The following is a 144,179-nucleotide window of genomic DNA, read 5'->3' on the forward strand; positions in this document are numbered from 1 at the left end:
TTTCTTGACTTTGAAGATGTGATTATACTGGTGACGAGATATTGGCTACCCTAAGAGAGTCACAGTGTTTTCTGCCAGTTGCTCATCCAAATACACATTTATAGATACTCTTTCCAGTCTGCCTGATAGCTACGCCACTAGTTGTGTATCTTAAGAGTCATTGTAACTTTTGCCAGGGGTTTCTTGAAGTTGCTGATGTGATTATGCTGGTGACGAGGCATTGGTTACCCTATGAGTGTCATAGTGATTCCTGCTAGTTGCTCACCCAAATACACATATTTTTGATAGTTTGGCCAGTCTGCCTCAAGTGACACCCCACTAGCTGTGTATCTTATGAGAAGCATCGTTACCTTTGCAAGCGGTTTCTTGAAGTTGGTGATGGGATTATGTTGGTGACGAGGCATTGGCTACCTTAAGAGAGTCATAGTGCTTCCTGCCAGTTGCTCACCCAAATACACATTTTGAGATACTGTGGCCAGTCTGCCTGAAGCGATACGCCACAAGTTGTGTATCTTAAGAGAAACATCGATACTTTTGAAAGGGATTTCTAGAAGTTGCTGATTTGATTCTGCTGGTGACGAAGCATTGGCTACCTCAAGAGAGTCATAGAGATTCCTGCCAGTTCTTCACCCAAATACACATTTTTAAGATACTCTTTCCAGTCTGCCTGATAGCTACGCCACTAGTTGTGTATCTTAAGAGTCATTGTAACTTTTGCCAGGGGTTTCTTGAAGTTGCTGATGGGATTATGCTGGTGACGAGGCATTGGCTACCCTATGAGTGTCATAGTGATTCCTGCTAGTTGCTCACACAAATACACATTTTTTTGATACTTTGGCCAGTCTGCCTCAAGTGACACCCCACTAGCTGTGTATCTTATGAGAAGCTTCGTTACCTTTGCAAGCGGTTTCTTGAAGTTGGTGATGGGATTATGTTGGTGACGAGGCATTGGCTACCTTAAGAGAGTCCTAGTGCTTCCTGCCAGTTGCTCACCCAAATACACATTTTGAGATACTGTGGCCACTCTGCCTGAAGCGATACGCCACTAATTGTGTATCTTAAGAGAAACATCGTTACTCTTGCCAGCGGTTTCTTGACTTTGAAGATGTGATTATACTGGTGACGAGATATTGGCTACCCTAAGAGAGTCATAGTGTTTCGTGCCAGTTGCTCACCCAAATACACATTTTTTAGATGCTGTTTCCAGTGTGCCTGAAGCGATACGCCACTAGTTGTGTATCTTAAGAGAAACATCGTTACTTTTGTTAGGGGTTTCTAGAAGTTGCTGATTTGATTCTGCTGGTGACGAGGCATTGGCTACCTCAAGAGAGTCATAGAGATTCCTGCCAGTTCTTCACCCAAATACACATTTTTTAGATACTCTTTCCAGTATGCCTGATAGCTACGCCACTAGTTGTGTATCTTAAGAGTCATTGTAACTTTTGCTAGGGGTTTCTTGAAGTTGCTGATGTGATTATGCTGGTGACGAGGCATTGGCTACCCTATGAGTGTCATAGTGATTCCTGCTAGTTGCTCACCCAAATACACATTTTTTTGATACTTTGGCCAGTCTGCCTCAAGTGACACGCCACTAGCTGCTTATCTTATGAGAAGCTTCGTTACCTTTGCAAACGGTTTCTTGAAGTTGGTGATGGGATTATGTTGGTGACGAGGTATTGGCTACCTTAAGAGAGTCATAGTGCTTCCTGCCAGTTGCTCACCCAAATACACATTTTGAGATACTGTGGCCAGTCTGCCTGAAGCGATACGCCACTAGTTGTGTATCTTAGGAGAAACATCGTTACTCTTGCCAGCGGTTTCTTGACTTTGAAGCTGTGATTATACTGGTGACGAGATATTGGCTACCCTAAGAGAGTCACAGTGTTTCGTGCCAGTTGCTCACCCAAATACACATTTTGAGATACTGTGGCCAGTCTGCCTGAAGCGATACGCCACTAGTTGTGTATCTTAAGAGAAACATCGTTACTCTTGCCAGCGGTTTCTTGACTTTGAAGATGTGATTATACTGGTGACGAGATATTGGCTACCCTAAGAGAGTCACAGTGTTTCGTGCCAGTTGCTCACCCAAATAGACCTTTTTTAGATACTGTTTCCAGTGTGCCTGAAGCGATACGCCACTAGTTGTGTATCTTAAGAGAAACATCGTTACTTTTGAAAGGGGTTTCTAGAAGTTGCTGATTTGATTCTGCTGGTGAAGAGGCATTGGCTACCTCAAGAGAGTCATAGAGATTCCTGCCAGTTCTTCACCCAAATACACATTTTTTAGATACTCTTTCCAGTCTGCCTGATAGCTACGCCACTAGTTGTGTATCTTATGAGTCATTGTAACTTTTGCCAGGGGTTTCTTGAAGTTGCTGATGTGATTATGCTGGTGACGAGGCATTAGCTACCCTATGAGTGTCATAGTGATTCCTGCTAGTTGCTCACCCAAATACACATTTTTTTGATACTTTGGCCAGTCTGCCTCAAGTGACACCCCACTAGCTGTGTATCTTATGAGAAGCTTCGTTACCTTTGCAAGCGGTTTCCTGAAGTTGGTGATGGGATTATGTTGGTGACGAGGCATTGGCTACCTTAAGAGAGTCATTGTGTTTCCTGCCAGTTGCTCACCCAAATACACATTTTGAGATACTGTGGCCAGTCTGCCTGAAGCGATACGCCACTAGTTGTGTATCTTAAGAGAAACATCGTTACTCTTGCCAGCGGTTTCTTGACTTTGAAGATGTGATTATACTGGTGACGAGATATTGGTAACCCTAAGAGAGTCACAGTGTTTCGTGCCAGTTGCTCACCCAAATACACACTTTTTAGATACTGTTTCTAGTGTGCCTGAAGCGATACGCCACTAGTTGTGTATCTTAAGAGAAACATCGTTACTTTTGCCAGGGGTTTCTAGAAGTTGCTGATTTGATTCTGCTGGTGACGAGGCATTGGCTACCTCAAGAGAGTCATAGAGATTCCTGCCAGTTCTTCACCCAAATACACATTTTTTAGATACTCTTTCTAGTCTGCCTGAAGCGATACGCCACTAGTTGTATATCTTAAGAGAAACATCGTTACTCTTGCCAGCGGTTTCTTGACTTTGAAGATGTGATTATACTGGTGACGAGATATTGGCTACCCTAAGAGAGTCACAGTGTTTCCTGCCAGTTGCTCATCCCAATACACATTTTTTAGATACTCTTTCCAGTCTGCCTGATAGCTACGCCACTAGTTGTGTATCTTAAGAGTCATTGTAACTTTTGCCAGGGGTTTCTTGAAGTTGCTGATGTGATTATGCTGGTGACGAAGCATTGGCTACCCTATGAGTGTCATAGTGATTCCTGCTAGTTGCTCACCCAAATACACATTTTTTTGATACTTTGGCCAGTCTGCCTCAAGTGACACCCCACTAGCTGTGTATCTTATTAGAAGCTTCGTTACCTTTGCAAGCGGTTTCTTGAAGTTGGTGATGTGATTATGTCGGTGACGAGGCATTGGCTACCTTAAGAGAGTCATATTGCTTTCTGCCAGTTGCTCACCCAAATAAACATTTTGAGATACTGTGGCCAGTCTGCCTGAAGCGATACGCCACTAGTTGTGTATCTTAAGAGAAACATTGTTACTCTTGCCAGCGGTTTCTTGACTTTGAAGATGTGATTATACTGGTGACGAGATATTGGTTTCCCTAAGAGAGTCACAGTGTTTCGTGCCAGTTGCTCACCCAAATACACATTTTTTAGATACTGTTTCCAGTGTGCCTGAGGCGATACGCAACTAGTTGTGTATCTTAAGAGAAACATCGTTACTTTTGCCAGGGGTTTCTAGAAGTTGCTGATTTGATTCTGCTGGTGACGAAGCATTGGCTACCTCAAGAGAGTCATAGAGATTTCTGCCAGTTCTTCACCCAAATACACATTTTTTAGATACTCTTTCCAGTCTGCCTGATAGCTACGCCACTAGTTGTGTATCTTAAGAGTCATTGTAACTTTTGCCAGGTGTTTCTTGAAGTCGCTGATGTGATTATGCTGGTGACGAGGCATTGGTTACCCTATGAGTGTCATAGTGATTCCTGCTAGTTGCTCACCCAAACACACATTTTTTTGATACTTTGGCCAGTCTGCCTCAAGTGACACCCCACTAGCTGTGTATCTTATGAGAAGCATCGTTACCTTTGCAAGCGGTTTCTTGAAGTTGGTGATGGGATTATGTTGGTGACGAGGCATTGGCTACCTTAAGAGAGTCATAGTGCTTCCTGCCAGTTGCTCACCCAAATACACATTTTGAGATACTGTGGCCAGTCTGCCTAAAGCGATACGCCACTAGTTGTGTATCTTAAGAGAAACATCGTTGCTCTTGCCAGCGGTTTCTTGACTTTGAAGATGTGATTATACTGGTGACGAGATATTGGCTACCCTAAGAGAGTCACAGTGTTTTCTGCCAGTTGCTCATCCAAATACACATTTATAGATACTCTTTCCAGTCTGCCTGATAGCTACGCCACTAGTTGTGTATCTTAAGAGTCATTGTAACTTTTGCCAGGGGTTTCTTGAAGTTGCTGATGTGATTATGCTGGTGACGAGGCATTGGTTACCCTATGAGTGTCATAGTGATTCCTGCTAGTTGCTCACCCAAATACACATATTTTTGATAGTTTGGCCAGTCTGCCTCAAGTGACACCCCACTAGCTGTGTATCTTATGAGAAGCATCGTTACCTTTGCAAGCGGTTTCTTGAAGTTGGTGATGGGATTATGTTGGTGACGAGGCATTGGCTACCTTAAGAGAGTCATAGTGCTTCCTGCCAGTTGCTCACCCAAATACACATTTTGAGATACTGTGGCCAGTCTGCCTGAAGCGATACGCCACAAGTTGTGTATCTTAAGAGAAACATCGATACTTTTGAAAGGGATTTCTAGAAGTTGCTGATTTGATTCTGCTGGTGACGAAGCATTGGCTACCTCAAGAGAGTCATAGAGATTCCTGCCAGTTCTTCACCCAAATACACATTTTTAAGATACTCTTTCCAGTCTGCCTGATAGCTACGCCACTAGTTGTGTATCTTAAGAGTCATTGTAACTTTTGCCAGGGGTTTCTTGAAGTTGCTGATGGGATTATGCTGGTGACGAGGCATTGGCTACCCTATGAGTGTCATAGTGATTCCTGCTAGTTGCTCACACAAATACACATTTTTTTGATACTTTGGCCAGTCTGCCTCAAGTGACACCCCACTAGCTGTGTATCTTATGAGAAGCTTCGTTACCTTTGCAAGCGGTTTCTTGAAGTTGGTGATGGGATTATGTTGGTGACGAGGCATTGGCTACCTTAAGAGAGTCCTAGTGCTTCCTGCCAGTTGCTCACCCAAATACACATTTTGAGATACTGTGGCCACTCTGCCTGAAGCGATACGCCACTAATTGTGTATCTTAAGAGAAACATCGTTACTCTTGCCAGCGGTTTCTTGACTTTGAAGATGTGATTATACTGGTGACGAGATATTGGCTACCCTAAGAGAGTCATAGTGTTTCGTGCCAGTTGCTCACCCAAATACACATTTTTTAGATGCTGTTTCCAGTGTGCCTGAAGCGATACGCCACTAGTTGTGTATCTTAAGAGAAACATCGTTACTTTTGTTAGGGGTTTCTAGAAGTTGCTGATTTGATTCTGCTGGTGACGAGGCATTGGCTACCTCAAGAGAGTCATAGAGATTCCTGCCAGTTCTTCACCCAAATACACATTTTTTAGATACTCTTTCCAGTATGCCTGATAGCTACGCCACTAGTTGTGTATCTTAAGAGTCATTGTAACTTTTGCCAGGGGTTTCTTGAAGTTGCTGATGTGATTATGCTGGTGACGAGGCATTGGCTACCCTATGAGTGTCATAGTGATTCCTGCTAGTTGCTCACCCAAATACACATTATTTTGATACTTTGGCCAGTCTGCCTCAAGTGACACGCCACTAGCTGCTTATCTTATGAGAAGCTTCGTTACCTTTGCAAACGGTTTCTTGAAGTTGGTGATGGGATTATGTTGGTGACGAGGTATTGGCTACCTTAAGAGAGTCATAGTGCTTCCTGCCAGTTGCTCACCCAAATACACATTTTGAGATACTGTGGCCAGTCTGCCTGAAGCGATACGCCACTAGTTGTGTATATTAGGAGAAACATCGTTACTCTTGCCAGCGGTTTCTTGACTTTGAAGCTGTGATTATACTGGTGACGAGATATTGGCTACCCTAAGAGAGTCACAGTGTATCGTGCCAGTTGCTCACCCAAATACACATTTTGAGATACTGTGGCCAGTCTGCCTGAAGCGATACGCCACTAGTTGTGTATCTTAAGAGAAACATCGTTACTCTTGCCAGCGGTTTCTTGACTTTGAAGATGTGATTATACTGGTGACGAGATATTGGCTACCCGAAGAGAGTCACAGTGTTTCGTGCCAGTTGCTCACCCAAATAGACATTTTTTAGATACTGTTTCCAGTGTGCCTGAAGCGATACGCCACTAGTTGTGTATCTTAAGAGAAACATCGTTACTTTTGAAAGGGGTTTCTAGAAGTTGCTGATTTGATTCTGCTGGTGACGAGGCATTGGCTACCTCAAGAGAGTCATAGAGATTCCTGCCAGTTCTTCACCCAAATACACATTTTTTAGATACTCTTTCCAGTCTGCCTGATAGCTACGCCACTAGTTGTGTATCTTAAGAGTCATTGTAACTTTTGCCAGGGGTTTCTTGAAGTTGCTGATGTGATTATGCTGGTGACGAGGCATTGGCTACCCTATGAGTGTCATAGTGATTCCTGCTAGTTGCTCACCCAAATACACATTTTTTTGATACTTTGGCCAGTCTGCCTCAAGTGACACCCCACTAGCTGTGTATCTTATGAGAAGCTTCGTTACCTTTGCAAGCGGTTTCCTGAAGTTGGTGATGGGATTATGTTTGTGACGAGGCATTGGCTACCTTAAGAGAGTCATAGTGTTTCCTGCCAGTTGCTCACCCAAATACACATTTTGAGATACTGTGGCCAGTCTGCCTGAGGCGATACGCCACTAGTTGTGTATCTTAAGAGAAACATCGTTACTCTTGCCAGCGGTTTCTTGACTTTGAAGATGTGATTATACTGGTGACGAGATATTGGTAACCCTAAGAGAGTCACAGTGTTTCGTGCCAGTTGCTCACCCATATACACATTTTTTAGATACTGTTTCTAGTGTGCCTGAAGCGATACGCCACTAGTTGTGTATCTTAAGAGAAACATCGTTACTTTTGCCAGGGGTTTCTAGAAGTTGCTGATTTGATTCTGCTGGTGACGAGGCATTGGCTACCTCAAGAGAGTCATAGAGATTCCTGCCAGTTCTTCACCCAAATACACATTTTTTAGATACTCTTTCTAGTCTGCCTGAAGCGATACGCCACTAGTTGTATATCTTAAGAGAAACATCGTTACTTTTGAAAGGGATTTCTAGAAGTTGCTGATTTGATTCTGCTGGTGACGAAGCATTGGCTACCTCAAGAGAGTCATAGAGATTCCTGCCAGTTCTTCACCCAAATACACATTTTTTAGATACTCTTTCCAATCTGCCTGATTGCTACGCCACTAGTAGTGTATCTTAAGAGTCTTTGTAACTTTTGCCAGGGGTTTCTTGAAGTTGCTGATGTGATTATGCTGGTGACGAAGCATTGGCTACCCTATGAGTGTCATAGTGATTCCTGCTAGTTGCTCACCCAAATACACATTTTTTTGATACTTTGGCCAGTCTGCCTCAAGTGACACCCCACTAGCTGTGTATCTTATGAGAAGCTTCGTTACCTTTGCAAGCGGTTTCTTGAAGTTGGTGATGTGATTATGTCGGTGACGAGGCATTGGCTACCTTAAGAGAAACATATTGCTTTCTGCCAGTTGCTCACCCAAATACACATTTTGAGATACTGTGGCCAGTCTGCCTGAAGCGATACGCCACTAGTTGTGTATCTTAATAGAAACATCGTTACTCTTGCCAGCGGTTTCTTGACTTTGAAGATGTGATTATACTGGTGACGAGATACTGGTTTCCCTAAGAGAGTCACAGTGTTTCGTGCCAGTTGCTCACCCAAATACACATTTTTTAGATACTGTTTCCAGTGTGCCTGAGGCGATACGCAACTAGTTGTGTGTCTTAAGAGAAACATCGTTACTTTTGCCAGGGGTTTCTAGAAGTTGCTGATTTGATTCTGCTGGTGACGAAGCATTGGCTACCTCAAGAGAGTCATAGAGATTCCTGCCAGTTCTTCACCCAAATACACATTTTTTAGATACTCTTTCCAGTCTGCCTGATAGCTACGCCACTAGTTGTGTATATTAAGAGTCATTGTAACTTTTGACAGGTGTTTCTTGAAGTTGCTGATGTGATTATGCTGGTGACGAGGCATTGGTTACCCTATGAGTGTCATAGTGATTCCTGCTAGTTGCTCACCCTAACACACATTTTTTTGATACTTTGGCCAGTCTGCCTCAAGTGACACCCCACTAGCTGTGTATCTTATGAGAAGCATCGTTACCTTTGCAAGCGGTTTCTTGAAGTTGGTGATGGTATTATGTTGGTGACGAGGCATTGGCAACCTTAAGAGAGTCATAGTGCTTCCTGCCAGTTGCTCGTCCAAATACACATTTTGAGATACTGTGGCCAGTCTGCCTGAAGCGATACGCCACTAGTTGTGTATCTTAAGAGAAACATCGTTGCTCTTGCCAGCGGTTTCTTGACTTTGAAGATGTGATTATACTGGTGACGAGATATTGGCTACCCTAAGAGAGTCACAGTGTTTCCTGCTAGTTGCTCATCCAAATACACATTTATAGATACTCTTTCCAGTCTGCCTGATAGCTACGCCACTAGTTGTGTATCTTAAGAGTCATTGTAACTTTTGCCAGGGGTTTCTTGAAGTTGCTGATGTGATTATGCTGGTGACGAGGCATTGGTTACCCTATGAGTGTCATAGTGATTCCTGCTAGTTGCTCACACAAATACACATTTTTTTGATACTTTGGCCAGTCTGCCTCAAGTGACACCCCACTAGCTGTGTATCTTATGAGAAGCATCGTTACCTTTGCAAGCGGTTTCTTGAAGTTGGTGATGGGATTATGTTGGTGACGAGGCATTGGCTACCTTAAGAGAGTCATAGTGCTTCCTGCCAGTTGCTCACCAAAATACACATTTTGAGATACTGTGGCCGGTCTGCCTGAAGCGATACGCCACTAGTTGTGTATCTTAAGAGAAACATCGTTACTTTTGAAAGGGATTTCTAGAAGTTGCTGATTTGATTCTGCTGGTGACGAAGCATTGGCTACCTCAAGAGAGTCATAGAGATTCCTGCCAGTTCTTCACCCAAATACACATTTTTTAGATACTCTTTCCAGTCTGCCTGATAGCTACGCCACTAGTTGTGTATCTTAAGAGTCATTGTAACTTTTGCCAGGGGTTTCTTGAAGTTGCTGATGTGATTATGCTGGTGACGAGGCATTGGTTACCCTATGAGTGTCATAGTGATTCCTGCTAGTTGCTCACCCAAATACACATTTTTTTGATACTTTGGCCAGTCTGCCTCAAGTGACACCCCACTAGCTGTGTATCTTATGAGAAGCATCGTTACCTTTGCAAGCGGTTTCTTGAAGTTGGTGATGGGATTATGTTGGAGACGAGGCATTGGCTACCTTAAGAGAGTCATAGTGCTTCCTGCCAGTTGCTCACCCAAATACACATATTGACATACTGTGGCCAGTCTGCCTGAAGCGATACGCCACTAGTTGTGTATCTTAAGAGAAACATCGTTGCTCTTGCCAGCGGTTTCTTGACTTTGAAGATGTGATTATACTGGTGACGAGATATTGGCTACCCTAAGAGAGTCACAGTGTTTCGTGCCAGTTGCTCACCCAAATACACATTTTTTAGATACTGTTTCCAGTGTGCCTGAAGCGATACGCCACTAGTTGTGTATCTTAAGAGAAACATCGTTACTTTTGAAAGGGGTTTCTAGAAGTTGCTGATTTGATTCTGCTGGTGACGAGGCATTGGCTACCTCAAGAGAGTCATAGAGATTCCTGCCAGTTCTTCACCCAAATACACATTTTTTAGATACTCTTTCCAGTCTGCCTGATAGCTACGCCACTAGTTGTGTATCTTAAGAGTCATTGTAACTTTTGCCAGGGGTTTCTTGAAGTTGCTGATGTGATTATGCTGGTGACGAGGCATTGGCTACCCTATGAGTGTCATAGTGATTCCTGCTAGTTGCTCACCCAAATACACATTTTTTTGATACTTTGGCCAGTCTGCCTCAAGTGACACCCCACTAGCTGTGTATCTTATGAGAAGCTTCGTTACCTTTGCAAGCGGTTTCCTGAAGTTGGTGATGGGATTATGTTGGTGACGAGGCATTGGCTACCTTAAGAGAGTCATAGTGTTTCCTGCCAGTTGCTCACCCAAATACACATTTTGAGATACTGTGGCCAGTCTGCCTGAAGCGATACGCCACTAGTTGTGTATCTTAAGAGAAACATCGTTACTCTTGCCAGCGGTTTCTTGACTTTGAAGATGTGATTATACTGGTGACGAGATATTGGTAACCCTAAGAGAGTCACAGTGTTTCGTGCCAGTTGCTCACCCATATACACATTTTTTAGATACTGTTTCTAGTGTGCCTGAAGCGATACGCCACTAGTTGTGTATCTTAAGAGAAACATCGTTACTTTTGCCAGGGGTTTCTAGAAGTTGCTGATTTGATTCTGCTGGTGACGAGGCATTGGCTACCTCAAGAGAGTCATAGAGATTCCTGCCAGTTCTTCACCCAAATACACATTTTTTAGATACTCTTTCTAGTCTGCCTGAAGCGATACGCCACTAGTTGTATATCTTAAGAGAAACATCGTTACTTTTGAAAGGGATTTCTAGAAGTTGCTGATTTGATTCTGCTGGTGACGAAGCATTGGCTACCTCAAGAGAGTCATAGAGATTCCTGCCAGTTCTTCACCCAAATACACATTTTTTAGATACTCTTTCCAATCTGCCTGATAGCTACGCCACTAGTAGTGTATCTTAAGAGTCTTTGTAACTTTTGCCAGGGGTTTCTTGAAGTTGCTGATGTGATTATGCTGGTGACGAAGCATTGGCTACCCTATGAGTGTCATAGTGATTCCTGCTAGTTGCTCACCCAAATACACATTTTTTTGATACTTTGGCCAGTCTGCCTCAAGTGACACCCCACTAGCTGTGTATCTTATGAGAAGCATCGTTACCTTTGCAAGCGGTTTCTTGAAGTTGGTGATGTGATTATGTCGGTGACGAGGCATTGGCTACCTTAAGAGAGTCATATTGCTTTCTGCCAGTTGCTCACCCAAATACACATTTTGAGATACTGTGGCCAGTCTGCCTGAAGCGATACGCCACTAGTTGTGTATCTTAAGAGAAACATCGTTACTCTTGCCAGCGGTTTCTTGACTTTGAAGATGTGATTATACTGGTGACGAGATACTGGTTTCCCTAAGAGAGTCACAGTGTTTCGTGCCAGTTGCTCACCCAAATACACATTTTTTAGATACTGTTTCCAGTGTGCCTGAGGCGATACGCAACTAGTTGTGTGTCTTAAGAGAAACATCGTTACTTTTGCCAGGGGTTTCTAGAAGTTGCTGATTTGATTCTGCTGGTGACGAAGCATTGGCTACCTCAAGAGAGTCATAGAGATTCCTGCCAGTTCTTCACCCAAATACACATTTTTTAGATACTCTTTCCAGTCTGCCTGATAGCTACGCCACTAGTTGTGTATATTAAGAGTCATTGTAACTTTTGACAGGTGTTTCTTGAAGTTGCTGATGTGATTATGCTGGTGACGAGGCATTGGTTACCCTATGAGTGTCATAGTGATTCCTGCTAGTTGCTCACCCAAACACACATTTTTTTGATACTTTGGCCAGTCTGCCTCAAGTGACACCCCACTAGCTGTGTATCTTATGAGAAGCATCGTTACCTTTGCAAGCGGTTTCTTGAAGTTGGTGATGGTATTATGTTGGTGACGAGGCATTGGCAACCTTAAGAGAGTCATAGTGCTTCCTGCCAGTTGCTCACCCAAATACACATTTTGAGATACTGTGGCCAGTCTGCCTGAAGCGATACGCCACTAGTTGTGTATCTTAAGAGAAACATCGTTGCTCTTGCCAGCGGTTTCTTGACTTTGAAGATGTGATTATACTGGTGACGAGATATTGGCTACCCTAAGAGAGTCACAGTGTTTCCTGCTAGTTGCTCATCCAAATACACATTTATAGATACTCTTTCCAGTCTGCCTGATAGCTACGCCACTAGTTGTGTATCTTAAGAGTCATTGTAACTTTTGCCAGGGGTTTCTTGAAGTTGCTGATGTGATTATCCTGGTGACGAGGCATTGGTTACCCTATGAGTGTCATAGTGATTCCTGCTAGTTGCTCACACAAATACACATTTTTTTTATACTTTGGCCAGTCTGCCTCAAGTGACACCCCACTAGCTGTGTATCTTATGAGAAGCATCGTTACCTTTGCAAGCGGTTTCTTGAAGTTGGTGATGGGATTATGTTGGTGACGAGGCATTGGCTACCTTAAGAGAGTCATAGTGCTTCCTGCCAGTTGCTCACCCAAATACACATTTTGAGATACTGTGGCCAGTCTGCCTGAAGCGATACGCCACTAGTTGTGTATCTTAAGAGAAACATCGTTACTTTTGAAAGGGATTTCTAGAAGTTGATGATTTGATTCTGCTGGTGACGAAGCATTGGCTACCTCAAGAGAGTCATAGAGATTCCTGCCAGTTCTTCACCCAAATACACATTTTTTAGATACTCTTTCCAGTCTGCCTGATAGCTACGCCACTAGTTGTGTATCTTAAGAGTCATTGTAACTTTTGCCAGGGGTTTCTTGAAGTTGCTGATGTGATTATGCTGGTGACGAGGCATTGGTTACCCTATGAGTGTCATAGTGATTCCTGCTAGTTGCTCACCCAAATACACATTTTTTTGATACTTTGGCCAGTCTGCCTCAAGTGACACCCCACTAGCTGTGTATCTTATGAGAAGCATCGTTACCTTTGCAAGCGGTTTCTTGAAGTTGGTGATGGGATTATGTTGGTGACGAGGCATTGGCTACCTTAAGAGAGTCATAGTGCTTCCTGCCAGTTGCTCACCCAAATACACATATTGACATACTGTGGCCAGTCTGCCTGAAGCGATACGCCACTAGTTGTGTATCTTAAGAGAAACATCGTTGCTCTTGCCAGCGGTTTCTTGACTTTGAAGATGTGATTATACTGGTGACGAGATATTGGCTACCCTAAGAGAGTCACAGTGTTTCCTGCCAGTTGCTCATCCAAATACACATTTATAGATACTCTTTCCAGTCTGCCTGATAGCTACGCCACTAGTTGTGTATCTTAAGAGTCATTGTAACTTTCGCCAGGGGTTTCTTGAAGTTGCTGATGTGATTATGCTGGTGACGAGGAATTGCTACCCTATGAGTGTCATAGTGATTCCTGCTAGTTGCTCACCCAAATACACATTTTTTTGATACTTTGGCCAGTCTGCCTCAAGTGACACCCCACTAGCTGTGTATCTTATGAGAAGCATCGTTACCTTTGCAAGCGGTTTCTTGAAGTTGGTGATGGGATTATGTTGGTGACGAGGCATTGGCTACCTTAAGAGAGTCATAGTGCTTCCTGCCAGTTGCTCACCCAAATACACATTTTGAGATACTGTGGCCAGTCTGCCTGAAGCGATACGCCACTAGTTGTGTATCTTAAGAGAAACATCGATACTTTTGAAAGGGATTTCTAGAAGTTGCTGATTTGATTCTGCTGGTGACGAAGCATTGGCTACCTCAAGAGAGTCATAGAGATTCCTGCCAGTTCTTCACCCAAATACACATTTTTTAGATACTCTTTCCAGTCTGCCTGATAGCTACGCCACTAGTTGTGTATCTTAAGAGTCATTGTAACTTTTGCCAGGGGTTTCTTGAAGTTGCTGATGTGATTATGCTGGTGACGAGGCATTGGTTACCCTATGAGTGTCATAGTGATTCCTGCTAGTTGCTCACCCAAATACACATTTTTTTGATACTTTGGCCAGTCTGCCTCAAGTGACACCCCACTAGCTGTGTATCTTACGAGAAGCATCGTTACCTTTGCAAGCGGTTTCTTGAAGTTGGTGATGGGATTATGTTGGTGACGAGGCATTGGCTACCTTAAGAGAGTCATAGAGATTCCTGCCAGTTGCTCACCCAAATACATATTTTGAGATACTGTGGCCAGTCTGCCTGAAGCGATACGCCACTAGTTGTGTATCTTAAGAGAAACATCGTTGCTCTTGCCAGCGGTTTCTTGACTTTGAAGATGTGATTATACTGAAGACGAGATATTGGCTACCCTAAGAGAGTCACAGTGTTTCCTGCCAGTTGCTCATCCAAATACACATTTATAGATACTCTTTCCAGTCTGCCTGATAGCTACGCCACTAGTTGTGCATCTTAAGAGTCATTGTAACTTTTGCCAGGGGTTTCTTGAAGTTGCTGATGTGATTATGCTGGTGACGAGGCATTGGTTACCCTATGAGTGTCATAGTGATTCCTGCTAGTTGCTCACCCAAATACACATTTTTTTGATACTTTGGCCAGTCTGCCTCAAGTGACACCCCACTAGCTGTGTATCTTATGAGAAGCATCGTTACCTTTGCAAGCGGTTTCTTGAAGTTGGTGATGGGATTATGTTGGTGACGAGGCATTGGCTACCTTAAGAGAGTCATAGTGCTTCCTGCCAGTTGCTCACCCAAATACACATTTTGAGATACTGTGGCCAGTCTGCCTGAAGCGATACGCCACTAGTTGTGTATCTTAAGAGAATCATCGTTACTTTTGAAAGGGATTTCTAGAAGTTGCTGATTTGATTCTGCTGGTGACGAAGCATTGGCTACCTCAAGAGAGTCATAGAGATTCCTGCCAGTTCTTCACCCAAATACACATTTTTTAGATACTCTTTCCAGTCTGCCTGGTAGCTACGCCACTAGTTGTGTATCTTAAGAGTCATTGTAACTTTTGCCAGGGGTATCTTGAAGTTGCTGATGTGATTATGCTGGTGACGAGGCATTGGTTACCCTATGAGTGTCATAGTGATTCCTGCTAGTTGCTCACCCAAATACACATTTTTTTGATACTTTGGCCAGTCTGCCTCAAGTGACACCCCACTAGCTGTGTATCTTATGAGAAGCATCGTTACCTTTGCAAGCGGTTTCTTGAAGTTGGTGATGGGATTATGTTGGTGACGAGGGATTGGCTACCTTAAGAGAGTCATAGTGCTTCCTGCCAGTTGCTCACCCAAATACACATTTTGACATACTGTGGCCAGTCTGCCTGAAGCGATACGCCACTAGTTGTGTATCTTAAGAGAAACATCGTTGCTCTTGCCAGCGGTTTCTTGACTTTGAAGATGTGATTATACTGGTGACGAGATATTGGCTACCCTAAGAGAGTCACAGTGTTTCCTGCCAGTTGCTCATCCAAATACACATTTATAGATACTCTTTCCAGTCTGCCTGATAGCTACGCCACTAGTTGTGTATCTTAAGAGTCATTGTAACTTTTGCCAGGGGTTTCTTGAAGTTGCCGATGTGATTATGCTGGTGACGAGGAATTGGTACCCTATGAGTGTCATAGTGATTCCTGCTAGTTGCTCACCCAAATACACATTTTTTTGATACTTTGGCCAGTCTGCCTCAAGTGACACCCCACTAGCTGTGTATCTTATGAGAAGCATCGTTACCTTTGCAAGCGGTTTGTTGAAGTTGGTGATGGGATTATGTTGGTGACGAAGCATTGGCTACCTTAAGAGAGTCCTAGTGCTTCCTGCCAGTTGCTCACCCAAATACACATTTTGAGATACTGTGGCCAGTCTGCCTGAAGCGATACGCCACTAGTTGTGTATCTTAAGAGAAACATCGATACTTTTGAAAGGGATTTCTAGAAGTTGCTGATTTGATTCTGCTGGTGACGAAGCATTGGCTACCTCAAGAGAGTCATAGAGATTCCTGCCAGTTCTTCACCCAAATACACATTTTTTAGATACTCTTTCCAGTCTGCCTGATAGCTACGCCACTAGTTGTGTATCTTAAGAGTCATTGTAACTTTTGCCAGGGGTTTCTTGAGTTGCTGATGTGATTATGCTGGTGAAGAGGCATTGGTTACCCTATGAGTGTCATAGTGATTCCTGCTAGTTGCTCACCCAAATACACATTTTTTTGATACTTTGGCCAGTCTGCCTCAAGTGACACCCCACTAGCTGTGTATCTTACGAGAAGCATCGTTACCTTTGCAAGCGGTTTCTTGAAGTTGGTGATGGGATTATGTTGGTGACGAGGCATTGGCTACCTTAAGAGAGTCATAGTGCTTCCTGCCAGTTGCTCACCCAAATACACATTTTGAGATACTGTGGCCAGTCTGCCTGAAGCGATACGCCACTAGTTGTGTATCTTAAGAGAAACATCGTTGCTCTTGCCAGCGGTTTCTTGACTTTGAAGATGTGATTATACTGAAGACGAGATATTGGCTACCCTAAGAGAGTCACAGTGTTTCCTGCCAGCTGCTCATCCAAATACACATTTATAGATACTCTTTCCAGTCTGCCTGATAGCTACGCCACTAGTTGTGCATCTTAAGAGTCATTGTAACTTTTGCCAGGGGTTTCTTGAAGTTGCTGATGTGATTATGCTGGTGACGAGGCATTGGTTACCCTATGAGTGTCATAGTGATTCCTGCTAGTTGCTCACCCAAATACACATTTTTTTGATACTTTGGCCAGTCTGCCTCAAGTGACACCCCACTAGCTGTGTATCTTATGAGAAGCATCGTTACCTTTGCAAGCGGTTTCTTGAAGTTGGTGATGGGATTATGTTGGTGACGAGGCATTGGCTACCTTAAGAGAGTCATAGTGCTTCCTGCCAGTTGCTCACCCAAATACACATTTTGAGATACTGTGGCCAGTCTGCCTGAAGCGATACGCCACTAGTTGTGTATCTTAAGAGAAACATCGTTGCTCTTGCCAGCGGTTTCTTGACTTTGAAGATGTGATTATACTGGTGACGAGATATTGGCTACCCTAAGAGAGTCACAGTGTTTCCTGCCAGTTGCTCATCCAAATACACATTTATAGATACTCTTTCCAGTCTGCCTGATAGCTACGCCACTAGTTGTGTATCTTAAGAGTCATTGTAACTTTTGCCAGGGGTTTCTTGAAGTTGCTGATGTGATTATGCTGGTGACGAGGAATTGGTACCCTATGAGTGTCATAGTGATTCCTGCTAGTTGCTCACCCAAATACACATTATTTTGATACTTTGGCCAGTCTGCCTCAAGTGACACCCCACTAGCTGTGTATCTTATGTGAAGCATCGTTACCTTTGCAAGCGGTTTCTTGAAGTTGGTGATGGGATTATGTTGGTGACGAGGCACTGGCTACCTTAAGAGAGTCATAGTGCTTCCTGCCAGTTGCTCACCCAAATACACATTTTGAGATACTGTGGCCAGTCTGCCTGAAGCGATACGCCACTAGTTGTGTATCTTAAGAGAAACATCGTTGCTCTTGCCAGCGGTTTCTTGACTTTGAAGATGTGATTATACTGGTGACGAGATATTGGCTACCCTAAGAGAGTCACAGTGTTTCCTGCCAGTTGCTCATCCAAATACACATTTTTTAGATACTCTTTCCAGTCTGCCTGATAGCTACGCCACTAGTTGTGCATCTTAAGAGTCATTGTAACTTTTGCCAGGGGTTTCTTGAAGTTGCTGATGTGATTATGCTGGTGACGAGGCATTGGTTACCCTATGAGTGTCATAGTGATTCCTGCTAGTTGCTCACCCAAATACACATTTTTTTGATACTTTGGCCAGTCTGCCTCAAGTGACACCCCACTAGCTGTGTATCTTATGAGAAGCATCGTTACCTTTGCAAGCGGTTTCTTGAAGTTGGTGATGGGATTATGTTGGTGACGAGGCATTGGCTACCTTAAGAGAGTCATAGTGCTTCCTGCCAGTTGCTCACCCAAATACACATTTTGAGATACTGTGGCCAGTCTGCCTGAAGCGATACGCCACTAGTTGTGTATCTTAAGAGAAACATCGTTACTTTTGAAAGGGATTTCTAGAAGTTGCTGATTTGATTCTGCTGGTGACGAAGCATTGGCTACCTCAAGAGAGTCATAGAGATTCCTGCCAGTTCTTCACCCAAATACACATTTTTTACATACTCTTTCCAGTCTGCCTGATAGCTACGCCACTAGTTGTGTATCTCAAGAGTCATTGTAACTTTTGCCAGGGGTTTCTTGAAGTTGCTGATGTGATTATGCTGGTGACGAGGCATTGGTTACCCTATGAGTGTCATAGTGATTCCTGCTAGTTGCTCACCCAAATACACATTTTTTTGATACTTTGGCCAGTCTGCCTCAAGTGACACCCCACTATCTGTGTATCTTACGAGAAGCATCGTTACCTTTGCAAGCGGTTTCATGAAGTTGGTGATGGGATTATGTTGGTGACGAGGCATTGGCTACCTTAAGAGAGTCATAGTGCTTCCTGCCAGTTGCTCACCCAAATACACATTTTGAGATACTGTGGCCAGTCTGCCTGAAGCGATACGCCACTAGTTGTGTATCTTAAGAGAAACATCGTTACTCTTGCCAGCGGTTTCTTGACTTTGAAGATGTGATTATACTGGTGACGAGATATTGGCTACCCTAAGAGAGTCACAGTGTTTCCTGCCAGTTGCTCATCCAATTACATATTTTTAGATACTCTTTCCAGTCTGCCTGATAGCTACGCCACTAGTTGTGTATCTTAAGAGTCATTGTAACTTTTGCCAGGTGTTTCTTGAAGTTGCTGATGTGATTATGCTGGTGACGAGGCATTGGTTACCCTATGAGTGTCATAGTGATTCCTGCTAGTTACTCACCCAAACACACATTTTTTTGATACTTTGGCCAGTCTGCCTCAAGTGACACCCCACTAGCTGTGTATCTTATGAGAAGCATCGTTACCTTTGCAAGCGGTTTCTTGAAGTTGGTGATGGGATTATGTTGGTGACGAGGCATTGGCTACCTTAAGAGAGTCATAGTGCTTCCTGCCAGTTGCTCACCCAAATACACATTTTGAGATACTGTGGCCAGTCTGCCTGAAGCGATACGCCACTAGTTGTGTATCTTAAGAGAAACATCGTTACTTTTGAAAGGGATTTCTAGAAGTTGCTGATTTGATTCTGCTGGTGACGAAGCATTGGCTACCTCAAGAGAGTCATAGAGATTCCTGCCAGTTCTTCACCCAAATACACATTTTTTACATACTCTTTCCAGTCTGCCTGATAGCTACGCCACTAGTTGTGTATCTCAAGAGTCATTGTAACTTTTGCCAGGGGTTTCTTGAAGTTGCTGATGTGATTATGCTGGTGACGAGGCATTGGTTACCCTATGAGTGTCATAGTGATTCCTGCTAGTTGCTCACCCAAATACACATTTTTTTGATACTTTGGCCAGTCTGCCTCAAGTGACACCCCACTAGCTGTGTATCTTACGAGAAGCATCGTTACCTTTGCAAGCGGTTTCATGAAGTTGGTGATGGGATTATGTTGGTGACGAGGCATTGGCTACCTTAAGAGAGTCATAGTGCTTCCTGCCAGTTGCTCACCCAAATACACATTTTGAGATACTGTGGCCAGTCTGCCTGAAGCGATACGCCACTAGTTGTGTATCTTAAGAGAAACATCGTTGCTCTTGCCAGCGGTTTCTTGACTTTGAAGATGTGATTATACTGGTGACGAGATATTGGCTACCCTAAGAGAGTCACAGTGTTTCCTGCCAGTTGCTCATCCAATTACATATTTTTAGATACTCTTTCCAGTCTGCCTGATAGCTACGCCACTAGTTGTGTATCTTAAGAGTCATTGTAACTTTTGCCAGGGGTTTCTTGAAGTTGCCGATGTGATTATGCTGGTGACGAGGAATTGGTACCCTATGAGTGTCATAGTGATTCCTGCTAGTTGCTCACCCAAATACACATTTTTTTGATACTTTGGCCAGTCTGCCTCAAGTGACACCCCACTAGCTGTGTATCTTATGAGAAGCATCGTTACCTTTGCAAGCGGTTTGTTGAAGTTGGTGATGGGATTATGTTGGTGACGAAGCATTGGCTACCTTAAGAGAGTCATAGTGCTTCCTGCCAGTTGCTCACCCAAATACACATTTTGAGATACTGTGGCCAGTCTGCCTGAAGCGATACGCCACTAGTTGTGTATCTTAAGAGAAACATCGATACTTTTGAAAGGGATTTCTAGAAGTTGCTGATTTGATTCTGCTGGTGACGAAGCATTGGCTACCTCAAGAGAGTCATAGAGATTCCTGCCAGTTCTTCACCCAAATACACATTTTTTAGATACTCTTTCCAGTCTGCCTGATAGCTACGCCACTAGTTGTGTATCTTAAGAGTCATTGTAACTTTTGCCAGGGGTTTCTTGAGTTGCTGATGTGATTATGCTGGTGAAGAGGCATTGGTTACCCTATGAGTGTCATAGTGATTCCTGCTAGTTGCTCACCCAAATACACATTTTTTTGATACTTTGGCCAGTCTGCCTCAAGTGACACCCCACTAGCTGTGTATCTTACGAGAAGCATCGTTACCTTTGCAAGCGGTTTCTTGAAGTTGGTGATGGGATTATGTTGGTGACGAGGCATTGGCTACCTTAAGAGAGTCATAGTGCTTCCTGCCAGTTGCTCACCCAAATACACATTTTGAGATACTGTGGCCAGTCTGCCTGAAGCGATACGCCACTAGTTGTGTATCTTAAGAGAAACATCGTTGCTCTTGCCAGCGGTTTCTTGACTTTGAAGATGTGATTATACTGAAGACGAGATATTGGCTACCCTAAGAGAGTCACAGTGTTTCCTGCCAGCTGCTCATCCAAATACACATTTATAGATACTCTTTCCAGTCTGCCTGATAGCTACGCCACTAGTTGTGCATCTTAAGAGTCATTGTAACTTTTGCCAGGGGTTTCTTGAAGTTGCTGATGTGATTATGCTGGTGACGAGGCATTGGTTACCCTATGAGTGTCATAGTGATTCCTGCTAGTTGCTCACCCAAATACACATTTTTTTGATACTTTGGCCAGTCTGCCTCAAGTGACACCCCACTAGCTGTGTATCTTATGAGAAGCATCGTTACCTTTGCAAGCGGTTTCTTGAAGTTGGTGATGGGATTATGTTGGTGACGAGGCATTGGCTACCTTAAGAGAGTCATAGTGCTTCCTGCCAGTTGCTCACCCAAATACACATTTTGAGATACTGTGGCCAGTCTGCCTGAAGCGATACGCCACTAGTTGTGTATCTTAAGAGAAACATCGTTGCTCTTGCCAGCGGTTTCTTGACTTTGAAGATGTGATTATACTGGTGACGAGATATTGGCTACCCTAAGAGAGTCACAGTGTTTCCTGCCAGTTGCTCATCCAAATACACATTTATAGATACTCTTTCCAGTCTGCCTGATAGCTACGCCACTAGTTGTGTATCTTAAGAGTCATTGTAACTTTTGCCAGGGGTTTCTTGAAGTTGCTGATGTGATTATGCTGGTGACGAGGAATTGGTACCCTATGAGTGTCATAGTGATTCCTGCTAGTTGCTCACCCAAATACACATTATTTTGATACTTTGGCCAGTCTGCCTCAAGTGACACCCCACTAGCTGTGTATCTTATGAGAAGCATCGTTACCTTTGCAAGCGGTTTCTTGAAGTTGGTGATGGGATTATGTTGGTGACGAGGCACTGGCTACCTTAAGAGAGTCATAGTGCTTCCTGCCAGTTGCTCACCCAAATACACATTTTGAGATACTGTGGCCAGTCTGCCTGAAGCGATACGCCACTAGTTGTGTATCTTAAGAGAAACATCGTTGCTCTTGCCAGCGGTTTCTTGACTTTGAAGATGTGATTATACTGGTGACGAGATATTGGCTACCCTAAGAGAGTCACAGTGTTTCCTGCCAGTTGCTCATCCAAATACACATTTTTTAGATACTCTTTCCAGTCTGCCTGATAGCTACGCCACTAGTTGTGCATCTTAAGAGTCATTGTAACTTTTGCCAGGGGTTTCTTGAAGTTGCTGATGTGATTATGCTGGTGACGAGGCATTGGTTACCCTATGAGTGTCATAGTGATTCCTGCTAGTTGCTCACCCAAATACACATTTTTTTGATACTTTGGCCAGTCTGCCTCAAGTGACACCCCACTAGCTGTGTATCTTATGAGAAGCATCGTTACCTTTGCAAGCGGTTTCTTGAAGTTGGTGATGGGATTATGTTGGTGACGAGGCATTGGCTACCTTAAGAGAGTCATAGTGCTTCCTGCCAGTTGCTCACCCAAATACACATTTTGAGATACTGTGGCCAGTCTGCCTGAAGCGATACGCCACTAGTTGTGTATCTTAAGAGAAACATCGTTACTTTTGAAAGGGATTTCTAGAAGTTGCTGATTTGATTCTGCTGGTGACGAAGCATTGGCTACCTCAAGAGAGTCATAGAGATTCCTGCCAGTTCTTCACCCAAATACACATTTTTTACATACTCTTTCCAGTCTGCCTGATAGCTACGCCACTAGTTGTGTATCTCAAGAGTCATTGTAACTTTTGCCAGGGGTTTCTTGAAGTTGCTGATGTGATTATGCTGGTGACGAGGCATTGGTTACCCTATGAGTGTCATAGTGATTCCTGCTAGTTGCTCACCCAAATACACATTTTTTTGATACTTTGGCCAGTCTGCCTCAAGTGACACCCCACTAGCTGTGTATCTTACGAGAAGCAATGTTACCTTTGCAAGCGGTTTCATGAAGTTGGTGATGGGATTATGTTGGTGACGAGGCATTGGCTACCTTAAGAGAGTCATAGTGCTTCCTGCCAGTTGCTCACCCAAATACACATTTTGAGATACTGTGGCCAGTCTGCCTGAAGCGATACGCCACTAGTTGTGTATCTTAAGAGAAACATCGTTGCTCTTGCCAGCGGTTTCTTGACTTTGAAGATGTGATTATACTGGTGACGAGATATTGGCTACCCTAAGAGAGTCACAGTGTTTCCTGCCAGTTGCTCATCCAATTACATATTTTTAGATACTCTTTCCAGTCTGCCTGATAGCTACGCCACTAGTTGTGTATCTTAAGAGTCATTGTAACTTTTGCCAGGTGTTTCTTGAAGTTGCTGATGTGATTATGCTGGTGACGAGGCATTGGTTACCCTATGAGTGTCATAGTGATTCCTGCTAGTTACTCACCCAAACACACATTTTTTTGATACTTTGGCCAGTCTGCCTCAAGTGACACCCCACTAGCTGTGTATCTTATGAGAAGCATCGTTACCTTTGCAAGCGGTTTCTTGAAGTTGGTGATGGGATTATGTTGGTGACGAGGCATTGGCTACCTTAAGAGAGTCATAGTGCTTCCTGCCAGTTGCTCACCCAAATACACATTTTGAGATACTGTGGCCAGTCTGCCTGAAGCGATACGCCACTAGTTGTGTATCTTAAGAGAAACATCGTTACTTTTGAAAGGGATTTCTAGAAGTTGCTGATTTGATTCTGCTGGTGACGAAGCATTGGCTACCTGAAGAGAGTCATAGAGATTCCTGCCAGTTCTTCACCCAAATACACATTTTTTACATACTCTTTCCAGTCTGCCTGATAGCTACGCCACTAGTTGTGTATCTCAAGAGTCATTGTAACTTTTGCCAGGGGTTTCTTGAAGTTGCTGATGTGATTATGCTGGTGACGAGGCATTGGTTACCCTATGAGTGTCATAGTGATTCCTGCTAGTTGCTCACCCAAATACACATTTTTTTGATACTTTGGCCAGTCTGCCTCAAGTGACACCCCACTAGCTGTGTATCTTACGAGAAGCATCGTTACCTTTGCAAGCGGTTTCATGAAGTTGGTGATGGGATTATGTTGGTGACGAGGCATTGGCTACCTTAAGAGAGTCATAGTGCTTCCTGCCAGTTGCTCACCCAAATACACATTTTGAGATACTGTGGCCAGTCTGCCTGAAGCGATACGCCACTAGTTGTGTATCTTAAGAGAAACATCGTTGCTCTTGCCAGCGGTTTCTTGACTTTGAAGATGTGATTATACTGGTGACGAGATATTGGCTACCCTAAGAGAGTCACAGTGTTTCCTGCCAGTTGCTCATCCAATTACATATTTTTAGATACTCTTTCCAGTCTGCCTGATAGCTACGCCACTAGTTGTGTATCTTAAGAGTCATTGTAACTTTTGCCAGGTGTTTCTTGAAGTTGCTGATGTGATTATGCTGGTGACGAGGCATTGGTTACCCTATGAGTGTCATAGTGATTCCTGCTAGTTACTCACCCAAACACACATTTTTTTGATACTTTGGCCAGTCTGCCTCAAGTGACACCCCACTAGCTGTGTATCTTATGAGAAGCATCGTTACCTTTGCAAGCGGTTTCTTGAAGTTGGTGATGGGATTATGTTGGTGACGAGGCATTGGCTACCTTAAGAGAGTCATAGTGCTTCCTGCCAGTTGCTCACCCAAATACACATTTTGAGATACTGTGGCCAGTCTGCCTGAAGCGATACGCCACTAGTTGTGTATCTTAAGAGAAACATCGTTGCTCTTGCCAGCGGTTTCTTGACTTTGAAGATGTGATTATACTGGTGACGAGATATTGGCTACCCTAAGAGAGTCACAGTGTTTCCTGCCAGTTGCTCATCCAAATACACATTTATAGATACTCTTTCCAGTCTGCCTGATAGCTACGCCACTAGTTGTGTATCTTAAGAGTCATTGTAACTTTTGCCAGGGGTTTCTTGAAGTTGCTGATGTGATTATGCTGGTGACGAGGCATTGGTTACCCTATGAGTGTCATAGTGATTCCTGCTAGTTGCTCACCCAAATACACATTTTTTTGATACTTTGGCCAGTCTGCCTCAAGTGACACCCCACTAGCTGTGTATCTTATGAGAAGCATCGTTACCTTTGCAAGCGGTTTCTTGAAGTTGGTGATGGGATTATGTTGGTGACGAGGCATTGGCTACCTTAAGAGAGTCATAGTGCTTCCTGCCAGTTGCTCACCCAAATACACATTTTGAGATACTGTGGCCAGTCTGCCTGAAGCGATACGCCACTAGTTGTGTATCTTAAGAGAAACATCGTTACTTTTGAAAGGGATTTCTAGAAGTTGCTGATTTGATTCTGCTGGTGACGAAGCATTGGCTACCTCAAGAGAGTCATAGAGATTCCTGCCAGTTCTTCACCCAAATACACATTTTTTAGATACTCTTTCCAGTCTGCCTGATAGCTACGCCACTAGTTGTGTATCTTAAGAGTCATTGTAACTTTTGCCAGGGGTTTCTTGAAGTTGCTGATGTGATTATGCTGGTGACGAGGCATTGGTTACCCTATGAGTGTCATAGTGATTCCTGCTAGTTGCTCACCCAAATACACATTTTTTTGATACTTTGGCCAGTCTGCCTGAAGTGACACCCCACTAGCTGTGTATCTTATGAGAAGCATCGTTACCTTTGCAAGCGGTTTCTTGAAGTTGGTGATGGGATTATGTTGGTGACGAGGCATTGGCTACCTTAAGAGAGTCATAGTGCTTCCTGCCAGTTGCTCACCCAAATACACATTTTGAGATACTGTGGCCAGTCTGCCTGAAGCGATACGCCACTAGTTGTGTATCTTAAGAGAAACATCGTTGCTCTTGCCAGCGGTTTCTTGACTTTGAAGATGTGATTATACTGGTGACGAGATATTGGCTACCCTAAGAGAGTCACAGTGTTTCCTGCCAGTTGCTCATCCAAATACACATTTATAGATACTCTTTCCAGTCTGCCTGATAGCTACGCCACTAGTTGTGTATCTTAAGAGTCATTGTAACTTTTGCCAGGGGTTTCTTGAAGTTGCTGATGTGATTATGCTGGTGACGAGGAATTGGTACCCTATGAGTGTCATAGTGATTCCTGCTAGTTGCTCACCCAAATACACATTTTTTTGATACTTTGGCCAGTCTGCCTCAAGTGACACCCCACTAGCTGTGTATCTTATGAGAAGCATCGTTACCTTTGCAAGCGGTTTCTTGAAGTTGGTGATGTGATTATGTTGGTGACGAGGCATTGGCTACCTTAAGAGAGTCATAGTGCTTCCTGCCAGTTGCTCACCCAAATACACATTTTGAGATACTGTGGCCAGTCTGCCTGAAGCGATACGCCACTAGTTGTGTATCTTAAGAGAAACATCGATACTTTTGAAAGGGATTTCTAGAAGTTGCTGATTTGATTCTGCTGGTGACGAAGCATTGGCTACCTCAAGAGGGTCATAGAGATTCCTGCCAGTTCTTCACCCAAATACACATTTTTTAGATACTCTTTCCAGTCTGCCTGATAGCTACGCCACTAGTTGTGTATCTTAAGAGTCATTGTAACTTTTGCCAGGGGTTTCTTGAAGTTCCTGATGTGATTATGCTGGTGACGAGGCATTGGTTACCCTATGAGTGTCATAGTGATTCCTGCTAGTTGCTCACCCAAATACACATTTTTTTGATACTTTGGCCAGTCTGCCTCAAGTGACACCCCACTAGCTGTGTATCTTACGAGAAGCATCGTTACCTTTGCAAGCGGTTTCTTGAAGTTGGTGATGGGATTATGTTGGTGACGAGGTATTGGCTACCTTAAGAGAGTCATAGTGCTTCCTGCCAGTTGCTCACCCAAATACACATTTTGAGATACTGTGGCCAGTCTGCCTGAAGCGATACGCCACTAGTTGTGTATCTTAAGAGAAACATCGTTGCTCTTGCCAGCGGTTTCTTGACTTTGAAGATGTGATTATACTGAAGACGAGATATTGGCTACCCTAAGAGAGTCACAGTGTTTCCTGCCAGTTGCTCATCCAAATACACATTTATAGATACTCTTTCCAGTCTGCCTGATAGCTACGCCACTAGTTGTGCATCTTAAGAGTCATTGTAACTTTTGCCAGGGGTTTCTTGAAGTTGCTGATGTGATTATGCTGGTGACGAGGCATTGGTTACCCTATGAGTGTCATAGTGATTCCTGCTAGTTGCTCACCCAAATACACATTTTTTTGATACTTTGGCCAGTCTGCCTCAAGTGACACCCCACTAGCTGTGTATCTTATGAGAAGCATCGTTACCTTTGCAAGCGGTATCTTGAAGTTGGTGATGGGATTATGTTGGTGACGAGGCATTGGCTACCTTAAGAGAGTCATAGTGCTTCCTGCCAGTTGCTCACCCAAATACACATTTTGAGATACTGTGGCCAGTCTGCCTGAAGCGATACGCCACTAGTTGTGTATCTTAAGAGAAACATCGTTACTTTTGAAAGGGATTTCTAGAAGTTGCTGATTTGATTCTGCTGGTGACGAAGCATTGGCTACCTCAAGAGAGTCATAGAGATTCCTGCCAGTTCTTCACCCAAATACACATTTTTTAGATACTCTTTCCAGTCTGCCTGATAGCTACGCCACTAGTTGTGTATCTCAAGAGTCATTGTAACTTTTGCCAGGGGTTTCTTGAAGTTGCTGATGTGATTATGCTGGTGACGAGGCATTGGTTACCCTATGAGTGTCATAGTGATTCCTGCTAGTTGCTCACCCAAATACACATTTTTTTGATACTTTGGCCAGTCTGCCTCAAGTGACACCCCACTAGCTGTGTATCTTACGAGAAGCATCGTTACCTTTGCAAGCGGTTTCTTGAAGTTGGTGATGGGATTATGTTGGTGACGAGGCATTGGCTACCTTAAGAGAGTCATAGTGCTTCCTGCCAGTTGCTCACCCAAATACACATTTTGAGATACTGTGGCCAGTCTGCCTGAAGCGATACGCCACTAGTTGTGTATCTTAAGAGAAACATCGTTGCTCTTGCCAGCGGTTTCTTGACTTTGAAGATGTGATTATACTGGTGACGAGATATTGGCTACCGTAAGAGAGTCACAGTGTTTCCTGCCAGTTGCTCATCCAAATACACATTTTTAGATACTCTTTCCAGTCTGCCTGATAGCTACGCCACTAGTTGTGTATCTTAAGAGTCATTGTAACTTTTGCCAGGGGTTTCTTGAAGTTGCTGATGTGATTATGCTGGTGACGAGGCATTGGCTACCCTATGAGTGTCATAGTGATTCCTGCTAGTTGCTCACCCAAATACACAATTTTTTGATACTTTGGCCAGTCTGCCTCAAGTGACACCCCACTAGCTGTGTATCATATGAGAAGCTTCGTTACCTTTGCAAGCGGTTTCCTGAAGTTGGTGATGTGATTATGTTGGTGACGAGGCATTGGCTACCTTAAGAGAGTCATAGTGCTTCCTGCCAGTTGCTCACCCAAATACACATTTTGAGATACTGTGGCCAGTCTGCCTGAAGCGATACGCCACTAGTTGTGTATCTTAAGAGAAACATCGTTACTCTTGCCAGCGGTTTCTTGACTTTGAAGATGTGATTATACTGGTGACGAGATATTGGTTACCCTAAGAGAGTCACAGTGTTTCGTGCCAGTTGCTCACCCAAATACACATTTTTTAGATACTGTTTCCAGTGTGTCTGAAGCGATACGCCACTAGTTGTGTATCTTAAGAGAAACATCGTTACTTTTGCCAGGGGTTTCTAGAAGTTGCTGATTTGATTCTGCTGGTGACGAGGCATTGGCTACCTCAAGAGAGTCATAGAGATTCCTGCCAGTTCTTCACCCAAATACACATTTTTTAGATACTCTTTCCAGTCTGCCTGAAGCGATACGCCACTAGTTGTGTATCTTAAGAGAAACATCGTTACTCTTGCCAGCGGTTTCTTGACTTTGAAGATGTGATTATACTGGTGACGAGATATTGGCTACCAGAAGAGAGTCACAGTGTTTCCTGCCAGTTGCTCATCCCAATACACATTTTTTAGATACTCTTTCCAGTCTGCCTGATAGCTACGCCACTAGTTGTGTATCTTAAGAGTCATTGTAACTTTTGCCAGGGGTTTCTTGAAGTTGCTGATGTGATTATGCTGGTGACGAGGCATTGGCTACCCTATGAGTGTCATAGTGATTCCTGCTAGTTGCACACCCAAATACACATTTTTTTGATACTTTGGCCAGTCTGCCTCAAGTGACACCAAACCAGCTGTGTATCTTATGAGAAGCTTCGTTACCTTTGCAAGCGGTTTCTTGAAGTTGGTGATGTGATTATGTTGGTGACGAGGCATTGGCTACCTTAAGGGAGTCATAGGTCTTTCTGCCAGTTGCTCACCCAAATACACATTTTGAGATGCTGTGGCCAGTCTGCCTGACGCGATACGCCACTAGTTGTGTATCTTAAGAGAAACATCGTTACTCTTGCCAGCGGTTTCTTGACTTTGAAGATGTGATTATACTGGTGCCGAGATATTGGTTTCCCTAAGAGAGTCACAGTGTTTCGTGCCAGTTGCTCACCCAAATACACATTTTTTAAATACTGTTTCCAGTGTGCCTGAAGCGATACGCCACTAGTTGTGTATCTTAAGAGTCATTGTAACTTTTGCCAGGGGTTTCTTGAAGTTGCTGATGTGATTATGCTGGTGACGAGGCATTGGTTACCCTATGAGTCTCATAGTGATTCCTGCTAGTTGCTCACCCAAATACACATTTTTTTGATACTTTGGCCAGTCTGCCTCAAGTGACACCCCACTAGCTGTGTATCTTATGAGAAGCATCGTTACCTTTGCAAGCGGTTTCTTGAAGTTGGTGATGGGATTATGTTGGTGACGAGGCATTGGCTACCTTAAGAGAGTCATAGTGCTTCCTGCCAGTTGCTCACCCAAATACACATTTTGAGATACTGTAGCCAGTCTGCCTGAAGCGATACGCCACTAGTTGTGTATCTTAAGAGAAACATCGTTACTTTTGAAAGGGATTTCTAGAAGTTGCTGATTTGATTCTGCTGGTGACGAAGCATTGGCTACCTCAAGAGAGTCATAGAGATTCCTGCCAGTTCTTCACCCAAATACACATTTTTAGATACTCTTTCCAGTCTGCCTGATAGCTACGCCACTAGTTGTGTATCTTAAGAGTCATTGTAACTTTTGCCAGGGGTTTCTTGAAGTTGCTGATGTGATTATGCTGGTGACGAGGCATTGGTTACCCTATGAGTGTCATAGTGATTCCTGCTAGTTGCTCACCCAAATACACATTTTCTTGATACTTTGGCCAGTCTGCCTCAAGTGACACCCCACTAGCTGTGTATCTTACGAGAAGCATCGTTACCTTTGCAAGCGGTTTCTTGAAGTTGGTGATGGGATTATGTTGGTGACGAGGCATTGGCCACCTTAAGAGAGTCATAGTGCTTCCTGCCAGTTGCTCACCCAAATACACATTTTGAGATACTGTGGCCAGTCTGCCTGAAGCGATACGCCACTAGTTGTGTATCTTAAGAGAAACATCGTTGCTCTTGCCAGCGGTTTCTTGACTTTGAAGATGTGATTATACTGGTGACGAGATATTGGCTACCCTAAGAGAGTCACATTGTTTCCTGCCAGTTGCTCATCCAAATACACATTTTTTAGATACTCTTTCCAGTCTGCCTGATAGCTACGCCACTAGTTGTGTATCTTAAGAGTCATTGTAACTTTTGCCAGGGGTTTCTTGAAGTTGCTGATGTAATTATGCTGGTGACGAGGCATTGGCTACCCTATGAGTGTCATAGTGATTCCTGCTTGTTGCTCACCCAAATACACAATTTTTTGATACTTTGGCCAGTCTGCCTCAAGTGACACCCCACTAGCTGTGTATCTTATGAGAAGCATCGTTACCTTTGCAAGCGGTTTCTTGAAGTTGGTGATGGGATTATGTTGGTGACGAGGAATTGGCTACCTTAAGAGAGTCATAGTGCTTCCTGCCAGTTGCTCACCCAAATACACATTTTGAGATACTGTGGCCAGTCTGCCTGAAGCGATACGCCACTAGTTGTGTATCTTAAGAGAAACATCGTTACTCTTGCCAGCGGTTTCTTGACTTTGAAGATGTGATTATACTGGTGCCGAGATATTGGTTTCCCTAAGAGAGTCACAGTGTTTCGTGCCAGTTGCTCACCCAAATACACATTTTTTAAATACTGTTTCCAGTGTGCCTGAAGCGATACGCCACTAGTTGTGTATCTTAAGAGTCATTGTAACTTTTGCCAGGGGTTTCTTGAAGTTGCTGATGTGATTATGCTGGTGACGAAGCATTGGTTACCCTATGAGTGTCATAGTGATTCCTGCTAGTTGCTCACCCAAATACACATTTTTTTGATACTTTGGCCAGTCTGCCTCAAGTGACACACCACTAGCTGTGTATCTTATGAGAAGCATCGTTACCTTTGCAAGCGGTTTCTTGAAGTTGGTGATGGGATTATGTTGGTGACGAGGCATTGGCTACCTTAAGAGAGTCATAGTGCTTCCTGCCAGTTGCTCACCCAAATACACATTTTGAGATACTGTAGCCAGTCTGCCTGAAGCGATACGCCACTAGTTGTGTATCTTAAGAGAAACATCGTTACTTTTGAAAGGGATTTCTAGAAGTTGCTGATTTGATTCTGCTGGTGACGAAGCATTGGCTACCTCAAGAGAGTCATAGAGATTCCTGCCAGTTCTTCACCCAAATACACATTTTTAGATACTCTTTCCAGTCTGCCTGATAGCTACGCCACTAGTTGTGTATCTTAAGAGTCATTGTAACTTTTGCCAGGGGTTTCTTGAAGTTGCTGATGTGATTATGCTGGTGACGAGGCATTGGTTACCCTATGAGTGTCATAGTGATTCCTGCTAGTTGCTCACCCAAATACACATTTTTTTGATACTTTGGCCAGTCTGCCTCAAGTGACACCCCACTAGCTGTGTATCTTACGAGAAGCATCGTTACCTTTGCAAGCGGTTTCTTGAAGTTGGTGATGGGATTATGTTGGTGACGAGGCGTTGGCCACCTTAAGAGAGTCATAGTGCTTCCTGCCAGTTGCTCACCCAAATACACATTTTGAGATACTGTGGCCAGTCTGCCTGAAGCGATACGCCACTAGTTGTGTATCTTAAGAGAAACATCGTTGCTCTTGCCAGCGGTTTCTTGACTTTGAAGATGTGATTATACTGGTGACGAGATATTGGCTACCCTAAGAGAGTCACATTGTTTCCTGCCTGTTCCTCATCCAAATACACATTTTTTAGATACTCTTTCCAGTCTGCCTGATAGCTACGCCACTAGTTGTGTATCTTAAGAGTCATTGTAACTTTTGCCAGGGGTTTCTTGAAGTTGCTGATGTAATTATGCTGGTGACGAGGCATTGGCTACCCTATGAGTGTCATAGTGATTGCTGCTTGTTGCTCACCCAAATACACAATTTTTTGATACTTTGGCCAGTCTGCCTCAAGTGACACCCCACTAGCTGTGTATCTTATGAGAAGCATCGTTACCTTTGCAAGCGGTTTCTTGAAGTTGGTGATGGGATTATGTTGGTGACGAGGAATTGGCTACCTTAAGAGAGTCATAGTGCTTCCTGCCAGTTGCTCACCCAAATACACATTTTGAGATACTGTGGCCAGTCTGCCTGAAGCGATACGCCACTAGTTGTGTATCTTAAGAGAAACATCGTTACTCTTGCCAGCGGTTTCTTGACATTGAAGATGTGATTATACTGGTGCCGAGATATTGGTTTCCCTAAGAGAGTCACAGTGTTTCGTGCCAGTTGCTCACCCAAATACACATTTTTTAAATACTGTTTCCAGTGTGCCTGAAGCGATACGCCACTAGTTGTGTATCTTAAGAGTCATTGTAACTTTTGCCAGGGGTTTCTTGAAGTTGCTGATGTGATTATGCTGGTGACGAAACATTGGTTACCCTATGAGTGTCATAGTGATTCCTGCTAGTTGCTCACCCAAATACACATTTTTTTGATACTTTGGCCAGTCTGCCTCAAGTGACACACCACTAGCTGTGTATCTTATGAGAAGCATCGTTACCTTTGCAAGCGGTTTCTTGAAGTTGGTGATGGGATTATGTTGGTGACGAGGCATTGGCTACCTTAAGAGAGTCATAGTGCTTCCTGCCAGTTGCTCACCCAAATACACATTTTGAGATACTGTAGCCAGTCTGCCTGAAGCGATACGCCACTAGTTGTGTATCTTAAGAGAAACATCGTTACTTTTGAAAGGGATTTCTAGAAGTTGCTGATTTGATTCTGCTGGTGACGAAGCATTGGCTACCTCAAGAGAGTCATAGAGATTCCTGCCAGTTCTTCACCCAAATACACATTTTTAGATACTCTTTCCAGTCTGCCTGATAGCTACGCCACTAGTTGTGTATCTTAAGAGTCATTGTAACTTTTGCCAGGGGTTTCTTGAAGTTGCTGATGTGATTATGCTGGTGACGAGGCATTGGCTACCCTATGAGTGTCATAGTGATTACTGCTAGTTGCTCACCCAAATACACATTTTTTAGATACTGTTTCCAGTGTGCCTGAAGCGATACGCCACTACTTGTGTATCTTAAGAGAAACATCGTTACTTTTGCCAGAGGTTTCTAGAAGTTGCTGATTTCATTCTGCTGGTGACGAGGCATTGGCTACCTCAAGAGAGTCATAGAGATTCCTGCCAGTTCTTCACCCAAATACACATTTTTTAGATACTCTTTCCAGTCTGCCTGAAGCGATACGCCACTAGTTGTGTATCTTAAGAGAAACATCGTTACTCTTGCCAGCGGTTTCTTGACTTTGAAGATGTGATTATACTGGAGACGAGATATTGGCTACCCTAAGAGAGTCACAGTGATTCCTGCCAGTTGCTCATCCCAATACACATTTTTTAGATACTCTTTCCAGTCTGCCTGATAGCTACGCCACTAGTTGTGTATCTTAAGAGTCATTGTAACTTTTGCCAGGGGTTTCTTGAAGTTGCTGATGTGATTATGCTGGTGACGAGGCATTGGCTACCTTAAGAGAGTCATAGTGCTTCCTGCCAGTTGCTCACCCAAATACACATTTTGAGATACTGTGGCCAGTCTGCCTGAAGCGATACGCCACTAGTTGTGTATCTTAAGAGAAACATCGTTACTTTTGCCAGGGGTTTCTAGAAGTTGCTGATTTGATTCTGCTGGTGACGAGGCATTGGCTACCTCAAGAGAGTCATAGAGATTCCTGCCAGTTCTTCACCCAAATACACATTTTTTAGATACTCTTTCCAGTCTGCCTGAAGCGATACGCCACTAGTTGTGTATCTTAAGAGAAACATCGTTACTCTTGCCAGCGGTTTCTTGACTTTGAAGATGTGATTATACTGGAGACGAGATATTGGCTACCCTAAGAGAGTCACAGTGTTTCCTGCCAGTTGCTCACCCAAATACACATTTTTTAGATACTGTTTCCAGTGTGCCTGAGGCGATACGCCACTAGTTGTGTATCTTAAGAGAAACATCGTTACTTTTGAAAGGGATTTCTAGAAGTTGCTGATTTGATTCTGCTGGTGACGAAGCATTGGCTACCTCAAGAGAGTCATAGAGATTCCCGCCAGTTCTTCACCCAAATACACATTTTTTAGATACTCTTTCCAGTCTGCCTGATAGCTACGCCACTAGTTGTGTATCTTAAGAGTCATTGTAACTTTTGCCAGGGGTTTCTTGAAGTTGCTGATGTGATTATGCTGGTGACGAGGCATTGGCTACCTCAAGAGAGTCATAGAGATTCCTGCCAGTTCTTCACCCAAATACACATTTTTTAGATACTCTTTCCAGTCTGCCTGAAGCGATACGCCACTAGTTGTGTATCTTAAGAGAAACATCGTTGCTCTTGCCAGCGGTTTCTTGACTTTGAAGATGTGATTATACTGGTGACGAGATATTGGCTACCGTAAGAGAGTCACAGTGTTTCCTGCCAGTTGCTCATCCAAATACACATTTTTAGATACTCTTTCCAGTCTGCCTGATAGCTACGCCACTAGTTGTGTATCTTAAGAGTCATTGTAACTTTTGCCAGGGGTTTCTTGAAGTTGCTGATGTGATTATGCTGGTGACGAGGCATTGGCTACCCTATGAGTGTCATAGTGATTCCTGCTAGTTGCTCACCCAAATACACAATTTTTTGATACTTTGGCCAGTCTGCCTCAAGTGACACCCCACTAGCTGTGTATCATATGAGAAGCTTCGTTACCTTTGCAAGCGGTTTCCTGAAGTTGGTGATGTGATTATGTTGGTGACGAGGCATTGGCTACCTTAAGAGAGTCATAGTGCTTCCTGCCAGTTGCTCACCCAAATACACATTTTGAGATACTGTGGCCAGTCTGCCTGAAGCGATACGCCACTAGTTGTGTATCTTAAGAGAAACATCGTTACTCTTGCCAGCGGTTTCTTGACTTTGAAGATGTGATTATACTGGTGACGAGATATTGGTTACCCTAAGAGAGTCACAGTGTTTCGTGCCAGTTGCTCACCCAAATACACATTTTTTAGATTCTGTTTCCAGTGTGTCTGAAGCGATACGCCACTAGTTGTGTATCTTAAGAGAAACATCGTTACTTTTGCCAGGGGTTTCTAGAAGTTGCTGATTTGATTCTGCTGGTGACGAGGCATTGGCTACCTCAAGAGAGTCATAGAGATTCCTGCCAGTTCTTCACCCAAATACACATTTTTTAGATACTCTTTCCAGTCTGCCTGAAGCGATACGCCACTAGTTGTGTATCTTAAGAGAAACATCGTTACTCTTGCCAGCGGTTTCTTGACTTTGAAGATGTGATTATACTGGTGACGAGATATTGGCTACCGTAAGAGAGTCACAGTGTTTCCTGCCAGTTGCTCATCCAAATACACATTTTTAGATACTCTTTCCAGTCTGCCTGATAGCTACGCCACTAGTTGTGTATCTTAAGAGTCATTGTAACTTTTGCCAGGGGTTTCTTGAAGTTGCTGATGTGATTATGCTGGTGACGAGGCATTGGCTACCCTATGAGTGTCATAGTGATTCCTGCTAGTTGCTCACCCAAATACACAATTTTTTGATACTTTGGCCAGTCTGCCTCAAGTGACACCCCACTAGCTGTGTATCATATGAGAAGCTTCGTTACCTTTGCAAGCGGTTTCCTGAAGTTGGTGATGTGATTATGTTGGTGACGAGGCATTGGCTACCTTAAGAGAGTCATAGTGCTTCCTGCCAGTTGCTCACCCAAATACACATTTTGAGATACTGTGGCCAGTCTGCCTGAAGCGATACGCCACTAGTTGTGTATCTTAAGAGAAACATCGTTACTCTTGCCAGCGGTTTCTTGACTTTGAAGATGTGATTATACTGGTGACGAGATATTGGTTACCCTAAGAGAGTCACAGTGTTTCGTGCCAGTTGCTCACCCAAATACACATTTTTTAGATACTGTTTCCAGTGTGTCTGAAGCGATACGCCACTAGTTGTGTATCTTAAGAGAAACATCGTTACTTTTGCCAGGGGTTTCTAGAAGTTGCTGATTTGATTCTGCTGGTGACGAGGCATTGGCTACCTCAAGAGAGTCATAGAGATTCCTGCCAGTTCTTCACCCAAATACACATTTTTTAGATACTCTTTCCAGTCTGCCTGAAGCGATACGCCACTAGTTGTGTATCTTAAGAGAAACATCGTTACTCTTGCCAGCGGTTTCTTGACTTTGAAGATGTGATTATACTGGTGACGAGATATTGGCTACCAGAAGAGAGTCACAGTGTTTCCTGCCAGTTGCTCATCCCAATACACATTTTTTAGATACTCTTTCCAGTCTGCCTGATAGCTACGCCACTAGTTGTGTATCTTAAGAGAAACATCGTTACTTTTGCCAGGGGTTTCTAGAAGTTGCTGATTTGATTCTGCTGGTGACGAGGCATTGGCTACCTCAAGAGAGTCATAGAGATTCCTGCCAGTTCTTCACCCAAATACACATTTTTTAGATACTCTTTCCAGTCTGCCTGATAGCTACGCCACTAGTTGTGTATCTTAAGAGTCATTATCACTTTTGCCAGGGGTTTCTTGAGGTTGCTGATGTGATTATGCTGGTGACGAGGCATTGGCTACCCTATGAGTGTTATAGTGATTCCTGCTAGTTGCTCACCCAAATACACATTTTTTTGATACTTTGGCCAGTCTGCCTCAAGTGACACCCCACTAGCTGTGTATCTTATGAGAAGTTTCGTTACCTTTGCAAGCGGTATCTTGAAGTTGGTGATGGGATTATGTTGGTGACGAGGCATTGGCTATCTTAAGAGAGTCATAGTGCTTCCTGCCAGTTGCTCACCCAAATACACATTTTGAGATACTGTGGCCAGTCTGCCTGAAGCGATACGCCACTAGTTGTGTATCTTAAGAGAAACATCGTTACTTTTGCCAGGGGTTTCTAGAAGTTGCTGATTTGATTCTGCTGGTGACGAGGCATTGGCTACCTCAAGAGAGTCATAGAGATTCCTGCCAGTTCTTCACCCAAATACACATTTTTTAGATACTCTTTCCAGTCTGCCTGATAGCTACGCCACTAGTTGTGTGTCTTAAGAGTCATTGTAACTTTTGCCAGGGGTTTCTTGAAGTTGCTGATGTGATTATGCTGGTGACGAGGCATTGGCTACCCTATGAGTGTCATAGTGATTCCAGCTAGTTGCTCACCCAAATACACATTTTTTTGATACTTTGGCCAGTCTGCCTCAAGTGACACTCCACTAGTTGTGTATCTTATGAGAAGCTTCGTTACCTTTGCAAGCGGTTTCTTGAATTTGGTGATGTGATTATGTTGGTGACGAGGCATTGACTACCTTAAGAGAGTCATAGTGCTTTCTGCCAGTTGCTCACCCAAGTACACATTTTGAGATACTGTGGCCAGTCTGCCTGAAGCGATACGCCACTAGTTGTGTATCTTAAGAGAAACATCGTTACTCTTGCCAGCGGTTTCTTGCCTTTGAAGATGTGATTATACTGGTGACGAGATATTGGTTACCCTAAGATAGTTACAGTGTTTCGTGCCAGTTGCTCACCCAAATACACATTTTTTAGATACTGTATCCAGTGTGCCTAAGGCGATACGCCACTAGTTGTGTATCTTAAGAGAAACATCGTTACTTTTGCCAGGGGTTTCTAGAAGTTGCTGATTTGATTCTGCTGGTGACGAGGCATTGGCTACCTCAAGAGAGTCATAGAGATTCCTGCCAGTTCTTCACCCAAATACACATTTTTTAGATACTCTTTCCAGTCTGCCTGATAGCTACGCCACTAGTTGTGTATCGTAAGAGTCATTGTAACTTTTGCCAGGGGTTTCTTGATGTTGCTGATGTGATTATGCTGGTGACGAGGCATTGGCTACCCTATGAGTGTCATAGTGATTCCTGCTAGTTGCTCACCCAAATACACATTTTTTGATACTTTGGCCAGTCTGCCTCATGTGACACCCCACTAGCTGTGTATCTTATGAGAAGTTTCGTTACCTTTGCAAGCGGTTTCTTGAAGTTGGTGATGGGATTATGTTGGTGACGAGGCATTGGCTACCTTAAGAGAGTCATAGTGCTTCCTGCCAGTTGCTCACCCAAATACACATTTTGAGATACTGTGGCCAGTCTGCCTGAAGCGATACGCCACTAGTTGTGTATCTTAAGAGTCATTGTAACTTTTGCCAGGGGTTTCTTGAAGTTGCTGATGTGATTATGCTGGTGACGAGGCATTGGCTACCCTATGAGTGTCATAGTGATTCCTGCTAGTTGCACACCCAAATACACATTTTTTTGATACTTTGGCCAGTCTGCCTCAAGTGACACCCAACCAGCTGTGTATCTTATGAGAAGCTTCGTTACCTTTGCATGCGGTTTCTTGAAGTTGGTGATGTGATTATGTTGGTGACGAGGCATTGGCTACCTTAAGGGAGTCATAGGTCTTTCTGCCAGTTGCTCACCCAAATACACATTTTGAGATACTGTGGCCAGTCTGCCTGACGCGATACGCCACTAGTTGTGTATCTTAAGAGAAACATCGTTACTCTTGCCAGCGGTTTCTTGACTTTGAAGATGTGATTATACTGGTGCCGAGATATTGGTTTCCCTAAGAGAGTCACAGTGTTTCGTGCCAGTTGCTCACCCAAATACACATTTTTTAAATACTGTTTCCAGTGTGCCTGAAGCGATACGCCACTAGTTGTGTATCTTAAGAGTCATTGTAACTTTTGCCAGTGGTTTCTTGAAGTTGCTGATGTGATTATGCTGGTGACGAGGCATTGGTTACCCTATGAGTGTCATAGTGATTCCTGCTAGTTGCTCACCCAAATACACATTTTTTTGATACTTTGGCCAGTCTGCCTCAAGTGACACCCCACTAGCTGTGTATCTTATGAGAAGCATCGTTACCTTTGCAAGCGGTTTCTTGAAGTTGGTGATGCGATTATGTTGGTGACGAGGCATTGGCTACCTTAAGAGAGTCATAGTGCTTCCTGCCAGTTGCTCACCCAAATACACATTTTGAGATACTGTAGCCAGTCTGCCTGAAGCGATACGCCACTAGTTGTGTATCTTAAGAGAAACATCGTTACTTTTGAAAGGGATTTCTAGAAGTTGCTGATTTGATTCTGCTGGTGACGAAGCATTGGATACCTCAAGAGAGTCATAGAGATTCCTGCCAGTTCTTCACCCAAATACACATTTTTAGATACTCTTTCCAGTCTGCCTGATAGCTACGCCACTAGTTGTGTATCTTAAGAGTCATTGTAACTTTTGCCAGGGGTTTCTTGAAGTTGCTGATGTGATTATGCTGGTGACGAGGCATTGGTTACCCTATGAGTGTCATAGTGATTCCTGCTAGTTGCTCACCCAAATACACATTTTTTTGATACTTTGGCCAGTCTGCCTCAAGTGACACCCCACTAGCTGTGTATCTTACGAGAAGCATCGTTACCTTTGCAAGCGGTTTCTTGAAGTTGGTGATGGGATTATGTTGGTGACGAGGCATTGGCCACCTTAAGAGAGTCATAGTGCTTCCTGCCAGTTGCTCACCCAAATACACATTTTGAGATACTGTGGCCAGTCTGCCTGAAGCGATACGCCACTAGTTGTGTATCTTAAGAGAAACATCGTTGCTCTTGCCAGCGGTTTCTTGACTTTGAAGATGTGATTATACTGGTGACGAGATATTGGCTACCCTAAGAGAGTCACAGAGTTTCCTGCCAGTTGCTCATCCCAATACACATTTTTTAGATATTCTTTCCAGTGTACCTGATAGCTACGCCACTAGTTGTGTATCTTAAGAGTCATTGTAACTTTTGCCAGGGGTTTCTTGAAGTTGCTGATGTGATTATGCTGGTGACGAGGCATTGGCTACCCTATGAGTGTCATAGTGATTCCTGCTAGTTGCACACCCAAATACACATTTTTTTGATACTTTGGCCAGTCTGCCTCAAGTGACACCCAACCAGCTGTGTATCTTATGAGAAGCTTCGTTACCTTTGCAAGCGGTTTCTTGAAGTTAATGATGTGATTATGTTGGTGACGAGGCATTGGCTACCTTAAGGGAGTCATAGGTCTTTCTGCCAGTTGCTCACCCAAATACACATTTTGAGATGCTGTGGCCAGTCTGCCTGACGCGATACGCCACTAGTTGTGTATCTTAAGAGAAACATCGTTACTCTTGCCAGCGGTTTCTTGACTTTGAAGATGTGATTATACTGGTGCCGAGATATTGGTTTCCCTAAGAGAGTCACAGTGTTTCGTGCCAGTTGCTCACCCAAATACACATTTTTTAAATACTGTTTCCAGTGTGCCTGAAGCGATACGCCACTAGTTGTGTATCTTAAGAGTCATTGTAACTTTTGCCAGGGGTTTCTTGAAGTTGCTGATGTGATTATGCTGGTGACGAGGCATTGGTTACCCTATGAGTCTCATAGTGATTCCTGCTAGTTGCTCACCCAAATACACATTTTTTTGATACTTTGGCCAGTCTGCCTCAAGTGACACCCCACTAGCTGTGTATCTTATGAGAAGCATCGTTACCTTTGCAAGCGGTTTCTTGAAGTTGGTGATGGGATTATGTTGGTGACGAGGCATTGGCTACCTTAAGAGAGTCATAGTGCTTCCTGCCAGTTGCTCACCCAAATACACATTTTGAGATACTGTAGCCAGTCTGCCTGAAGCGATACGCCACTAGTTGTGTATCTTAAGAGAAACATCGTTACTTTTGAAAGGGATTTCTAGAAGTTGCTGATTTGATTCTGCTGGTGACGAAGCATTGGCTACCTCAAGAGAGTCATAGAGATTCCTGCCAGTTCTTCACCCAAATACACATTTTTAGATACTCTTTCCAGTCTGCCTGATAGCTACGCCACTAGTATTGTATCTTAAGAGTCATTGTAACTTTTGCCAGGGGTTTCTTGAAGTTGCTGATGTGATTATGCTGGTGACGAGGCATTGGTTACCCTATGAGTGTCATAGTGATTCCTGCTAGTTGCTCACCCAAATACACATTTTCTTGATACTTTGGCCAGTCTGCCTCAAGTGACACCCCACTAGCTGTGTATCTTACGAGAAGCATCGTTACCTTTGCAAGCGGTTTCTTGAAGTTGGTGATGGGATTATGTTGGTGACGAGGCATTGGCCACCTTAAGAGAGTCATAGTGCTTCCTGCCAGTTGCTCACCCAAATACACATTTTGAGATACTGTGGCCAGTCTGCCTGAAGCGATACGCCACTAGTTGTGTATCTTAAGAGAAACATCGTTGCTCTTGCCAGCGGTTTCTTGACTTTGAAGATGTGATTATACTGGTGACGAGATATTGGCTACCCTAAGAGAGTCACATTGTTTCCTGCCAGTTGCTCATCCAAATACACATTTTTTAGATACTCTTTCCAGTCTGCCTGATAGCTACGCCACTAGTTGTGTATCTTAAGAGTCATTGTAACTTTTGCCAGGGGTTTCTTGAAGTTGCTGATGTAATTATGCTGGTGACGAGGCATTGGCTACCCTATGAGTGTCATAGTGATTCCTGCTTGTTGCTCACCCAAATACACAATTTTTTGATACTTTGGCCAGTCTGCCTCAAGTGACACCCCACTAGCTGTGTATCTTATGAGAAGCATCGTTACCTTTGCAAGCGGTTTCTTGAAGTTGGTGATGGGATTATGTTGGTGACGAGGAATTGGCTACCTTAAGAGAGTCATAGTGCTTCCTGCCAGTTGCTCACCCAAATACACATTTTGAGATACTGTGGCCAGTCTGCCTGAAGCGATACGCCACTAGTTGTGTATCTTAAGAGAAACATCGTTACTCTTGCCAGCGGTTTCTTGACTTTGAAGATGTGATTATACTGGTGCCGAGATATTGGTTTCCCTAAGAGAGTCACAGTGTTTCGTGCCAGTTGCTCACCCAAATACACATTTTTTAAATACTGTTTCCAGTGTGCCTGAAGCGATACGCCACTAGTTGTGTATCTTAAGAGTCATTGTAACTTTTGCCAGGGGTTTCTTGAAGTTGCTGATGTGATTATGCTGGTGACGAAGCATTGGTTACCCTATGAGTGTCATAGTGATTCCTGCTAGTTGCTCACCCAAATACACATTTTTTTGATACTTTGGCCAGTCTGCCTCAAGTGACACACCACTAGCTGTGTATCTTATGAGAAGCATCGTTACCTTTGCAAGCGGTTTCTTGAAGTTGGTGATGGGATTATGTTGGTGACGAGGCATTGGCTACCTTAAGAGAGTCATAGTGCTTCCTGCCAGTTGCTCACCCAAATACACATTTTGAGATACTGTAGCCAGTCTGCCTGAATCGATACGCCACTAGTTGTGTATCTTAAGAGAAACATCGTTACTTTTGAAAGGGATTTCTAGAAGTTGCTGATTTGAGTCTGCTGGTGACGAAGCATTGGCTACCTCAAGAGAGTCATAGAGATTCCTGCCAGTTCTTCACCCAAATACACATTTTTAGATACTCTTTCCAGTCTGCCTGATAGCTACGCCACTAGTTGTGTATCTTAAGAGTCATTGTAACTTTTGCCAGGGGTTTCTTGAAGTTGCTGATGTGATTATGCTGGTGACGAGGCATTGGTTACCCTATGAGTGTCATAGTGATTCCTGCTAGTTGCTCACCCAAATACACATTTTTTTGATACTTTGGCCAGTCTGCCTCAAGTGACACCCCACTAGCTGTGTATCTTACGAGAAGCATCGTTACCTTTGCAAGCGGTTTCTTGAAGTTGGTGATGGGATTATGTTGGTGACGAGGCGTTGGCCACCTTAAGAGAGTCATAGTGCTTCCTGCCAGTTGCTCACCCAAATACACATTTTGAGATACTGTGGCCAGTCTGCCTGAAGCGATACGCCACTAGTTGTGTATCTTAAGAGAAACATCGTTGCTCTTGCCAGCGGTTTCTTGACTTTGAAGATGTGATTATACTGGTGACGAGATATTGGCTACCCTAAGAGAGTCACATTGTTTCCTGCCAGTTCCTCATCCAAATACACATTTTTTAGATACTCTTTCCAGTCTGCCTGATAGCTACGCCACTAGTTGTGTATCTTAAGAGTCATTGTAACTTTTGCCAGGGGTTTCTTGAAGTTGCTGATGTAATTATGCTGGTGACGAGGCATTGGCTACCCTATGAGTGTCATAGTGATTCCTGCTTGTTGCTCACCCAAATACACAATTTTTTGATACTTTGGCCAGTCTGCCTCAAGTGACACCCCACTAGCTGTGTATCTTATGAGAAGCATCGTTACCTTTGCAAGCGGTTTCTTGAAGTTGGTGATGGGATTATGTTGGTGACGAGGAATTGGATACCTTAAGAGAGTCATAGTGCTTCCTGCCAGTTGCTCACCCAAATACACATTTTGAGATACTGTGGCCAGTCTGCCTGAAGCGATACGCCACTAGTTGTGTATCTTAAGAGAAACATCGTTACTCTTGCCAGCGGTTTCTTGACATTGAAGATGTGATTATACTGGTGCCGAGATATTGGTTTCCCTAAGAGAGTCACAGTGTTTCGTGCCAGTTGCTCACCCAAATACACATTTTTTAAATACTGTTTCCAGTGTGCCTGAAGCGATACGCCACTAGTTGTGTATCTTAAGAGTCATTGTAACTTTTGCCAGGGGTTTCTTGAAGTTGCTGATGTGATTATGCTGGTGACGAAACATTGGTTACCCTATGAGTGTCATAGTGATTCCTGCTAGTTGCTCACCCAAATACACATTTTTTTGATACTTTGGCCAGTCTGCCTCAAGTGACACACCACTAGCTGTGTATCTTATGAGAAGCATCGTTACCTTTGCAAGCGGTTTCTTGAAGTTGGTGATGGGATTATGTTGGTGACGAGGCATTGGCTACCTTAAGAGAGTCATAGTGCTTCCTGCCAGTTGCTCACCCAAATACACATTTTGAGATACTGTAGCCAGTCTGCCTGAAGCGATACGCCACTAGTTGTGTATCTTAAGAGAAACATCGTTACTTTTGAAAGGGATTTCTAGAAGTTGCTGATTTGATTCTGCTGGTGACGAAGCATTGGCTACCTCAAGAGAGTCATAGAGATTCCTGCCAGTTCTTCACCCAAATACACATTTTTAGATACTCTTTCCAGTCTGCCTGATAGCTACGCCACTAGTTGTGTATCTTAAGAGTCATTGTAACTTTTGCCAGGGGTTTCTTGAAGTTGCTGATGTGATTATGCTGGTGACGAGGCATTGGCTACCCTATGAGTGTCATAGTGATTACTGCTAGTTGCTCACCCAAATACACATTTTTTAGATACTGTTTCCAGTGTGCCTGAAGCGATACGCCACTACTTGTGTATCTTAAGAGAAACATCGTTACTTTTGCCAGGGGTTTCTAGAAGTTGCTGATTTCATTCTGCTGGTGACGAGGCATTGGCTACCTCAAGAGAGTCATAGAGATTCCTGCCAGTTCTTCACCCAAATACACATTTTTTAGATACTCTTTCCAGTCTGCCTGAGGCGATACGCCACTAGTTGTGTATCTTAAGAGAAACATCGTTACTCTTGCCAGCGGTTTCTTGACTTTGAAGATGTGATTATACTGGAGACGAGATATTGGCTACCCTAAGAGAGTCACAGTGATTCCTGCCAGTTGCTCATCCCAATACACATTTTTTAGATACTCTTTCCAGTCTGCCTGATAGCTACGCCACTAGTTGTGTATCTTAAGAGTCATTGTAACTTTTGCCAGGGGTTTCTTGAAGTTGCTGATGTGATTATGCTGGTGACGAGGCATTGGCTACCTTAAGAGAGTCATAGTGCTTCCTGCCAGTTGCTCACCCAAATACACATTTTGAGATACTGTGGCCAGTCTGCCTGAAGCGATACGCCACTAGTTGTGTATCTTAAGAGAAACATCGTTACTCTTGCCAGCGGTTTCTTGACTTTGAAGATGTGATTATACTGGTGACGAGATATTGGCTACCCTAAGAGAGTCACAGTGTTTCCTGCCAGTTGCTCATCCCAATACACATTTTTTAGATACTCTTTCCAGTCTGCCTGATAGCTACGCCACTAGTTGTGTATCTTAAGAGTCATTGTAACTTTTGCCAGGGGTTTCTTGAAGTTGCTGATGTGATTATGCTGGAGACGAGATATTGGCTACCCTAAGAGAGTCACAGTGTTTCCTGCCAGTTGCTCACCCAAATACACATTTTTTAGATACTGTTTCCAGTGTGCCTGAAGCGATACGCCACTAGTTGTGTATCTTAAGAGAAACATCGTTACTTTTGAAAGGGATTTCTAGAAGTTGCTGATTTGATTCTGCTGGTGACGAAGCATTGGCTACCTCAAGAGAGTCATAGAGATTCCCGCCAGTTCTTCACCCAAATACACATTTTTTAGATACTCTTTCCAGTCTGCCTGATAGCTACGCCACTAGTTGTGTATCTTAAGAGAAACATCGTTACTCTTGCCAGCGGTTTCTTGACTTTGAAGCTGTGATTATACTGGTGACGAGATATTGGTTACCCTAAGGGAGTCACAGTGTTTCGTGCCAGTTGCTCACCCAAATACACATTTTTTAGATACTGTTTCCAGTGTGCCTGAAGCGATACGCCACTAGTTGTGTATCTTAAGAGAAACATCGTTACTCTTCCCAGCGGTTTCTTGACTTTGAAGATGTGATTATACTGGTGACGAGATATTGGTTACCCTAAGAGAGTCACAGTGTTTCGTGCCAGTTGCTCACCCAAATACACATTTTTTAGATACTGTTTCTAGTGTGCCTGAAGCGATACGCCACTAGTTGTGTATCTTAAGAGAAACATTGTTACTTTTGCCAGGGGTTTCTAGAAGTTGCTGATTTGATTCTGCTGGTGACGAGGCATTGGCTACCTCAAGAGAGTCATAGAGATTCCTGCCAGTTCTTCACCCAAATACACATTTTTTTGATTCTCTTTCCAGTCTGCCTGATAGCTACGCCACTAGTTGCGTATCTTAAGAGTCATTGTAACTTTTGCCAGGGGTTTCTTGAAGTTGCTGATGTGATTATGCTGGTGACGAGGCATTGGCTACCCTATAAGTGTCATAGTGATTCCTGCTAGTTGCTCACCCAAATACACATTTTTTTGATACTTTGGCCAGTCTGCCTCAAGTGACACCCCACTAGCTGTGTATCTTATGAGAAGCTTCGTTACCTTTGCAAGCGGTTTCCTGAAGTTGGTGATGGGATTATGCTGGTGACGAGGCATTGGCTACCTTAAGAGAGTCATAGTGCTTCCTGCCAGTTGCTCACCCAAATACACATTTTGAGATACTGTGGCCAGTCTGCCTGAAGCGATACGCCACTAGTTGTGTATCTTAAGAGAAACATCGTTACTCTTGCCAGCGGTTTCTTGACTTTGAAGATGTGATTATACTGGTGACGAGATATTGGTAACCCTAAGAGAGTCACAGTGTTTCGTGCCAGTTGCTCACCCAAATAGACATTTTTTAGATACTGTTTCTAGTGTGCCTGAAGCGATACGCCACTAGTTGTGTATCTTAAGAGAAACATCGTTACTTTTGAAAGGGGTTTCTAGAAGTTGCTGATTTGATTCTGCTGGTGACGAGGCATTGGCTACCTCAAGAGAGTCATAGAGATTCCTGCCAGTTCTTCACCCAAATACACATTTTTTAGATACTCTTTCCAGTCTGCCTGAAGCGATACGCCACTAGTTGTGTATCTTAAGAGAAACATCGTTACTCTTGCCAGCGGTTTCTTGACTTTGAAGATGTGATTATACTGGTGACGAGATATTGGCTACCCTAAGAGAGTCACAGTGTTTCCTGCCAGTTGCTCATCCCAATACACATTTTTTAGATACTCTTTCCAGTCTGCCTGATAGCTACGCCACTAGTTGTGTATCTTAAGAGTCATTGTAACTTTTGCCAGGGGTTTCTTGAAGTTGCTGATGTGATTATGCTGGTGACGAGGCATTGGCTACCCTATGAGTGTCATAGTGATTCCTGCTAGTTGCTCACCCAAATACACATTTTTTTGATACTTTGGCCAGTCTGCCTCAAGTGACACCCCACTAGCTGTGTTTCTTATGAGAAGCTTCGTTACCTTTGCAAGCGGTTTCCTGAAGTTGGTGATGTGATTATGTTGGTGACGAGGCATTGGCTACCTTAAGAGAGTCATAGTGCTTCCTGCCAGTTGCTCACCCAAATACACATTTTGAGATACTGTGGCCAGTCTGCCTGAAGCGATACGCCACTAGTTGTGTATCTTAAGAGAAACATCGTTACTCTTGCCAGCGGTTTCTTGACTTTGAAGCTATGATTATACTGGTGACGAGATATTGGTTACCCTAAGGGAGTCACAGTGTTTCGTGCCAGTTGCTCATCCAAATACACATTTTTTAGATACTGTTTCTAGTGTGCCTGAAGCGATACGCCACTAGTTGTGTATCTTAAGAGAAACATCGTTACTTTTGCCAGGGGTTTCTAGAAGTTGCTGATTTGATTCTGCTGGTGACGAGGCATTGGCTAAATCAAGAGAGTCATAGAGATTCCTGCCAGTTCTTCACCAAAATACACATTTTTTAGATACTCTTTCCAGTCTGCCTGATAGCTACGACACTAGTTGTGTATCTTAAGAGTCATTGTAACTTTTGCCAGGGGTTTCTTGAAGTTGCTGACGTGATTATGCTGGTGACGAGGCATTGGCTACCCTATGAGTGTCATAGTGATTCCTGCTAGTTGCTCACCCAAATACACATTTTTTTGATACTTTGGCCAGTCTGCCTCAAGTGACACCCCACTAGCTGTGTATCTTATGAGAAGCTTTGTTACCTTTGCAAGCGGTTTCCTGAAGTTGGTGATGGGATTATGTTGGTGACGAGGCATTGGTTACATTAAGAAAGTCATAGTGCTTCCTGCCAGTTGCTCACCCAAATACACATTTTGAGATACTGTGGCCAGTCTGCCTGAAGCGATACGCCACTAGTTGTGTATCTTAAGAGAAACATCGTTACTCTTGCCAGCGGTTTCTTGACTTTGAAGATGTGATTATACTGAAGACGAGATATTGGTAACCCTAAGAGAGTCACAGTGTTTCGTGCCAGTTGCTCACCCAAATACACATTTTTTAGATACTGTTTCTAGTGTGCCTGAAGCGATACGCCACTAGTTGTGTATCTTAAGAGAAACATCGTTACTTTTGTAAGGGGTTTCTAGAAGTTGCTGATTTGATTCTGCTGGTGACGAGGCATTGGCTACCTCAAGAGAGTCATAGAGATTCCTGCCAGTTCTTCACCCAAATACACATTTTTTAGATACTCTTTCCAGTCTGCCTGAAGCGATACGCCACTAGTTGTGTATCTTAAGAGAAACATCGTTACTCTTGCCAGCGGTTTCTTGACTTTGAAGATGTGATTATATTGGTGACGAGATATTGGCTACCCTAAGAGAGTCACAGTGTTTCCTGCCAGTTGCTCATCCCAATACACATTTTTTAGATACTCTTTCCAGTCTGCCTGATAGCTACGCCACTAGTTATGTATCTTAAGAGTCATTGTAACTTTTGCCAGGGGTTTCTTGAAGTTGCTGATGTGATTATGCTGGTGACGAGGCATTGGCTACCCTATGAGTGTCATAGTGATTCCTGCTAGTTGCTCACCCAAATACACACATTTTTGATACTTTGGCCAGTCTGCCTCAAGTGACACCCCACTAGCTGTGTATCTTATGAGAAGCTTCGTTACCTTTGCAAGCGGTTTCCTGAAGTTGGTGATGTGATTATGTTGGTGACGAGGCATTGGCTACCTTAAGAGAGTCATAGTGCTTCCTGCCAGTTGCTCACCCAAATACACATTTTGAGATACTGTGGCCAGTCTGCCTGAAGCGATACGCCACTAGTTGTGTATCTTAAGAGAAACATCGTTACTCTTGCCAGCGGTTTCTTGACTTTGAAGCTGTGATTATACTGGTGACGAGATATTGGTTACCCTAAGGGAGTCACAGTGTTTCGTGCCAGTTGCTCACCCAAATACACATTTTTTAGATACTGTTTCCAGTGTGCCTGAAGCGATACGCCACTAGTTGTGTATCTTAAGAGAAACATCGTTACTCTTGCCAGCGGTTTCTTGACTTTGAAGATGTGATTATACTGGTGACGAGATATTGGTTACCCTAAGAGAGTCACAGTGTTTCGTGCCAGTTGCTCACCCAAATACACATTTTTTAGATACTGTTTCTAGTGTGCCTGAAGCGATACGCCACTAGTTGTGTATCTTAAGAGAAACATCGTTACTTTTGCCAGGGGTTTCTAGAAGTTGCTGATTTGATTCTGCTGGTGACGAGGCATTGGCTACCTCAAGAGAGTCATAGAGATTCCTGCCAGTTCTTCACCCAAATACACATTTTTTAGATACTCTTTCCAGTCTGCCTGATAGCTACGCCACTAGTTGTGTATCTTAAGAGTCATTGTAACTTTTGCCAGGGGTTTCTTGAAGTTGCTGATGTGATTATGCTGGTGACGAGGCATTGGCTACCCTATGGGTGTCATAGTGATTCCTACTAGTTGCTCACCCAAATACACATTTTTTTGATACTTTGGCCAGTCTGTCTCAAGTGACACCCCACTAGCTGTGTATCTTATGAGGAGCTTCGTTACCTTTGCAAACGGTTTCCTGAAGTTGGTGATGGGATTATGTTGGTGACGAGGCATTGGCTACCTTAAGAGAGTCATAGTGCTTCCTGCCAGTTGCTCACCCAAAAACACATTTTGAGATACTGTGGCCAGTCTGCCTGAAGCGATACGCCACTAGTTGTGTATCTTAAGAGAAACATCGTTACTCTTGCCAGCGGTTTCTTGACTTTGAAGCTATGATTATACTGGTGACGAGATATTGGTTACCCTAAGGGAGTCACAGTGTTTCGTGCCAGTTGCTCATCCAAATACACATTTTTTAGATACTGTTTCTAGTGTGCCTGAAGCGATACGCCACTAGTTGTGTATCTTAAGAGAAACATCGTTACTTTTGCCAGGGGTTTCTAGAAGTTGCTGATTTGATTCTGCTGGTGACGAGGCATTGGCTACCTCAAGAGAGTCATAGAGATTCCTGCCAGTTCTTCACCAAAATACACATTTTTTAGATACTCTTTCCAGTCTGCCTGATAGCTACGACACTAGTTGTGTATCTTAAGGGTCATTGTAACTTTTGCCAGGGGTTTCTAGAAGTTGCTGATGTGATTATGCTGGTGACGAGGCATTGGCTACCCTATGAGTGTCATAGTGATTCCTGCTAGTTGCTCACCCAAATACACATTTTTTTGATACTTTGGCCAGTCTGCCTCAAGTGACACCCCACTAGCTGTGTATCTTATGAGAAGCTTTGTTACCTTTGCAAGCGGTTTCCTGAAGTTGGTGATGGGATTATGTTGGTGACGAGGCATTGGTTACATTAAGAAAGTCATAGTGCTTCCTGCCAGTTGCTCACCCAAATACACATTTTGAGATACTGTGGCCAGTCTGCCTGAAGCGATACGCCACTAGTTGTGTATCTTAAGAGAAACATCGTTACTCTTGCCAGCGGTTTCTTGACTTTGAAGATGTGATTATACAGGTGACGAGATATTGGTAACCCTAAGAGAGTCACAGTGTTTCGTGCCAGTTGCTCACCCAAATACACATTTTTTAGATACTGTTTCTAGTGTGCCTGAAGCGATACGCCACTAGTTGTGTATCTTAAGAGAAACATCGTTACTTTTGAAAGGGGTTTCTAGAAGTTGCTGATTTGATTCTGCTGGTGACGACGCATTGGCTACCTCAAGAGAGTCATAGAGATTCCTGCCAGTTCTTCACCCAAATACACATTTTTTAGATACTCTTTCCAGTCTGCCTGATAGCTACGCCACTAGTTGTGTATCTTAAGAGTCATTGTAACTTTTGCCAGGGGTTTCTTGAAGTTGCTGATGTGATTATGCTGGTGACGAGGCATTGGCTACCCTATGAGTGTCATAGTGATTCCTGCTAGTTGCTCACCCAAATACACATTTTTTTGATACTTTGGCCAGTCTGTCTCAAGTGACACCCCACTAGCTGTGTATCTTATGAGGAGCTTCGTTACCTTTGCAAACGGTTTCCTGAAGTTGGTGATGGGATTATGTTGGTGACGAGGCATTGGCTACCTTAAGAGAGTCATAGTGCTTCCTGCCAGTTGCTCACCCAAAAACACATTTTGAGATACTGTGGCCAGTCTGCCTGAAGCGATACGCCACTAGTTGTGTATCTTAAGAGAAACATCGTTACTCTTGCCAGCGGTTTCTTGACTTTGAAGCTGTGATTATACTGGTGACGAGATATTGGTTACCCTAAGGGAGTCACAGTGTTTCGTGCCAGTTGCTCACCCAAATAGACATTTTTTAGATACTGTTTCTAGTGTGCCTGAATCGATACGCCACTAGTTGTGTATCTTAAGAGAAACATCGTTACTTTTGAAAGGGGTTTCTAGAAGTTGCTGATTTGATTCTGCTGGTGACGAGGCATTGGCTACCTCAAGAGAGTCATAGAGATTCCTGCCAGTTCTTCACCCAAATACACATTTTTTAGATACTCTTTCCAGTCTGAATGAAGCGATACGCCACTAGTTGTGTATCTTAAGAGAAACATCGTTACTCCTGCCAGCGGTTTCTTGACTTTGAAGATGTGATTATACTGGTGACGAGATATTGGCTACCCTAAGAGAGTCACAGTGTTTCCTGCCAGTTGCTCATCCCAATACACATTTTTTAGATACTCTTTCCAGTCTGCCTGATAGCTACGCCACTAGTTATGTATCTTAAGAGTCATTGTAACTTTTGCCAGGGGTTTCTTGAAGTTGCTGATGTGATTATGCTGGTGACGAGGCATTGGCTACCCTATGAGTGTCATAGTGATTCCTGCTAGTTGCTCACCCAAATACACATTTTTTTGATACTTTGGCCAGTCTGCCTCAAGTGACACCCCACTAGCTGTGTATCTTATGAGAAGCTTCGTTACCTTTGCAAGCGGTTTCCTGAAGTTGGTGATGGGATTATGTTGGTGACGAGGCATTGGTTACATTAAGAAAGTCATAGTGCTTCCTGCCAGTTGCTCACCCAAATACACATTTTGAGATACTGTGGCCAGTCTGCCTGAAGCGATACGCCACTAGTTGTGTATCTTAAGAGAAACATCGTTACTCTTGCCAGCGGTTTCTTGACTTTGAAGATGTGATTATACTGGTGACGAGATATTGGTAACCCTAAGAGAGTCACAGTGTTTCGTGCCAGTTGCTCACCCAAATACACATTTTTTAGATACTGTTTCTAGTGTGCCTGAAGCGATACGCCACTAGTTGTGTATCTTAAGAGAAACATCGTTACTTTTGTAAGGGGTTTCTAGAAGTTGCTGATTTGATTCTGCTGGTGACGAGGCATTGGCTACCTCAAGAGTGTCATAGAGATTCCTGCCAGTTCTTCACCCAAATACACATTTTTTAGATACTCTTTCCAGTCTGCCTGAAGCGATACGCCACTAGTTGTGTATCTTAAGAGAAACATCGTTACTCTTGCCAGCGGTTTCTTGACTTTGAAGATGTGATTATATTGGTGACGAGATATTGGCTACCCTAAGAGAGTCACAGTGTTTCCTGCCAGTTGCTCATCCCAATACACATTTTTTAGATACTCTTTCCAGTCTGCCTGATAGCTACGCCACTAGTTATGTATCTTAAGAGTCATTGTAACTTTTGCCAGGGGTTTCTTGAAGTTGCTGATGTGATTATGCTGGTGACGAGGCATTGGCTACCCTATGAGTGTCATAGTGATTCCTGCTAGTTGCTCACCCAAATACACACATTTTTGATACTTTGGCCAGTCTGCCTCAAGTGACACCCCACTAGCTGTGTATCTTATGAGAAGCTTCGTTACCTTTGCAAGCGGTTTCCTGAAGTTGGTGATGTGATTATGTTGGTGACGAGGCATTGGCTACCTTAAGAGAGTCATAGTGCTTCCTGCCAGTTGCTCACCCAAATACACATTTTGAGATACTGTGGCCAGTCTGCCTGAAGCGATACGCCACTAGTTGTGTATCTTAAGAGAAACATCGTTACTCTTGCCAGCGGTTTCTTGACTTTGAAGCAGTGATTATACTGGTGACGAGATATTGGTTACCCTAAGGGAGTCACAGTGTTTCGTGCCAGTTGCTCACCCAAATACACATTTTTTAGATACTGTTTCCAGTGTGCCTGAAGCGATACGCCACTAGTTGTGTATCTTAAGAGAAACATCGTTACTCTTGCCAGCGGTTTCTTGACTTTGAAGATGTGATTATACTGGTGACGAGATATTGGTTACCCTAAGAGAGTCACAGTGTTTCGTGCCAGTTGCTCACCCAAATACACATTTTTTAGATACTGTTTCTAGTGTGCCTGAAGCGATACGCCACTAGTTGTGTATCTTAAGAGAAACATCGTTACTTTTGCCAGGGGTTTCTAGAAGTTTCTGATTTGATTCTGCTGGTGACGAGGCATTGGCTACCTCAAGAGAGTCATAGAGATTCCTGCCAGTTCTTCACCCAAATACACATTTTTTAGATACTCTTTCCAGTCTGCCTGATAGCTACGCCACTAGTTGTGTATCTTAAGAGTCATTGTAACTTTTGCCAGGGGTTTCTTGAAGTTGCTGATGTGATTATGCTGGTGACGAGGCATTGGCTACCCTATGAGTGTCATAGTGATTCCTGCTAGTTGCTCACCCAAATACACATTTTTTTGATACTTTGGCCAGTCTGTCTCAAGTGACACCCCACTAGCTGTGTATCTTATGAGGAGCTTCGTTACCTTTGCAAACGGTTTCCTGAAGTTGGTGATGGGATTATGTTGGTGACGAGGCATTGGCTACCTTAAGAGAGTCATAGTGCTTCCTGCCAGTTGCTCACCCAAAAACACATTTTGAGATACTGTGGCCAGTCTGCCTGAAGCGATACGCCACTAGTTGTGTATCTTAAGAGAAACATCGTTACTCTTGCCAGCGGTTTCTTGACTTTGAAGCTATGATTATACTGGTGACGAGATATTGGTTACCCTAAGGGAGTCACAGTGTTTCGTGCCAGTTGCTCATCCAAATACACATTTTTTAGATACTGTTTCTAGTGTGCCTGAAGCGATACGCCACTAGTTGTGTATCTTAAGAGAAACATCGTTACTTTTGCCAGGGGTTTCTAGAAGTTGCTGATTTGATTCTGCTGGTGACGAGGCATTGGCTACCTCAAGAGAGTCATAGAGATTCCTGCCAGTTCTTCACCAAAATACACATTTTTTAGATACTCTTTCCAGTCTGCCTGATAGCTACGACACTAGTTGTGTATCTTAAGGGTCATTGTGACTTTTGCCAGGGGTTTCTAGAAGTTGCTGATGTGATTATGCTGGTGACGAGGCATTGGCTACCCTATGAGTGTCATAGTGATTCCTGCTAGTTGCTCACCCAAATACACATTTTTTTGATACTTTGGCCAGTCTGCCTCAAGTGACACCCCACTAGCTGTGTATCTTATGAGAAGCTTTGTTACCTTTGCAAGCGGTTTCCTGAAGTTGGTGATGGGATTATGTTGGTGACGAGGCATTGGTTACATTAAGAAAGTCATAGTGCTTCCTGCCAGTTGCTCACCCAAATACACATTTTGAGATACTGTGGCCAGTCTGCCTGAAGCGATACGCCACTAGTTGTGTATCTTAAGAGAAACATCGTTACTCTTGCCAGCGGTTTCTTGACTTTGAAGATGTGATTATACTGGTGACGAGATATTGGTAACCCTAAGAGAGTCACAGTGTTTCGTGCCAGTTGCTCACCCAAATACACATTTTTTAGATACTGTTTCTAGTGTGCCTGAAGCGATACGCCACTAGTTGTGTATCTTAAGAGAAACATCGTTACTTTTGAAAGGGGTTTCTAGAAGTTGCTGATTTGATTCTGCTGGTGACGAGGCATTGGCTACCTCAAGAGAGTCATAGAGATTCCTGCCAGTTCTTCACCCAAATACACATTTTTTAGATACTCTTTCCAGTCTGCCTGATAGCTACGCCACTAGTTGTGTATCTTAAGAGTCATTGTAACTTTTGCCAGGGGTTTCTTGAAGTTGCTGATGTGATTATGCTGGTGACGAGGCATTGGCTACCCTATGAGTGTCATAGTGATTCCTGCTAGTTGCTCACCCAAATACACATTTTTTTGATACTTTGGCCAGTCTGTCTCAAGTGACACCCCACTAGCTGTGTATCTTATGAGGAGCTTCGTTACCTTTGCAAACGGTTTCCTGAAGTTGGTGATGGGATTATGTTGGTGACGAGGCATTGGCTACCTTAAGAGAGTCATAGTGCTTCCTGCCAGTTGCTCACCCAAAAACACATTTTGAGATACTGTGGCCAGTCTGCCTGAAGCGATACGCCACTAGTTGTGTATCTTAAGAGAAACATCGTTACTCTTGCCAGCGGTTTCTTGACTTTGAAGCTGTGATTATACTGGTGACGAGATATTGGTTACCCTAAGGGAGTCACAGTGTTTCGTGCCAGTTGCTCACCCAAATAGACATTTTTTAGATACTGTTTCTAGTGTGCCTGAAGCGATACGCCACTAGTTGTGTATCTTAAGAGAAACATCGTTACTTTTGAAAGGGGTTTCTAGAAGTTGCTGATTTGATTCTGCTGGTGACGAGGCATTGGCTACCTCAAGAGAGTCATAGAGATTCCTGCCAGTTCTTCACCCAAATACACATTTTTTAGATACTCTTTCCAGTCTGAATGAAGCGATACGCCACTAGTTGTGTATCTTAAGAGAAACATCGTTACTCCTGCCAGCGGTTTCTTGACTTTGAAGATGTGATTATACTGGTGACGAGATATTGGCTACCCTAAGAGAGTCACAGTGTTTCCTGCCAGTTGCTCATCCCAATACACATTTTTTAGATACTCTTTCCAGTCTGCCTGATAGCTACGCCACTAGTTGTGTATCTTAAGAGTCATTGTAACTTTTGCCAGGGGTTTCTTGAAGTTGCTGATGTGATTATGCTGGTGACGAGGCATTGGCTACCCTATGAGTGTCATAGTGATTCCTGCTAGTTGCTCACCCAAATACACATTTTTTTGATACTTTGGCCAGTCTGCCTCAAGTGACACCCCACTAGCTGTGTATCTTATGAGAAGCTTCGTTACCTTTGCAAGCGGTTTCCTGAAGTTGGTGATGCGATCATGTTGGTGACGAGGCATTGGCTACCTTAAGAGAGTCATAGTGCTTCCTGCCAGTTGCTCACCCAAATACACATTTTGAGATACTGTGGCCAGTCTGCCTGAAGCGATACGCCACTAGTTGTTTATCTTAAGAGAAACATCGTTACTCTTGCCAGCAGTTTCTTGACTTTGAAGCTGTGATTATACTGTTGACGAGATATTGGTTACCCTAAGGGAGTCACAGTGTTTCGTGCCAGTTGCTCACCCAAATACACATTTTTTAGATACTGTTTCCAGTGTGCCTGAAGCGATACGTCACTAGTTGTGTATCTTAAGAGAAACATCGTTACTCTTGCCAGCGGTTTCTTGACTTTGAAGATGTGATTATACTGGTGACGAGATATTGGCTACCCTAAGAGAGTCACAGTGTTTCCTGCCAGTTGCTCACCCAAATACACATTTTTTAGATACTGTTTCCAGTGTGCCTGAAGCGATACGCGACTAGTTGTGTATCTTAAGAGAAACCGTTACTTTTGCCAGGGGTTTCTAGAAGTTGCTGATTTGATTCTGCTGGTGACGAGGCATTGGCTACCTCAAGAGAGTCATAGATTCCTGCCAGTTCTTCACCCAAATACACATTTTTTAGATACTCTTTCCAGTCTGCCTGATAGCTACGCCACTAGTTGTGTATCTTAAGAGTCATTGTAACTTTTGCCAGGGGTTTCTTGAAGTTGCTGATGTGATTATGCTGGTGACGAGGCATTGGCTACCCTATGAGTGTCATAGTGATTCCTGCTAGTTGCTCACACAAATACACATTTTTTTGATACTTTGGCCAGTCTGCCTCAAGTGACACCCCACTAGCTGTGTATCTTATGAGAAGCTTCGTTACCTTTGCAAGCGGTTTCCTGAAGTTGGTGATGGGATTATGTTGGTGACGAGGCATTGGCTACCTTAAGAGAGTCATAGTGCTTCCTGCCAGTTGCTCACCCAAATACACATTTTGAGATACTGTGGCCAGTCTGCCTGAAGCGATACGCCACTAGTTGTGTATCTTAAGAGAAACATCGTTACTCTTGCCAGCGGTTTCTTGACTTTGAAGCTGTGATTATACTGGTGACGAGATATTGGTTACCCTAAGGGAGTCACAGTGTTTCGTGCCAGTTGCTCACCCAAATACACAGTTTTTAGATACTGTTTCTAGTGTGCCTGAAGCGATACGCCACTAGTTGTCTATCTTAAGAGAAACATCGTTACTTTTGAAAGGGGTTTCTAGAAGTTGCTGATTTGATTCTGCTGGTGACGAGGCATTGGCTACCTCAAGAGAGTCATAGAGATTCCTGCCAGTTCACCCAAATACTGATTTTTTAGATAGTCTTTCCAGTCTGCCTGAAGCGATACGCCACTAGTTGTGTATCTTAAGAGAAACATCGTTACTCTTGCCAGCGGTTTCTTGACTTTGAAGATGTGATTATACTGGTGACGAGATATTGGCTACCCTAAGAGAGTCACAGTGTTTCCTGCCAGTTGCTCATCCCAATACACATTTTTTAGATACTCTTCCCAGTCTGCCTGATAGCTACGCCACTAGTTGTGTATCTTAAGAGTCATTGTAACTTTTGCCAGGGGTTTCTTGAAGTTGCTGATGTGATTATGCTGGTGACGAGGCATTGGCTACCCTATGAGTGTCATAGTGATTCCTGCTAGTTGCTCACCCAAATACACACTTTTTTGATACTTTGGCCAGTCTGCCTCAAGTGACACCCCACTAGCTGTGTATCTTATGAGAAGCTTCGTTACCTTTGCAAGCGGTTTCCTGAAGCTGGTGATGTGATTATGTTGGTGACGAGGCATTGGCTACCTTAAGAGAGTCATAGTGCTTCCTGCCAATTGCTCACCCAAATACACATTTTGAGATACTGTGGCCAGTCTGCCTGAAGCGATACGCCACTAGTTGTGTATCTTAAGAGAAACATCGTTACTCTTGCCAGCGGTTTCTTGACATTGAAGCTGTGATTATACTGGTGACGAGATATTGGTTACCCTAAGGGAGTCACAGTGTTTCGTGCCAGTTGCTCACCCAAATACACATTTTTTAGATACTGTTTCCAGTGTGCCTGAAGCGATACGCCACTAGTTGTGTATCTTAAGAGAAACATCGTTACTTTTGCCAGGGGTTTCTAGAAGTTGCTGATTTGATTCTGCTGGTGACGAGGCATTGGCTACCTCAAGAGAGTCATAGAGATTCCTGCCAGTTCTTCACCCAAATACACATTTTTTAGATACTCTTTCCAGTCTGCCTGATAGCTACGCCACTAGTTGTGTATCTTAAGAGTCATTGTAACTTTTGCCAGGGGTTTCTTGAAGTTGCTGATGTGATTATGCTGGTGACGAGGCATTGGCTACCCTATGAGTGTCATAGTGATTCCTGCTAGTTGCTCACCCAAATACACATTTTTTTGATACTTTGGCCAGTCTGCCTCAAGTGACACCCCACTAGCTGTGTATCTTATGAGAAGCTTCGTTACCTTTGCAAGCGGTTTCATGAAGTTGGTGATGCGATTATGTTGGTGACGAGGCATTGGCTACCTTAAGAGAGTCATAGTGCTTCCTGCCAGTTGCTCACCCAAATACACATTTTGAGATACTGTGGCTAGTCTGCCTGAAGCGATACGCCACTACTTGTGTATCTTAAGAGAAACATCGTTACTCTTGCCAGCGGTTTCTTGACTTTGAAAATGTGATTATACTGGTGACGAGATATTGGTAACCCTAAGAGAGTCACAGTGTTTCGTGCCAGTTGCTCACCCAAATACACATTTTTTAGATACTGTTTCTAGTGTGCCTGAAGCGATACGCCACTAGTTGTGTATCTTAAGAGAAACATCGTTACTTTTGAAAGGGGTTTCTAAAAGTTGCTGATTTGATTCTGCTGGTGACGAGGCATTGGCTACCTCAAGAGAGTCATAGAGATTCCTGCCAGTTCTTCACCCAAATACACATTCTTTAGATACTCTTTCCAGTCTGCCTGAAGCGATACGCCACTAGTTGTGTATCTTAAGAGAAACATCGTTACTCTTGCCAGCGGTTTATTGACTTTGAAGATGTGATTATTCTGGTGACGAGATATTGGCTACCCTAAGAGAGTCACAGTGTTTCCTGCCAGTTGCTCATCCCAATACACATTTTTTAGATACTCTTTCCAGTCTGCCTGATAGCTACGCCACTAGTTGTCTATCTTAAGACTCATTGTAACTTTTGCCAGGGGTTTCTTGAAGTTGCTGATGTGATTATGCTGGTGACGAGGCATTGGCTACCCTATGAGTGTCATAGTGATTCCTGCTAGTTGCACACCCAAATACACATTTTTTTGATACTTTGGCCAGTCTGCCTCAAGTGACACCCAACTAGCTGTGTATCTTATGAGAAACTTCGTTACCTTTGCAAGCGGTTTCTTGAAGTTGGTGATGTGATTATGTTGGTGACGAGGCATTGGCTACCTTAAGAGAGTCATAGTGCTTTCTGCCAGTTGCTCACCCAAATACACATTTTGAGATACTGTGGCCAGTCTGCCTGAAGCGATACGCCACTAGTTGTGTATCTTAAGAGAAACATCGTTACTCTTGCCAGCGGTTTCTTGACTTTGAAGATGTGATTATACTGGTGACGAGATATTGGTAACCCTAAGAGAGTCACAGTGTTTCGTGCCAGTTGCTCACCCAAATACACATTTTTTAGATACTGTTTCTAGTGTGCCTGAAGCGATACGCCACTAGTTGTCTATCTTAAGAGAAACATCGTTACTTTTGAAAGGGGTTTCTAGAAGTTGCAGATTTGATTCTGCTGGTGACGAGGCATTGGCTACCTCAAGAGAGTCATAGAGATTCCTGCCAGTTCACCCAAATACTGATTTTTTAGATAGTCTTTCCAGTCTGCCTAAAGCGATACGCCACTAGTTGTGTATCTTAAGAGAAACATCGTTACTCTTGCCAGCGGTTTCTTGACTTTGAAGATGTGATTATACTGGTGACGAGATATTGGCTACCCTAAGAGAGTCACAGTGTTTCGTGCCAGTTGCTCATCCAAATACACATTTTTTAGATACTCTTTCCAGTCTGCCTGATAGCTACGCCACTAGTTGTGTATCTTAAGAGTCATTGTAACTTTTGCCAGGGGTTTCTTGAAGTTGCTGATGTGATTATGGTGGTGACGAGGCATTGGTTACCCTATGAGGGTCATAGTGATTCCTGCTAGTTGCTCACCCAAATACACATTTTTTTGATACTTTGGCCAGTCTGCCTCAAGTGACACCCCACTAGCTGTGTATCTTATGAGAAGCATCGTTACCTTTGCAATCGGTTTCTTGAAGTTGGTGATGGGATTATGTTGGTGACGAGGCATTGGCTACCTTAAGAGAGTCATAGTGCTTCCTGCCAGTTGCTCACCCAAATACACATTTTGAGATACTGTGGCCAGTCTGCCTGAAGCGATACGCCACTAGTTGTGTATCTTAAGAGAAACATCGTTGCTCTTGCCAGCGGTTTCTTGACTTAGAAGATGTGATTATACTGGTGACGAGATATTGGCTACCCTAAGAGAGTCACAGTGTTTCCTGCCAGTTGCTCATCCAAATACACATTTTTTAGATACTCTTTCCAGTCTGCCTGATAGCTACGCCACTAGTTGTGTATCTTAAGAGTCATTGTAACTTTTGCCAGGGGTTTCTTGAAGTTGCTGATGTGATTATGCTGGTGACGAGGCATTGGCTACCCTATGAGTGTCATAGTGATTCCTGCTAGTTGCTCACCCAAATACACATTTTTTTGATACTTTGGCCAGTCTGCCTCAAGTGACACCCCACTAGCTGTGTATCTTATGAGAAGCTTCGTTACCTTTGCAAGCGGTTTCTTGAAGTTGGTGATGTGATTATGTTGGTGACGAGGCATTGGCTACCTGAAGAGAGTCATAGTGCTTTCTGCCAGTTGCTCACCCAAATACACATTTTGAGATACTGTGGCCAGTCTGCCTGAAGCGATACGCCACTAGTTGTGTATCTTAAGAGAAACATCGTTACTCTTGCCAGCGGTTTCTTGACTTTGAAGATGTGATTATACTGGTGACGAGATATTGGCTACCCTAAGAGAGTCACAGTGTTTCGTGCCAGTTGCTCATCCAAATACACATTTTTTAGATACTCTTTCCAGTCTGCCTGAAAGCTACGCCACTAGTTGTGTATCTTAAGAGTCATTGTAACTTTTGCCAGGGGTTTCTTGAAGTTGCTGATGTGATTATGCTGGTGACGAGGCATTGGTTACCCTATGAGTGTCATAGTGATTCCTGCTAGTTGCTCACCCAAATACACATTTTTTTGATACTTTGGCCAGTCTGCCTCAAGTGACACCCCACTAGCTGTGTATCTTATGAGAAGCATCGTTACCTTTGCAAGCGGTTTCTTGAAGTTGGTGATTGGATTATGTTGGTGACGAGGATTTGGCTACCTTAAGAGAGTCATAGTGCTTCCTGCCAGTTGCTCACCCAAATACACATTTTGAGATACTGTGGCCAGTCTGCCTGAAGCGATACGCCACTAGTTGTGTATCTTAAGAGAAACATCGTTGCTCTTGCCAGCGGTTTCTTGACTTTGAAGATGTGATTATACTGGTGACGAGATATTGGCTACCCTAAGAGAGTCACAGTGTTTCCTGCCAGTTGCTCATCCAAATACACATTTTTTAGATACTCTTTCCAGTCTGCCTGATAGCTACGCCACTAGTTGTGTATCTTAAGAGTCATTGTAACTTTTGCCAGGGGTTTCTTGAAGTTGCTGATGTGATTATGCTGGTGACGAGGCATTGGCTACCCTATGAGTGTCATAGTGATTCCTGCTAGTTGCTCACCCAAATACACACTTTTTTGATACTTTGGCCAGTCTGCCTCAAGTGACACCCCACTAGCTGTGTATCTTATGAGAAGCTTCGTTACCTTTGCAAGCGGTTTCTTGAAGTTGGTGATGTGATTATGTTGGTGACGAGGCATTGGCTACCTGAAGAGAGTCATAGTGCTTTCTGCCAGTTGCTCACCCAAATACACATTTTGAGATACTGTGGCCAGTCTGCCTGAAGCGATACGCCACTAGTTGTGTATCTTAAGAGAAACATCGTTACTCTTGCCAGCGGTTTCTTGACTTTGAAGATGTGATTATACTGGTGACGAGATATTGGCTACCCTAAGAGAGTCACAGTGTTTCGTGCCAGTTGCTCATCCAAATACACATTTTTTAGATACTCTTTCCAGTCTGCCTGAAAGCTACGCCACTAGTTGTGTATCTTAAGAGTCATTGTAACTTTTGCCAGGGGTTTCTTGAAGTTGCTGATGTGATTATGCTGGTGACGAGGCATTGGTTACCCTATGAGTGTCATAGTGATTCCTGCTAGTTGCTCACCCAAATACACATTTTTTTGATACTTTGGCCAGTCTGCCTCAAGTGACACCCCACTAGCTGTGTATCTTATGAGAAGCTTCGTTACCTTTGCAAGCGGTTTCTTGAAGTTGGTGATGTGATTATGTTGGTGACGAGGCATTGGCTACCTGAAGAGAGTCATAGTGCTTTCTGCCAGTTGCTCACCCAAATACACATTTTGAGATACTGTGGCCAGTCTGCCTGAAGCGATACGCCACTAGTTGTGTATCTTAAGAGAAACATCGTTACTCTTGCCAGCGGTTTCTTGACTTTGAAGATGTGATTATACTGGTGACGAGATATTGGCTACCCTAAGAGAGTCACAGTGTTTCGTGCCAGTTGCTCATCCAAATACACATTTTTTAGATACTCTTTCCAGTCTGCCTGAAAGCTACGCCACTAGTTGTGTATCTTAAGAGTCATTGTAACTTTTGCCAGGGGTTTCTTGAAGTTGCTGATGTGATTATGCTGGTGACGAGGCATTGGTTACCCTATGAGTGTCATAGTGATTCCTGCTAGTTGCTCACCCAAATACACATTTTTTTGATACTTTGGCCAGTCTGCCTCAAGTGACACCCCACTAGCTGTGTATCTTATGAGAAGCATCGTTACCTTTGCAAGCGGTTTCTTGAAGTTGGTGATGGGATTATGTTGGTGACGAGGATTTGGCTACCTTAAGAGAGTCATAGTGCTTCCTGCCAGTTGCTCACCCAAATACACATTTTGAGATACTGTGGCCAGTCTGCCTGAAGCGATACGCCACTAGTTGTGTATCTTAAGAGAAACATCGTTGCTCTTGCCAGCGGTTTCTTGACTTTGAAGATGTGATTATACTGGTGACGAGATATTGGCTACCCTAAGAGAGTCACAGTGTTTCCTGCCAGTTGCTCATCCAAATACACATTTTTTAGATACTCTTTCCAGTCTGCCTGATAGCTACGCCACTAGTTGTGTATCTTAAGAGTCATTGTAACTTTTGCCAGGGGTTTCTTGAAGTTGCTGATGTGATTATGCTGGTGACGAGGCATTGGCTACCCTATGAGTGTCATAGTGATTCCTGCTAGTTGCTCACCCAAATACACACTTTTTTGATACTTTGGCCAGTCTGCCTCAAGTGACACCCCACTAGCTGAGTATCTTATGAGAAGCTTCGTTACCTTTGCAAGCGGTTTCCTGAAGTTGGTGATGTGATTATGTTTGTGACGAGGCATTGGCTACCTTAAGAGAGTCATAGTGCTTCCTGCCAGTTGCTCACACAAATACACATTTTGAGATACTGTGGCCAGTCTGCATGAAGCGATACGCCACTAGTTGTGTATCTTAAGAGAAACATCGTTACTCTTGCCAGCGGTTTCTTGACTTTGAAGATGTGATTATACTGGTGACGAGATATTGGTAACCCTAAGAGAGTCACAGTATTTCGTGCCAGTTGCTCACCCAAATACACATTTTTTAGATACTGTTTCTAGTGTGCCTGAAGCGATACGCCACTAGTTGTGTATCTTAAGAGAAACATCGTTACTTTTGCCAGGGGTTTCTAGAAGTTGCTGACTTGATTCTGCTGGTGACGAGGCATTGGCTACCTCAAGAGAGTCATAGAGATTCCTGCCAGTTCTTCACCCAAATACACATTTTTTAGATACTCTTTCCAGTCTGCCTGATAGCTACGCCACTAGTTGTGTATCTTAAGAGTCATTGTAACTTTTGCCAGGGGTTTCTTGAAGTTGCTGATGTGATTATGCTGGTGACGAGGCATTGGCTACCCTATGAGTGTCATAGTGATTCCTGCTAGTTGCTCACCCAAATACACATTTTTTTGATACTTTGGCCAGTCTGCCTCAAGTGACACCCCACTAGCTGTGTATCTTATGAGAAGCTTCGTTACCTTTGCAAGCGGTTTCATGAAGTTGGTGATGCGATTATGTTGGTGACGAGGCATTGGCTACCTTAAGAGAGTCATAGTGCTTCCTGCCAGTTGCTCACCCAAATACACATTTTGAGATACTGTGGCCAGTCTGCCTGAAGCGATACGCCACTACTTGTGTATCTTAAGAGAAACATCGTTACTCTTGCCAGCGGTTTCTTGACTTTGAAAATGTGATTATACTGGTGACGAGATATTGGTAACCCTAAGAGAGTCACAGTGTTTCGTGCCAGTTGCTCACCCAAATACACATTTTTTAGATACTGTTTCTAGTGTGCCTGAAGCGATACGCCACTAGTTGTGTATCTTAAGAGAAACATCGTTACTTTTGAAAGGGGTTTCTAGAAGTTGCTGATTTGATTCTGCTGGTGACGAGGCATTGGCTACCTCAAGAGAGTCATAGAGATTCCTGCCAGTTCTTCACCCAAATACACATTCTTTAGATACTGTTTCTAGTGTGCCTGAAGCGATACGCCACTAGTTGTGTATCTTAAGAGAAACATCGTTACTCTTGCCAGCGGTTTATTGACTTTGAAGATGTGATTATTCTGGTGACGAGATATTGGCTACCCTAAGAGAGTCACAGTGTTTCCTGCCAGTTGCTCATCCCAATACACATTTTTTAGATACTCTTTCCAGTCTGCCTGATAGCTACGCCACTAGTTGTCTATCTTAAGACTCATTGTAACTTTTGCCAGGGGTTTCTTGAAGTTGCTGATGTGATTATGCTGGTGACGAGGCATTGGCTACCCTATGAGTGTCATAGTGATTCCTGCTAGTTGCACACCCAAATACACATTTTTTTGATACTTTGGCCAGTCTGCCTCAAGTGACACCCAACTAGCTGTGTATCTTATGAGAAGCTTCGTTACCTTTGCAAGCGGTTTCTTGAAGTTGGTGATGTGATTATGTTGGTGACGAGGCATTGGCTACCTTAAGAGAGTCATAGTGCTTTCTGCCAGTTGCTCACCCAAATACACATTTTGAGATACTGTGGCCAGTCTGCCTGAAGCGATACGCCACTAGTTGTGTATCTTAAGAGAAACATCGTTACTCTTGCCAGCGGTTTCTTGACTTTGAAGATGTGATTATACTGGTGACGAGATATTGGTTTCCCTAAGAGAGTCACAGTGTTTCGTGCCAGTTGCTCACCCAAATACACATTTTTTAGATACTGTTTGCAGTGTGCCTGAAGCGATACGCCACTAGTTGTGTATCTTAAGAGGAACATCGTTACTTTTGCCAGGGGTTTCTAGAAGTTGCTGATTTGATTCTGCTGGTGACGAGGCATTGGCTACCTCAAGAGAGTCATAGAGATTCCTGCCAGTTCTTCACCCAAATACACATTTTTTAGATACTCTTTCCAGTCTGCCTGATAGCTACGCCACTAGTTGTGTATCTTAAGAGTCATTGTAACTTTTGCCAGGGGTTTCTTGAAGTTGCTGATGTGATTATGCTGGTGACGAGGCATTGGTTACCCTATGAGTGTCATAGTGATTCCTGCTAGTTGCTCACCCAAATACACATTTTTTTGATACTTTGGCCAGTCTGCCTCAAGTGACACCCCACTAGCTGTGTATCTTATGAGAAGCATCGTTACCTTTGCAAGCGGTTTCTTGAAGTTGGTGATGGGATTATGTTGGTGACGAGGCATTGGCTACCTTAAGAGAGTCATAGTGCTTCCTGCCAGTTGCTCACCCAAATACACATTTTGAGATACTGTGGCCAGTCTGCCTGAAGCGATACGCCACTAGTTGTGTATCTTAAGAGAAACATCGTTGCTCTTGCCAGCGGTTTCTTGACTTTGAAGATGTGATTATACTGGTGACGAGATATTGGCTACCCTAAGAGAGTCACAGTGTTTCCTGCCAGTTGCTCATCCAAATACACATTTATAGATACTCTTTCCAGTCTGCCTGATAGCTACGCCACTAGTTGTGTATCTTAAGAGTCATTGTAACTTTTGCCAGGGGTTTCTAGAAGTTGCTGATGTGATTATGCTGGTGACGAGGCATTGGCTACCTCAAGAGAGTCATAGAGATTCCTGCCAGTTCTTCACCCAAATACACATTTTTGGATACTCTTTCCAGTCTGCCTGATAGCTACGCCACTAGTTGTGTATCTTAAGAGTCATTGTAACTTTTGCCAGGGGTTTCTAGAAGTTGCTGATGTGATTATGCTGGTGACGAGGCATTGGCTACCCTATGAGTGTCATAGTGATTCCTGCTAGTTGCTCAACCAAATACACATTTTTTTGATACTTTGGCCAGTCTGCCTCAAGTGACACCCCACTAGCTGTGTATCTTATGAGAAGCTTCGTTACCTTTGCAAGCGGTTTCTTGAAGTTGGTGATGTGATTATGTTGGTGACGAGGCATTGGCTACCTGAAGAGAGTCATAGTGCTTTCTGCCAGTTGCTCACCCAAATACACATTTTGAGATACTGTGGCCAGTCTGCCTGAAACGATACGCCACTAGTTGTGTATCTTAAGAGAAACATCGTTACTCTTGCCAGCGGTTTCTTGACTTTGAAGATGTGATTATACTGGTGACGAGATATTGGCTACCCTAAGAGAGTCACAGTGTTTCGTGCCAGTTGCTCATCCAAATACACATTTTTTAGATACTCTTTCCAGTCTGCCTGAAAGCTACGCCACTAGTTGTGTATCTTAAGAGTCATTGTAACTTTTGCCAGGGGTTTCTTGAAGTTGCTGATGTGATTATGCTGGTGACGAGGCATTGGTTACCCTATGAGTGTCATAGTGATTCCTGCTAGTTGCTCACCCAAATACACATTTTTTTGATACTTTGGCCAGTCTGCCTCAAGTGACACCCCACTAGCTGTGTATCTTATGAGAAGCATCGTTACCTTTGCAAGCGGTTTCTTGAAGTTGGTGATGGGATTATGTTGGTGACGAGGATTTCGCTACCTTAAGAGAGTCATAGTGCTTCCTGCCAGTTGCTCACCCAAATACACATTTTGAGATACTGTGGCCAGTCTGCCTGAAGCGATACGCCACTAGTTGTGTATCTTAAGAGAAACATCGTTGCTCTTGCCAGCGGTTTCTTGACTTTGAAGATGTGATTATACTGGTGACGAGATATTGGCTACCCTAAGAGAGTCACAGTGTTTCCTGCCAGTTGCTCATCCAAATACACATTTTTTAGATACTCTTTCCAGTCTGCCTGATAGCTACGCCACTAGTTGTGTATCTTAAGAGTCATTGTAACTTTTGCCAGGGGTTTCTTGAAGTTGCTGATGTGATTATGCTGGTGACGAGGCATTGGCTACCCTATTAGTGTCATAGTGATTCCTGCTAGTTGCTCACCCAAACACACATTTTTTTGATACCTTGGTCAGTCTGCCTCAAGTGACACCCCACTAGCTGTGTATCTTATGAGAAGCTTCGTTACCTTTGCAAGCGGTTTCTTGAAGTTGGTGATGTGATTATGTTGGTGACGAGGCATTGGCTACCTGAAGAGAGTCATAGTGCTTTCTGCCAGTTGCTCACCCAAATACACATTTTGAGATACTGTGGCCAGTCTGCCTGAAGCGATACGCCACTAGTTGTGTATCTTAAGAGAAACATCGTTACTCTTGCCAGCGGTTTCTTGACTTTGAAGATGTGATTATACTGGTGACGAGATATTGGCTACCCTAAGAGAGTCACAGTGTTTCGTGCCAGTTGCTCATCCAAATACACATTTTTTAGATACTCTTTCCAGTCTGCCTGAAAGCTACGCCACTAGTTGTGTATCTTAAGAGTCATTGTAACTTTTGCCAGGGGTTTCTTGAAGTTGCTGATGTGATTATGCTGGTGACGAGGCATTGGTTACCCTATGAGTGTCATAGTGATTCCTGCTAGTTGCTCACCCAAATACACATTTTTTTGATACTTTGGCCAGTCTGCCTCAAGTGACACCCCACTAGCTGTGTATCTTATGAGAAGCTTCGTTACCTTTGCAAGCGGTTTCTTGAAGTTGGTGATGTGATTATGTTGGTGACGAGGCATTGGCTACCTGAAGAGAGTCATAGTGCTTTCTGCCAGTTGCTCACCCAAATACACATTTTGAGATACTGTGGCCAGTCTGCCTGAAGCGATACGCCACTAGTTGTGTATCTTAAGAGAAACATCGTTACTCTTGCCAGCGGTTTCTTGACTTTGAAGATGTGATTATACTGGTGACGAGATATTGGCTACCCTAAGAGAGTCACAGTGTTTCGTGCCAGTTGCTCATCCAAATACACATTTTTTAGATACTCTTTCCAGTCTGCCTGAAAGCTACGCCACTAGTTGTGTATCTTAAGAGTCATTGTAACTTTTGCCAGGGGTTTCTTGAAGTTGCTGATGTGATTATGCTGGTGACGAGGCATTGGTTACCCTATGAGTGTCATAGTGATTCCTGCTAGATGCTCACCCAAATACACATTTTTTTGATACTTTGGCCAGTCTGCCTCAAGTGACACCCCACTAGCTGTGTATCTTATGAGAAGCATCGTTACCTTTGCAAGCGGTTTCTTGAAGTTGGTGATGGGATTATGTTGGTGACGAGGATTTGGCTACCTTAAGAGAGTCATAGTGCTTCCTGCCAGTTGCTCACCCAAATACACATTTTGAGATACTGTGGCCAGTCTGCCTGAAGCGATACGCCACTAGTTGTGTATCTTAAGAGAAACATCGTTGCTCTTGCCAGCGGTTTCTTGACTTTGAAGATGTGATTATACTGGTGACGAGATATTGGCTACCCTAAGAGAGTCACAGTGTTTCGTGCCAGTTGCTCACCCAAATACACATTTTTTAGATACTGTTTCTAGTGTGCCTGAAGCGATACGCCACTAGTTGTGTATCTTAAGAGAAACATTGTTACTTTTGCCAGGGGTTTCTAGAAGTTGCTGACTTGATTCTGCTGGTGACGAGGCATTGGCTACCTCAAGAGAGTCATAGAGATTCCTGCCAGTTCTTCACCCAAATACACATTTTTTAGATACTCTTTCCAGTCTGCCTGAAGCGATAAGCCACTAGTTGTGTATCTTAAGAGAAACATCGTTACTCTTGCCAGCGGTTACTTGACTTTGAAGATGTGCTTATACTGGTGACGAGATATTGGCTACCCTAAGAGAGTCACAGTGTTTCCTGCCAGTTGCTCATCCAAATACACATTTTTTAGATACTGTTTCTAGTGTGCCTGAAGCGATACGCCACTAGTTGTGTATCTTAAGAGAAACATCGTTACTTTTGCCAGGGGTTGCTAGAAGTTGCTGATTTGATTCTGCTGGTGACGAGGCATTGGCTACCTCAAGAGAGTCATAGAGATTCCTGCCAGCTCTTCACCCAAATACACATTTTTTAGATACTCTTTCCAGTCTGCCTGAAGCGATACGCCAGTAGTTGTGTATCTTAAGAGAAACATCGTTACTCTTGCCAGCGGTTTCTTGACTTTGAAGATGTGATTATACTGGTGACGAGATATTGGCTACACTAAGATAGTCACAGTGTTTCCTGCCAGTTACTCATCCCAATACACATTTTTTAGATACTCTTTCCAGTCTGCCTGATAGCTACGCCACTAGTTGTGTATCTTAAGAGTCATTGTAACTTTTGCCAGGGGTTTCTTGAAGTTGCTGATGTGATTATGCTGGTGACGAGGCATTGGCTACCCTATGAGTGTCATAGTGATTCCTGCTAGTTGCACACCCAAATACACATTTTTTTGATACTTTGGCCAGTCTGCCTCAAGTGACACCCCACTAGCTGTGTATCTTATGAGAAGCTTCGTTACCTTTGCAAGCGGTTTCTTGAAGTTGGTGATGTGAATATGTTGGTGACGAGGCATTGGATACCTTAAGAGAGTCATAGTGCTTTCTGCCAGTTGCTCACCCAAATACACATTTTGAGATACTGTGGCCAGTCTGCCTGAAGCGATACGCCACTAGTTGTGTATCTTAAGAGAAACATCGTTACTCTTGCCAGCGGTTTCTTGACTTTGAAGATGTGATTATACTGGTGACGAGATATTGGTTTCCCTAAGAGAGTCACAGTGTTTCGTGCCAGTTGCTCACCCAAATACACATTTTTTAGATACTGTTTCCAGTGTGCCTGAAGCGATTCGCCACTAGTTGTGTATCTTAAGAGAAACATCGTTACTTTTGCCAGGGGTTTCTAGAATTTGCTGATTTGATTCTGCTGGTGACGAAGCATTGGCTACCTCAAGAGAGTCATAGAGATTCCTGCCAGTTCTTCACCCAAATACACATTTTTTAGATACTCTTTCCAGTCTGCCTGATAGCTACGCCACTAGTTGTGTATCTTAAGAGTCATTGTAACTTTTGCCAGGGGTTTCTTGAAGTTGCTGATGTGATTATGCTGGTGACGAGGCATTGGCTACCCTATGAGTGTCATAGTGATTCCTGCTAGTTGCTCACCCAAATACACATTTTTTGATACTTTGGCCAGTCTGCCTCAAGTGACACCCCACTAGCTGTGTATCTTATGAGAAGCTTCGTTACCTTTGCAAGCGGTTTCTTGAAGTTGGTGATGGGATTTTGTTGGTGACGAGGCATTGGCTACCTTAAGAGAGTCATAGTGCTTCCTGCCAGTTGCTCACCCAAATACACATTTTGAGATACTGTGGCCAGTCTGCCTTAAGCGATACGCCACTAGTTGTGTATCTTAAGAGAAACATCGTTACTTTTGCCAGCGGTTTCTTGACTTTGAAGACGTGATTATACTGGTGACGAGATATTGGCTACCCTAAGAGGGTCACAGTGTTTCGTGCCAGTTGCTCATCCAAATACAAATTTTTTAGATACTCTTTCCAGTCTGCCTGATAGCTACGCCACTAGTGGTGTATCTTAAGAGTCATTGTAACTTTTGCCAGGGGTTTCTAGAAGTTGCTGATGTGATTATGCTGGTGACGAGGCATTGGCTACCCTATGAGTGTCATAGTGATTCCTGCTAGTTGCTCACCCAAATACACATTTTTTTGATACTTTGGCTAGTCTGCCTCAAGTGACACCCCACTAGCTGTGTATCTTATGAGAAGCTTCGGTACCTTTGCAAGCGGTTTCTTGAAGTTGGTGATGTGATTATGTTGGTGACGAGGCATTGGCTACCTTAAGAGAGTCATAGTGCCTCCTGCCAGTTCCTCACCCAAATACACATTCTGAGATACTGTGGACAGTCTGCCTGAAGCGATACGCCACTAGTTGTGTATCTTAAGAGAAACATCGTTACTCTTGCCAGCGGTTTCTTGACTTTGTGGATGTGATTATACTGGTGACGAGATATTGGTTTCCCTAAGAGAGTCACAGTGTTTCGTGCCAGTTGCTCACCCAAATACACATTTTTTAGATACTGTTTCCAGTGTGCCTGAAGCGATAAGCCACTAGTTGTGTATCTTAAGAGAAACATCGTTACTTTTGCCAGGGGTTTCTAGAAGTTGCTGATTTGATTCTGCTGGTGACGAGGCATTGGCTACCTCAAGAGAGTCATAGAGATTCCTGCCAGTTCTTCACCCAAATACACATTTTTTAGATACTCTTTCCAGTCTGCCTGATAGCTACGCCACTAGTTGTGTATCTTAAGAGTCATTGTAACTTTTGCCAGGGGTTTCTTGAAGTTGCTGATGTGATTATGCTGGTGACGAGGCATTGGCTACCCTATGAGTGTCATAGTGATTCCTGCTAGTTGCTCACCCAAATACACATTTTTTTGATACTTTGGCCAGTCTGCCTCAAGTGACACCCCACCAGCTGTGTATCTTATGAGAAGCATCTTTACCTTTGCAAGCGGTTTCTTGAAGTTGGTGATGGGATTTTGTTGGTGACAAGGCATTGGCTACCTTAAGAGAGTCATAGTGCTTCCTGCCAGTTGCTCACCCAAATACACATTTTGAGATACTGTGGCCAGTCTGCCTGAAACGATACGCCACTAGTTGTGTATCTTAAGAGAAACATCGTTACTCTTGCCAGCGGTTTCTTGACTTTGAAGATGTGATTATACTGGTGACGAGATATTGGCTACCCTAAGAGAGTCACAGTGTTTCGTGCCAGTTGCTCATCCAAATACACATTTTTTAGATACTCTTTCCAGTCTGCCTGAAAGCTACGCCACTAGTTGTGTATCTTAAGAGTCATTGTAACTTTTGCCAGGGGTTTCTTGAAGTTGCTGATGTGATTATGCTGGTGACGAGGCATTGGTTACCCTATGAGTGTCATAGTGATTCCTGCTAGTTGCTCACCCAAATACACATTTTTTTGATACTTTGGCCAGTCTGCCTCAAGTGACACCCCACTAGCTGTGTATCTTATGAGAAGCATCGTTACCTTTGCAAGCGGTTTCTTGAAGTTGGTGATGTGATTATGTTGGTGACGAGGCATTGGCTACCTGAAGAGAGTCATAGTGCTTTCTGCCAGTTGCTCACCCAAATACACATTTTGAGATACTGTGGCCAGTCTGCCTGAAGCGATACGCCACTAGTTGTGTATCTTAAGAGAAACATCGTTACTCTTGCCAGCGGTTTCTTGACTTTGAAGATGTGATTATACTGGTGACGAGATATTGGCTACCCTAAGAGAGTCACAGTGTTTCGTGCCAGTTGCTCATCCAAATACACATTTTTTAGATACTCTTTCCAGTCTGCCTGAAAGCTACGCCACTAGTTGTGTATCTTAAGAGTCATTGTAACTTTTGCCAGGGGTTTCTTGAAGTTGCTGATGTGATTATGCTGGTGACGAGGCATTGGTTACCCTATGAGTGTCATAGTGATTCCTGCTAGATGCTCACCCAAATACACATTTTTTTGATACTTTGGCCAGTCTGCCTCAAGTGACACCCCACTAGCTGTGTATCTTATGAGAAGCATCGTTACCTTTGCAAGCGGTTTCTTGAAGTTGGTGATGGGATTATGTTGGTGACGAGGATTTGGCTACCTTAAGAGAGTCATAGTGCTTCCTGCCAGTTGCTCACCCAAATACACATTTTGAGATACTGTGGCCAGTCTGCCTGAAGCGATACGCCACTAGTTGTGTATCTTAAGAGAAACATCGTTGCTCTTGCCAGCGGTTTCTTGACTTTGAAGATGTGATTATACTGGTGACGAGATATTGGCTACCCTAAGAGAGTCACAGTGTTTCGTGCCAGTTGCTCACCCAAATACACATTTTTTAGATACTGTTTCTAGTGTGCCTGAAGCGATACGCCACTAGTTGTGTATCTTAAGAGAAACATTGTTACTTTTGCCAGGGGTTTCTAGAAGTTGCTGACTTGATTCTGCTGGTGACGAGGCATTGGCTACCTCAAGAGAGTCATAGAGATTCCTGCCAGTTCTTCACCCAAATACACATTTTTTAGATACTCTTTCCAGTCTGCCTGAAGCGATAAGCCACTAGTTGTGTATCTTAAGAGAAACATCGTTACTCTTGCCAGCGGTTACTTGACTTTGAAGATGTGCTTATACTGGTGACGAGATATTGGCTACCCTAAGAGAGTCACAGTGTTTCCTGCCAGTTGCTCATCCAAATACACATTTTTTAGATACTGTTTCTAGTGTGCCTGAAGCGATACGCCACTAGTTGTGTATCTTAAGAGAAACATCGTTACTTTTGCCAGGGGTTGCTAGAAGTTGCTGATTTGATTCTGCTGGTGACGAGGCATTGGCTACCTCAAGAGAGTCATAGAGATTCCTGCCAGCTCTTCACCCAAATACACATTTTTTAGATACTCTTTCCAGTCTGCCTGAAGCGATACGCCAGTAGTTGTGTATCTTAAGAGAAACATCGTTACTCTTGCCAGCGGTTTCTTGACTTTGAAGATGTGATTATACTGGTGACGAGATATTGGCTACACTAAGATAGTCACAGTGTTTCCTGCCAGTTACTCATCCCAATACACATTTTTTAGATACTCTTTCCAGTCTGCCTGATAGCTACGCCACTAGTTGTGTATCTTAAGAGTCATTGTAACTTTTGCCAGGGGTTTCTTGAAGTTGCTGATGTGATTATGCTGGTGACGAGGCATTGGCTACCCTATGAGTGTCATAGTGATTCCTGCTAGTTGCACACCCAAATACACATTTTTTTGATACTTTGGCCAGTCTGCCTCAAGTGACACCCCACTAGCTGTGTATCTTATGAGAAGCTTCGTTACCTTTGCAAGCGGTTTCTTGAAGTTGGTGATGTGAATATGTTGGTGACGAGGCATTGGATACCTTAAGAGAGTCATAGTGCTTTCTGCCAGTTGCTCACCCAAATACACATTTTGAGATACTGTGGCCAGTCTGCCTGAAGCGATACGCCACTAGTTGTGTATCTTAAGAGAAACATCGTTACTCTTGCCAGCGGTTTCTTGACTTTGAAGATGTGATTATACTGGTGACGAGATATTGGTTTCCCTAAGAGAGTCACAGTGTTTCGTGCCAGTTGCTCACCCAAATACACATTTTTTAGATACTGTTTCCAGTGTGCCTGAAGCGATTCGCCACTAGTTGTGTATCTTAAGAGAAACATCGTTACTTTTGCCAGGGGTTTCTAGAATTTGCTGATTTGATTCTGCTGGTGACGAAGCATTGGCTACCTCAAGAGAGTCATAGAGATTCCTGCCAGTTCTTCACCCAAATACACATTTTTTAGATACTCTTTCCAGTCTGCCTGATAGCTACGCCACTAGTTGTGTATCTTAAGAGTCATTGTAACTTTTGCCAGGGGTTTCTTGAAGTTGCTGATGTGATTATGCTGGTGACGAGGCATTGGCTACCCTATGAGTGTCATAGTGATTCCTGCTAGTTGCTCACCCAAATACACATTTTTTGATACTTTGGCCAGTCTGCCTCAAGTGACACCCCACTAGCTGTGTATCTTATGAGAAGCTTCGTTACCTTTGCAAGCGGTTTCTTGAAGTTGGTGATGGGATTTTGTTGGTGACGAGGCATTGGCTACCTTAAGAGAGTCATAGTGCTTCCTGCCAGTTGCTCACCCAAATACACATTTTGAGATACTGTGGCCAGTCTGCCTGAAGCGATACGCCACTAGTTGTGTATCTTAAGAGAAACATCGTTACTTTTGCCAGCGGTTTCTTGACTTTGAAGACGTGATTATACTGGTGACGAGATATTGGCTACCCTAAGAGGGTCACAGTGTTTCGTGCCAGTTGCTCATCCAAATACAAATTTTTTAGATACTCTTTCCAGTCTGCCTGATAGCTACGCCACTAGTGGTGTATCTTAAGAGTCATTGTAACTTTTGCCAGGGGTTTCTAGAAGTTGCTGATGTGATTATGCTGGTGACGAGGCATTGGCTACCCTATGAGTGTCATAGTGATTCCTGCTAGTTGCTCACCCAAATACACATTTTTTTGATACTTTGGCCAGTCTGCCTCAAGTGACACCCCACTAGCTGTGTATCTTATGAGAAGCTTCGGTACCTTTGCAAGCGGTTTCTTGAAGTTGGTGATGTGATTATGTTGGTGACGAGGCATTGGCTACCTTAAGAGAGTCATAGTGCCTCCTGCCAGTTCCTCACCCAAATACACATTCTGAGATACTGTGGACAGTCTGCCTGAAGCGATACGCCACTAGTTGTGTATCTTAAGAGAAACATCGTTACTCTTGCCAGCGGTTTCTTGACTTTGTGGATGTGATTATACTGGTGACGAGATATTGGTTTCCCTAAGAGAGTCACAGTGTTTCGTGCCAGTTGCTCACCCAAATACACATTTTTTAGATACTGTTTCCAGTGTGCCTGAAGCGATAAGCCACTAGTTGTGTATCTTAAGAGAAACATCGTTACTTTTGCCAGGGGTTTCTAGAAGTTGCTGATTTGATTCTGCTGGTGACGAGGCATTGGCTACCTCAAGAGAGTCATAGAGATTCCTGCCAGTTCTTCACCCAAATACACATTTTTTAGATACTCTTTCCAGTCTGCCTGATAGCTACGCCACTAGTTGTGTATCTTAAGAGTCATTGTAACTTTTGCCAGGGGTTTCTTGAAGTTGCTGATGTGATTATGCTGGTGACGAGGCATTGGCTACCCTATGAGTGTCATAGTGATTCCTGCTAGTTGCTCACCCAAATACACATTTTTTTGATACTTTGGCCAGTCTGCCTCAAGTGACACCCCACCAGCTGTGTATCTTATGAGAAGCATCTTTACCTTTGCAAGCGGTTTCTTGAAGTTGGTGATGGGATTTTGTTGGTGACAAGGCATTGGCTACCTTAAGAGAGTCATAGTGCTTCCTGCCAGTTGCTCACCCAAATACACATTTTGAGATACTGTGGCCAGTCTGCCTGAAGCGATACGCCACTAGTTGTGTATCTTAAGAGAAACATCGTTACTCTTGCCAGCGGTTTCTTGACTTTGAAGATGTGATTATCCTGGTGACGAGATATTGGCTACCCTGAGAGAGTCACAGTGTTTCCTGCCAGTTGCTCATCCAAATACACATTTTTTAGATACTCTTTCAGTCTGCCTGATAGCTACGCCACTAGTTGTGTATCTTAAGAGTCATTGTAACTTTTGCCAGGGGTTTCTTGAAGTTGCTGATGTGATTATGCTGGTGACGAGGCATTGGCTACCCTATGAGTGTCATAGTGATTCCTGCTAGTTGCTCACCCAAATACACATTTTCTTGATACTTTGGCCAGTCTGCCTCAAGTGACACCCCACTAGCTGTGTATGTTATGAGAAGCTTCGTTACCTTTGCAAGCGGTTTCTTGAAGTTGGTGATGGGATTATGTTGGTGGCGAGGCATTGGCTACCTTAAGAGAGTCATAGTGCTTCCTGCCAGTTGCTCACCCAAATACACATTTTGAGATACTGTGGCCAGTCTGCCTGAAGCGATACGCCACTAGTTGTGTATCTTAAGAGAAACATCGTTACTCTTGCCAGCGGCTTCTTGACTTTGAAGCTGTGATTATACTGGTGACGAGATATTGGCTACACTAAGAGAGTCACAGTGTTTCGTGCCAGTTGCTCACCCAAATACACATTTTTTAGATACTGTTTCCAGTGTGCCTGAAGCGATAAGCCACTAGTTGTGTATCTTAAGAGAAACATCGTTACTTTTGCCAGGGGTTACTAGAAGTTGCTGATTTGATTCTGCTGGTGACGAGGCATTGGCTACCTCAAGAGAGTCATAGAGATTCCTGCCAGTTCTTCACCCAAATACACATTTTTTAGATACTCTTTCCAGTCTGCCTGATAGCTACGCCACTAGTTGTGTATCTTAAGAGTCATTGTAACTTTTGCCAGGGGTTTCTTGAAGTTGCTGATGTGATTATGCTGGTGACGAGGCATTGGCTACCCTATGAGTGTCATAGTGATTCCTGCTAGTTGCTCACCCAAATACACATTTTTTTGATACTTTGGCCAGTCTGCCTCAAGTGACACCCCACTAGCTGTGTATCTTATGAGAAGCATCTTTACCTTTGCAAGCGGTTTCTTGAAGTTGGTGATGGGATTTTGTTGGTGACAAGGCATTGGCTACCTTAAGAGAGTCATAGTGCTTCCTGCCAGTTGCTCACCCAAATACACATTTTGAGATACTGTGGCCAGTCTGCCTGAAGCGATACGCCACTAGTTGTGTATCTTAAGAGAAACATCGTTACTCTTGCCAGCGGTTTCTTGACTTTGAAGATGTGATTATACTGGTGACGAGATATTGGCTACCCTAAGAGAGTCACAGTGTTTCCTGCCGGTTGCTCATCCAAATACACATTTTTTAGATACTCTTTCCAGTCTGCCTGATAGCTACGCCACTAGTTGTGTATCTTAAGAGTCATTGTAACTATTGCCAGGGGTTTCTTGAAGTTGCTGATGTGATTATACTGGTGACGAGATATTGGCTACCCTAAGAGAGTCACAGTGTTTCGTGCCAGTTGCTCACCCAAATACACATTTTTTAGATACTGTTTCCAGTGTGCCTGAAGCGATACGCCACTAGTTGCGTATCTTAAGAGAAACATCGTTACTTTGGCCAGGGGTTTCTAGAAGTTGCTGATTTGATTCTGCTGGTGACGAGGCATTGGCTACCTCAAGAGAGTCATAGAGATTCCTGCCAGTTCTTCACCCAAATACACATTTTTTAGATACTCTTTCCAGTCTGCCTGTTAGATACGCCACTAGTTGTGTATCTTAAGAGTCATTGTAACTTTTGCCAGGGGTTTCTTGAAGTTGCTGATGTGATTATGCTGGTGACGAGGCATTGGCTACCCTATGAGTGTCATAGTGATTCCTGCTAGTTGCTCACCCAAATACACCTTTTTTTGGTACTTTGGCCAGTCTGAATCAAGTGACACCCCACTAGCTGTGTATCTTATGAGAAGCTTCGTTACCTTTGCAAGCGGTTTCATGAAGTTGGTGATGGGATTATGTTGGTGACGAGGCATTGGCTACCTTAAGAGAGTCATAGTGCTTCCTGCCAGTTGCTCACCCAAATACACATTTTGAGATACTGTGGCCTGTCTGCCTGAAGCGATACGCCACTAGTTGTGTATCTTAAGAGAAACATCATTACTCTTGCCAGCGGTTTCTTGACTTTGAAGCTGTGATTATACTGGTGACGAGATATTGGTTTCCCTAAGAGAGTCACAGTGTTTCGTGCCAGTTGCTCATCCAAATACACATTTTTTAGATACTGTTTCCAGTGTGCCTGAAGCGATAAGCCACTAGTTGTGTATCTTAAGAGAAACATCGTTACTTTTGCCAGGGGTTTCTAGAAGTTGCTGATTTGATTCTGCTGGTGACGAGGCATTGGCTACCTCAAGAGAGTCATAGAGATTGCTGCCAGTTCTTCACCCAAATACACATTTTTTAGATACTCTTTCCAGTCTGCCTGATAGCTACGCCACTAGTTGTGTATCTTAAGAGTCATTGTAACTTTTGCCAGGGGTTTCTTGAAGTTGCTGATGTGATTATGCTGGTGACGAGGCATTGGCTACCCTATGAGTGTCATAGTGATTCCTGCTAGTTGCTCACCCAAATACACATTTTTTTGATACTTTGGCCAGTCTGCCTCAAGTGACACCCCACTAGCTGTGTATCTTATGAGAAGCATCGTTACCTTTGCAAGCGGTTTCTTGACTTTGAAGATGTGATTATACTGGTGACGAGATATTGGTTTCCCTAAGAGAGTCACAGTGTTTCGTGCCAGTTGCTCACCCAAATACACATTTTTTAGATACTGTTTCCAGTGTGCCTGAAGCGATACGCCACTAGTTGCGTATCTTAAGAGAAACATCGTTACTTTTGCCAGGGGTTTCTAGAATATGCTGATTTGATTCTGCTGGTGACGAAGCATTGGCTACCTCAAGAGAGTCATAGAGATTCCTGCCAGTTCTTCACCCAAATACACATTTTTTAGATACTCTTTCCAGTCTGCCTGATAGCTACGCCACTAGTTGTGTATCTTAAGAGTCATTGTAACTTTTGCCAGGGGTTTCTTGAAGTTGCTGACGTGATTATGCTGGTGACGAGGCATTGGCTACCCTATGAGTGTCATAGTGATTCCTGCTAGTTGCTCACCCAAATACACATTTTTTGATACTTTGGCCAGTCTGCCTCAAGTGACACCCCACTAGCTGTGTGTCTTATGAGAAGCTTCGTTACCTTTGCAAGCGGTTTCTTGAAGTTGGTGATGGGATTATGTTGGTGACGAGGCATTGGCTACCTTAAGACAGTCATAGTGCTTCCTGCCAGTTGCTCACCCAAATACACATTTTGAGATACTGTGGCCAGTCTGCCTGAAGCGATACGCCACTAGTTGTGTATCTTAAGAGAAACATCGTTACTCTTGCCAGCGGTTTCTTGACTTTGAAGACGTGATTATACTGGTGACGAGATATTGGCTACCCTAAGAGGGTCACAGTGTTTCGTGCCAGTTGCTCATCCAAATACAAATTTTTTAGATACTCTTTCCAGTCTGCCTGATAGCTATGCCACTAGTGGTGTATCTGAAGAGTCATTGTAACTTTTGCCAGGGGTTTCTAGAAGTTGCTGATGTGATTATGCTGGTGACGAGGCATTGTCTACCCTATGAGTGTCATAGTGATTCCTGCTAGTTGCTCACCCAAATACACATTTTTTTGATACTTTGGCCAGTCTGCCTCAAGTGACACCCCACTAGCTGTGTATCTTATGAGAAGCTTCGTTACCTTTGCAAGCGGTTTCTTGAAGTTGGTGATGTGATTATGTTGGTGACGAGGCATTGGCTACCTTAAGAGAGTCATAGTGCCTCCTGCCAGTTCCTCACCCAAATACACATTCTGAGATACTGTGGACAGTCTGCCTGAAGCGATACGCCACTAGTTGTGTATCTTAAGAGAAACATCGTTACTCTTGCGAGCGGTTTCTTGACTTTGTGGATGTGATTTTACTGGTGACGAGATATTGGTTTCCCTAAGAGAGTCACAGTGTTTCGTGCCAGTTGCTCACCCAAATACACATTTTTTAGATACTGTTTCCAGTGTGCCTGAAGCGATAAGCCACTAGTTGTGTATCTTAAGAGAAACATCGTTACTTTTGCCAGGGGTTTCTAGAAGTTGCTGATTTGATTCTGCTGGTGACGAGGCATTGGCTACCTCAAGAGAGTCATAGAGATTCCTGCCAGTTCTTCACCCAAATACACATTTTTTAGATACTCTTTCCAGTCTGCCTGTTAGATACGCCACTAGTTGTGTATCTTAAGAGTCATTGTAACTTTTGCCAGGGGTTTCTTGAAGTTGCTGATGTGATTATGCTGGTGACGAGGCATTGGCTACCCTATGAGTGTCATAGTGATTCCTGCTAGTTGCTCACCCAAATACACCTTTTTTTGGTACTTTGGCCAGTCTGAATCAAGTGACACCCCACTAGCTGTGTATCTTATGAGAAGCTTCGTTACCTTTGCAAGCGGTTTCTTGAAGTTGGTGATGGGATTATGTTGGTGACGAGGCATTGGCTACCTTAAGAGAGTCATAGTGCTTCCTGCCAGTTGCTCACCCAAATACACATTTTGAGATACTGTGGCCAGTCTGCCTGAAGCGATACGCCACTAGTTGTGTATCTTAAGAGAAACATCATTACTCTTGCCAGCGGTTTCTTGACTTTGAAGCTGTGATTATACTGGTGACGAGATATTGGTTTCCCTAAGAGAGTCACAGTGTTTCGTGCCAGTTGCTCACCCAAATACACATTTTTTAGATACTGTTTCCAGTGTGCCTGAAGCGATAAGCCACTAGTTGTGTGTCTTAAGAGAAACATCGTTACTTTGGCCAGGGGTTTCTAGAAGTTGCTGATTTGATTCTGCTGGTGACGAGGCATTGGCTACCTCAAGAGAGTCATAGAGATTCCTGCCAGTTCTTCACCCAAATACACATTTTTTAGATACTCTTTCCAGTCTGCCTGATAGCTACGCCACTAGTTGTGTATCTTAAGAGTCATTGTAACTTTTGCCAGGGGTTTCTTGAAGTTGCTGATGTGATTATGCTGGTGACGAGGCATTGGCTACCCTATGAGTGTCATAGTGATTCCTGCTAGTTGCTCACCCAAATACACATTTTTTGATACTTTGGCCAGTCTGCCTCAAGTGACACCCCACTAGCTGTGTATCTTATGAGAAGCATCGTTACCTTTGCAAGCGGTTTCTTGAAGTTGGTGATGGGATTACGTTGGTGACAAGGCATTGATACCTTAAGAGAGTCATAGTGCTTCCTGCCAGTTGCTCACCCAAATACACATTTTGAGATACTGTGGCCAGTCTGCCTGAAGCGATACGCCACTAGTTGTGTATCTTAAGAGAAACATCGTTACTCTTGCCAGCGGTTTCTTGACTTTGAAGATGTGATTATACTGGTCACGAGATATTGGCTACCCTAAGAGAGTCACAGTGTTTCCTGCCAGTTGCTCACCCAAATACACATTTTTTAGATACTCTTTCCAGTCTGCCTGATAGCTACGCCACTAGTTGTGTATCTTAAGAGTCATTGTAACTTTTGCCAGGGGTTTCTTGAAGTTGCTGATGTGATTATGCTGGTGACGAGGCATTGGCTACCCTATGAGTGTCATAGTGATTCCTGCTAGTTGCTCACCCAAATACACATTTTTTTGATACTTTGGCCAGTCTGCCTCAAGTGACACCCCACTAGCTGTGTATCTTATGAGAAGCATCGTTACCTTTGCAAGCGGTTTCTTGACTTTGAAGATGTGATTATACTGGTGACGAGATATTGGTTTCCCTAAAAGAGTCACAGTGTTTCGTGCCAGTTGCTCACCCAAATACACATTTTTTAGATACTGTTTCCAGTGTGCCTGAAGCGATAAGCCACTAGTTGTTTATCTTAAGAGAAACATCGTTACTTTTGCCAGGGGTTTCTAGAAGTTGCTGATTTGATTCTGCTGGTGACGAGGCATTGGCTACCTCAAGAGAGTCATAGAGATTCCTGCCAGTTCTTCACCCAAATACACATTTTTTAGATACTCTTTCCAGTCTGCCTGATAGCTACGCCACTAGTTGTTCATCTTAAGAGTCATTGTAACTTTTGCCAGGGGTTTCTTGAAGTTGCTGATGTGATTATGCTGGTGACGAGGCATAGGCTACCCTATGAGTGTCATAGTGATTCCTGCTAGTTGCTCACCCAAATACACATTTTTTTGATACTTTGGCCAGTCTGCCTCAAGTGAAACCCCACTAGCTGTGTATGTTATGAGAAGCTTCGTTACCTTTGCAAGCGGTTTCTTGAAGTTGGTGATGGGATTATGTTGGTGACGAGTCATTGGCTACCTTAAGAGAGTCATAGTGCTTCCTGCCAGTTGCTCACCCAAATACACATTTTGAGATACTGTGGCCAGTCTGCCTGAAGCGATACGCCACTAGTTGTGTATCTTAAGAGAAACATCGTTACTCTTGCCAGCAGTTTCTTGACTTTGAAGCTGTGATTATACTGGTGACGAGATATTGGCTACCCTAAGAGAGTCACAGTGTTTCGTGCCAGTTGCTCACCCAAATACACATTTTTTAGATACTGTTTCCAGTGTGCCTGAAGCGATACGCCACTAGTAGCGTATCTTAAGAGAAACATCGTTACTTTTGCCAGGGGCTTCTAGAAGTTGCTGATTTGATTCTGCTGGTGACGAGGCATTGGCTACCTCAAGAGAGTCATAGAGATTCCTGCCAGTTCTTCACCCAAATACACATTTTTTAGATACTCTTTCCAGTCTGCCTGATAGATACGCCACTAGTTGTGTATCTTAAGAGTCATTGTAACTTTTGCCAGGGGTTTCTTGAAGTTGCTGATGTGATTATGCTGGTGACGAGGCATTGGCTACCCTATGAGTGTCATAGTGATTCCTGCTAGTTGCTCACCCAAATACACATTTTTTTGATACTTTGGCCAGTCTGCCTCAAGTGACACCCCACTAGCTGTGTATCTTATGAGAAGCATCGTTACCTTTGCAACCGGTTTCTTGAAGTTGGTGATGGGATTATGTTGGTGACAAGGCATTGGCTACCTTAAGAGAGTCATAGTGCTTCCTGCCAGTTGCTCACCCAAATACACATTTTGAGATACTGTGGCCAGTCTGCCTGAAGCGATACGCCACTAGTTGTGTATCTTAAGAGAAACATCGTTACTCTTGCCAGCGGTTTCTTGACTTTGAAGATGTGATTATACTGGTGACGAGATATTGGCTACCCTAAGAGAGTCACAGTGTTTCCTGCCAGTTGCTCATCCAAATACACATTTTTTAGATACTCTTTCCAGTCTGCCTGATAGCTACGCCACTAGTTGTGTATCTTAAGAGTCATTGTAACTTTTGCCAGGGGTTTCTTGAAGTTGCTGATGTGATTATGCTGGTGACGAGGCATTGGCTACCCTATGAGTGTCATAGTGATTCCTGCTAGTTGCTCACCCAAATACACATTTTTTTGATACTTTGGCCAGTCTGCCTCAAGTGACACCCCACTAGCTGTGTATCTTATGAGAAGCTTCGTTACCTTTGCAAGCGGTTTCTTGAAGTTGGTGATGGAATTATGTTGGTGACGAGGCATTGGCTACCTTAAGAGAGTCATAGTGCTTCCTGCCAGTTGCTCACCCAAATACACATTTTGAGATACTGTGGCCAGTCTGCCTGAAGCGATACGCCACTAGTTGTGTATCTTAAGAGAAACATCGTTACCTTTGCCAGCGGTTTCTTGACTTTGAAGATGTGATTATACTGGTGACGAGATATTGGTTTCCCTAAGAGAGTCACAGTGTTTCGTGCCAGTTGCTCACCCAAATACACATTTTTTAGATACTGTTTCCAGTGTGCCTGAAGCGATAAGCCACTAGTTGTGTATCTTAAGAGAAACATCGTTACTTTTGCCAGGGGTTTCTAGAAGTTGCTGATTTGATTCTGCTGGTGACGAGGCATTGGCTACCTCAAGAGAGTCATAGAGATTCCTGCCAGTTCTTCACCCAAATACACATTTTTTAGATACTCTTTCCAGTCTGCCTGATAGCTACACCACTAGTTGTGTATCTTAAGAGTCATTGTAACTTTTGCCAGGGGTGTCTTGAAGTTGCTGATGTGATTATGCTGGTGACGAGGCATTGGCTACCCTATGAGTGTCATAGTGATTCCTGCTAGTTGCTCACCCAAATACACATTTTTTTGATACTTTGGCCAGTCTGCCTCAAGTGACACCCCACTAGCTGTGTATGTTATGAGAAGGTTCGTTACCTTTGCAAGCGGTTTCTTGAAGTTGGTGATGGGATTATGTTGGTGACGAGGCATTGGCTACCTTAAGAGAGTCATAGTGCTTCCTGCCAGTTGCTCACCCAAATACACATTTTGAGATACTGTGGCCAGTCTGCCTGAAGCGATACGCCACTAGTTGTGTATCTTAAGAGAAACATCGTTACTCTTGCCAGCGGTTTCTTGACTTTGAAGCTGTGATTATACTGGTGACGAGATATTGGCTACCCTAAGAGAGTCACAGTGTTTCGTGCCAGTTGCTCACCCAAATACACATTTTTTAGATACTGTTTCCAGTGTGCCTGAAGCGATACGCCACTAGTTGCGTATCTTAAGAGAAACATCGTTACTTTTGCCAGGGGTTTCTAGAAGTTGCTGATTTGATTCTGCTCTTGACGAGGCATTGGCTACCTCAAGAGAGTCATAGAGATTCCTGCCAGTTCTTCACCCAAATACACATTTTTTAGATACTCTTTCCAGTCTGCCTGATAGATACGCCACTAGTTGTGTATCTTAAGAGTCATTGTAACTTTTGCCAGGGGTTTCTTGAAGTTGCTGATGTGATTATGCTGGTGACGAGGCATTGGCTACCCTATGAGTGTCATAGTGATTCCTGCTAGATGCTCACCCAAATACACCTTTTTTTGGTACTTTGGCCAGTCTGCCTCAAGTGACACCCCACTAGCTGTGTATCTTATGAGAAGCTTCGTTACCTTTGCAAGCGGTTTCTTGAAGTTGTTGATGGGATTATGTTGGTGACGAGGCATTGGCTACCTTAAGAGAGTCATAGTGCTTCCTGCCAGTTGCTCACCCAAATACACATTTTGAGATCCTGTGGCCAGTCTGCCTGAAGCGATACGCCACTAGTTGTGTATCTTAAGAGAAACATCGTTACTCTTGCCAGCGGTTTCTTGACTTTGAAGCTGTGATTATACTGGTGACGAGATATTGGCTACCCTAAGAGAGTCACAGTGTTTCGTGCCAGTTGCTCACCCAAATACACATTTTTTAGATACTGTTTCCAGTCTGCCTGAAGCGATACGCCACTAGTTGTGTATCTTAAGAGAAACATCGTTACCTTTGCCAGCGGTTTCTTGACTTTGAAGATGTGATTATACTGGTGACGAGATATTGGTTTCCCTAAGAGAGTCACAGTGTTTCGTGCCAGTTGCTCACCCAAATACACATTTTTTAGATACTGTTTCCAGTGTGCCTGAAGCGATAAGCCACTAGTTGTGTATCTTAAGAGAAACATCGTTACTTTTGCCAGGGGTTTCTAGAAGTTGCTGATTTGATTCTGCTGGTGACGAGGCATTGGCTACCTCAAGAGAGTCATAGAGATTCCTGCCAGTTCTTCACCCAAATACACATTTTTTAGATACTCTTTCCAGTCTGCCTGATAGCTACGCCACTAGTTGTGTATCTTAAGAGTCATTGTAACTTTTGCCAGGGGTTTCTTGAAGTTGCTGATGTGATTATGCTGGTGACGAGGCATTGGCTACCCTATGAGTGTCATAGTGATTCCTGCTAGTTGCTCACCCAAATACACATTTTTTTGATACTTTGGCCAGTCTGCCTCAAGTGACACCCCACTAGCTGTGTATGTTATGAGAAGCTTCGTTACCTTTGCAAGCGGTTTCTTGAAGTTGGTGATGGGATTATGTTGGTGACGAGGCATTGGCTACCTTAAGAGAGTCATAGTGCTTCCTGCCAGTTGCTCACCCAAATACACATTTTGAGATACTGTGGCCAGTCTGCCTGAAGCGATACGCCACTAGTTGTGTATCTTAAGAGAAACATCGTTACTCTTGCCAGCGGTGTCTTGACTTTGAAGCTGTGATTATACTGGTGACGAGATATTGGCTACCCTAAGAGAGTCACAGTGTTTCGTGCCAGTTGCTCACCCAAATACACATTTTTTAGATACTGTTTCCAGTGTGCCTGAAGCGATACGCCACTAGTTGCGTATCTTAAGAGAAACATCGTTACTTTTGCCAGGGGTTTCTAGAAGTTGCTGATTTGATTCTGCTGGTGACGAGGCATTGGCTACCTCAAGAGAGTCATAGAGATTCCTGCCAGTTCTTCACCCAAATACACATTTTTTAGATACTCTTTCCAGTCTGCCTGATAGCTACGCCACTAGTTGTGTATCTTAAGAGTCATTGTAACTTTTGCCAGGGGTTTCTTGAAGTTGCTGATGTGATTATGCTGGTGACGAGGCATTGGCTACCCTATGAGTGTCATAGTGATTCCTGCTAGTTGCTCACCCAAATACACATTTTTTTGATACTTTGGCCAGTCTGCCTCAAGTGACACCCCACTAGCTGTGTATCTTATGAGAAGCTTCGTTACCTTTGCAAGCGGTTTCTTGAAGTTGGTGATGGGATTATGTTGGTGACGAGGCATTGGCTACCTTAAGAGAGTCATAGTGCTTCCTGCCAGTTGCTCACCCAAATACACATTTTGAGATACTGTGGCCAGTCTGCCTGAAGCGATACGCCACTAGTTGTGTATCTTAAGAGAAACATCGTTACCTTTGCCAGCGGTTTCTTCACTTTGAAGATGTGATTATACTGGTGACGAGATATTGGTTTCCCTAAGAGAGTCACAGTGTTTCGTGCCAGTTGCTCACCCAAATACACATTTTTTAGATACTGTTTCCAGTGTGCCTGAAGCGATAAGCCACTAGTTGTGTATCTTAAGAGAAACATCGTTACTTTTGCCAGGGGTTTCTAGAAGTTGCTGATTTGATTCTGCTGGTGACGAGGCATTGGCTACCTCAATAGAGTCATAGAGATTCCTGCCAGTTCTTCACCCAAATACACATTTTTTAGATACTCTTTCCAGTCTGCCTGATAGCTACGCCACTAGTTGTGTATCTTAAGAGTCATTGTAACTTTTGCCAGGGGTTTCTTGAAGTTGCTGATGTGATTATGCTGGTGACGAGGCATTGGCTACCCTATGAGTGTCATAGTGATTCCTGCTAGTTGCTCACCCAAATACACATTTTTTTGATACTTTGGCCAGTCTGCCTCAAGTGACACCCCACTAGCTGTGTATGTTATGAGAAGCTTCGTTACCTTTGCAAGCGGTTTCTTGAAGTTGTTGATGGGATTATGTTGGTGACGAGGCATTGGCTACCTTAAGAGAGTCATAGTGCTTCCTGCCAGTTGCTCACCCAAATACACATTTTGAGATACTGTGGCCAGTCTGCCTGAAGCGATACGCCACTAGTTGTGTATCTTAAGAGAAACATCGTTACTCTAGCCAGCGGTTTCTTGACTTTGAAGATGTGATTATACTGGTGACGAGATATTGGCTACCCTAAGAGAGTCACAGTGTTTCGTGCCAGTTGCTCACCCAAATACACATTTTTTAGATACTGTTTCCAGTGTGCCTGAAGCGATACGCCACTAGTTGCGTATCTTAAGAGAAACATCGTTACTTTTGCCAGGGGTTTCTAGAAGTTGCTGATTTGATTCTGCTCTTGACGAGGCATTGGCTACCTCAAGAGAGTCATAGAGATTCCTGCCAGTTCTTCACCCAAATACACATTTTTTAGATACTCTTTCCAGTCTGCCTGATAGATACGCCACTAGTTGTGTATCTTAAGAGTCATTGTAACTTTTGCCAGGGGTTTCTTGAAGTTGCTGATGTGATTATGCTGGTGACGAGGCATTGGCTACCCTATCAGTGTCATAGTGATTCCTGCTAGTTGCTCACCCAAATACACCTTTTTTTGGTACTTTGGCCAGTCTGCCTCAAGTGACACCCCACTAGCTGTGTATCTTATGAGAAGCTTCGTTACCTTTGCAAGCGGTTTCTTGAAGTTGGTGATGGGATTATGTTGGTGACGAGGCATTGGCTACCTTAAGTGAGTCATAGTGCTTCCTGCCAGTTGCTCACCCAAATACACATTTTGAGATACTGTGGCCAGTCTGCCTGAAGCGATACGCCACTAGTTGTGTATCTTAAGAGAAACATCGTTACTCTTGCCAGCGGTTTCTTGACTTTGAAGATGTGATTATACTGGTGACGAGATATTGGCTACCCTAAGAAAGTCACAGTGTTTCGTGCCAGTTGCTCATCCAAATACACATTTTTTAGATACTCTTTCCAGTCTGCCTGATAGCTACGCCACTAGTTGTGTATCTTAAGAGTCATTGTAACTTTTGCCAGGGGTTTCTTGAAGTTGCTGATGTGATTATGCTGGTGACGAGGCATTGGCTACCCTATGAGTGTCATAGTGATTCCTGCTAGTTGCTCACCCAAATACACATTTTTTTGATACTTTGGCCAGTCTGCCTCAAGTGACACCCCACTAGCTGTGTATCTTATGAGAAGCTTCGTTACCTTTGCAAGCGGTTTCTTGAAGTTGGTGATGGGATTATGTTGGTGACGAGGCATTGGCTACCTTAAGAGAGTCATAGTGCTTCCTGCCAGTTGCTCACCCAAATACACATTTTGAGATACTGTGGCCAGTCTGCCTGAAGCGATACGCCACTAGTTGTGTATCTTAAGAGAAACATCGTTACCTTTGCCAGCGGTTTCTTGACTTTGAAGATGTGGTTATACTGGTGACGAGATATTGGTTTCCCTAAGAGAGTCACAGTGTTTCGTGCCAGTTGCTCACCCAAATACACATTTTTTAGATACTGTTTCCAGTGTGCCTGAAGCGATAAGCCACTAGTTGTGTATCTTAAGAGAAACATCGTTACTTTTGCCAGGGGTTTCTAGAAGTTGCTGATTTGATTCTGCTGGTGACGAGGCATTGGCTACCTCAATAGAGTCATAGAGATTCCTGCCAGTTCTTCACCAAAATACACATTTTTTAGATACTCTTTCCAGTCTGCCTGATAGCTACGCCACTAGTTGTGTATCTTAAGAGTCATTGTAACTTTTGCCAGGGGTTTCTTGAAGTTGCTGATGTGATTATGCTGGTGACGAGGCATTGGCTACCCTATGAGTGTCATAGTGATTCCTGCTAGTTGCTCACCCAAATACACATTTTTTTGATACTTTGGCCAGTCTGCCTCAAGTGACACCCCACTAGCTGTGTATGTTATGAGAAGCTACGTTACCTTTGCAAGCGGTATCTTGAAGTTGGTGATGGGATTATGTTGGTGACGAGACATTGGCTACCTTAAGAGAGTCATAGTGCTTCCTGCCAGTTGCTCACCCAAATACACATTTTGAGATACTGTGGCCAGTCTGCCTGAAGCGATACGCCACTAGTTGTGTATCTTAAGAGAAACATCGTTACTCTAGCCAGCGGTTTCTTGACTTTGAAGATGTGATTATACTGGTGACGAGATATTGGCTACCCTAAGAGAGTCACAGTGTTTCGTGCCAGTTGCTCACCCAAATACACATTTTTTAGATACTGTTTCCAGTGTGCCTGAAGCGATACGCCACTAGTTGCGTATCTTAAGAGAAACATCGTTACTTTTGCCAGGGGTTTCTAGAAGTTGCTGATTTGATTCTGCTCTTGACGAGGCATTGGCTACCTCAAGAGAGTCATAGAGATTCCTGCCAGTTCTTCACCCAAATACACATTTTTTAGATACTCTTTCCAGTCTGCCTGATAGATACGCCACTAGTTGTGTATCTTAAGAGTCATTGTAACTTTTGCCAGGGGTTTCTTGAAGTTGCTGATGTGATTATGCTGGTGACGAGGCATTGGCTACCCTATGAGTGTCATAGTGATTCCTGCTAGTTGCTCACCCAAATACACCTTTTTTTGGTACTTTGGCCAGTCTGCCTCAAGTGACACCCCACTAGCTGTGTATCTTATGAGAAGCTTCGTTACCTTTGCAAGCGGTTTCTTGAAGTTGGTGATGGGATTATGTTGGTGACGAGGCATTGGCTACCTTAAGAGAGTCATAGTGCTTCCTGCCAGTTGCTCACCCAAATACACATTTTGAGATACTGTGGCCAGTCTGCCTGAAGCGATACGCCACTAGTTGTGTATCTTAAGAGAAACATCGTTACTCTTGCCAGCGGTTTCTTGACTTTGAAGATGTGATTATACTGGTGACGAGATATTGGCTACCCTAAGAGAGTCACAGTGTTTCCTGCCAGTTGCTCATCCAAATACACATTTTTTAGATACTCTTTCCAGTCTGCCTGATAGCTACGCCACTAGTTGTGTATCTTAAGAGTCATTGTAACTTTTGCCAGGGGTTTCTTGAAGTTGCTGATGTGATTATGCTGGTGACGAGGCATTGGCTACCCTATGAGTGTCATAGTGATTCCTGCTAGTTGCTCACCCAAATACACATTTTTTTGATACTTTGGCCAGTCTGCCTCAAGTGACACCCCACTAGCTGTGTATGTTATGAGAAGCTTCGTTACCTTTGCAAGCGGTTTCTTGAAGTTGGTGATGGGATTATGTTGGTGACGAGGCATTGGCTACCTTAAGAGAGTCATAGTGCTTCCTGCCAGTTGCTCACCCAAATACACATTTTGAGATACTGTGGCCAGTCTGCCTGAAGCGATACGCCACTAGTTGTGTATCTTAAGAGAAACATCGTTACTCTAGCCAGCGGTTTCTTGACTTTGAAGAAGTGATTATACTGGTGACGAGATATTGGCTACCCTAAGAGAGTCACAGTGTTTCGTGCCAGTTGCTCACCCAAATACACATTTTTTAGATACTGTTTCCAGTGTGCCTGAAGCGATACGCCACTAGTTGCGTATCTTAAGAGAAACATCGTTACTTTTGCCAGGGGTTTCTAGAAGTTGCTGATTTGATTCTGCTGGTGACGAGGCATTGGCTACCTCAAGAGAGTCATAGAGATTCCTGCCAGTTCTTCCCCCAAATACACATTTTTTAGATACTCTTTCCAGTCTGCCTGATAGCTACGCCACTAGTTGTGTATCTTAAGAGTCTTTGTAACTTTTGCCAGGGGTTTCTTGAAGTTGCTGATGTGATTATGCTGGTGACGAGGCATTGGCTACCCTATGAGTGTCATAGTGATTCCTGCTAGTTGCTCACCCAAATACACATTTTTTTGATACTTTGGCCAGTCTGCCTCAAGTGACACCCCACTAGCTGTGTATCTTATGAGAAGCTTCGTTACCTTTCCAAGCGGTTTCTTGAAGTTGGTGATGGGATTATGTTGGTGACGATGCATTGGCTACCTTAAGAGAGTCATAGTGCTTCCTGCCAGTTGCTCACCCAAATACACATTTTGAGATACTGTGGCCAGTCTGCCTGAAGCGATACGCCACTAGTTGTGTATCTTAAGAGAAACATCGTTACTCTTGCCAGCGGTTTCTTGACTTTGAAGATGTGATTATACTGGTGACGAGATATTGGCTACCCTAAGAGAGTCACAGTGTTTCCTGCCAGTTGCTCATCCAAATACACATTTTTTAGATACTCTTTCCAGTCTGCCTGATAGCTACGCCACTAGTTGTGTATCTTAAGAGTCATTGTAACTTTTGCCAGGGGTTTCTTGAAGTTGCTGATGTGATTATGCTGGTGACGAGGCATTGGCTACCCTATGAGTGCCATAGTGATTCCTGCTAGTTGCTCACCCAAATACACATTTTTTTTGATACTTTGGCCAGTCTGCCTCAAGTGACACCCCACTAGCTGTGTATCTTATGAGAAGCTTCGTTACCTTTGCAAGCGGTTTCTTGAAGTTGGTGATGGGATTATGTTGGTGACGAGGCATTGGCTACCTTAAGAGAGTCATAGTGCTTCCTGCCAGTTGCTCACCCAAATACACATTTTGAGATACTGTGGCCAGTCTGCCTGAAGCGATACGCCACTAGTTGTGTATCTTAAGAGAAACATCGTTACCTTTGCCAGCGGTTTCTTGACTTTGAAGATGTGATTATACTGGTGACGAGATATTGGTTTCCCTAAGAGAGTCACAGTGTTTCGTGCCAGTTGCTCACCCAAATACACATTTTTTAGATACTGTTTCCAGTGTGCCTGAAGCGATAAGCCACTAGTTGTGTATCTTAAGGGAAACATCGTTACTTTTGCCAGGGGTTTCTAGAAGTTGCTGATTTGATTCTGCTGGTGACGAGGCATTTGCTACCTCAATAGAGTCATAGAGATTCCTGCCAGTTCTTCACCCAAATACACATTTTTTAGATACTCTTTCCAGTCTGCCTGATAGCTACGCCACTAGTTGTGTATCTTAAGAGTCATTGTAACTTTTGCCAGGGGTTTCTTGAAGTTGCTGATGTGATTATGCTGGTGACGAGGCATTGGCTACCCTATGAGTGTCATAGTGATTCCTGCTAGTTGCTCACCCAAATACACATTTTTTTGATACTTTGGCCAGTCTGCCTCAAGTGACACCCCACTAGCTGTGTATGTTATGAGAAGCTTCGTTACCTTTGCAAGCGGTTTCTTGAAGTTGGTGATGGGATTATGTTGGTGACGAGGCATTGGCTACCTTAAGAGAGTCATAGTGCTTCCTGCCAGTTGCTCACCCAAATACACATTTTGAGATACTGTGGCCAGTCTGCCTGAAGCGATACGCCACTAGTTGTGTATCTTAAGAGAAACATCGTTACTCTAGCCAGCGGTTTCTTGACTTTGAAGATGTGATTATACTGGTGACGAGATATTGGCTACCCTAAGAGAGTCACAGTGTTTCGTGCCAGTTGCTCACCCAAATACACATTTTTTAGATACTGTTTCCAGTGTGCCTGAAGCGATACGCCACTAGTTGCGTATCTTAAGAGAAACATCGTTACTTTTGCCAGGGGTTTCTAGAAGTTGCTGATTTGATTCTGCTCTTGACGAGGCATTGGCTACCTCAAGAGAGTCATAGAGATTCCTGCCAGTTCTTCACCCAAATACACATTTTTTAGATACTCTTTCCAGTCTGCCTGATAGATACGCCACTAGTTGTGTATCTTAAGAGTCATTGTAACTTTTGCCAGGGGTTTCTTGAAGTTGCTGATGTGATTATGCTGGTGACGAGGCATTGGCTACCCTATGAGTGTCATAGTGATTCCTGCTAGTTGCTCACCCAAATACACCTTTTTTTGGTACTTTGGCCAGTCTGCCTCAAGTGGCACCCCACTAGCTGTGTATCTTATGAGAAGCTTCGTTACCTTTGCAAGCGGTTTCTTGAAGTTGGTGATGGGATTATGTTGGTGACGAGGCATTGGCTACCTTAAGAGAGTCATAGTGCTTCCTGCCAGTTGCTCACCCAAATACACATTTTGAGATACTGTGGCCAGTCTGCCTGAAGCGATACGCCACTAGTTGTGTATCTTAAGAGAAACATCGTTACTCTTGCCAGCGGTTTCTTGACTTTGAAGATGTGATTATACTGGTGACGAGATATTGGCTATCCTAAGAGAGTCACAGTGTTTCCTGCCAGTTGCTCATCCAAATACACATTTTTTAGATACTCTTTCCAGTCTGCCTGATAGCTACGCCACTAGTTGTGTATCTTAAGAGTCATTGTAACTTTTGCCAGGGGTTTCTTGAAGTTGCTGATGTGATTATGCTGGTGACGAGGCATTGGCTACCCTATGAGTGTCATAGTGATTCCTGCTAGTTGCTCACCCAAATACACATTTTTTTGATACTTTGGCCAGTCTGCCTCAAGTGACACCCCACTAGCTGTGTATCTTATGAGAAGCTTCGTTACCTATGCAAGCGGTTTCTTGAAGTTGGTGATGGGATTATGTTGGTGACTAGGCATTGGCTACCTTAAGAGAGTCATAGTGCTTCCTGCCAGTTGCTCACCCAAATACACATTTTGAGATACTGTGGCCAGTCTGCCTGAAGCGATACGCCACTAGTTGTGTATCTTAAGAGAAACATCGTTACTCTTGCCAGCGGTGTCTTGACTTTGAAGCTGTGATTATACTGGTGACGAGATATTGGCTACCCTAAGAGAGTCACAGTGTTTCGTGCCAGTTGCTCACCCAAATACACATTTTTTAGATACTGTTTCCAGTGTGCCTGAAGCGATACGCCACTAGTTGCGTATCTTAAGAGAAACATCGTTACTTTTGCCAGGGGTTTCTAGAAGTTGCTGATTTGATTCTGCTGGTGACGAGGCATTGGCTACCTCAAGAGAGTCATAGAGATTCCTGCCAGTTCTTCCCCCAAATACACATTTTTTAGATACTCTTTCCAGTCTGCCTGATAGCTACGCCACTAGTTGTGTATCTTAAGAGTCTTTGTAACTTTTGCCAGGGGTTTCTTGAAGTTGCTGATGTGATTATGCTGGTGACGAGGCATTGGCTACCCTATGAGTGTCATAGTGATTCCTGCTAGTTGCTCACCCAAATACACATTTTTTTGATACTTTGGCCAGTCTGCCTCAAGTGACACCCCACTAGCTGTGTATCTTATGAGCAGCTTCGTTACCTTTCCAAGCGGTTTCTTGAAGTTGGTGATGGGATTATGTTGGTGACGATGCATTGGCTACCTTAAGAGAGTCATAGTGCTTCCTGCCAGTTGCTCACCCAAATACACATTTTGAGATACTGTGGCCAGTCTGCCTGAAGCGATACGCCACTAGTTGTGTATCTTAAGAGAAACATCGTTACTCTTGCCAGCGGTGTCTTGACTTTGAAGCTGTGATTATACTGGTGACGAGATATTGGCTACCCTAAGAGAGTCACAGTGTTTCGTGCCAGTTGCTCACCCAAATACACATTTTTTAGATACTGTTTCCAGTGTGCCTGAAGCGATACGCCACTAGTTGCGTATCTTAAGAGAAACATCGTTACTTTTGCCAGGGGTTTCTAGAAGTTGCTGATTTGATTCTGCTGGTGACGAGGCATTGGCTACCTCAAGAGAGTCATAGAGATTCCTGCCAGTTCTTCACCCAAATACACATTTTTTAGATACTCTTTCCAGTCTGCCTGATAGCTACGCCACTAGTTGTGTATCTTAAGAGTCTTTGTAACTTTTGCCAGGGGTTTCTTGAAGTTGCTGATGTGATTATGCTGGTGACGAGGCATTGGCTACCCTATGAGTGTCATAGTGATTCCTGCTAGTTGCTCACCCAAATACACATTTTTTTGATACTTTGACCAGTCTGCCTCAAGTGACACCCCACTAGCTGTGTATCTTATGAGAAGCATCGTTACCTTTGCAAGCGGTTTCTTGAAGTTGGTGATGGGATTATGTTGGTGACAAGGCATTGGCTACCTTAAGAGAGTCATAGTGCTTCCTGCCAGTTGCTCACCCAAATACACATTTTGAGATACTGTGGCCAGTCTGCCTGAAGCGATACGCCACTAGTTGTGTATCTTAAGAGAAACATCGTTACTCTTGCCAGCGGTTTCTTGACTTTGAAGATGTGATTATACTGGTGACGAGATATTGGCTACCCTAAGAGAGTCACAGTGTTTCCTGCCAGTTGCTCATCCAAATACACATTTTTTAGATACTCTTTCCAGTCTGCCTGATAGCTACGCCACTAGTTGTGTATCTTAAGAGTCATTGTAACTTTTGCCAGGGGTTTCTTGAAGTTGCTGATGTGATTATGCTGGTGACGAGGCATTGGCTACCCTATGAGTGCCATAGTGATTCCTGCTAGTTGCTCACCCAAATACACATTTTTTTTGATACTTTGGCCAGTCTGCCTCAAGTGACACCCCACTAGCTGTGTATCTTATGAGAAGCTTCGTTACCTTTGCAAGCGGTTTCTTGAAGTTGGTGATGGGATTATGTTGGTGACGAGGCATTGGCTACCTTAAGAGAGTCATAGTGCTTCCTGCCAGTTGCTCACCCAAATACACATTTTGAGATACTGTGGCCAGTCTGCCTGAAGCGATACGCCACTAGTTGTGTATCTTAAGAGAAACATCGTTACCTTTGCCAGCGGTTTCTTGACTTTGAAGATGTGATTATACTGGTGACGAGATATTGGTTTCCCTAAGAGAGTCACAGTGTTTCGTGCCAGTTGCTCACCCAAATACACATTTTTTAGATACTGTTTCCAGTGTGCCTGAAGCGATAAGCCACTAGTTGTGTATCTTAAGAGAAACATCGTTACTTTTGCCAGGGGTTTCTAGAAGTTGCTGATTTGATTCTGCTGGTGACGAGGCATTTGCTACCTCAATAGAGTCATAGAGATTCCTGCCAGTTCTTCACCCAAATACACATTTTTTAGATACTCTTTCCAGTCTGCCTGATAGCTACGCCACTAGTTGTGTATCTTAAGAGTCATTGTAACTTTTGCCAGGGGTTTCTTGAAGTTGCTGATGTGATTATGCTGGTGACGAGGCATTGGCTACCCTATGAGTGTCATAGTGATTCCTGCTAGTTGCTCACCCAAATACACATTTTTTTGATACTTTGGCCAGTCTGCCTCAAGTGACACCCCACTAGCTGTGTATGTTATGAGAAGCTTCGTTACCTTTGCAAGCGGTTTCTTGAAGTTGGTGATGGGATTATGTTGGTGACGAGGCATTGGCTACCTTAAGAGAGTCATAGTGCTTCCTGCCAGTTGCTCACCCAAATACACATTTTGAGATACTGTGGCCAGTCTGCCTGAAGCGATACGCCACTAGTTGTGTATCTTAAGAGAAACATCGTTACTCTAGCCAGCGGTTTCTTGACTTTGAAGATGTGATTATACTGGTGACGAGATATTGGCTACCCTAAGAGAGTCACAGTGTTTCGTGCCAGTTGCTCACCCAAATACACATTTTTTAGATACTGTTTCCAGTGTGCCTGAAGCGATACGCCACTAGTTGCGTATCTTAAGAGAAACATCGTTACTTTTGCCAGGGGTTTCTAGAAGTTGCTGATTTGATTCTGCTCTTGACGAGGCATTGGCTACCTCAAGAGAGTCATAGAGATTCCTGCCAGTTCTTCACCCAAATACACATTTTTTAGATACACTTTCCAGTCTGCCTGATAGATACGCCACTAGTTGTGTATCTTAAGAGTCATTGTAACTTTTGCCAGGGGTTTCTTGAAGTTGCTGATGTGATTATGCTGGTGACGAGGCATTGGCTACCCTATGAGTGTCATAGTGATTCATGCTAGTTGCTCACCCAAATACACCTTTTTTTGGTACTTTGGCCAGTCTGCCTCAAGTGACACCCCACTAGCTGTGTATCTTATGAGAAGCTTCGTTACCTTTGCAAGCGGTTTCTTGAAGTTGGTGATGGGATTATGTTGGTGAGGAGGCATTGGCTACCTTAAGAGAGTCATAGTGCTTCCTGCCAGTTGCTCACCCAAATACACATTTTGAGATACTGTGGCCAGTCTGCCTGAAGCGATACGCCACTAGTTGTGTATCTTAAGAGAAACATCGTTACTCTTGCCAGCGGTTTCTTGACTTTGAAGATGTGATTATACTGGTGACGAGATATTGGCTATCCTAAGAGAGTCACAGTGTTTCCTGCCAGTTGCTCATCCAAATACACATTTTTTAGATACTCTTTCCAGTCTGCCTGATAGCTACGCCACTAGTTGTGTATCTTAAGAGTCATTGTAACTTTTGCCAGGGGTTTCTTGAAGTTGCTGATGTGATTATGCTGGTGACGAGGCATTGGCTACCCTATGAGTGTCATAGTGATTCCTGCTAGTTGCTCACCCAAATACACATTTTTTTGATACTTTGGCCAGTCTGCCTCAAGTGACACCCCACTAGCTGTGTATCTTATGAGAAGCTTCGTTACCTATGCAAGCGGTTTCTTGAAGTTGGTGATGGGATTATGTTGGTGACGAGGCATTGGCTACCTTAAGAGAGTCATAGTGCTTCCTGCCAGTTGCTCACCCAAATACACATTTTGAGATACTGTGGCCAGTCTGCCTGAAGCGATACGCCACTAGTTGTGTATCTTAAGAGAAACATCGTTACTCTTGCCAGCGGTTTCTTGACTTTGAAGATGTGATTATACTGGTGACGAGATATTGGTTTCCCTAAGAGAGTCACAGTGTTTCGTGCCAGTTGCTCACCCAAATACACATTTTTTAGATACTGTTTCCAGTGTGCCTGAAGCGATAAGCCACTAGTTGTTTATCTTAAGAGAAACATCGTTACTTTTGCCAGGGGTTTCTAGAAGTTGCTGATTTGATTCTGCTGGTGACGAGGCATTGGCTACCTCAAGAGAGTCATAGAGATTCCTGCCAGTTCTTCACCCAAATACACATTTTTTAGATACTCTTTCCAGTCTGCCTGATAGCTACGCCACTAGTTGTGTATCTTAAGAGTCATTGTAACTTTTGCCAGGGGTTTCTTGAAGTTGCTGATGTGATTATGCTGGTGACGAGGCATTGGCTACCCTATGAGTGTCATAGTGATTCCTGCTAGTTGCTCACCCAAATACACATTTTTTTGATACTTTGGCCAGTCTGCCTCAAGTGACACCCCACTAGCTGTGTATGTTATGAGAAGCTTCGTTACCTTTGCAAGCGGTTTCTTGAAGTTGGTGATGTGATTATGTTGGTGACGAGGCATTGGCTACCCTATGAGTGTCATAGTGATTCCTGCTAGTTGCTCACCCAAATACACATTTTTTTGATACTTTGGCCAGTCTGCCTCAAGTGACACCCCACTAGCTGTGTATCTTATGAGAAGCATCGTTACCTTTGCAAGCGGTTTCTTGAAGTTGGTGATGGGATTATGTTGGTGACAAGGCATTGGCTACCTTAAGAGAGTCATAGTGCTTCCTGCCAGTTGCTCACCCAAATACACATTTTGAGATACTGTGGCCAGTCTGCCTGAAGCGATACGCCACTAGTTGTGTATCTTAAGAGAAACATCGTTACTCTTGCCAGCGGTTTCTTGACTTTGAAGATTTGATTATACTGGTGACGAGATATTGGCTACCCTAAGAGAGTCACAGTGTTTCCTGCCAGTTGCACATCCAAATACACATTTTTTAGATACTCTTTCCAGTCTGCCTGATAGCTACGCCACTAGTTGTGTATCTTAAGAGTCATTGTAACTTTTGCCACGGGTTTCTTGAAGTTGCTGATGTGATTATGCTGGTGACGAGGCATTGGCTACCCTATGAGTGTCATAGTGATTCCTGCTAGTTGCTCACCCAAATACACATTTTTTTGATACTTTGGCCAGTCTGCCTCAAGTGACACCCCACTAGCTGTGTATCTTATGAGAAGCTTCGTTACCTTTGCAAGCGGTTTCTTGAAGTTGGTGATGGGATTATGTTGGTGACGAGGCATTGGCTACCTTAAGAGAGTCATAGTGCTTCCTGCCAGTTGCTCACCCAAATACACATTTTGAGATACTGTGGCCAGTCTGCCTGAAGCGATACGCCACTAGTTGTGTATCTTAAGAGAAACATCGTTACTCTTGCCAGCGGTTTCTTGACTTTGAAGATGTGATTATACTGGTGACGAGATATTGGCTACCCTAAGAGAGTCACAGTGTTTCCTGCCAGTTGCTCATCCAAATACACATTTTTTAGATACTCTTTCCAGTCTGCCTGATAGCTACGCCACTAGTTGTGTATCTTAAGAGTCATTGTAACTTTTGCCAGGGGTTTCTTGAAGTTGCTGATGTGATTATGCTGGTGACGAGGCATTGGCTACCCTATGAGTGTCCTAGTGATTCCTGCTAGTTGCTCACCCAAATACACATTTTTTTGATACTTTGGCCAGTCTGCCTCAAGTGACACCCCACTAGCTGTGTATGTTATGAGAAGCTTCGTTACCTTTGCAAGCGGTTTCTTGAAGTTGGTGATGGGATTATGTTGGTGACGAGGCATTGGCTACCTTAAGAGAGTCATAGTGCTCCCTGCCAGTTGCTCACCCAAATACACGTTTTGAGATACTGTGGCCAGTCTGCCTGAAGCGATACGCCACTAGTTGTGTATCTTAAGAGAAACATCGTTACTCTTGCCAGCGGTTTCTTGACTTTGAAGCTGTGATTATACTGGTGACGAGATATTGGCTCCCCTAAGAGAGTCACAGTGTTTCGTGCCAGTTGCTCACCCAAATACAAATTTTTTAGATACTGTTTCCAGTGTGCCTGAAGCGATACGCCACTAGTTGCGTATCTTAAGAGAAACATCGTTACTTTTGCCAGGGGTTTCTAGAAGTTGCTGATTTGATTCTGCTGGTGACGAGGCATTGGCTACCTCAAGAGAGTCATAGAGATTCCTGCCAGTCCTCACCCAAATACACATTTTTTAGATACTCTTTCCAGTCTGCCTGATAGATACGCCACTAGTTGTGTATCTTAAGAGTCATTGTAACTTTTGCCAGGGGTTTCTTGAAGTTGCTGATGTGATTCTGCTGGTGACGAGGCATTGGCTACCCTATGAGTGTCATAGTGATTCCTGCTAGTTGCTCATCCAAATACACCTTTTTTTGGTACTTTGGCCAGTCTGCCTCAAGTGACACCCCACTAGCTGTGTATCTTATGAGAAGCTTCGTTACCTTTGCAAGCGGTTTCTTGAAGTTGGTGATGGGATTATGTTGGTGACGAGGCATTGGCTACCTTAAGAGAGTCATAGCGCTTCCTGCCAGTTGCGCACCCAAATACACATTTTGAGATACTGTGGCCAGTCTGCCTGAAGCGATACGCCACTAGTTGTGTATCTTAAGAGAAACATAATTACTCTTGCCAGCGGTTTCTTGACTTTGAAGCTGTGATTATACTGGTGACGAGATATTGGGTACCCTAAGAGAGTCACAGTGTTCCGTGCCAGTTGCTCACCCAAATACACATTTTTTAGATACTGTTTCCAGTGTGCCTGAAGCGATACGCCACTAGTTGTGTATCTTAAGAGAAACATCGTTACTTTTGCCAGGGGTTTCTAGAAGTTGCTGATTTGATTCTGCTGGTGACGAGGTATTGGCTACCCCAAGAGAGTCATAGAGATTCCTGCCAGTTCTTCACACAAATACACATTTTTAGATACTCTTTCCAGTCTGCCTGATAGCTACGCCACTAGTTGTGTATCTTAAGAGTCAATGTAACTTTTGCCAGGGGTTTCTTGAATTTGCTGATGTGATTATGCTGGTGACGAGGCATTGGCTACCCTATGAGTGTCATAGTGATTCCTGCCAGTTGCTCACCCAAATACACATTTTTTTTGATACTTTGGCCAGTCTGCCTCAAGTGACACCCCACTAGCTGTGTATCTTATGAGAAGCTTCGTTACCTTTGCAAGCGGTTTCTTCAAGTTGGTGATGGGATTATGTTGGTGACGAGGCATTGGCTACCTTAAGAGAGTCATAGTGCTTCCTGCCAGTTGCTCACCCAAATACACATTTTGAGATACTGTGGCCAGTCTGCCTGAAGCGATACGCCACTAGTTGTGTATCTTAAGAGAAACATCGTTACTCTTGCCAGCGGTTTCTTGACTTTGAAGCTGTGATTATACTGGTGACGAGATATTGGCTACCCTAAGAGAGTCACAGTGTTTCGTGCCAGTTGCTCACCCAAATACACATTTTTTAGATACTGTTTCCAGTGTGCCTGAAGCGATACGCCACTAGTTGTGTATCTTAAGAGAAACATCGTTACTTTTGCCAGGGGTTTCTAGAAGGTACTGATTTGATTCTGCTGGTGACGAGGCATTGGCTACCTCAAGAGAGTCATAGAGATTCCTGCCAGTTCTTCACCCAAATACACATTTTTTAGATACTCCTTCCAGTCTGCCTCATTGCTACGCCACTAGTTGTGTATCTTAAGAGTCATTGTAACTTTTGCCAGGGGTTTCTTGAAGTTGCTGATGTGATTATGCTGGTGACGAGGCATTGGCTACCCTATAAGTGTCATAGTGATTCCTGCTAGTTGCTCACCCAAATACACATTTTTTTGATACTTTAGCCAGTCTCCCTCAAGTGACACCCCACTAGCTGTGTATCTTATGAGAAGCTTCGTTACCTTTGCAAGCGGTTTCTTGAAGTTGGTGATGGGATTATGTTGGTGACGAGGCATTGGCTACCTTAAGAGAGTCATAGTGCTTCCTGCCAGTTGCTCACCCAAATACACATTTTGAGATACTGTGGCCAGTCTGCCTGAAGCGATACGCCACTAGTTGTGTATCTTAAGAGAAACATCGTTACTCTTGCCAGCGGTTTCTTGACTTTGAAGCTGTGATTATACTGGTGACGAGATATTGGCTACCCTAAGAGAGTCACAGTGTTTCGTGCCAGTTGCTCACCCAAATACACATTCTTTAGATACTGTTTCCAGTGTGCCTGAAGCGTTACGCCACTAGTTGTGTATCTTAAGAGAAACATCGTTACTTTTGCCAGGGGTTTCTAGAAGGTACTGATTTGATTCTGCTGGTGACGAGGCATTGGCTACCTCAAGAGAGTAATAGAGATTCCTGCCAGTTCTTCACCCAAATACACATTTTTTAGATACTCTTTCCAGTCTGCCTCATAGCTACGCCACTAGTTGTGTATCTTAAGAGTCATTGTAACTTTTGCCAGGGGTTTCTTGAAGTTGCTGATGTGATTATGCTGGTGACGAGGCATTGGCTACCCTATGAGTGTCATAGTGATTCCTGCTAGTTGCTCACCCAAATACACCTTTTTTTGGTACTTTGGCCAGTCTGCCTCAAGTGACACCCCACTAGCTGTGTATCTTATGAGAAGCTTCGTTACCTTTGCAAGCGGTTTCTTGAAGTTGGTGATGGGATTATGTTGGTGACGAGGCATTGGCTACCTTAAGAGAGTCATAGGGCTTCCTGCCAGTTGCTCACCCAAATACACATTTTGAGATACTGTGGCCAGTCTGCCTGAAGCGATACGCCACTAGTTGTGTATCTTAAGAGAAACATCATTACTCTTGCCAGCGGTTTCTTGACTTTGAAGCTGTGATTATACTGGTGACGAGATATTGGGTACCCTAAGAGAGTCACAGTGTTCCGTGCCAGTTGCTCACCCAAATACACATTTTTTAGATACTGTTTCCAGTGTGCCTGAAGCGATACGCCACTAGTTGTGTATCTTAAGAGAAACATCGTTACTTTTGCCAGGGGTTTCTAGAAGTTGCTGATTTGATTCTGCTGGTGACGAGGTATTGGCTACCCCAAGAGAGTCATAGAGATTCCTGCCAGTTCTTCACACAAATACACATTTTTAGATACTCTTTCCAGTCTGCCTGATAGCTACGCCACTAGTTGTGTATCTTAAGAGTCAATGTAACTTTTGCCAGGGGTTTCTTGAATTTGCTGATGTGATTATGCTGGTGACGAGGCATTGGCTACCCTATGAGTGTCATAGTGATTCCTGCCAGTTGCTCACCCAAATACACATTTTTTTTGATACTTTGGCCAGTCTGCCTCAAGTGACACCCCACTAGCTGTGTATCTTATGAGAAGCTTCGTTACCTTTGCAAGCGGTTTCTTCAAGTTGGTGATGGGATTATGTTGGTGACGAGGCATTGGCTACCTTAAGAGAGTCATAGTGCTTCCTGCCAGTTGCTCACCCAAATACACATTTTGAGATACTGTGGCCAGTCTGCCTGAAGCGATACGCCACTAGTTGTGTATCTTAAGAGAAACATCGTTACTCTTGCCAGCGGTTTCTTGACTTTGAAGCTGTGATTATACTGGTGACGAGATATTGGCTACCCTAAGAGAGTCACAGTGTTTCGTGCCAGTTGCTCACCCAAATACACATTCTTTAGATACTGTTTCCAGTGTGCCTGAAGCGTTACGCCACTAGTTGTGTATCTTAAGAGAAACATCGTTACTTTTGCCAGGGGTTTCTAGAAGGTACTGATTTGATTCTGCTGGTGACGAGGCATTGGCTACCTCAAGAGAGTAATAGAGATTCCTGCCAGTTCTTCACCCAAATACACATTTTTTAGATACTCTTTCCAGTCTGCCTCATAGCTACGCCACTAGTTGTGTATCTTAAGAGTCATTGTAACTTTTGCCAGGGGTTTCTTGAAGTTGCTGATGTGATTATGCTGGTGACGAGGCATTGGCTACCCTATGAGTGTCATAGTGATTCCTGCTAGTTGCTCACCCAAATACACCTTTTTTTGGTACTTTGGCCAGTCTGCCTCAAGTGACACCCCACTAGCTGTGTATCTTATGAGAAGCTTCGTTACCTTTGCAAGCGGTTTCTTGAAGTTGGTGATGGGATTATGTTGGTGACGAGGCATTGGCTACCTTAAGAGAGTCATAGGGCTTCCTGCCAGTTGCTCACCCAAATACACATTTTGAGATACTGTGGCCAGTCTGCCTGAAGCGATACGCCACTAGTTGTGTATCTTAAGAGAAACATCATTACTCTTGCCAGCGGTTTCTTGACTTTGAAGCTGTGATTATACTGGTGACGAGATATTGGGTACCCTAAGAGAGTCACAGTGTTCCGTGCCAGTTGCTCACCCAAATACTTATTTTTTAGATACTGTTTCCAGTGTGCCTGAAGCGATACGCCACTAGTTGTGTATCTTAAGAGAAACATCGTTACTTTTGCCAGGGGTTTCTAGAAGTTGCTGATTTGATTCTGCTGGTGACGAGGCATTGGCTACCTCAAGAGAGTCATAGAGATTCCTGCCAGTTCTTCACCCAAATACACATTTTTTAGATACTCTTTCCAGTCTGCCTGATAGATACGCCACTAGTTGTGTATCTTAAGAGTCATTGTAACTTTTGCCAGGGGTTTCTTGAAGTTGCTGATGTGATTCTGCTGGTGACGAGGCATTGGCTACCCTATGAGTGTCATAGTGATTCCTGCTAGTTGCTCACCCAAATACACCTTCTTTTGGTACTTTGGCCAGTCTGCCTCAAGTGACACCCCACTAGCTGTGTATCTTATGAGAAACTTCGTTACCTTTGCAAGCGGTTTCTTGAAGTTGGTGATGGGATTATGTTGGTGACGAGGCATTGGCTACCTTAAGAGAGTCATAGTGCTTCCTGCCAGTTGCTCACCCAAATACACATTTTGAGATACTGTGGCCAGTCTGCCTGAAGCGATACGCCACTAGTTGTGTATCTTAAGAGAAACATCATTACTCTTGCCAGCGGTTTCTTGACTTTGAAGCTGTGATTATACTGGTGACGAGATATTGGGTACCCTAAGAGAGTCACAGTGTTCCGTGCCAGTTGCTCACCCAAATACACATTTTTTAGATACTGTTTCCAGTGTGCCTGAAGCGATACGCCACTAGTTGTGTATCTTAAGAGAAACATCGTTACTTTTGCCAGGGGTTTCTAGAAGTTGCTGATTTGATTCTGCTGGTGACGAGGCATTGGCTACCTCAAGAGAGTCATAGAGATTCCTGCCAGTTCTTCACCCAAATACACATTTTTTAGATACTCTTTCCAGTCTGCCTGATAGCTACGCCACTAGTTGTGTATCTTAAGAGTCAATGTAACTTTTGCCAGGGGTTTCTTGAAGTTGCTGATGTGATTATGCTGGTGACGAGGCATTGGCTACCCTATGAGTGTCATAGTGATTCCTGCCAGTTGCTCACCCAAATACACATTTTTTTTGATACTTTGGCCAGTCTGCCTCAAGTGACACCCCACTAGCTGTGTATCTTATGAGAAGCTTCGTTACCTTTGCAAGCGGTTTCTTCAAGTTGGTGATGGGATTATGTTGGTGACGAGGCATTGGCTACCTTAAGAGAGTCATAGTGCTTCCTGCCGGTTGCTCACCCAAATACACATTTTGAGATACTGTGGCCAGTCTGCCTGAGGCGATACGCCACTAGTTGTGTATCTTAAGAGAAACATCGTTACTCTTGCCAGCGGTTTCTTGACTTTGAAGCTGTGATTATACTGGTGACGAGATATTGGCTACCCTAAGAGAGTCACAGTGTTTCGTGCCAGTTGCTCACCCAAATACACATTTTTTAGATACTGTTTCCAGTGTGCCTGAAGCGATACGCCACTAGTTGTGTATCTTAGGAGAAACATCGTTACTTTTGCCAGGGGTTTCTAGAAGGTACTGATTTGATTCTGCTGGTGACGAGGCATTGGCTACCTCAAGAGAGTCATAGAGATTCCTGCCAGTTCTTCACCCAAATACACATTTTTTAGATACTCTTTCCAGTCTGCCTGATAGCTACGCCACTAGTTGTGTATCTTAAGAGTCATTGTAACTTTTGCCAGGGGTTTCTTGAAGTTGCTGATGTGATTATGCTGGTGACGAGGCATTGGCTACCCTATGAGTGTCATAGTGATTCCTGCCAGTTGCTCACCCAAATACACATTTTTTTTGATACTTTGGCCAGTCTGCCTCAAGTGACACCCCACTAGCTGTGTATCTTATGAGAAGCTTCGTTACCTTTGCAAGCGGTTTCTTCAAGTTGGTGATGGGATTATGTTGGTGACGAGGCATTGGGTACCTTAAGAGAGTCATAGTGCTTCCTGCCAGTTGCTCACCCAAATACACATTTTGAGATACTGTGGCCGGTCTGCCTGAAGCGATACGCCACTAGTTGTGTATCTTAAGAGAAACATCGTTACTCTTGCCAGCGGTTTCTTGACTTTGAAGCTGTGATTATACTGGTGACGAGATATTGGCTCCCCTAAGAGAGTCACAGTGTTTCGTGCCAGTTGCTCACCCAAATACACATTTTTTAGATACTGTTTCCAGTGTGCCTGAAGCGATACGCCACTAGTTGCGTATCTTAAGAGAAACATCGTTACTTTTGCCAGGGGTTTCTAGAAGTTGCTGATTTGATTCTGCTGGTGACGAGGCATTGGCTACCTCAAGAGAGTCATAGAGATTCCTGCCAGTTCTTCACCCAAATACACATTTTTTAGATACTCTTTCCAGTCTGCCTGATAGATACGCCACTAGTTGTGTATCTTAAGAGTCATTGTAACTTTTGCCAGGGGTTTCTTGAAGTTGCTGATGTGATTCTGCTGGTGACGAGGCATTGGCTACCCTGTGAGTGTCATAGTGATTCCTGCTAGTTGCTCACCCAAATACACCTTTTTTTGGTACTTTGGCCAGTCTGCCTCAAGTGACACCCCACTAGCTGTGTATCTTATGAGAAGCTTCGTTACCTTTGCAAGCGGTTTCTTGAAGTTGGTGATGGGATTATGTTGGTGACGAGGCATTGGCTACCTTAAGAGAGTCATAGTGCTTCCTGCCAGTTGCTCACCCAAATACACATTTTGAGATACTGTGGCCAGTCTGCCTGAAGCGATACGCCACTAGTTGTGTATCTTAAGAGAAACATCATTACTCTTGCCAGCGGTTTCTTGACTTTGAAGCTGTGATTATACTGGTGACGAGATATTGGGTACCCTAAGAGAGTCACAGTGTTCCGTGCCAGTTGCTCACCCAAATACACATTTTTTAGATACTGTTTCCAGTGTGCCTGAAGCGATACGCCACTAGTTGTGTATCTTAAGAGAAACATCGTTACTTTTGCCAGGGGTTTCTAGAAGTTGCTGATTTGATTCTGCTGGTGACGAGGCATTGGCTACCTCAAGAGAGTCATAGAGATTCCTGCCAGTTCTTCACACAAATACACATTTTTTAGATACTCTTTCCAGTCTGCCTGATAGCTACGCCACTAGTTGTGTATCTTAAGAGTCAATGTAACTTTTGCCAGGGGTTTCTTGAAGTTGCTGATGTGATTATGCTGGTGACGAGGCATTGGCTACCCTAAGAGTGTCATAGTGATTCCTGCCAGTTGCTCACCCAAATACCCATTTTTTTTGATACTTTGGCCAGTCTGCCTCAAGTGACACCCCACTAGCTGTGTATCTTATGAGAAGCTTCGTTACCTTTGCAAGCGGTTTCTTCAAGTTGGTGATGGGATTATGTTGGTGACGAGGCATTGGCTACCTTAAGAGAGTCATAGTGCTTCCTGCCAGTTGCTCACCCAAATACACATTTTGAGATACTGTGGCCAGTCTGCCTGAAGCGATACGCCACTAGTTGTGTATCTTAAGAGAAACATCGTTACTCTTGCCAGCGGTTTCTTGACTTTGAAGCTGTGATTATACTGGTGACGAGATATTGGCTACCCTAAGAGAGTCACAGTGTTTCGTGCCAGTTGCTCACCCAAATACACATTTTTTAGATACTGTTTCCAGTGTGCCTGAAGCGATACGCCACTAGTTGTGTATCTTAAGAGAAACATCGTTACTTTTGCCAGGGGTTTCTAGAAGGTACTGATTTGATTCTGCTGGTGACGAGGCATTGGCTACCTCAAGAGAGTCATAGAGATTCCTGCCAGTTCTTCACCCAAATACACATTTTTTAGATACTCTTTCCAGTCTGCCTCATAGCTACGCCACTAGTTGTGTATCTTAAGAGTCATTGTAACTTTTGCCAGGGGTTTCTTGAAGTTGCTGATGTGATTATGCTGGTGACGAGGCATTGGCTACCCTATGAGTGTCATAGTGATTCCTGCTAGTTGCTCACCCAAATACACATTTTTTTGATACTTTGGCCAGTCTCCCTCAAGTGACACCCCACTAGCTGTGTATCTTATGAGAAGCTTCGTTACCTTTGCAAGCGGTTTCTTGAAGTTGGTGATGGGATTATGTTGGTGACGAGGCATTGGCTACCTTAAGAGAGTCATAGTGCTTCCTGCCAGTTGCTCACCCAAATACACATTTTGAGATACTGTGGCCAGTCTGCCTGAAGCGATACGCCACTAGTTGTGTATCTTAAGAGAAACATCGTTACTCTTGCCAGCGGTTTCTTGACTTTGAAGCTGTGATTATACTGGTGACGAGATATTGGCTACCCTAAGAGAGTCACAGTGTTTCGTGCCAGTTGCTCACCCAAATACACATTCTTTAGATACTGTTTCCAGTGTGCCTGAAGCGTTACGCCACTAGTTGTGTATCTTAAGAGAAACATCGTTACTTTTGCCAGGGGTTTCTAGAAGTTGCTGATTTGATTCTGCTGGTGACGAGGCATTGGCTACCTCAAGAGAGTCATAGAGATTCCTGCCAGTTCTTCACCCAAATACACATTTTTTAGATACTCTTTCCAGTCTGCCTGATAGCTACGCCACTAGTTGTGTATCTTAAGAGTCATTGTAACTTTTGCCAGGGGTTTCTTGAAGTTGCTGATGTGATTATGCTGGTGACGAGGCATTGGCTACCCTATGAGTGTCATAGTGATTCCTGCCAGTTGCTCACCCAAATACACATTTTTTATGATACTTTGGCCAGTCTGCCTCAAGTGACACCCCACTAGCTGTGTATCTTATGACAAGCTTCGTTACCTTTGCAAGCGGTTTCTTCAAGTTGGTGATGGGATTATGTTGGTGACGAGGCATTGGCTACCTTAAGAGAGTCATAGTGCTTCCTGCCAGTTGCTCACCCAAATACACATTTTGAGATACTGTGGCCAGTCTGCCTGAAGCGATACGCCACTAGTTGTGTATCGTAAGAGAAACATCGTTACTCTTGCCAGCGGTTTCTTGACTTTGAAGCTGTGATTATACTGGTGACGAGATATTGGCTACCCTAAGAGAGTCACAGTGTTTCGTGCCAGTTGCTCACCCAAATACACATTTTTTAGATACTGTTTCCAGTGTGCCTGAAGCGATACGCCACTAGTTGTGTATCTTAAGAGAAACATCGTTACTTTTGAAGGGGGTTTCTAGAAGTTGCTGATTTGATTGTGCTGGTGACGAAGCATTGGCTACCTCAAGAGAGTCATAGAGATTCCTGCCAGTTCTTCACCCAAGTACACATTTTTTAGATACTCTTTCCAGTCTGCCTGATAGCTACGCCACTAGTTGTGTATATTAAGAGTCATTGTAACTTTTGCCAGGGGTTTCTTGAAGTTGCTGATGTGATTATGCTGGTGACGAGGCATTGGCTACCCTATGAGTGTCATAGTGATTCCTGCTAGTTGCTCACCCAAATACACATTTTTTTGATACTTTGGCCAGTCTGCCTCAAGTGACACCCCACTAGCTGTGTATCTTATGAGAAGCTTCGTTACCTTTGCAAGCGGTTTCTTGAAGTTGGTGATGGGATTATGTTGGTGACGAGGCATTGGCTACCTTAAGAGAGTCATAGTGCTTCCTGCCAGTTGCTCACCCAAATACACATTTTGAGATACTGTGGCCAGTCTGCCTGAAGCGATACGCCACTAGTTGTGTATCTTAAGAGAAACATCGTTACTCTTGCCAGCGGTTTCTTGACTTTGAAGCTGTGATTATACTGGTGACGAGATATTGGCTACCCTAAGACAGTCACAGTGTTTCGTGCCAGTTGCTCACGCAAATACACATTTTTTAGATACTGTTTCCAGTGTGCCTGAAGCGATACGCCACTAGTTGTGTATCTTAAGAGAAACATCGTTACTTTTGCCAGGGGTTTCTAGAAGTTGCTGATTTGATTCTGCTGGTGACGAGGCATTGGCTACCTCAAGAGAGTCATAGAGATTCCTGCCAGTTCTTCACCCAAATACACATTTTTTAGATACTCTTTCCAGTCTGCCTGATAGCTACGCCACTAGTTGTGTATCTTAAGAGTCATTGTAACTTTTGCCAGGGGTTTCTTGAAGTTGCTGATGTGATTATGCTGGTGACGAGGCATTGGCTACCCTATGAGTGTCATAGTGATTCCTGCCAGTTGCTCACCCAAATACACATTTTTTTTCATACTTTGGCCAGTCTGCCTCAAGTGACACCCCACTAGCTGTGTATCTTATGAGAAGCTTCGTTACCTTTGCAAGCGGTTTCTTGAAGTTGGTGATGGGATTATGTTGGTGACGAGGCATTGGCTACCTTAAGAGAGTCATAGTGCTTCCTGCCAGTTGCTCACCCAAATACACATTTTGAGATACTGTGGCCAGTCTGCCTGAAGCGATACGCCACTAGTTGTGTATCGTAAGAGAAACATCGTTACTCTTGCCAGCGGTTTCTTGACTTTGAAGCTGTGATAATACTGGTGACGAGATATTGGCTACCCTAAGAGAGTCACAGTGTTTCGTGCCAGTTGCTCACCCAAATACACATTTTTTAGATACTGTTTCCAGTGTGCCTGAAGCGATACGGCACTAGTTGTGTATCTTAAGAGAAACATCGTTACTTTTGAAGGGGGTTTCTAGAAGTTGCTGATTTGATTGTGCTGGTGACGAAGCATTGGCTACCTCAAGAGAGTCATAGAGATTCCTGCCAGTTCTTCACCCAAGTACACATTTTTTAGATACTCTTTCCAGTCTGCCTGATAGCTACGCCACTAGTTGTGTATATTAAGAGTCATTGTAACTTTTGCCAGGGGTTTCTTGAAGTTGCTGATGTGATTATGCTGGTGACGAGGCATTGGCTACCCTATGAGTGTCATAGTGATTCCTGCTAGTTGCTCACCCAAATACACATTTTTTTGATACTTTGGCCAGTCTGCCTCAAGTGACACCCCACTAGCTGTGTATCTTATGAGAAGCTTCGTTACCTTTGCAAGCGGTTTCTTGAAGTTGGTGATGGGATTATGTTGGTGACGAGGCATTGGGTACCTTAAGAGAGTCATAGTGCTTCCCGCCAGTTGCTCACCCAAATACACATTTTGAGATACTGTGGCCAGTCTGCCTGAAGCGATACGCCACTAGTTGTGTATCTTAAGAGAAACATCGTTACTCTTGCCAGCGGTTTCTTGACTTTGAAGCTGTGATTATACTGGTGACGAGATATTGGCTACCCTAAGAGAGTCACAGTGTTTCGTGCCAGTTGCTCACCCAAATACACATTTTTTAGATACTGTTTCCAGTGTGCCTGAAGCGATACGCCACTAGTTGTGTATCTTAAGAGAAACATCGTTACTTTTGCTAGGGTTTCTAGAAGTTGCTGATTTGATTCTGCTGGTGACGAGGCATTGGCTACCTCAAGAGAGTCATATAGATTCCTGCCAGTTCTTCACCCAAATACACATTTTTTAGATACTCTTTCCAGTCTGCCTGATAGCTACGCCACTAGTTGTGTATCTAAAGAGTCATTGTAACTTTTGCCAGGGTTTTCTTGAAGTTGCTGATGTCATTATGCTGGTGACGAGGCATTGGCTACCCTATGAGTGTCATAGTGATTCCTGCTAGTTGCTCACCCAAATACACATTTTTTTGATACTTTGGCCAGTCTGCCTCAAGTGACACCCCACTAGCTGTGTATCTTATGAGAAGCTTCGTTACCTTTGCAAGCGGTTTCTTGAAGTTGGTGATGGGATTATGTTGGTGACGAGGCATTGGCTACCTTAAGAGAGTCATAGTGCTTCCTGCCAGTTGCTCACCCAAATACACATTTTGAGATACTGTGGCCAGTCTGCCTGAAGCGATACGCCACTAGTTGTGTATCTTAAGAGAAACATCGTTACTCTTGCCAGCGGTTTCTTGACTTTGAAGCTGTGATTATACTGGTGACGAGATATTGGCTACCCTAAGAGAGTCACAGTGTTTCGTGCCAGTTGCTCACCCAAATACACATTTTTTAGATACTGTTTCCAGTGTGCCTGAAGCGATACGCCACTAGTTGTGTATCTTAAGAGAAACATCGTTACTTTTGCCTGGGGTTTCTAGAAGTTGCTGATTTGATTCTGCTGGTGACGAGGCATTGGCTACCTCAAGAGAGTCATAGAGATTCCTGCCAGTTCTTCACCCAAATACACATTTTTTAGATACTCTTTCCAGTCTGCCTGATAGCTACGCCACTAGTTGTGTATCTTAAGAGTCATTGTAACTTTTGCCAGGGGTTTCTTGAAGTTGCTGATGTGATTATGCTGGTGACGAGGCATTGGCTACCCTATGAGTGTCATAGTGATTCCTGCTAGTTGCTCACCCAAATACACATTTTTTTGATACTTTGGCCAGTCTGCCTCAAGTGACACCCCACTAGCTGTGTATCTTATGAGAAGCTTCGTTACCTTTGCAAGCGGTTTCTTGAAGTTGGTGATGGGATTATGTTGGTGACGAGGCATTGGCTACCTTAAGAGAGTCATAGTGCTTCCTGCCAGTTGCTCACCCAAATACACATTTTGAGATACTGTGGCCAGTCTGCCTGAAGCGATACGCCACTAGTTGTGTATCTTAAGAGAAACATCGTTACCTTTGCCAGCGGTTTCTTGACTTTGAAGATGTGATTATACTGGTGACGAGATATTGGTTTCCCTAAGAGAGTCACAGTGTTTCGTGCCAGTTGCTCACCCAAATACACATTTTTTAGATACTGTTTCCAGTGTGCCTGAAGCGATACGCCACTAGTTGTGTATCTTAAGAGAAACATCGTTACTTTTGCTAGGGTTTCTAGAAGTTGCTGATTTGATTCTGCTGGTGACGAGGCATTGGCTACCTCAAGAGAGTCATATAGATTCCTGCCAGTTCTTCACCCAAATACACATTTTTTAGATACTCTTTCCAGTCTGCCTGATAGCTACGCCACTAGTTGTGTATCTAAAGAGTCATTGTAACTTTTGCCAGGGTTTTCTTGAAGTTGCTGATGTCATTATGCTGGTGACGAGGCATTGGCTACCCTATGAGTGTCATAGTGATTCCTGCTAGTTGCTCACCCAAATACACATTTTTTTGATACTTTGGCCAGTCTGCCTCAAGTGACACCCCACTAGCTGTGTATCTTATGAGAAGCTTCGTTACCTTTGCAAGCGGTTTCTTGAAGTTGGTGATGGGATTATGTTGGTGACGAGGCATTGGCTACCTTAAGAGAGTCATAGTGCTTCCTGCCAGTTGCTCACCCAAATACACATTTTGAGATACTGTGGCCAGTCTGCCTGAAGCGATACGCCACTAGTTGTGTATCTTAAGAGAAACATCGTTACTCTTGCCAGCGGTTTCTTGACTTTGAAGCTGTGATTATACTGGTGACGAGATATTGGCTACCCTAAGGGAGTCACAGTGTTTCGTGCCAGTTGCTCACCCAAATACACATTTTTTAGATACTGTTTCCAGTGTGCCTGAAGCGATACGCCACTAGTTGTGTATCTTAAGAGAAACATCGTTACTTTTGCCTGGGGTTTCTAGAAGTTGCTGATTTGATTCTGCTGGTGACGAGGCATTGGCTACCTCAAGAGAGTCATAGAGATTCCTGCCAGTTCTTCACCCAAATACACATTTTTTAGATACTCTTTCCAGTCTGCCTGATAGCTACGCCACTAGTTGTGTATCTTAAGAGTCATTGTAACTTTAGCCAGGGGTTTCTTGAAGTTGCTGATGTGATTATGCTGGTGACGAGGCATTGGCTACCCTATGAGTGTCATAGTGATTCCTGCTAGTTGCTCACCCAAATACACATTTTTTTGATACTTTGGCCAGTCTGCCTCAAGTGACACCCCACTAGCTGTGTATCTTATGAGAAGCTTCGTTACCTTTGCAAGCGGTTTCTTGAAGTTGGTGATGGGATTATGTTGGTGACGAGGCATTGGCTACCTTAAGAGAGTCATAGTGCTTCCTGCCAGTTGCTCACCCAAATACACATTTTGAGATACTGTGGCCAGTCTGCCTGAAGCGATACGCCACTAGTTGTGTATCTTAAGAGAAACATCGTTACCTTTGCCAGCGGTTTCTTGACTTTGAAGATGTGATTATACTGGTGACGAGATATTGGTTTCCCTAAGAGAGTCACAGTGTTTCGTGCCAGTTGCTCACCCAAATACACATTTTTTAGATACTGTTTCCAGTGTGCCTGAAGCGATAAGCCACTAGTTGTGTATCTTAAGAGAAACATCGTTACTTTTGCCAGGGGTTTCTAGAAGTTGCTGATTTGATTCTGCTGGTGACGAGGCATTGGCTACCTCAAGAGAGTCATAGAGATTCCTGCCAGTTCTTCACCCAAATACACATTTTTTAGATACTCTTTCCATTCTGCCTGAAGCGATACGCCACTAGTTGTGTATCTTAAGACAAACATCGTTACTCTTGCCAGCGGTTTCTTGACTTTGAAGATGTGATAGTACTGGTGACGAGATATTGGCTACCCTAAGAGAGTCACAGTGTTTCCTGCCAGTTGCTCATCCAAATACACATTTTTTAGATACTCTTTCCAGTCTGCCTGATAGCTACGCCACTAGTTGTGTATCTAAAGAGTCATTGTAACTTTTGCCAGGGAATTTCTTGAAGTTGCTGATGTGATTATGCTGGTGACGAGGCATTGGCTACCCTATGAGTGTCATAGTGATTCCTGCTAGTTGCTCACCCAAATACACATTTTTTTGATACTTTGGTCAGTCTGCCTCAAGTGACACCCCACTAGCTGTGTATCTTATGAGAAGCTTCGTTACCTTTGCAAGCGGTTTCCTGAAGTTGGTGATGGGATTATGTTGGTGACTAGGCATTGGCTACCTTAAGAGAGTCATAGTGCTTCCTGCCAGTTGCTCACCCAAATACACATTTTGAGATACTGTGGCCAGTCTGCCTGAAGCGATACGCCACTAGTTGTGTATCTTAAGAGAAACATCGTTACTCTTGCCAGCGGTTTCTTGACTTTGAAGCTGTGATTATACTGGTGACGAGATATTGGCTACCCTAAGAGAGTCACAGTGTTTCGTGCCAGTTGCTCACCCAAATACACATTCTTTAGATACTGTTTCCAGTGTGCCTGAAGCGTTACGCCACTAGTTGTGTATCTTAAGAGAAACATCGTTACTTATGCCAGGGGTTTCTAGAAGTTGCTGATTTGATTCTGCTGGTGACGAGGCATTGGCTACCTCAAGAGAGTCATAGAGATTTCTGCCAGTTCTTCACCCAAATACACATTTTTTAGATACTCTTTCCAGTCTGCCTGATAGCTACGCCACTAGTTGTGTATCTTAAGAGTCATTGTAACTTTTGCCAGGGGTTTCTTGAAGTTGCTGATGTGATTATGCTGGTGACGAGGCATTGGCTACCCTATGAGTGTCATAGTGATTCCTGCCAGTTGCTCACCCAAATACACATTTTTTTTGATACTTTGGCCAGTCTGCCTCAAGTGACACCCCACTAGCTGTGTATCTCATGAGAAGCTTCGTTACCTTTGCAAGCGGTTTCTTCAAGTTGGTGATGGGATTATGTTGGTGACGAGGTATTGGCTACCTTAAGAGAGTCATAGTGCTTCCTGCCAGTTGCTCACCCAAATACAAAATTTTGAGATACTGTGGCCAGTCTGCCTGAAGCGATACGCCACTAGTTGTGTATCTTAAGAGAAACATCGTTACTCTTGCCAGCGGTTTCTTGACTTTGAAGATGTGATTATACTGGTGACGAGATATTGGTTTCCCTAAGAGAGTCACAGTGTTTCGTGCCAGTTGCTCACCCAAATACACATTTTTTAGATACTGTTTCCAGTGTGCCTGAAGCGATAAGCCACTAGTTGTGTATCTTAAGAGAAACATCGTTACTTTTGCCAGGGGTTTCTAGAAGTTGCTGATTTGATTCTGCTGGTGACGAGGCATTGGCTACCTCAAGAGAGTCATAGAGATTCCTGCCAGTTCTTCACCCAAATACACATTTTTTAGATACTCTTTCCAGTCTGCCTGAAGCGATACGCCACTAGTTGTGTATCTTAAGAGAAACATCGTTACTCTTGCCAGCGGTTTCTTGACTTTGAAGATGTGATAGTACTGGTGACGAGATATTGGCTACCCTAAGAGAGTCACAGTGTTTCCTGCCAGTTGCTCATCCAAATACACATTTTTTAGATACTCTTTCCAGTCTGCCTGATAGCTACGCCACTAGTTGTGTATCTTAGAGTAATTGTAACTTTTGCCAGGGAATTTCTTGAAGTTGCTGATGTGATTATGCTGGTGACGAGGCATTGGCTACCCTATGAGTGTCATAGTGATTCCTGCTAGTTGCTCACCCAAATACACATTTTTTTGATACTTTGGCCAGTCTGCCTCAAGTGACACCCCACTAGCTGTGTATCTTATGAGAAGCTTCGTTACCTTTGCAAGCGGTTTCTTGAAGTTGGTGATGGGATTATGTTGGTGACGAGGCATTGGCTACCTTAAGAGAGTCATAGTGCTTCCTGCCAGTTGCTCACCCAAATACACATTTTGAGATACTGTGGCCAGTCTGCCTGAAGCGATACGCCACTAGTTGTGTATCTTAAGAGAAACATCGTTACTCTTGCCAGCGGTTTCTTGACTTTGAAGCTGTGATTATACTGGTGACGAGATATTGGCTACCCTAAGAGAGTCACAGTGTTTCGTGCCAGTTGCTCACCCAAATACACATTCTTTAGATACTGTTTCCAGTGTGCCTGAAGCGATAAGCCACTAGTTGTGTATCTTAAGAGAAACATCGTTACTTTTGCCAGGGGTTTCTAGAAGTTGCTGATTTGATTCTGCTGGTGACGAGGCATTGGCTACCTCAAGAGAGTCATAGAGATTCCTGCCAGTTCTTCACCCAAATACACATTTTTTAGATACTCTTTCCAGTCTGCCTGATAGCTACGCCACTAGTTGTGTATCTTAAGAGTCATTGTAACTTTTGCCAGGGGTTTCTTGAAGTTGCTGATGTGATTATGCTGGTGACGAGGCATTGGCTACCCTATGAGTGTCATAGTGATTCCTGCTAGTTGCTCACCCAAATACACATTTTTTTGATACTTTGGCCAGTCTGCCTCAAGTGACACCCCACTAGCTGTGTATCTTATGAGTAGCTTCGTTACCTTTGCAAGCGGTTTCTTGAAGTTGGTGATGGGATTATGTCGGTGACGAGGCATTGGCTACCTTAAGAGAGTCATAGTGCTTCCTGCCAGTTGCTCACCCAAATACACATTTTGAGATACTGTGACCAGTCTGCCTGAAGCGATACGCCACTAGTTGTGTATCTTAAGAGAAACATCGTTACTCTTGCCAGCGGTTTCTTGACTTTGAAGCTGTGATAATACTGGTGACGAGATATTGGCTACCCTAAGAGAGTCACAGTGTTTCGTGCCAGTTGCTCACCCAAATACACATTTTTTAGATACTGTTTCCAGTGTGCCTGAAGCGATACGCCACTAGTTGTGTATCTTAAGAGAAACATCGTTACTTTTGAAGGGGCTTTCTAGAAGTTGCTGATTTGATTCTGCTGGTGACGAAGCATTGGCTACCTCAAGAGAGTCATAGAGATTCCTGCCAGTTCTTCACCCAAATACACATTTTTTAGATACTCTTTCCAGTCTGCCTGATAGCTACGCCACTAGTTGTGTATATTAAGAGTCATTGTAACTTTTGCCAGGGGTTTCTTGAAGTTGCTGATGTGATTATGCTGGTGACGAGGCATTGGCTACCCTATGAGTGTCATAGTGATTCCTGCTAGTTGCTCACCCAAATACACATTTTTTTGATACTTTGGCCAGTCTGCCTCAAGTGATACCCCACTAGCTGTGTATCTTATGAGAAGCTTCGTTACCTTTGCAAGCGGTTTCTTGAAGTTGGTGATGGGATTATGTTGGTGACGAGGCATTGGGTACCTTAAGAGAGTCATAGTGCTCCCCGCCAGTTGCTCAGCCAAATACACATTTTGAGATACTGTGGCCAGTCTGCCTGAAGCGATACGCCACTAGTTGTGTATCTTAAGAGAAACATCGTTACTCTTGCCAGCGGTTTCTTGACTTTGAAGCTGTGATTATACTGGTGACGAGATATTGGCTACCCTAAGAGAGTCACAGTGTTTCGTGCCAGTTGCTCACCCAAATACACATTCTTTAGATATTGTTTCCAGTGTGCCTGAAGCGTTACGCCACTAGTTGTGTATCTTAAGAGAAACATCGTTACTTTTGCCAGGGGTTTCTAGAAGTTGCTGATTTGATTCTGCTGGTGCCGAGGCATTGGCTACGTCAAGAGAGTCATAGAGATTCCTGCCAGTTCTTCACCCAAATACACATTTTTTAGATACTCTTTCCAGTCTGCCTGATAGCTACGCCACTAGTTGTGTATCTTAAGAGTCATTGTAACTTTTGCCAGGGGTTTCTTGAAGTTGCTGATGTGATTATGCTGGTGACGAGGCATTGGCTACCCTATGAGTGTCATAGTGATTCCTGCCAGTTGCTCACCCAAATACACATTTTTTTTTGATACTTTGGCCAGTCTGCCTCAAGTGACACCCCACTAGCTGTGTATCTTATGAGAAGCTTCGTTACCTTTGCAAGCGGTATCTTCAAGTTGGTGATGGAATTATGTTGGTGACGAGGTATTGGCTACCTTAAGAGAGTCATAGTGCTTCCTGCCAGTTGCTCACCCAAATACACATTTTGAGATACTGTGGCCAGTCTGCCTGAAGCGATACGCCACTAGTTGTGTATCTTAAGAGAAACATCGTTACTCTTGCCAGCGGTTTCTTGACTTTGAAGCTGTGATTATACTGGTGACGAGATATTGGCTACCCTAAGAGAGTCACAGTGTTTCGTGCCAGTTGCTCACCCAAATACACATTTTTTAGATACTGTTTCCAGTGTGCCTGAAGCGATACGCCACTAGTTGTGTATCTTAAGAGAAACATCGTTACTTTTGCCAGGGGTTTCTAGAAGGTACTGATTTGATTCTGCTGGTGACGAGGCATTGGCTACCTCAAGAGAGTCATAGAGATTCCTGTCAGTTCTTCACCCAAATACACATTTTTTAGATACTCTTTCCAGTCTGCCTCATAATTACGCCACTAGTTGTGTATCTTAAGAGTCATTGTAACTTTTGCCAGGGGTTTCTTGAAGTTGATGATGTGATTATGCTGGTGACGAGGCATTGGCTACCCTATGAGTGTCATAGTGATTCCTGCTAGTTGCTCACCCAAATACACATTTTTTTGATACTTTGGCCAGTCTGCCTCAAGTGACACCCCACTAGCTGTGTATCTTATGAGAAGCTTCGTTACCTTTGCAAGCGGTTTCTTGAAGTTGGTGATGGGATTATGTTGGTGACGAGGCATTGGCTACCTTAAGAGAGTCATAGTGCTTCCTGCCAGTTGCTCACCCAAATACACATTTTGAGATACTGTGACCAGTCTGCCTGAAGCGATACGCCACTAGTTGTGTATCTTAAGAGAAACATCGTTACTCTTGCCAGCGGTTTCTTGACTTTGAAGCTGTGATAATACTGGTGACGAGATATTGGCTACCCTAAGAGAGTCACAGTGTTTCGTGCCAGTTGCTCACCCAAATACACATTTTTTAGATACTGTTTCCAGTGTGCCTGAAGCGATACGCCACTAGTTGTGTATCTTAAGAGAAACATCGTTACTTTTGAAGGGGGTTTCTAGAAGTTGCTGATTTGATTCTGCTGGTGACGAAGCATTGGCTACCTCAAGAGAGTCATAGAGATTCCTGCCAGTTCTTCACCCAAATACACATTTTTTAGATACTCTTTCCAGTCTGCCTGATAGCTACGCCACTAGTTGTGTATATTAAGAGTCATTGTAACTTTTGCCAGGGGTTTCTTGAAGTTGCTGATGTGATTATGCTGGTGACGAGGCATTGGCTACCCTATGAGTGTCATAGTGATTCCTGCTAGTTGCTCACCCAAATACACATTTTTTTGATACTTTGGCCAGTCTGCCTCAAGTGATACCCCACTAGCTGTGCATCTTATGAGAAGCTTCGTTACCTTTGCAAGCGGTTTCTTGAAGTTGGTGATGGGATTATGTTGGTGACGAGGCATTGGCTACCTTAAGAGAGTCATAGTGCTCCCCGCCAGTTGCTCAGCCAAATACACATTTTGAGATACTGTGGCCAGTCTGCCTGAAGCGATACGCCACTAGTTGTGTATCTTAAGAGAAACATCGTTACTCTTGCCAGCGGTTTCTTAACTTTGAAGCTGTGATTATACTGGTGACGAGATATTGGCTACCCTAAGAGAGTCACAGTGTTTCGTGCCAGTTGCTCACCCAAATACACATTTTTTAGATACTGTTTCCAGTGTGCCTGAAGCGATACGCCACTAGTTGTGTATCTTAAGAGAAACATCGTTACTTTTGCAAGGGTTTCTAGAAGTTGCTGATTTGATTCTGCTGGTGACGAGGCATTGGCTACCTCAAGAGAGTCATATAGATTCCTGCCAGTTCTTCACCCAAATACACATTTTTTAGATACTCTTTCCAGTCTGCCTGATAGCTACGCCACTAGTTGTGTATCTTAAGAGTCATTGTAACTTTTGCCAGGGGTTTCTTGTAGTTGCTGATGTCATTATGCTGGTGACGAGGCATTGGCTACCCTATGAGTGTCATAGTGATTCCTGCTAGTTGCTCACCCAAATACACATTTTTTTGATACTTTGGCCAGTCTGCCTCAAGTGACACCCCACTAGCTGTGTATCTTATGAGAAGCTTCGTTACCTTTGCAAGCGGTTTCTTGAAGTTGGTGACGGGATTATGTTGGTGACGAGGCATTGGCTACCTTAAGAGAGTCATAGTGCTTCCTGCCAGTTGCTCACCCAAATACACATTTTGAGATACTGTGGCCAGTCTGCCTGAAGCGATACGCCACTAGTTGTGTATCTTAAGAGAAACATCGTTACTCTTGCCAGCGGTTTCTTGACTTTGAAGCTGTGATAATACTGGTGACGAGATATTGGCTACCCTAAGAGAGTCACAGTGTTTCGTGCCAGTTGCTCACCCAAATACACATTTTTTAGATACTGTTTCCAGTGTGCCTGAAGCGATACGCCACTAGTTGTGTATCTTAAGAGAAACATCGTTACTTTTGAAGGGGGTTTCTAGAAGTTGCTGATTTGATTCTGCTGGTGACGAAGCATTGGCTACCTCAAGAGAGTCATAGAGATTCCTGCCAGTTCTTCACCCAAATACACATTATTTAGATACTATTTCCAGTCTGCCTGATAGCTACGCCACTAGTTGTGTATCTTAAGAGTCATTGTAACTTTTGCCAGGGGTTTCTTGAAGTTGCTGATGTGATTATGCTGGTGACGAGGCATTGGCTACCCTATGAGTGTCATAGTGATTCCTGCTAGTTGCTCTCCCAAATACACATTTTTTTGATACTTTGGCCAGTCTGCCTCAAGTGACACCCCACTAGCTGTGTATCTTATGAGAAGCTTCGTTACCTTTGCAAGCGGTTTCTTGAAGTTGGTGATGGGATTATGTTGGTGACGAGGCATTGGCTACCTTAAGAGAGTCATAGTGCTTCCCGCCAGTTGCTCATCCAAATACACATTTTGAGATACTGTGGCCAGTCTGCCTGAAGCGATACGCCACTAGTTGTGTATCTTAAGAGAAACATCGTTACTCTAGCCAGCGGTTTCTTGACTTTGAAGATGTGATTATACTGGTGACGAGATATTGGCTACCCTAAGAGAGTCACAGTGTTTCGTGCCAGTTGCTCACCCAAATACACATTTTTTAGATACTGTTTCCAGTGTGCCTGAAGCGATACGCCACTAGTTGTGTATCTTAAGAGAAACATCGTTACTTTTGCAAGGGTTTCTAGAAGTTGCTGATTTGATTCTGCTGGTGACGAGGCATTGGCTACCTCAAGAGAGTCATAGAGATTCCTGCCAGTTCTTCACCCAAATACACATTTTTTAGATACTCTTTGCAGTCTGCCTGATAGCTACGCCACTAGTTGTGTATCTTAAGAGTCATTGTAACTTTTGACAGGGGTTTCTTGAAGTTGCTGATGTCATTATGCTGGTGACGAGGCATTGGCTACCCTATGAGTGTCATAGTGATTCCTGCTAGTTGCTCACCCAAATACACATTTTTTTGATACTTTGGCCAGTCTGCCTCAAGTGACACCCCACTAGCTGTGTATCTTATGAGAAGCTTCGTTACCTTTGCAAGCGGTTTCTTGAAGTTGGTGATGGGATTATGTTGGTGACGAGGCATTGGCTACCTTAAGAGAGTCATAGTGCTTCCTGCCAGTTGCTCACCCAAATACACATTTTGAGATACTGTGGCGTCTGCCTGAAGCGATACGCCACTAGTTGTGTATCTTAAGAGAAACATCGTTACTCTTGCCAGCGGTTTCTTGACTTTGAAGCTGTGATTATACTAGTGACGAGATATTGGCTACCCTAAGAGAGTCACAGTGTTTCGTGCCAGTTGCTCACCCAAATACACATTTTTTAGATACTGTTTCCAGTGTGCCTGAAGCGATACGCCACTAGTTGTGTATCTTAAGAGAAACATCGTTACTTTTGCCAGGGGTTTCTAGAAGTTGCTGATTTGATTCTGCTGGTGACGAGGCATTGGCTACCTCAAGAGAGTCATAGAGATTCCTGCCAGTTCTTCACCCAAATACACATTTTTTAGATACTCTTTCCAGTCTGCCTGATAGCTACGCCACTAGTTGTGTATCTTAAGAGTCATTGTAACTTTTGCCAGGGGTTTCTTGAAGTTGCTGATGTGATTATGCTGGTGACGAGGCATTGGCTACCCTATGAGTGTCATAGTGATACCTGCTAGTTGCTCACCCAAATACACATTTTTTTGATACTTTGGCCAGTCTGCCTCAAGTGACACCCCACTAGCTGTGTATCTTATGAGAAGCTTCGTTACCTTTGCAAGCGGTTTCTTGAATTTGGTGATGGGATTATGTTGGTGACGAGGCATTGGCTACCTTAAGAGAGTCATAGTGCTTCCTGCCAGTTGCTCACCCAAATACACATTTTGAGATACTGTGGCCAGTCTGCCTGAAGCGATACGCCACTAGTTGTGTATCTTAAGAGAAACATCGTTACTCTTGCCAGCGGTTTCTTGACTTTGAAGATGTGATTATACTGGTGACGAGATATTGGTTTCCCTAAGAGAGTCACAGTGTTTCGTGCCAGTTGCTCACCCAAATACACATTTTTTAGATACTGTTTCATGTGTGCCTGAAGCGATACGCCAATAGTTGTGTATCTTAAGAGAAACATCGTTACTTTTGCAAGGGTTTCTAGAAGTTGCTTGGCCGTGCGGTTAAAGGCGCTGCAGTCTGAAACCGCAAGACCGCTACGGTCGCAGGTTCGAATCCTGCCTCGGGCATGGATGTTTGTGACGTCCTTAGGTTAGTTAGGTTTAACTAGTTCTACGTTCTAGGGGACTAATGACCTCAGCAGTTGAGTCCCATAGTGCTCAGAGCCATTTGAACCATTAGAAGTTGCTGATTTGATTCTGCTGGTGACGAGGCATTGGCTACCTCAAGAGAGTCATAGAGATTCCTGCCAGTTCTTCACCCAAATACACATTTTTTAGATACTCTTTCCAGTCTGCCTGATAGCTACGCCACTAGTTGTGTATCTTAAGAGTCATTGTATTTTTTGCCAGGGGTTTCTTGAAGTTGCTGATGTCATTATGCTGGTGACGAGGCATTGGCTACCCTATGAGTGTCATAGTGATTCCTGCTAGTTGCTCACCCAAATACACATTTTTTTGATACTTTGGCCAGTCTGCCTCAAGTGACACCCCACTAGCTGTGTATCTTATGAGAAGCTTCGTTACCTTTGCAAGCGGTTTCTTGAAGTTGTTGATGGGATTATGTTGGTGACGAGGCATTGGCTACCTTAAGAGAGTCATAATGCTTCCTGCCAGTTGCTCACCCAAATACACATTTTGAGATACTGTGGCCAGTCTGCCTGAAGCGATACGCCACTAGTTGTGTATCTTAAGAGAAACATCGTTACTCTTGCCAGCGGTTTCTTGACTTTGAAGCTGTGATTATACTGGTGACGAGATATTGGCTACCCTAAGAGAGTCACAGTGTTTCGTGCCAGTTGCTCACCCAAATACACATTTTTTAGATACTGTTTCCAGTGTGCCTGAAGCGATACGCCACTAGTTGTGTATCTTAAGAGAAACATCGTTACTTTTGCCAGGGGTTTCTAGAAGTTGCTGATTTGATTCTGCTGGTGACGAGGCATTGGCTACCTCAAGAGAGTCATAGAGATTCCTGCCAGTTCTTCACCCAAATACACATTTTTTAGATACTCTTTCCAGTCTGCCTGATAGCTACGCCACTAGTTGTGTATCTTAAGAGTCATTGTAACTTTTGCCAGGGGTTTCTTGAAGTTGCTGATGTGATTATGCTGGTGACGAGGCATTGGCTACCCTATGAGTGTCATAGTGATTCCTGCTAGTTGCTCACCCAAATACACATTTTTTTGATACTTTGGCCAGTCTGCCTCAAGTGACACCCCACTAGCTGTGTATCTTATGAGAAGCTTCGTTACCTTTGCAAGCGGTTTCTTGAAGTTGGTGATGGCATTATGTTGGTGACGAGGCATTGGCTACCTTAAGAGTGTCATAGTGCTTCCTGCCAGTTGCTCACCCAAATACACATTTTGAGATACTGTGGCCAGTCTGCCTGAAGCGATACGCCACTAGTTGTGTATCTTAAGAGAAAAATCGTTACTCTTGCCAGCGGTTTCTTGACTTTGAAGATGTGATTATACTGGTGACGAGATATTGGTTTCCCTAAGAGAGTCACAGTGTTTCGTGCCAGTTGCTCACCCAAATACACATTTTTTAGATACTGTTTCCAGTGTGCCTGAAGCGATACGCCACTAGTTGTGTATCTTAAGAGAAACATCGTTACTTTTGCAAGGGTTTCTAGAAGTTGCTGATTTGATTCTGCTGGTGACGAGGCATTGGCTACCTCAAGAGAGTCATAGAGATTCCTGCCAGTTCTTCACCCAAATACACATTTTTTAGATACTCTTTCCAGTCTGCCTGATAGCTACGCCACTAGTTGTGTATCTTAAGAGTCATTGTAACTTTTGCCAGGGGTTTCTTGAAGTTGCTGATGTCATTATGCTGGTGACGAGGCATTGGCTACCCTATGAGTGTCATAGTGATTCCTGCTAGTTGCTCACCCAAATACACATTTTTTTGATACTTTGGCCAGTCTGCCTCAAGTGACACCCCACTAGCTGTGTATCTTATGAGAAGCTTCGTTACCTTTGCAAGCGGTTTCTTGAAGTTGGTGATGGGATTATGTTGGTGACGAGGCATTGGCTACCTTAAGAGAGTCATAGTGCTTCCTGCCAGTTGCTCACCCAAATACACATTTTGAGATACTGTGGCCAGTCTGCCTGAAGCGATACGCCACTAGTTGTGTATCTTAAGAGAAACATCGTTACTCTTGCCAGCGGTTTCTTGACTTTGAAGCTGTGATTATACTGGTGACGAGATATTGGCTACCCTAAGAGAGTCACAGTGTTTCGTGCCAGTTGCTCACCCAAATACACATTTTTTAGATACTGTGTCCAGTGTGCCTGAAGCGATACGCCACTAGTTATGTATCTTAAGAGAAACATCGTTACTTTTGCCAGGGGTTTCTAGAAGTTGCTGATTTGATTCTGCTGGTGACGAGGCATTGGCTACCTCAAGAGAGTCATAGAGATTCCTGCCAGTTCTTCACCCAAATACACATTTTTTAGATACTCTTTCCAGTCTGCCTGAAGCGATACGCCACTAGTTGTGTATCTTAAGAGAAACATCGTTACTCTTGCCAGCGGTTTCTTGACTTTGAAGATGTGATAGTACTGGTGACGAGATATTGGCTACCCTAAGAGAGTCACAGTGTTTCCTGCCAGTTGCTCATCCAAATACACATTTTTTAGATACTCTTTCCAGTCTGCCTGATAGCTACGCCACTAGTTGTGTATCTTAGAGTCATTGTAACTTTTGCGAGGGGTTTCTTGAAGTTGCTGATGTGATTATGCTGGTGACGAGGCATTGGCTACCCTATGAGTGTCATAGTGATTCCTGCTATTTGCTCACCCAAATACACATTTTTTTGATACTTTGGTCAGTCTGCCTCAAGTGACACCCCACTAGCTGTGTATCTTATGAGAAGCTTCGTTACCATTGCAAGCGGTTTCTTGAAGTTGGTGATGGGATTATGTTGGTGACGAGGCATTGGCTACCTTAAGAGAGACATAGTGCTTCCTGCCAGTTGCTCACCCAAATACACATTATGAGATACTGTGGCCAGTCTGCCTGAAGCGATACGCCACTAGTTGTGTATCTTAAGAGAAACATCGTTACTCTTGCCAGCGGTTTCTTGACTTTGAAGCTGTGATTATACTGGTGACGAGATATTGGCTACCCTAAGAGAGTCACAGTGTTTCGTGCCAGTTGCTCACCCAAATACACATTATTTAGATACTGTTTCGTGTGTGCCTGAAGCGATACGCCACTAGTTGTGTATCTTAAGAGAAACATCGTTACTTTTGAAGGGGGTTTCTAGAAGTTGCTGATTTGATTCTGCTTGTGACGAAGCATTGGCTACCTCAAGAGAGTCATAGAGATTCCTGCCAGTTCTTCACCCAAATACACATTTTTTAGATACTCTTTCCAGTCTGCCTGATAGCTACGCCACTAGTTGTGTATCTTAAGAGTCATTGTAACTTTTGCCAGGTGTTTCTTGAAGTTGCTAATGTGATTATGCTGGTGACTAGGCATTGGCTACCATATGAGTGTCATAGTGATTCCTGCTAGTTGCTCACCCAAATACACATTCTTTTGATACTTTGGCCAGTCTGCCTCAAGTGACACCCCACTAGCTGTGTATCTTATGATAAGCGTCGTTACCTTTGCAAGCGGTTTCTTGAAGTTGGTGATGGGATTATGTTGGTGACGAGGCATTGGCTACCTTAAGAGATTCATAGTGCTTCCTGCCGGTTGCTCACCCAAATACACATTTTGAGATACTGTGGCCAGTCTGCCTGAAGCGATACGCCACTAGTTGTGTATCTTAAGAGAAACATCGTTACTCTTGCCAGCGGTTTCTTGACTTTGAAGCTGTGATTATACTGGTGACGAGATATTGGCTACCCTAAGAGAGTCACAGTGTCTCGTGCCAGTTGCTCACCCAAATACACATTTTTTAGATACTGTTTCCAGTGTGCCTGAAGCGATACGCCACTAGTTGTGTATCTTAAGAGAAACATCGTTACTTTTGCCAGGGGTTTCTAGAAGTTGCTGATTTGATTCTGCTGGTGACGAGGCATTGGCTACCTCAAGAGAGTCATAGAGATTCCTGCCAGTTCTTCACCCAAATACACATTTTTTAGATACTCTTTCCAGTCTGCCTGATAGCTACGCCACTAGTTGTGTATCTTAAGAGTCATTGTAACTTTTGCCAGGGGTTTCTTGAAGTTGCTGATGTGATTATGCTGGTGACGAGGCATTGGCTACCCTATGAGTGTCATAGTGATTCCTGCTAGTTGCTCACCCAAATACACATTTTTTTGATACTTTGGCCAGTCTGCCTCAAGTGACACCCCACTAGCTGTGTATCTTATGAGAAGCTTCGTTACCTTTGCAAGCGGTTTCTTGAAGTTGGTGATGGGATTATGTTGGTGACGAGGCATTGGCTACCTTAAGAGAGTCATAGTGCTTCCTGCCAGTTGCTCACCCAAATACACATTTTGAGATACTGTGGCCAGTCTGCCTGAGGCGATACGCCACTAGTTGTGTATCTTAAGAGAAACATCGTTACTCTTGCCAGCGGTTTCTTGACTTTGAAGATGTGATTATACTGGTGACGAGATATTGGTTTCCCTAAGAGAGTCACAGTGTTTCGTGCCAGTTGCTCACCCAAATACACATTTTTTAGATACTGTTTCCAGTGTGCCTGAAGCGATACGCCACTAGTTGTGTATCTTAAGAGAAACATCGTTACTTTTGCAAGGGTTTCTAGAAGTTGCTGATTTGATTCTGCTGGCGACGAGGCATTGGCTACCTCAAGAGAGTCATAGAGATTCCTGCCAGTTCTTCACCCAAATACACATTTTTTAGATACTCTTTCCAGTCTGCCTGATAGCTACGCCACTAGTTGGTGTATCTTAAGAGTCATTGTAACTTTTGCCAGGGGTTTCTTGACTTTGAAGATGTGATAGTACTGGTGACGAGATATTGGCTACCCTAAGAGAGTCACAGTGTTTCCTGCCAGTTGCTCATCCAAATACACATTTTTTAGATACTCTTTCCAGTCTGCCTGATAGCTACGCCACTAGTTGTGTATCTTAGAGTCATTGTAACTTTTGCCAGGGGTTTCTTGAAGTTGCTGATGTGATTATGCTGGTGACGAGGCATTGGCTACCCTATGAGTGTCATAGTGATTCCTGCTAGTTGCTCACCCAAATACACATTTTTTTGATACTTTGGTCAGTCTGCCTCAAGTGACACCCCACTAGCTGTGTATCTTATGAGAAGCTTCGTTACCATTGCAAGCGGTTTCTTGAAGTTGGTGATGGGATTATGTTGGTGACGAGGCATTGGCTACCTTAAGAGAGACATAGTGCTTCCTGCCAGTTGCTCACCCAAATACACATTTTGAGATACTGTGGCCAGTCTGCCTGAAGCGATACGCCACTAGTTGTGTATCTTAAGAGAAACATCGTTACTCTTGCCAGCGGTTTCTTGACTTTGAAGCTGTGATTATACTGGTGACGAGATATTGGCTACCCTAAGAGAGTCACAGTGTTTCGTGCCAGTTGCTCACCCAAATACACATTTTTTAGATACTGTTTCGTGTGTGCCTGAAGCGATACGCCACTAGTTGTGTATCTTAAGAGAAACATCGTTACTTTTGAAGGGGGTTTCTAGAAGTTGCTGATTTGATTCTGCTTGTGACGAAGCATTGGCTACCTCAAGAGAGTCATAGAGATTCCTGCCAGTTCTTCACCCAAATACACATTTTTTAGATACTCTTTCCAGTCTGCCTGATAGCTACGCCACTAGTTGTGTATCTTAAGAGTCATTGTAACTTTTGCCAGGTGTTTCTTGAAGTTGCTGATGTGATTATGCTGGTGACGAGGCATTGGCTACCATATGAGTGTCATAGTGATTCCTGCTAGTTGCTCACCCAAATACACATTTTTTTGATACTTTGGCCAGTCTGCCTCAAGTGACACCCCACTAGCTGTGTATCTTATGAGAAGCGTCGTTACCTTTGCAAGCGGTTTCTTGAAGTTGGTGATGGGATTATGTTGGTGACGAGGCATTGGCTACCTTAAGAGATTCATAGTGCTTCCTGCCGGTTGCTCACCCAAATACACATTTTGAGATACTGTGGCCAGTCTGCCTGAAGCGATACGCCACTAGTTGTGTATCTTAAGAGAAACATCGTTACTCTTGCCAGCGGTTTCTTGACTTTGAAGCTGTGATTATACTGGTGACGAGATATTGGCTACCCTAAGAGTGTCACAGTGTTTCGTGCCAGTTGCTCACCCAAATACACATTTTTTAGATACTGTTTCGTGTGTGCCTGAAGCGATACGCCACTAGTTGTGTATCTTAAGAGAGACATCGTTACTTTTGCCAGGGGTTTCTAGAAGGTACTGATTTGATTCTGCTGGTGACGAGGCATTGGCTACCTCAAGAGAGTCATAGAGATTCCTGCCAGTTCTTCACCCAAATACACATTTTTTAGATACTCTTTCCAGTCTGCCTCATAGCTACGCCACTAGTTGTGTATCTTAAGAGTCATTGTAACTTTTGCCAGGGGTTTCTTGAAGTTGCTGATGTGATTATGCTGGTGACGAGGCATTGGCTACCCTATGAGTGTCATAGTGATTCCTGCTAGTTGCTCACCCAAATACACATTTTTTTGATACTTTGGCCAGTCTCCCTCAAGTGACACCCCACTAGCTGTGTATCTTATGAGAAGCTTCGTTACCTTTGCAAGCGGTTTCTTGAAGTTGGTGATGGGATTATGTTGGTGACGAGGCATTGGCTACCTTAAGAGAGTCATAGTGCTTCCTGCCAGTTGCTCACCCAAATACACATTTTGAGATACTGTGGCCAGTCTGCCTGAAGCGATACGCCACTAGTTGTGTATCTTAAGAGAAACATCGTTACTCTTGCCAGCGGTTTCTTGACTTTGAAGCTGTGATAATACTGGTGACGAGATATTGGCTACCCTAAGAGAGTCACAGTGTTTCGTGCCAGTTGCTCACCCAAATACACATTTTTTAGATACTGTTTCCAGTCTGCCTGAAGCGATACGCCACTAGTTGTGTATCTTAAGAGAAACATCGTTACTCTTGCCAGCGGTTTCTTGACTTTGAAGCTGTGATAATACTGGTGACGAGATATTGGCTACCCTAAGAGAGTCACAGTGTTTCGTGCCAGTTGCTCACCCAAATACACATTTTTTAGATACTGTTTCGTGTGTGCCTGAAGCGATACGCCACTAGTTGTGTATCTTAAGAGAAACATCGTTACTTTTGAAGGGGGTTTCTAGAAGTTGCTGATTTGATTCTGCTTGTGACGAAGCATTGGCTACCTCAAGAGAGTCATAGAGATTCCTGCCAGTTCTTCACCCAAATACACATTTTTTAGATACTCTTTCCAGTCTGCCTGATAGCTACGCCACTAGTTGTGTATCTTAAGAGTCATTGTAACTTTTGCCAGGTGTTTCTTGAAGTTGCTAATGTGATTATGCTGGTGACTAGGCATTGGCTACCATATGAGTGTCATAGTGATTCCTGCTAGTTGCTCACCCAAATACACATTTTTTTGATACTTTGGCCAGTCTGCCTCAAGTGACACCCCACTAGCTGTGTATCTTATGATAAGCGTCGTTACCTTTGCAAGCGGTTTCTTGAAGTTGGTGATGGGATTATGTTGGTGACGAGGCATTGGCTACCTTAAGAGATTCATAGTGCTTCCTGCCGGTTGCTCACCCAAATACACATTTTGAGATACTGTGGCCAGTCTGCCTGAAGCGATACGCCACTAGTTGTGTATCTTAAGAGAAACATCGTTACTCTTGCCAGCGGTTTCTTGACTTTGAAGCTGTGATTATACTGGTGACGAGATATTGGCTACCCTAAGAGAGTCACAGTGTTTCGTGCCAGTTGCTCACCCAAATACACATTTTTTAGATACTGTTTCGTGTGTGCCTGAAGCGATACGCCACTAGTTGTGTATCTTAAGAGAAACATCGTTACTTTTGAAGGGGGTTTCTAGAAGTTGCTGATTTGATTCTGCTTGTGACGAAGCATTGGCTACCTCAAGAGAGTCATAGAGATTCCTGCCAGTTCTTCACCCAAATACACATTTTTTAGATACTCTTTCCAGTCTGCCTGATAGCTACGCCACTAGTTGTGTATCTTAAGAGTCATTGTAACTTTTGCCAGGTGTTTCTTGAAGTTGCTGATGTGATTATGCTGGTGACGAGGCATTGGCTACCATATGAGTGTCATAGTGATTCCTGCTAGTTGCTCACCCAAATACACATTTTTTTGATACTTTGGCCAGTCTGCCTCAAGTGACACCCCACTAGCTGTGTATCTTATGAGAAGCGTCGTTACCTTTGCAAGCGGTTTCTTGAAGTTGGTGATGGGATTATGTTGGTGACGAGGCATTGGCTACCTTAAGAGATTCATAGTGCTTCCTGCCGGTTGCTCACCCAAATACACATTTTGAGATACTGTGGCCAGTCTGCCTGAAGCGATACGCCACTAGTTGTGTATCTTAAGAGAAACATCGTTACTCTTGCCAGCGGTTTCTTGACTTTGAAGCTGTGATTATACTGGTGACGAGATATTGGCTACCCTAAGAGTGTCACAGTGTTTCGTGCCAGTTGCTCACCCAAATACACATTTTTTAGATACTGTTTCGTGTGTGCCTGAAGCGATACGCCACTAGTTGTGTATCTTAAGAGAGACATCGTTACTTTTGCCAGGGGTTTCTAGAAGGTACTGATTTGATTCTGCTGGTGACGAGGCATTGGCTACCTCAAGAGAGTCATAGAGATTCCTGCCAGTTCTTCACCCAAATACACATTTTTTAGATACTCTTTCCAGTCTGCCTCATAGCTACGCCACTAGTTGTGTATCTTAAGAGTCATTGTAACTTTTGCCAGGGGTTTCTTGAAGTTGCTGATGTGATTATGCTGGTGACGAGGCATTGGCTACCCTATGAGTGTCATAGTGATTCCTGCTAGTTGCTCACCCAAATACACATTTTTTTGATACTTTGGCCAGTCTCCCTCAAGTGACACCCCACTAGCTGTGTATCTTATGAGAAGCTTCGTTACCTTTGCAAGCGGTTTCTTGAAGTTGGTGATGGGATTATGTTGGTGACGAGGCATTGGCTACCTTAAGAGAGTCATAGTGCTTCCTGCCAGTTGCTCACCCAAATACACATTTTGAGATACTGTGGCCAGTCTGCCTGAAGCGATACGCCACTAGTTGTGTATCTTAAGAGAAACATCGTTACTCTTGCCAGCGGTTTCTTGACTTTGAAGCTGTGATAATACTGGTGACGAGATATTGGCTACCCTAAGAGAGTCACAGTGTTTCGTGCCAGTTGCTCACCCAAATACACATTTTTTAGATACTGTTTCCAGTCTGCCTGAAGCGATACGCCACTAGTTGTGTATCTTAAGAGAAACATCGTTACTCTTGCCAGCGGTTTCTTGACTTTGAAGCTGTGATAATACTGGTGACGAGATATTGGCTACCCTAAGAGAGTCACAGTGTTTCGTGCCAGTTGCTCACCCAAATACACATTTTTTAGATACTGTTTCGTGTGTGCCTGAAGCGATACGCCACTAGTTGTGTATCTTAAGAGAAACATCGTTACTTTTGAAGGGGGTTTCTAGAAGTTGCTGATTTGATTCTGCTTGTGACGAAGCATTGGCTACCTCAAGAGAGTCATAGAGATTCCTGCCAGTTCTTCACCCAAATACACATTTTTTAGATACTCTTTCCAGTCTGCCTGATAGCTACGCCACTAGTTGTGTATCTTAAGAGTCATTGTAACTTTTGCCAGGTGTTTCTTGAAGTTGCTAATGTGATTATGCTGGTGACTAGGCATTGGCTACCATATGAGTGTCATAGTGATTCCTGCTAGTTGCTCACCCAAATACACATTTTTTTGATACTTTGGCCAGTCTGCCTCAAGTGACACCCCACTAGCTGTGTATCTTATGATAAGCGTCGTTACCTTTGCAAGCGGTTTCTTGAAGTTGGTGATGGGATTATGTTGGTGACGAGGCATTGGCTACCTTAAGAGATTCATAGTGCTTCCTGCCGGTTGCTCACCCAAATACACATTTTGAGATACTGTGGCCAGTCTGCCTGAAGCGATACGCCACTAGTTGTGTATCTTAAGAGAAACATCGTTACTCTTGCCAGCGGTTTCTTGACTTTGAAGCTGTGATTATACTGGTGACGAGATATTGGCTACCCTAAGAGAGTCACAGTGTCTCGTGCCAGTTGCTCACCCAAATACACATTTTTTAGATACTGTTTCCAGTGTGCCTGAAGCGATACGCCACTAGTTGTGTATCTTAAGAGAAACATCGTTACTTTTGCCAGGGGTTTCTAGAAGTTGCTGATTTGATTCTGCTGGTGACGAGGCATTGGCTACCTCAAGAGAGTCATAGAGATTCCTGCCAGTTCTTCACCCAAATACACATTTTTTAGATACTCTTTCCAGTCTGCCTGATAGCTACGCCACTAGTTGTGTATCTTAAGAGTCATTGTAACTTTTGCCAGGGGTTTCTTGAAGTTGCTGATGTGATTATGCTGGTGACGAGGCATTGGCTACCCTATGAGTGTCATAGTGATTCCTGCTAGTTGCTCACCCAAATACACATTTTTTTGATACTTTGGCCAGTCTGCCTCAAGTGACACCCCACTAGCTGTGTATCTTATGAGAAGCTTCGTTACCTTTGCAAGCGGTTTCTTGAAGTTGGTGATGGGATTATGTTGGTGACGAGGCATTGGCTACCTTAAGAGAGTCATAGTGCTTCCTGCCAGTTGCTCACCCAAATACACATTTTGAGATACTGTGGCCAGTCTGCCTGAGGCGATACGCCACTAGTTGTGTATCTTAAGAGAAACATCGTTACTCTTGCCAGCGGTTTCTTGACTTTGAAGATGTGATTATACTGGTGACGAGATATTGGTTTCCCTAAGAGAGTCACAGTGTTTCGTGCCAGTTGCTCACCCAAATACACATTTTTTAGATACTGTTTCCAGTGTGCCTGAAGCGATACGCCACTAGTTGTGTATCTTAAGAGAAACATCGTTACTTTTGCAAGGGTTTCTAGAAGTTGCTGATTTGATTCTGCTGGCGACGAGGCATTGGCTACCTCAAGAGAGTCATAGAGATTCCTGCCAGTTCTTCACCCAAATACACATTTTTTAGATACTCTTTCCAGTCTGCCTGATAGCTACGCCACTAGTTGGTGTATCTTAAGAGTCATTGTAACTTTTGCCAGGGGTTTCTTGACTTTGAAGATGTGATAGTACTGGTGACGAGATATTGGCTACCCTAAGAGAGTCACAGTGTTTCCTGCCAGTTGCTCATCCAAATACACATTTTTTAGATACTCTTTCCAGTCTGCCTGATAGCTACGCCACTAGTTGTGTATCTTAGAGTCATTGTAACTTTTGCCAGGGTTTCTTGAAGTTGCTGATGTGATTATGCTGGTGACGAGGCATTGGCTACCCTATGAGTGTCATAGTGATTCCTGCTAGTTGCTCACCCAAATACACATTTTTTTGATACTTTGGTCAGTCTGCCTCAAGTGACACCCCACTAGCTGTGTATCTTATGAGAAGCTTCGTTACCATTGCAAGCGGTTTCTTGAAGTTGGTGATGGGATTATGTTGGTGACGAGGCATTGGCTACCTTAAGAGAGACATAGTGCTTCCTGCCAGTTGCTCACCCAAATACACATTTTGAGATACTGTGGCCAGTCTGCCTGAAGCGATACGCCACTAGTTGTGTATCTTAAGAGAAACATCGTTACTCTTGCCAGCGGTTTCTTGACTTTGAAGCTGTGATTATACTGGTGACGAGATATTGGCTACCCTAAGAGAGTCACAGTGTTTCGTGCCAGTTGCTCACCCAAATACACATTTTTTAGATACTGTTTCGTGTGTGCCTGAAGCGATACGCCACTAGTTGTGTATCTTAAGAGAAACATCGTTACTTTTGAAGGGGGTTTCTAGAAGTTGCTGATTTGATTCTGCTTGTGACGAAGCATTGGCTACCTCAAGAGAGTCATAGAGATTCCTGCCAGTTCTTCACCCAAATACACATTTTTTAGATACTCTTTCCAGTCTGCCTGATAGCTACGCCACTAGTTGTGTATCTTAAGAGTCATTGTAACTTTTGCCAGGTGTTTCTTGAAGTTGCTGATGTGATTATGCTGGTGACGAGGCATTGGCTACCATATGAGTGTCATAGTGATTCCTGCTAGTTGCTCACCCAAATACACATTTTTTTGATACTTTGGCCAGTCTGCCTCAAGTGACACCCCACTAGCTGTGTATCTTATGAGAAGCGTCGTTACCTTTGCAAGCGGTTTCTTGAAGTTGGTGATGGGATTATGTTGGTGACGAGGCATTGGCTACCTTAAGAGATTCATAGTGCTTCCTGCCGGTTGCTCACCCAAATACACATTTTGAGATACTGTGGCCAGTCTGCCTGAAGCGATACGCCACTAGTTGTGTATCTTAAGAGAAACATCGTTACTCTTGCCAGCGGTTTCTTGACTTTGAAGCTGTGATTATACTGGTGACGAGATATTGGCTACCCTAAGAGTGTCACAGTGTTTCGTGCCAGTTGCTCACCCAAATACACATTTTTTAGATACTGTTTCGTGTGTGCCTGAAGCGATACGCCACTAGTTGTGTATCTTAAGAGAGACATCGTTACTTTTGCCAGGGGTTTCTAGAAGGTACTGATTTGATTCTGCTGGTGACGAGGCATTGGCTACCTCAAGAGAGTCATAGAGATTCCTGCCAGTTCTTCACCCAAATACACATTTTTTAGATACTCTTTCCAGTCTGCCTCATAGCTACGCCACTAGTTGTGTATCTTAAGAGTCATTGTAACTTTTGCCAGGGGTTTCTTGAAGTTGCTGATGTGATTATGCTGGTGACGAGGCATTGGCTACCCTATGAGTGTCATAGTGATTCCTGCTAGTTGCTCACCCAAATACACATTTTTTTGATACTTTGGCCAGTCTCCCTCAAGTGACACCCCACTAGCTGTGTATCTTATGAGAAGCTTCGTTACCTTTGCAAGCGGTTTCTTGAAGTTGGTGATGGGATTATGTTGGTGACGAGGCATTGGCTACCTTAAGAGAGTCATAGTGCTTCCTGCCAGTTGCTCACCCAAATACACATTTTGAGATACTGTGGCCAGTCTGCCTGAAGCGATACGCCACTAGTTGTGTATCTTAAGAGAAACATCGTTACTCTTGCCAGCGGTTTCTTGACTTTGAAGCTGTGATAATACTGGTGACGAGATATTGGCTACCCTAAGAGAGTCACAGTGTTTCGTGCCAGTTGCTCACCCAAATACACATTTTTTAGATACTGTTTCCAGTCTGCCTGAAGCGATACGCCACTAGTTGTGTATCTTAAGAGAAACATCGTTACTCTTGCCAGCGGTTTCTTGACTTTGAAGCTGTGATTATACTGGTGACGAGATATTGGTTACCCTAAGAGAGTCACAGTGTTTCGTGCCAGTTGCTCACCCAAATACACATTTTTTAGATACTGTTTCGTGTGTGCCTGAAGCGATACGCCACTAGTTGTGTATCTTAAGAGAAACATCGTTACTTTTGAAGGGGGTTTCTAGAAGTTGCTGATTTGATTCTGCTGGTGACGAAGCATTGGCTACCTCAAGAGAGTCATAGAGATTCCTGCCAGTTCTTCACCCAAATACACATTTTTTAGATACTCTTTCCAGTCTGCCTGATAGCTACGCCACTAGTTGTGTATCTTAAGAGTCATTGTAACTTTTGCCAGGTGTTTCTTGAAGTTGCTGATGTGATTATGCTGGTGACGAGGCATTGGCTACCATATGAGTGTCATAGTGATTCCTGCTAGTTGCTCACCCAAATACACATTTTTTTGATACTTTGGCCAGTCTGCCTCAAGTGACACCCCACTAGCTGTGTATCTTATGAGAAGCGTCGTTACCTTTGCAAGCGGTTTCTTGAAGTTGGTGATGGGATTATGTTGGTGACGAGGCATTGGCTACGTTAAGAGATTCATAGTGCTTCCTGCCGGTTGCTCACCCAAATACACATTTTGAGATACTGTGGCCAGTCTGCCTGAAGCGATACGCCACTAGTTGTGTATCTTAAGAGAAACATCGTTACTCTTGCCAGCGGTTTCTTGACTTTGAAGCTGTGATTATACTGGTGACGAGATATTGGCTACCCTAAGAGTGTCACAGTGTTTCGTGCCAGTTGCTCACCCAAATACACATTTTTTAGATACTGTTTCCAGTGTGCCTGAAGCGATCCGTTCTAGTTGTGTATCTTAAGAGAAACATCGTTACTTTTGCCAGGGGTTTCTAGAAGGTACTGATTTGATTCTGCTGGTGACGAGGCATTGGCTACCTCAAGAGAGTCATAGAGATTCCTGCCAGTTCTTCACCCAAATACACATTTTTTAGATACTCTTTCCAGTCTGCCTGATAGCTACGCCACTAGTTGTGTATCTTAAGAGTCATTGTAACTTTTGCCAGGGGTTTCTTGAAGTTGCTGATGTGATTATGCTGGTGACGAGGCATTGGCTACCCTATGAGTGTCATAGTGATTCCTGCTAGTTGCTCACACAAATACACATTTTTTTGATACTTTGGCCAGTCTGCCTCAAGTGACACCCCACTAGCTGTGTATCTTATGAGAAGCTTCGTTACCTTTGCAAGCGGTTTCTTGAAGTTGGTGATGGGATTATGTTGGTGACGAGGCATTGGCTACCTTAAGAGAGTCATAGTGCTTCCTGCCAGTTGCTCACCCAAATACACATTTTGAGATACTGTGGCCAGTCTGCCTGAAGCGATACGCCACTAGTTGTGTATCTTAAGAGAAACATCGTTACTCTTGCCAGCGGTTTCTTGACTTTGAAGCTGTGATAATACTGGTGACGAGATATTGGCTACCCTAAGAGAGTCACAGTGTTTCGTGCCAGTTGCTCACCCAAATACACATTTTTTAGATACTGTTTCGTGTGTGCCTGAAGCGATACGCCACTAGTTGTGTATCTTAAGAGAAACATCGTTACTTTTGAAGGGGGTTTCTAGAAGTTGCTGATTTGATTCTGCTTGTGACGAAGCATTGGCTACCTCAAGAGAGTCATAGAGATTCCTGCCAGTTCTTCACCCAAATACACATTTTTTAGATACTCTTTCCAGTCTGCCTGATAGCTACGCCACTAGTTGTGTATCTTAAGAGTCATTGTAACTTTTGCCAGGTGTTTCTTGAAGTTGCTAATGTGATTATGCTGGTGACTAGGCATTGGCTACCATATGAGTGTCATAGTGATTCCTGCTAGTTGCTCACCCAAATACACATTTTTTTGATACTTTGGCCAGTCTGCCTCAAGTGACACCCCACTAGCTGTGTATCTTATGATAAGCGTCGTTACCTTTGCAAGCGGTTTCTTGAAGTTGGTGATGGGATTATGTTGGTGACGAGGCATTGGCTACCTTAAGAGATTCATAGTGCTTCCTGCCGGTTGCTCACCCAAATACACATTTTGAGATACTGTGGCCAGTCTGCCTGAAGCGATACGCCACTAGTTGTGTATCTTAAGAGAAACATCGTTACTCTTGCCAGCGGTTTCTTGACTTTGAAGCTGTGATTATACTGGTGACGAGATATTGGCTACCCTAAGAGAGTCACAGTGTCTCGTGCCAGTTGCTCACCCAAATACACATTTTTTAGATACTGTTTCCAGTGTGCCTGAAGCGATACGCCACTAGTTGTGTATCTTAAGAGAAACATCGTTACTTTTGCCAGGGGTTTCTAGAAGTTGCTGATTTGATTCTGCTGGTGACGAGGCATTGGCTACCTCAAGAGAGTCATAGAGATTCCTGCCAGTTCTTCACCCAAATACACATTTTTTAGATACTCTTTCCAGTCTGCCTGATAGCTACGCCACTAGTTGTGTATCTTAAGAGTCATTGTAACTTTTGCCAGGGGTTTCTTGAAGTTGCTGATGTGATTATGCTGGTGACGAGGCATTGGCTACCCTATGAGTGTCATAGTGATTCCTGCTAGTTGCTCACCCAAATACACATTTTTTTGATACTTTGGCCAGTCTGCCTCAAGTGACACCCCACTAGCTGTGTATCTTATGAGAAGCTTCGTTACCTTTGCAAGCGGTTTCTTGAAGTTGGTGATGGGATTATGTTGGTGACGAGGCATTGGCTACCTTAAGAGAGTCATAGTGCTTCCTGCCAGTTGCTCACCCAAATACACATTTTGAGATACTGTGGCCAGTCTGCCTGAGGCGATACGCCACTAGTTGTGTATCTTAAGAGAAACATCGTTACTCTTGCCAGCGGTTTCTTGACTTTGAAGATGTGATTATACTGGTGACGAGATATTGGTTTCCCTAAGAGAGTCACAGTGTTTCGTGCCAGTTGCTCACCCAAATACACATTTTTTAGATACTGTTTCCAGTGTGCCTGAAGCGATACGCCACTAGTTGTGTATCTTAAGAGAAACATCGTTACTTTTGCAAGGGTTTCTAGAAGTTGCTGATTTGATTCTGCTGGCGACGAGGCATTGGCTACCTCAAGAGAGTCATAGAGATTCCTGCCAGTTCTTCACCCAAATACACATTTTTTAGATACTCTTTCCAGTCTGCCTGATAGCTACGCCACTAGTTGGTGTATCTTAAGAGTCATTGTAACTTTTGCCAGGGGTTTCTTGACTTTGAAGATGTGATAGTACTGGTGACGAGATATTGGCTACCCTAAGAGAGTCACAGTGTTTCCTGCCAGTTGCTCATCCAAATACACATTTTTTAGATACTCTTTCCAGTCTGCCTGATAGCTACGCCACTAGTTGTGTATCTTAGAGTCATTGTAACTTTTGCCAGGGTTTCTTGAAGTTGCTGATGTGATTATGCTGGTGACGAGGCATTGGCTACCCTATGAGTGTCATAGTGATTCCTGCTAGTTGCTCACCCAAATACACATTTTTTTGATACTTTGGTCAGTCTGCCTCAAGTGACACCCCACTAGCTGTGTATCTTATGAGAAGCTTCGTTACCATTGCAAGCGGTTTCTTGAAGTTGGTGATGGGATTATGTTGGTGACGAGGCATTGGCTACCTTAAGAGAGACATAGTGCTTCCTGCCAGTTGCTCACCCAAATACACATTTTGAGATACTGTGGCCAGTCTGCCTGAAGCGATACGCCACTAGTTGTGTATCTTAAGAGAAACATCGTTACTCTTGCCAGCGGTTTCTTGACTTTGAAGCTGTGATTATACTGGTGACGAGATATTGGCTACCCTAAGAGAGTCACAGTGTTTCGTGCCAGTTGCTCACCCAAATACACATTTTTTAGATACTGTTTCGTGTGTGCCTGAAGCGATACGCCACTAGTTGTGTATCTTAAGAGAAACATCGTTACTTTTGAAGGGGGTTTCTAGAAGTTGCTGATTTGATTCTGCTTGTGACGAAGCATTGGCTACCTCAAGAGAGTCATAGAGATTCCTGCCAGTTCTTCACCCAAATACACATTTTTTAGATACTCTTTCCAGTCTGCCTGATAGCTACGCCACTAGTTGTGTATCTTAAGAGTCATTGTAACTTTTGCCAGGTGTTTCTTGAAGTTGCTGATGTGATTATGCTGGTGACGAGGCATTGGCTACCATATGAGTGTCATAGTGATTCCTGCTAGTTGCTCACCCAAATACACATTTTTTTGATACTTTGGCCAGTCTGCCTCAAGTGACACCCCACTAGCTGTGTATCTTATGAGAAGCGTCGTTACCTTTGCAAGCGGTTTCTTGAAGTTGGTGATGGGATTATGTTGGTGACGAGGCATTGGCTACCTTAAGAGATTCATAGTGCTTCCTGCCGGTTGCTCACCCAAATACACATTTTGAGATACTGTGGCCAGTCTGCCTGAAGCGATACGCCACTAGTTGTGTATCTTAAGAGAAACATCGTTACTCTTGCCAGCGGTTTCTTGACTTTGAAGCTGTGATTATACTGGTGACGAGATATTGGCTACCCTAAGAGTGTCACAGTGTTTCGTGCCAGTTGCTCACCCAAATACACATTTTTTAGATACTGTTTCGTGTGTGCCTGAAGCGATACGCCACTAGTTGTGTATCTTAAGAGAGACATCGTTACTTTTGCCAGGGGTTTCTAGAAGGTACTGATTTGATTCTGCTGGTGACGAGGCATTGGCTACCTCAAGAGAGTCATAGAGATTCCTGCCAGTTCTTCACCCAAATACACATTTTTTAGATACTCTTTCCAGTCTGCCTCATAGCTACGCCACTAGTTGTGTATCTTAAGAGTCATTGTAACTTTTGCCAGGGGTTTCTTGAAGTTGCTGATGTGATTATGCTGGTGACGAGGCATTGGCTACCCTATGAGTGTCATAGTGATTCCTGCTAGTTGCTCACCCAAATACACATTTTTTTGATACTTTGGCCAGTCTCCCTCAAGTGACACCCCACTAGCTGTGTATCTTATGAGAAGCTTCGTTACCTTTGCAAGCGGTTTCTTGAAGTTGGTGATGGGATTATGTTGGTGACGAGGCATTGGCTACCTTAAGAGAGTCATAGTGCTTCCTGCCAGTTGCTCACCCAAATACACATTTTGAGATACTGTGGCCAGTCTGCCTGAAGCGATACGC

This window comes from Schistocerca nitens, chromosome 3, assembly GCF_023898315.1.
Source record: "Schistocerca nitens isolate TAMUIC-IGC-003100 chromosome 3, iqSchNite1.1, whole genome shotgun sequence".
In the NCBI taxonomy this organism is placed as follows: Eukaryota; Metazoa; Arthropoda; class Insecta; order Orthoptera; family Acrididae; genus Schistocerca; species Schistocerca nitens.